This window comes from Melospiza georgiana, chromosome 5, assembly GCF_028018845.1.
Source record: "Melospiza georgiana isolate bMelGeo1 chromosome 5, bMelGeo1.pri, whole genome shotgun sequence".
NCBI classification, from domain to species: Eukaryota; Metazoa; Chordata; class Aves; order Passeriformes; family Passerellidae; genus Melospiza; species Melospiza georgiana.
Genome location: NC_080434.1, coordinates 16,687,721 through 16,828,743, shown reverse-complemented (window position 1 = coordinate 16,828,743; position 141,023 = coordinate 16,687,721). Strand labels below are relative to the sequence as shown.

At 38.8% G+C, this 141,023-nt stretch overlaps 5 protein-coding genes across 8 annotated transcripts; 4 read left to right on the top strand and 1 right to left on the bottom strand.

Annotated features, from left to right (window-relative positions):
• Positions 1-44,920: 44,920 nt before the first annotated feature.
• LOC131083707 (radial spoke head protein 4 homolog A-like) lies at positions 44,921-51,777 on the top strand. The gene is made up of 6 exons (XM_058024601.1): positions 44,921-45,242; positions 45,706-45,940; positions 47,550-48,299; positions 49,508-49,646; positions 50,478-50,595; positions 51,209-51,777. Exons 1-6 carry the CDS (start codon positions 45,010-45,012, stop codon positions 51,426-51,428), a joined length of 1,695 nt encoding a protein of 564 aa, XP_057880584.1. The 5' UTR covers positions 44,921-45,009; the 3' UTR covers positions 51,429-51,777.
• Positions 51,778-52,698: 921 nt separating this feature from the next.
• CENPE (centromere protein E) lies at positions 52,699-92,765 on the top strand. The gene is made up of 45 exons (XM_058024658.1): positions 52,699-52,754; positions 52,909-52,997; positions 53,851-53,940; positions 54,017-54,135; positions 55,889-56,008; positions 56,898-56,979; positions 57,163-57,230; positions 57,312-57,383; positions 58,871-58,922; positions 59,754-59,841; positions 60,035-60,161; positions 60,816-60,935; positions 62,042-62,200; positions 62,549-62,693; positions 63,670-63,764; positions 64,079-64,135; positions 64,216-64,383; positions 66,371-66,445; positions 66,695-66,817; positions 67,172-67,306; positions 67,903-68,080; positions 68,535-68,689; positions 70,105-70,419; positions 71,237-71,548; positions 71,694-71,852; positions 72,347-72,556; positions 73,119-73,403; positions 73,515-73,673; positions 74,443-74,673; positions 75,198-75,359; positions 76,299-76,583; positions 76,695-76,853; positions 79,050-79,280; positions 83,067-83,267; positions 83,346-83,492; positions 84,707-84,919; positions 86,100-86,309; positions 86,838-87,047; positions 88,117-88,338; positions 88,950-89,153; positions 89,743-89,855; positions 90,350-90,447; positions 91,011-91,170; positions 91,596-91,858; positions 92,668-92,765. The coding sequence occupies exons 1-45, from the start codon at positions 52,699-52,701 to the stop codon at positions 92,763-92,765; spliced, it is 7,020 nt and encodes a 2,339-aa protein (XP_057880641.1).
• Positions 92,766-95,420: 2,655 nt separating this feature from the next.
• Positions 95,421-106,639, top strand: BDH2 (3-hydroxybutyrate dehydrogenase 2). Its single transcript, XM_058024309.1, has 10 exons — positions 95,421-95,439; positions 96,798-96,878; positions 98,375-98,453; positions 100,342-100,438; positions 100,934-101,042; positions 102,195-102,255; positions 102,954-103,067; positions 103,592-103,650; positions 104,362-104,454; positions 105,653-106,639. The coding sequence occupies exons 2-10, from the start codon at positions 96,807-96,809 to the stop codon at positions 105,704-105,706; spliced, it is 738 nt and encodes a 245-aa protein (XP_057880292.1). The 5' UTR covers positions 95,421-95,439; positions 96,798-96,806; the 3' UTR covers positions 105,707-106,639.
• A 2,701-nt stretch (positions 106,640-109,340) lies between these two features.
• SLC9B2 (solute carrier family 9 member B2) lies at positions 109,341-136,565 on the top strand. Of its 4 annotated transcripts, XR_009114455.1 has the most exons (14): positions 109,341-109,419; positions 111,985-112,084; positions 113,256-113,439; positions 114,753-114,923; positions 117,587-117,729; positions 119,450-119,577; positions 120,474-120,649; positions 121,176-121,282; positions 122,409-122,558; positions 124,935-125,043; positions 125,220-125,356; positions 126,331-126,988; positions 131,354-131,870; positions 134,701-136,565. XR_009114455.1 is itself a non-coding variant. In XM_058024315.1 (12 exons), the coding sequence occupies exons 2-12, from the start codon at positions 111,995-111,997 to the stop codon at positions 126,568-126,570; spliced, it is 1,635 nt and encodes a 544-aa protein (XP_057880298.1). In that variant the 5' UTR covers positions 109,341-109,419; positions 111,985-111,994; the 3' UTR covers positions 126,571-127,701. The 4 variants fall into 4 exon arrangements, 2 of the variants coding, with proteins under 2 accessions (XP_057880298.1, XP_057880299.1); XR_009114454.1 differs by lacking the exon at positions 134,701-136,565 and having other exon boundaries at positions 131,354-132,698; XM_058024315.1 differs by lacking the exons at positions 131,354-131,870; positions 134,701-136,565 and having other exon boundaries at positions 126,331-127,701.
• On the bottom strand, positions 132,741-140,122 carry CISD2 (CDGSH iron sulfur domain 2). The gene is made up of 3 exons (XM_058024317.1): positions 139,978-140,122; positions 134,118-134,329; positions 132,741-133,100 (listed from the first exon to the last, which is right to left on the bottom strand). The coding sequence occupies exons 1-3, from the start codon at positions 140,078-140,080 to the stop codon at positions 133,011-133,013; spliced, it is 405 nt and encodes a 134-aa protein (XP_057880300.1). The 5' UTR covers positions 140,081-140,122; the 3' UTR covers positions 132,741-133,010.
• Between the last annotated feature and the right edge of the window lie 901 nt (positions 140,123-141,023).

The following is a 141,023-nucleotide window of genomic DNA, read 5'->3' as shown; positions in this document are numbered from 1 at the left end:
CAATGGCATCCACTCTGAACCTTGTGACTCTATGGGAAGGTCTTCCTTCCCTTTGCACCCTAATCACTTGCATCCCTGGTCTCCATGCAAATCATTCTAGTGATTTTAAGCCAATATGCCTTTGTATACTTCATTTACGTAGTAAATAATAGAGTGAACATTGCCATTGAACTTGGCTGCACTTTCATGAATTTATATTAAAACTTACTTTTCTCAATACCTGTGACAGTGATTCTTCAAGCTACCTAAACCACTCAATTGTGACAAATTGGCATAGTCAGCAGAATACTAATTCAGGATTTGCAACAGTCTTCCACATAAAAGCACGATCTTGAGAGGAAAAATGAACTCCAAGCAAGCTCAGCGTACTTGGACAGTATGCTTTCAGCAGATTGCAGCCTGAATCTCTTTGGCAGGAATCCCTTGACAGCCTTCCTTCTAGGTCACTTACAGCACATTGTCAAGGTTGGGAGGCACGGGCAGACCTGCACAGAGTGAGCTATTTGCAGCATGTTTACATCTGGTAACTAAAGGTGTCACTGAGGAAGGTCTCTGATCAATACCAACATGTATTTTCAAAAATAACATACAGAAGGAACTGAAGAAAAAAAGGAAAACAAAACAGGTTTTAGAAGTTGGTGCTTTATCTAAATAAAACCATTCAGGTATTCTGGAAGTGGCTGTTCCTCCTTTAATACTGGGGAATTTCTTTTCACACCAGTGAAGAATAACCTATTTCACTGATATAAATTTCAAAACCTTTCAGGCTGTGCCCACCAGGATACAGGATTCAGAGGAACTCTTGTTCCTTTTGCATTTATTTCAAGGCTTTTGAAATGCCTATTCCAAGTGGAAATTTACTGCTGAACTTCTTCCTCTAATTCAAGATGAGTTTAAATTTAGTGTCCTAAATACCATGGGCTGTTTGTTAAAGAATACCTCCAAAGATTGCTGCAAAAGTTGCAGGAGATACTACTAAGGGCATACCACTCTTTACAGATATCTTGTGAATTCCCTGTATTAAATAATGCATTCAGCTCAGTTTGTGTCTTCCTGTTCATGAGCAGATTCAAGAGGTTCTACATTCATAAATCAAAATGATCTGTTGAGACCAGTCAAAGATAATTCTTTATCAGTCCATGAGCAGTTGCTGTGGGTATTTAAATACAAATTGTATTTAGATGAGTTCATATATCACATGGATATACTTACTGGCTAATTGAATTGCTTCTCTCCCATCTATAAAACTGAAACATGCATATTGCATTACAACTGGCATCAGATTTCCCAAAGCAAAGGGTTAAGCTTTAAAACACCAAAGCTGTTTGTTATGAGTACTCTGCAACAGCCTCTGGAATCACTATTCCCAAGTTTCAGAAGGAGTTTTTCACTGCAATATTTGTGATGCAAACAGAAAAAAAGGACACCCAGAACACTCACATGAACTGTACTTCCCAAGCACACTTAGTGTGAAAATTCATGTTGCTCAGCTTGCTTGTATTTACACACTTTAATCAGTAGGCACTGACCAACTAAATCCTACAAATGTGACAACACCTGAAATGTTCATCAGCTCTTCTACAACACTGCCCACAAATTCACATGCAAGTGAAGGTAACAGATCAAGCCTGTAGATACTACACACATCAAAACTTCAGGCAAGCTCCTTCTTGAATGCAAGAGAAAACTTCCTGGACAGCATCTCCAGATTTGCAGAGGTTCTGCCAGAGGAGGTCTGACCAAGGACAGGGATATGTTCCAGCATCAAAGGACTTCACAGCAGTCCTTTGAGCAGTCCAGCCAGCAGCTCTTTCCTGTTTGCAGTACTGAAATCTGTATCATCTTGCATGAGAACTGAAAAATTTAAGTCAGTCAGCAACACCTTCAAGATCAAAGGTAGAGCTTTGTCTCCACCTGAAGCTCTACCCAGTAGGACCTTACACTAGGCAAAGTAAGCTTTTATTCATAAGTATGTTCTAATATATTCACATAAGTGTGTTCTTATATATTCATTAGGTTGAGTTTGGAATCTTGAAAACATTTAGACAAATGCATCACCAAGAAGGCATGGGCCAGGTGAGGGAGCCCACCTGGAGCAGTTCTCCTGAGGATTGGCAACTTCAATAAGGCAGACAAGAAGTGCTCATAGAAGCTTCGTTTCTTCACTTCTTGTCCTATGTACGCCCTGCACCACAGAAACCCTCATGGCTACTGAGTCATGCGATTGCTGTCACCTGGCCAGGCTAATGTGGATGGGGTAGTAGCAGGACCACTGCTAACAGAGGATGGAGAAAGCAGCCAAACAGCTTGCCCCTGGTCCCTAAACTCCTTTTCACAGCTTGTTAGACATAGAATCACCCTAAAACTAAGAGGATGTAGATATACTTCAGAGCTAGCAGCAGATAAGCTTAGGTACAAAAAATAGCACAGATATATGAACACAGAGCTCTGTGGGGGCTAAAATTTACCTTGAAATTACCAAACTACCACAGGTAAACTTGCCTATGCTGGCATTTGGCTGGACCATTTCTATTATCCCTAATCATCCATGTCCCACTCATAGTATATGTAGCTACCTCTACATTCCAAAGCAATTATCCTAATGTGTACCACGGTGGAGGGGGAGGGGGAAGGAGGGAAATCAGCCTAACCATCTGCCAAGCTCTCAAAAAATGAAATGGTAGAACTCCTCACACACTCTACACACCTTCCATCTTACTGCCATAACAACACCTTTGGCAGCCTGTCCTTGTTTCAACCCAAGAGAAGCCTGACCCTAAGGCCATGAGGGAGCTGTGGTGTGACCTGACAGATTTCTCAGCATGGCTGGAAGTTCTGAGACAGAGAGCTCCACACCTTATCTCAACATAGACCTAAATACCTGAAAGAGTCATGAGTGATAATCCTAATTGTTTTCTACCAAATCATTCAATTTGCCTTGCTTGCCACAGTGAAATACCAGGGTGGGTGTTTCACAGAAATTCTTGGAACAAATAATGCACACATACACACACAAGCTCCAGGGAAGGAAAACAACCCTGAATGAAATTCACAAGTTTCATCTACAGAAAAGAATTAAGCAAGTCCCCAGTGCATCTTGAATTCTTAGCACGGGTTCTAGGGCCCATTCACAGAGCTCAGACCCATGCAGTAATTTTTAAGTAATATAATAAACATCCAATAATAAACAGGAATTCAGAAATGAGACATGGGGACAACCAAATAGTTAAATGCTAATAATCTTCCACCTTCTTCCACTGGCAGGTGAGTATTTCAACAGAAATCCATGCGGATGTGTCAGAGCGTGATATGATAAAGTGTGCTAGTCATATCATTTTGATATACAGCTTTGAGGGGATCTGGATGACCATTTGCCCAATCAATTTAATATGATAGTCAGACTGCAATGCATGTTTCTGTCCTACTGAAAAATTTTGCCTGAGAACTAATAATGACATAAGGGCTTTAACTCTTTTGAGGCTTCTGAGGAGGTGACAAAGGAACTTGGAGTTCAGGTACCAAAATACTTAAGACCTGTTGCCTTTAGGGTCAAATGAAAACAGAAAAAAAACTCCTCTGACACAGGGCACCATATGTTTCTGGATATACTAAAACAGGTCTCCATGTTTTAATTGAAAAAGCTCTGCTAATATTATTCTGTATTTCAAATCCCTGCACAAGCTCTAAATAATGATGGTCAAACACCAAATTAACTTTGCTTAAGAGGTAGAGTACTTACCAGGGCTGGTAACTCTGCAAGGTCCACAGTTCCTGCCTGAACCTAAGGATAAAGAAAAACGGAACAAAATAAATTGGAATAAGAAGCTATCTTTTGTCTGATAAATGTGAAATTGTAATTTAGAAAAGCGTTCTCTCTGGAGAGATGTTCACTGGTGTTGGGGAACACCAGAGGCAGCAATTCTAACATATAGCTTAGGCCACAGAAGGAGACAGTGCACATGTTCTGCAGAGCACCAAATCATGAGGCAAGGAGCCAGGAACCTCACCTGGAGCTACTTGTGTCTACCTGGCAGGGACAGCATTACTCTAAATGCACTTGTGCCACCAATTCTCAAACCCTTCTCCCAGTTTGTACAATGCCTTTTCTCACTTCTCTTTTTTGGATTTTTTTTTTATGTGATATAGTTTCTCCTCAAACTAAGAAGAAACTTCACCTTCTCTCTCTTCATGGGGCATATTTAATCAGACTGAAGATGAAGGCACAGAATTCTATGCTGGGATTATATGCCAGTCAACCTCGAAAAAAGCAGCATAAATATCCTGAGAGTTAACAACTGAGTATCAGCTGGATGCTTTTAAAAACCCACAACTGTGAACACAGATTAAATTAGCATTTGTAAGTAACTTCTTATCACAAGTTATTGATGCACAGGGTCAGACGACTATGATATCATTATTCAAAATGGATTTTGCTCTCTCCTACCACAGCTTTGCTGAATGCTTCACCAAATCACACTATTGCAGTGTAAGACAGTGATGAAATTAAATCCCTTGAAAATATTTGGAATTTGCCATATTTCTCCAGTAGATTAAATAGTGTCAGATCTGTCAGTTTCATCATCAGCTTCTACCCCTATTTGTAAATTCCACTTCTTTTCTCTTGCTCCTCTAGCAAGACTATTATGACTATTATGTATAGCCTATACTTGTAAGGCAGCCTGGAAATGGTCCCATGGAATTACTGTGACTTCCATTAGTAAGTGTGCTAGAGTTAGGCGACTAAAGCTGAGAAACACTAGTCTCCAGCTCTTCTTCCTCTTTTGTTAGGAGGCTTGTCCCAAATTCTGTAGATGGAAAGGGGATAATTAGGTTTGTTCATAATCCCAAAGATGAGAATTGCAGAAAATGCTTTGGCACTCGAGGAAAAAAACATTACTCTGTTTCAAAGCAGCAAATGTCAGCTCAAAATTATAGTTATGTATTGTTCCCTTAAATAATTAATATAAATGTTTTTGAATAACACTCTTAGAAACAGCTGATAGTTCATTTATTCATTTATTTCAAAGAATTTCAGGGGGAAAAAAAGAGGAAGAGATAATGGGAAAAGAGATAGAAAAGAAGAAGGAAAAAGTAAATTAATCTTGTCTACTCTGAGGGAAAGCAGTCAGTCTCTAAGCTACAGAAATCATTAAATGTATATTTGTAAAGCTCAGCATTTTCCTCAATGAACACACCAGAAAAGCTTTTACTGGAAATGGGAAGGGGGGGGACGGCAAAGGTAATTCCTTTCAACTTGCTTTCCCACAAATGTTAGGAGAGCTTTTTTATTTCCCACCACCAGATAATCTATGGCCTTTTACTATCAAAGCACAAACATGTCTGTACCATTCTAACATGAAAAAACAATAGTTCTGCTGTGTGTGTGTGTATATATATATATATATATATATATATATCAAACTGTGTACATGAGGAAGGCACTGCATAAACATGGCACTGCAAACCGTGACAGGGCATGGATACGTCTCATGATATCAGTACAATCAAATTAATTCTTATTTTATAATCCTAATATATGAGTACTGTACTTACTTCTCTTACATTAGTAATATAATACTAAGTTCTAATATTACATTAGTATTATATTACTAAGTTCTTATGGAGTAAAACCCACTGTGCTGTGTATCTCAGCAGAAAACAAAACCACTGCTTCAATGTGCTTAGAATTAAAATGTAACACAAAGAACATGTAACACAATGACTGGCAGATGAAAAAAAGTTTGCTAATAATAATAGTCAACTTGATTAGGAAGGGCTCTCAAAATGTCTCCTGGTAGTCTCTGTAGAAAAGTACAATGCCTCGCTTCCCTGGCAAGGTTAACATTGAATTCACAAGATGGTCTGAGAGAGAGTATTTGGGACCAAATACAGTCTTCTTTTCAACTGCATGCAACAAAGTTAATTAAATCACACAAGGTTCACTCTGATCTAACTGAGAAAAATTGACTCAGATATTTTCATTATAACATTTCATTTGTATTCATTCAGGTAGAAAGAAAAAAAACAAACCTTTTTTTTTAGCTTTGCACCTAACACATCCATTTAAACAGAAATTGAGAACTTGTGTAAAATTATAGAGCTATAAACGACAAGATTGGTTGAAATCACAGAATAGGCTGAGTTGCAAGAAACCTGCTAGGTTTACCAAAGTCCAGCTCCTCATCCTGCACAGGACAGCCCCAAGAATCACACCAGGTGCCTGACAGCATTATCCAAACACTTCTTGAACTGTGTCAAGCTTGATGATGGAACCACTTCCCTGGGGAGCCCAGTGCCCAACCACTATCTGATGAAAAACCTTTTCCTAATATCTAATAGTCTGCCTTTCTGGGCTGCAAGTTCACACTGCTGGTCCATCCTGTCTCCCACCAGCACCCCCAAGTCCTTTTCAGCAGGGCTGCTCTGAGCTGCTCATCGCCAGGCTGGGCTGGTACCAGGGTTGTACAAACCCAGCTGCAACACCTCACACTTGGTGTTGCTTAATCACATGAGACTCCCAATGACCCACTTCTTAAGCTTGCCCAGGTCCCTCTGGAAGGCATCTCATCCTTCAGGTGCAGCAACAGCACCACTCAGCCTGGTGCCATCTGCAAATTTGCTAAAGCTGCACTCAACCCCTTCATCTATTTCAGTAATGAAGATGTGAAATAACTCTGGCCACAATACAGATCCCTGAAGGACATCGCTTGTCACTGATGTCCATTGGAACTCAGAGCCATTGACTGCTACCCTCTGGATGTGACCATTCTACCACTTTCAGATTCATCTGACAGTCAACTCATAAAATCCACCTCTCCGATTTAGAGAGAAGGATGTTGTGGGGAACCATGTCATGCTTATGAAAGTCTAGATAAATGAAATCTGCAGCCTCTCCTTGTCCACTGACGTAGTCACTCAGTCATAGAGGGCCACTGTGTTCATCGGGCAGGACTCATCCTCATGGAAGCAAAAGGAAAAAAGCACTGATAGTATCCAAACATGAAGGAGACCTTAGGTATTTCCACTAATCTAGTCAAGATATTTAATTTCCTGAATGTAAGATGAAAAGTCTTTCCTGCTGTACAACAGTGGGTATTTGTAAAGAAGTCTTAAAATTATAAGAAATGTAAACATCCAGGGTCTGTTCCCAGAACCTCATGACTTTTGAAAGCTAGGTGCACCATGATGGTGAAATAAAATCCTTACCTGTGCATGGATCACATCCAACAGAGGCAGTAGGTTGTACAGCAGTCTTAGGCTTCTGCTAAAAGAATTTTGTCTTTTTTTCATCCTAAGTCCCTTGAAACTACTAGCTTTTAATGATCTTGTTTACCTTATTGACACAGGGTTTATGATCTGTCTCAAGTGACTTCTCCTCCAAACTACCTAATATTTATCTTTCTTTTCTTAACTAATCCATCATGCATGGAAATCTTGACTGCACAGAAACACAACCATAGTCCTAATCTTCCAAAACCACAAATCCTTCTTCCTAACTGCACAAAAGCAAGAACTTGTAATAGGCAAAATCACTTAAAAAGACAAAATTTTAAAAATTGAATGTATTAAAAAGCAAGACCTGCTTTTCTACGTATTCTAAAAGCTATGAATAGGGGTCATTCTACAATTTGTCTACAATATTCTGCATTATTAAGAAAATACAGAGCTTCTCAAAGTACCTGTGGTACCACACCTGACATGGGAGGGCACTTCAGTGAGTTGAGTGATGTGGACTTGATACAACTGAACAGAATTTCCCACCACTGGATGGAACTTATTAGCTCCTCCTCAACTTAGAAACCAAAGGCTGAAACAAAGCGTCTAAACCACCAAGCAGTTTCTCTTCTGCATTTGAGTCAATTAGTTCAACACCAAGCAAGATCTTTTCATACTACAGAAAAGCATCTTCCCTTGAAGTACTGAGAAATTCTGATTCCTGACAAAATCAAGGGAGATGCTTTCAAAGTAGTTCAGCATCTCGCCAAAGACACACTGCACATACTGAATCTTATAATGCTGTAAGTTGTGACATTATGGAGATGAAAAAGCTCATTTCAGATCAATGTCTTTTTTGCAAATATGAGGCAAATGCACAGAAAACAAGCTTTCCCCTCAATGACACCTAGAGACTCAAAAGTCACAACTTAGTTGCTTTAGCCTCCGTGAAACAGGTTTCAGGTGCATGTGTCAGAAAATGGAATTCAGGGAACTGGTTGTCCCTTATTCTTATCCACACAATTGTTACTCTGCAGAAGAATCTAAACAGAAATGGGCCTGAGTGAGAGGTTTTTATAAATATGTAATAAAGTCTAAGGAATAGCTTGCCTGAATGACTGTCCTAAGTGGAACATCTTGTTCCAGGGGAACAAAAAGACTTCCACAATGAACCTCCACAACATGTGATAAAAGCCCCAACAACACAGTAAGAAGCAAAGCAAAGTGAAACAACTAATTTAATGCTACAAACTGATGTATATATATATATATATATATATATATATATATATATATATATATATATATATATATATATGTGTGTGTGTGTGTGTGTGTGTGTGTGTGTGTGTATTAAATTATGTGGAACATAAGCTTGGTGCAAACCATAGGGAATAAAGGGTGGAGATTGTATTGGGCGTAAATATGATGGAGCTACTTTTCCCCACAGCTGCCCTCACAGTGCTATGATTTGAATTCATGGCTAGGAAGGTGTTGATAACATACTGGTGTGTAAGTACAAATTATGGAAACCACTAAATCACTCAAGACAAGGCAGAAAGTTCTCTAAATACAAACATGAAACTTGTAGGCTGAACAGCGTGATGCACATTCAGTGATTGAAATGGATGAATCACAGGTACAAAGGAAAAAATCTAACAAGTATCACTGAAAATTATTCTTGGGCAGGTATAATGCATACACCCCGTCATTACAAGAACAAGAAGTAGTACAGGAATTACTCACTTCCCTTGTGTACCAAGAGTTATTAGTTGACACCTTATATCTCTGGGACATATTACTTTTTCTAACAAGCATCAGAGAAAGCACATATTCAGACTTGGCTATTCCCTTTCTATGCCTAGTGTTCACCATTGAGGCTGGGGCATCACTTCACAACTAAACAAAAGCCAAAGAAGTTATCATTAGAGAATCTTATGTAGCAGAAAACCTTACAATTGCAATACAACTGAAAGAATGGGAAAAAAACCACAGGGGTCAAATCACAAACCAGCTTAGAAAAGAAGAAAAGGAATCAGACTTAGATTTTGTCCTGTTTTTAAGAGAGCTTCAATTCAACTACTAGCTAAATGGTTGTGGCTGTGTAGGTATTTGGGCACACACCTGGGTTCCCTGAGACAATCATGTAGCTTGATACCTCACTAGAGTATCATTGTCCTTCTTCCCCTTGCAACCAAAATGTTTTCATCTTGGTAAATTTGGGACAGAATTTAAGAAAAAATTCTAAAAGCCAATCCCTTTTCCCTTAGGAACTGGTAAAACTTAATGAACCTTTAATTAAAATGACCCACCTCAGGCATATGCAGAAGTTGCATAGGCTTCCAACCAGAAATTTCAGTAGCACCCATTAAAAGTTTTGATAAAACTTTCATTTTAGCAAGTAAAGTAGTTTCTCATAATATTTGATTAAAGTAGCACAGGGAACATCAGGCCTTGTAGGTCTGCATTACTTTCACAGACATCTGTAAGTTTAAGCATGCAAGATGACTGACCATTTGTTTTTTAAGATTCATATAAAGATTTTATGACCTTCTCCTTGCCTGGATGAATACACAGTCCAGTTTGCAAAAGGAGATTTTTTTTTTTTCCCCCCAAACAGATTGTTAACAACCTATCTACTCTTCCATATGCTTTTCTTACCTATCTATTGGAACAAATGAAGAGTATTTGTCAAATCAATAATTTAAAAATGGCAACTTCTTATACTACTTACATCAGAGGAAAGAAACCATTAACAAGTTCACAAAAATCTGAACACCAGAGTCCTAAACACAGGCAAAATACAAAATTTTGCATTTTTGTTCCCCCTGCATTCACTTTTTTTTTTGCTTAAATTTAAAGTGGATCTTGAGCTAGCAAAAATGAAGATGAATCTTTCTCCACTGACTTTCTGTCAAAGCCACTAACCAACCAAAACATATTTGGAAGTTTAATTTCGTAAAGTTTATTTTGCTATTCCAATTACATCAAGAAGACCTATATGGCATTACCTGAAAAAAAAAAAAAAAAACAAAAAAAAACCAGGGCAGCTGACTAGCATAATTTATATGACATATCCAATAACAATAATGATTCTTTTACAAAACATTTCAAGTACTATCTCTCATGTTTTTGGAATTTTACTGCATTTTTCCCCCATATGTCAGAGATTCTACATCACTGTTCTAAAAGATCAGATTTTCTCTCAGTTTCAACTTCTTGTTGATTCAAACATGCTGTTAGTGGTAAACAAACTGGTAGAATAACGATAAGTTCAAAGTATTGCTGTGATAGTAGGAAAAGGTGTAAGGCTGATGTGAGAGCAAATCTTGGCACCTTTGACTCTGCAAGTAGAGCAGATGCATGTAACAGGACCCAGAATAAATAATAACTGCAGTCACATCAGAGCAGAAATTCTGTAAAATCATAAGTAGGTTGAAGAGGGAGAAAATACCCTGACTTACAAAAAAGCACAAGCTGAGACCTACTGAATGCATGGCATCCAAGATAAGAGAGGCTGTGAAGACACAAAGGAATTTCTACTCAATTCTCAGCTTGAGGAACAATTTCAGCAAACAATTCACCATATTTCTGTGAAAAAGTATTACCCTGGCACCCCAGAGAGTGTGTGGGCATGTGTCTAACCAGGTTTCCACATCTTCACACAGTGGACAGTAATGATTCCTGGTTCCCATTTCCAGATTTGTGACACAGAATATCAGCATACAAGAGTAAAGGTGGTCCAAATGATTAAGACTCAGTGCAACATACCCTAGAAGATATAGATAACATTTTTTTCCAAAGAAACAGAGAAGTTCTCGAATACTGCCACAGGAGTGACTGACAAACTTTTCTATAAAGTAATTTTGCTACCGAATAAAACTACTTGAGAAGAGTTACAAGCAACCTCCACAAAAGTAGCAGCTACAGGACAAGAAATGAAATTGGTAACTCCCAACCAAGAAATACCATGTGTCATTCACACCATATGCTTAGCTTGCACTTAAGCACCCATATTGTCAAAAAACAAAAAAAAAAAAGGAAGTGGGGGGGTTCTGTCTCTAGATATTATTGTTGCTGGCAGGAAGATTTGTGAAGGTATCTTCCAAAACAGCAGTACTAGAGAACTGATTGGAATGGAAAAGAACCAACCAAAAAATAAACCAACCCCCAACCCATAATCAACTGAGCAGGATTTATTCTCCAAAGAGATGACTGAACCACTGCCAAAAGATTAGTTCCATTAATGAGGAGGTGAGGGAACACAGGTAAGAATAAAAGCCATGGAGCAGCAAACACAGGGTTAAGACAGTTCAAAATAGTTCTGTTGTCCAAGGTAAAAATCATAGCTCCCAAGTCACTGTTCCTGTCAAACCGGGATAACCACTGTCTGAATCTTCTCATAGTTACATCCAAAGTCCAATTAAATCCCAAGGATTTTTTCTCCTGGTAAAAAGCACATCTTTCAGACAGGAGAGACAGAACAAGTAATCTTTCATACCTAAATCTGGTGTTTGCCATAGTCATTCAATTGAGTGCACTTTTTTCCCACATAGTTATTAAAAATGTCCCCTCTATATTTTTTTGTATCATCTTTAAACATCATCTTCAGAGGTTACTTTCCTCTTGTTCACTTTGGTAGGCTTTTAACCACTGAAAAAGACGACTATGAAGTAGAAAATACTTCTGGTAAGTCAGTTCACTGTGTGAGTAGTAACCAGAGCTGTGAGTGTTATTCTCAGACTCACTGGCTACATATTTATTCTTCACAACCTGCTTGCTTTTGAAAATCAAAAGCTGGACTATTTTTAAAAACCAATCAGTTGTCTGCTAGAAAACCCTGTTGGTGTGCCAGCCGTATACATAAGCCCATATACATAAAGCCCTGTCTGGTTTGTTCCCAGATCTCTCTATTCAGCACATAGCCTCCCATAGGGCTTATAACCCTCAGGAACATAGTATGAAGAAAAGATACCAGGTTTGGAGCACAGGCAAGACTACAGTGAGATCAAGAACTACCAACCAGGAGCTGGAAGGACAGAAAGGGGTAAAAGAGAAGAGGAAACAGGACTGGAATGGAGATCACTGGCGAATGGCACCATATGAGTGCACAGGTACATCATAAATAACATAGGGAAACTGCAGGAGGAGTTGACCAGCTGGAGTAGTGGAGCACTGCCAGGACATGCAGGGCAGAAGTTCCTTGAGCTCTTGCTCATCAGTGCAAGATGCCATTTGTGTTGCCAAGCACGGAGGCTTTGCAGTGCCTTGAGTCACTGTGCCAATGTGCCTGTGTCACCAGGAGCCACGCATCGAACTCGGGGTTGCTCCCTTTGGGCACTGCAGCTCCTGTCAGCACTGTGCTGATATTGCAGCAGCAGACAGAACATCCCAACATCCCTTCACCACACACACATCCTCACACAACACTTGGCTTCACAAATACCACTCTAGTCTGTAACCTGGTGACACTCCTTTGAAGAAACCTATTTTGATGTGTTTGAACACTGAATTTGGCCTGTACCTTTGTCTCAGGATGCGTTTTTCTCTACAAAATTTCAGCAGCTACTTCACTAGGTCTGGTCCATATCATAGCACAATCTGTCTACACTTTTCTTGTCTGCTTCACAGCTTCACTTCTTAGAGAGCTAATCGAAAGTTGTCTTCCCTCCTACGACCTGACAGAACCATTTACATTGCAGAATTACACATGCTCAAGGAATCAATGCTGGTATATTCCTATTCTGAATTAATACAGACACTTCCAGCAGAGACAGATATTCAGCAATTTGTCTGCAAAAAGATTCTAAGAAAGAAAAACAGTAAAGAAATTACTTTATATGTCTCCTGAATAATGTGCAGGGGAAAAAAAGCTATAAAGCATCTCCATGAAAATAATTTCCATAATTTTAAAGTCACTTTTCAGGAAAAACACTTTTTCATTGACGAAAAGAGTATCAAGTTCTGTCTTGCCCTTGTTCTAGAATTCCCTTGCACCAGAAAATGGAACAAATGCATTACCTTGACAAAAATATATCCAGGATACACCATCTTCCAGCAGTAAAAAGGCAGAATTTAGTTGCAATGTTTTTATAATTTAAATGGTGAAGAAATCGGAACCTCCACTAGGCTGATAAAAGAGATAAAGCTTGAAATATTTAAGTCAACATGAAGTCAAAAACAAAGCCTGCCTTTAGGCTCATCATAGCACAGCACAAGGGCTAAAGGGTTGTCCAAAAATCTCCTTAGACAGAAACTGCACAGACAAAATTATTTTGTGCTTTCACCAGCTGCTACATCAAGTCTTTCAGACAATGGAGCAGAGGAAAATTGCAAAAATGAAAATAGCAGAAACCTCCTCCTCTCAATGGACTACAGAAAAGATCCAAATATGATAAAATTTCACATTGGGTAATTGAATATAGCAAAAATAATGAGCTGAAAATAAAAATGTACCTTATGTGAAGTGCCCCATAGTAGCATACTCCAAAGAATGAGATTAGTTCTTGTCTGCATTCTGCAATATTAAAAAGTCCTCTGCAAGTGATACTCATCAAAATAGATGCCATCTTCAATTAACACAAAGACTCCTCCTTATTATAAAAATATCATTGCTTCACCCTCAGAAATAACAAAGAAGCAGCTCTGTAGACACAGCTGTTTCAGGATTCTGTGAATCCTGGCCACCAAGAAATGTATATATCTAAAGTTTACAAGAGGCTTGGTACAATAACAAACATACTGCAACTTCTTATTTTTACACTGGAGAATAATGCACTATGCTCCAGCAAATTTCCACTTATAACCAAATCATTACAATGAAAATTTTCATCTCACACACTGCAATGGATGTACTTAATCTTAGGGAACTTCTCCAACTTAAATTTTTCTATGATTCTATATAAATTTTTAATGAAAACCTCTTGATAGTTCTATTCCATTGATTCTAAAGAGATGAAAAGGGTTCTATTTTACTATTCCAAACAGAATTATGTAATATAGTCTAAAATCAATAAATGCTTTGAAAGAGATATCATCTCACTCTCTTACCCTGGAAGCCTCTTCTGTGTAGACACAGTTTTATGTTTGCATTAAAGTGGGCAAGGAAAACTTGACTTAAATACACCATTGCTAAAAAAAGAATAAAACTACTCTGTCTCCTGGAATATGAGCACCTTTCCTTCTCAACGGAGTTTTTAAGATTCCCACTAAATTAGCTCAGTTGGTAACTGAGATACTTGAATTAAGATATTACCATTCTGTCTTCTTCCTGATTAATTCTGTTAAGATTTGAATTACTTTGTTTGAACAGCCATAATTTTCTTTTCATACACTGCCTTTGAAAATCATTCAGTACAGTTGCCTATGAACAATTTAAACCTAACCTCCAGTCTATTATTTTAAAGTTTACCATTTTAAAAAATCTTACCTTTAATCTTTATGATTCATTTACTGTCAAGTTGAGTTATATTACTCAAAAATATAATTTCTAGCTTTGATTAATTAGTGTCAAAAGGCTGAATTGGTGCATTTATATTCAAAAGGGTTCAGAAAAAGTTTTCTTATCCAACAACAAGAAACCTGTTGCTACTAAACTCTCCAAAATGTGAGAGAGTTAGCCTGCCTCTTTCTGAAGTTTTTCTCTATTACCACTTTCTTACGTGCTCAATCTTTCTTAGTTCTTACAGATGCAAATAGGACAAAAAGCTGAAAATGAAACGTGAACTCACTACAATTTCTTATGAAGGACTCCTTGCTGATGTTCATAAGTGGCTGCTGGGAAGTTACTGCATTACCAGCGTAGGCTTCAACCAGTACACCATGTTCTATGCTGGTGAAGTAAACCTGAAGACTAAAATTAAAATGGGAGTGGGGATTAGAGCCACACACAAGGGCAAGAAAAATCAAAGAAAGAAGAAAAGGCTTTTTGTATTAATGCCATAGCATATGTCACAGTCGAGATAGCCACAAGACAGAGTACCCTCATACCATTTCAGAAAACTAAAACTCATACAGAGTAACACCAGACCACGGCAGAAGGCTTCAAGTATGACCCCCTCTTGCTCTTCAGCCCAGCCTTTTATACCCTCATGTCCATGCATTGCACCTGTGTGCCCTCTGTTCCCTTTGGTGATGGGTCAGTGCCCCGGGCCCTCCATGGCTCATTGCTGTCAGTGCTGCTCACCTGCTGCTCACAGCTGCAGCCCGTTGGGGATGAGACTCAGCCACTGCCCCACCCCAATTACCACAAACTGTGTGTACCTACATATTAAGCTAGTTATTTATAAATATTGATAATTATTAATATATAGTAATACAATTCTACTCACTGGATCTGAGATGTGAGAAGGCTCTGTATTTATTTTAAAAGTCTATAGGTCACATGCCTTCTGTTTGGATCCACATCCAGGCACCAATTCAAACCTCTATTTATAAAGACATTTTATCTCCCAGACTTTCCTTGTATTTACATTCAGTTACAAGAATCATTTTCACAGATTAAATCCATTGCTATTGCACTGGGAATCAATGCTGCCTGCACTACTAGCAACTCTCCTGTTGCCCAGTTAGGCAGCAACAAGAAATCACAACACAACTCTACTCATAATTACTAAGCTTTAGCAGGGAAAGTTCATAGACAAGGTAAAATCTGGTGATTCTGTGAGTAAAGCTAAGCTGCTGTACTTTCCATCAGTCCAAGATTTGTCCTTACTCAGAGAAAAAGCTAGAAGAACAAACAATAGCTCAGGGTAAAATTTGCAATAAACCAGCAAGTAGTCCTTAAGACACAAAGCTTTATTTTAAACAGGCCTTCAAATTTTAGTACTAATGACCAGACTCTTGGCTTCTAAGGATTTGACTAACAAGGCTGCAAACAATGGAACAATCATCAGCTTTTGTGTTCCAGCACCTGCTCCTTGTAGACCAGGTGACAAGGGGTCTACAATTGCACATCTGTTTTGAACTCAAGAAACGTAGACTGTTCATAGATCTCTCACTTAATGACTTCAACTCGAGCCCCTTTTCATCATAAAGGGTGAAAATAAGAAATGGGATTCCCTTTGGCTTCATCTGGAGTGCTGTAGGCAAACCCTCCTTAGGCATTTTGTAAACCTGCAGTATGACCAGTCCTGTACTGTACTGTCCTGTAAATTAGCAGTAATTAAGCAGTTACACTGATACTAGAGGTTGACATGTCACTGAGGCTGGAACTCAGCACCTGCTATCACTAAGCCATTATTCAATAGTTACAGATTCAGGCAGAGAATATTTCACCAGTGACTCACATCCTGCAGATTTATGCCAAATGACAAGGATCATAGAGTTCTTTAAATAAAGACTACACTCATCACAAAATATCCACTTATTTGCTCTAAGATGTAGAAATTCATTTAGCTATAATAATTTTGTCCTTTTTTCCTCCCCACAGAAAACTTTGCATTCAAACACTCCATCGCATCTTGAATTGGAATGGATAGTTGTTCTTCATGCACAAGAACAGAACTATGGTATTTTAAATGTATGGCTGAGCTGCCACCCCTCTCTCCAGCCTTCCTGACCAGAAAAGCACCTTGATAGACAAGCACAAAACTTTTCCTGAACACAATGTCACTCAAACTACCTAAAAGGAAAACATGTACATATAGAATATCAATAACCACGAGAAGGAAAGGAAATTTAAACTTTCCTGAGACAGCAGAAACAAAACAAAGTTTCTTAAGAATCAGCCCTTATCGCACTCTCCAAACCCAAGCTGAGGGACTTCTAACCCTAATGACCAAAAAAAAAAAAAAAAAAAAAAAAAAAAAAGCACAGTCCCCTTGCTTTCTTCAAAATAGTTCGAGTGCATTCTTTCAAGTTTTCATGCTGGGAGAATGTACAGGATAAAGCTTTTTCTTCAGGAGTAAAGAAGAAATAATGGACAAACATTCAGGAAGAGGACAACAGAGAACCAGCTGGCTATAATCTGTGTCCTTGCACATGATGACATGCTGGTACGTTTAGTTAAGGATTTAGATCAAAGCATTGTAAGGAATTGTAGCATTTATTTCATTTTAATTTTATGTTCTTATAAATCACCTGCCTTTTATAAATGTTCTGCCTCAAATTGTCAGCATTATATTACAGCAATAATAAAGTGATTTATTGCTGACCTGTTATCTTTCTGAAGTTCCAGAAAGTCAAGAAGGGCTGAAAGATGGATTTTATGACATTTATTTCCCTTATGTGAGAACAGATCAGACTTCTCTGATTCATTCTTTTTTCCAGCAAACTAATCATCATCTAACTTACCCATTCATATATCAGTTCATGGCTGTTTCACATTACTACCCACATATAAGGAAAAAGTCTATTAAGAAATAATAAGAAAAATAATTTAAAATGTGTATTGCACAAACCACAAAACTGTTTAGCTGAAGAAAAGTGGAAACCGAGTAAGAACAGAATAAATTAAAGGAAAAAAATGGAATTAATTTATATATGCAAAACCCAGAAAAACAGATTTCAGCTCTAAATCAAAATGACAAATCCGAATTATTTCTAGGTTGATATAAGCTTTAACTACAGAATCTTACATATTTAAATGGCAACTCAATACAATACAACTTCAAACATAGCTTGTTGTTGTTGAGATTGAGCAGTTCATTTTACACAGCACCACAAGGAACACCACACAGCCTGAGTTTACAAGGGTTTTCCCAAGTGAGTAGTGACAATTTGTCAATCTTTCTGATAAGTAACTCTTCATAGGTTACATGTAGTGCATTTGAAAAAAGTTTACATTACGGAAGTTCATATGGATTAAAAATCTAGTTATAGGAGCAACAGGTCTAGACTAAAACAATTTTTTTTTTTCAATTTTCATTCATGTATTCATCTGATAAATTTTCCAAATGCTCATTACTTAGCTCAAAGAAATTCCTCCTTACTCTCATAAACTCTGTTTCACGGCTTCACTTGCGACAACCATTACTTTGCCAGCTTTGCATATAACAGCAAAGTTCCATGATCATATTTTCCAGGATTTTAGTTGCCTTGTTACCCAGATGGACCTTTTCAACAGCAGAATGTTACAGTTTGCCCAAAGTTTTAATTACTCTGGTACTGTTAATTGAATCATTGAATCCCCAGGCATTCTACAAAGCCAGGCTCCATTTTCACCGCCCTACTCTATCAATCCTGTTAATAATCTCTTCTATCTGGATTACTTTTTTCCATTTCGCCATTTCCTCTGTCATCTTACTTTACCCTCACATCACTGTAATTTTTCATCCTATCATCAGTACTGGTAATATCACTGTCATTTATAAACATTACAGGAATAAAAATTACTCCTGACTCCCCCACCGAGACTGCTGCTTATTTTCCATTGTTAATTAGCTTATGATATTAAAAAAAAAAAAAAAAAATCTAATGAGGATGACAGTCATGATTAGGTCTTACCACATAAAGGAGTTGTCTAGAACTTGATCACAACTTAATTTTACACTTTATACCCAATTGAAATGGATAATTAGCTCATCATGCAGGGAAACGGTCAGCAGTGTTCAAGGGAAGTAAACAGCAGGAAAGCAAGCCTCAGCTGTCATCACAAACCATGAAACCTGACGTTATACATTATGCTTTTCACTCTTCTAGCACAGATTCCTTTTGCATACTATTACCCTTTTCCTACATTAATGAATTTCTGCATTAATTGTCAGATAGCAATATCATGCTGTTTGTGTCTTAAAACTAAAGTTCACATAGAGACACACACATCTCAAAGGAATATTAAGTTTGCTGATGACACTAAATTGGGAGGGACTGTTCACTGTCTCCAGGGGGAGAGGCCCTGCAGAGAGACCTTGAAAAATTAGAGATGGACAATCAGCAAGTGTAAGAAGCTTAAAAAGGGCAAATGTTAGATTCTGCACATGGGACAGGGCAACCCTAGTGGTGTGTATAGGCTGAGGAATGAGAGGCTGGGGAGCAGTGCCACAGAAAGGGACCTGGCGGTCCTGGCTGATGGCAAGCTGAACGTGAGTCATTGTGCCCTGCCAGCCAGGAGAGCCAAGCACATCTGGGGGGATCAGGCACAGCACTAACAGTGGGGCAAGAGAGTGGGGGATTGCCTCTCTCTGCTCTGCACTGGAGCAGCCTCACCTTAAGCATTGTGTGCAGTTTTAAGCTCCACAATATAAAAAAAAAAATATATACTAAACTATTAGAGAGCCTACAAGGAAGGGCCACAAAGAGGGTGAAGGGTCTGGAGGGGAAAAGCCATATGAGGAGCAGCTGAGGTCACTTGGCTTGTTCAGCCTGGAGGAGACTGAGGGGAAACAGAGTGGCAGACACTGATCTCTTCAGTCTTGTGACCAGTGACAGGACCTGAGGGAACAGCCTGAAGCTGCATCCAGGGAGTTTTAGATCACATATCAGGAAAAGGTCCTTCGCCCAGAGAGTGGTTGGGCACTGGAAGAGGCTCCCCAGGGAAGCAGGCACAGCACAGCCTGTCCAAGTTCAAGATGCATTTGGACAACGTTCTTAAGCACATGATGTGACTTTTGAGCCAAGGGTTGGACTCAATGATCCTCATGGTCCCTTCCAACACTGCATATTCTATGCCTCTCTGGTGAATTGAACTGGAGTCATTGTCCACTTTCTTTTCCAAAGCAATGTTCACGCTAATTCTATATGCAAAACTATGCTTTGACTTTTCTGTAAAAAAAAAAAAACAAACTATTGAGGAGAATAGCCTCTCCAGTAAGTAATATGCAATTAGCCCAAACACAGCCAATGTCTCTGCTAAAAGGTTGTAATAATCTAAGTCAGATATTGCTTCATTGCATTTCATTAGAACATTGCATTTCATTAAACATTACTTCCACTGCAGTATTTACTTATCTCATTGTATAGAAATAAACATCGGCCAAGCTGCTAGAACATATCATTGACAGAATGATTGCTTCAATCATTAGTTTAGTTCACAGACCCCATAGCTTCAGGCTAGAAGTTCCTTCTCGTTACACCTCTGCGCTCATAACAATTCAGAAAACATTTATCCCTACACTTCCACAGAAAATATTAGTTCTCACTACTTGAACAAAATTTGTAGCAAGTAAGTTTATTACCATAGATTCAGACAGGAATTAGAAAATTATCTTGCAACATTTACCACAAAATAATATTCTGCAATGCAGAAGAGAAGTGCTCTTTGCCTTTAGTTACTAGTCCATGGGGTTAAGTTGCTACCTGCTTTTTCTACTGACCTGTCCACACAGCATAATCTACAGACAGAAAAGAAAATATTCCTCTTCCCTCAAAGTCACACAAAGCAACTGTCAGCATTCAGCTACACAGTTAGTGTGCAGCAGCAGCCAACCAGGCTTCAGAAGCTTTTCTGGTAACCATTTGGACAGTCTTTGAGGTACTGTGATGGACTTGTTGGCAATCCAGAAATTGATGCATTTGTGCTCTTTACATACAGCTTTACATGTATTGACATCAACTACCCATTCCAGGAAATGCAGGCTAAGACCACTGCAATGAATCTATCATCTGTCAGGTATTTTTTCACTCTGCCAAGCAACTGACAACACTTCATATAAATCCATGTTTATTGAATAACGTGCACTGGCCACTAAAGAAAAACCTGAACTGCAATTTAAATTTTCCTATACTTTGGAGTTGGACTCTTGACTGCTCATCTTTAGCTGCTGCTTCATATCATGGTTGGTTTTCAACACTTTTTCACCTAGTATTTTGTGAGGAGCAGAGGGAGTTGGCAACACTAAGTGCTGAAGAAGCAGCAAGCCTAAGGCCAGGCCCTGTGGTTTGTCTGTAGGATGATATGAAAGATCTTCAGCAACAGGATTTGAAAAGTTACCGTCAGCCTACCGCACAAAGGCAGAGATGGACAGGGCTTCCTGCCAAGAAATAGGGCTTGTGGAAAATAATCTATTCTTTTATCTTGCCAACAAATAATCAGAGATTAAAGCGAAGTGGCAAAAAAAGGATTAATTTTTTTTTTGCTTACCTAATCTCCTTCAGTCTACTCACCAGCTTCTGTATATTCCTTACGAAGAACTTTGATCTACTCCAGGTTAAAAGAGACTAAAGGCATATGAAGTGAATACAAATCAGATAATTTCATTCAGAGCTAACCAAAGGAAGAGACAAAAAGCCCTAAAAGTTCTGACCATTACAAAAAAACAGCTTCAGTTTTCAATGATTTAGTGGATTTGATATCAAGGCAGACTGTGATGGACCCAGAAGCTAATGGGACTTTGAGAAAGAAAGTCCCATTGTCTAGGGGGGGAAAGTCCCAACAAGTCCAAGTTTTAAACTTTTTATGAATTTTTTGCCTTTGAACGAGTAATTTCAGATTTTACTCAGGATTCACTGCAATATTTAAAAGCAAGAATTCAAACAGAAACTTAAAATGCTTTAGAGAACTAAAGAAGGCTGAGACTTCCAGCCAGTGTCCAAAATGACAGGGTTCTACCTGCTACCTGTGAACAGAGGAGGACTGAATTTGTCTACTGTGTAATTCAAATTTCAACTTAAGTTTTTTCTAGTACCACATGGCTTGGTGCAATCTGTTTAGAGTATTGTTACTCTTACCTTTTGGTTAGGTATGAGAAATTAATGGCTGAGAAGTAAAAGACTCTGAATCTTATTCCATGTTCCCCAACTGTACTAAGACCCTCATCCATAATTATTATATGGATGGTAATATATATGTCTATATCCCTGTATATTTGTATACAAGAATTTATTTCTTAAGGCAACAAAGTAATAATTTCAGGGAAGAAGAGAAGTGACAGGTGCTACATACAAAATCATGAAGTTTTCCCTTCAAAGATCTAAAATTCTACGCTCATATATATGCAATTTGGGAAATGACAGCATTCAACAGAACACATCAATTTAGGCAATGACCTCTTAAAATAATGTTACAGATGTAAGATTGCTGCAGCTATTTGGAAGAATAGCCCTCCGAACACCAAAGTATGCCTTTAGGACTTAGGAGATCTTGTTATAAATCCCTCTTTAGTCAGAGGCTCTCTGTAAACAGATTCACAAAATTATTTAGTAAATCCAAATCAATGGAATAAAGACATTTAAAAGCATCTCAGCTTCAGTGCCTCATTTTTTCAGTGTTCTGTCATCTAAACATTCTCCCATTTCATCAGTGCTGGGAGGGAATAAACATATCCGAGAGTGAAAAGTGTTCATATCCTTGTGGACACATTATTTTTATGTATAATAATAGGAAGAGGCATTACATGTAATTTGGAATCTTACACATTTCCCAATGCAGAGGAAATAGCAATTAGAGCCTTACTGTGAAATGCTGTAAACAGACAAATCACAATATGGTTCTCTATTAAAGAATTCCCAGTGCCAGATGATGCTCCTGCCATTATTTATGCACAGCCATAACTCTAAGAACATAAGTAGTCCACTGACTGATTTATGACTACAACAAGTGTTTCCACAATCAAACCCAAACTATTTGATGACAGGCAACAAGTGGATTATCACCAAGACGGGGAAAAATAATTTCTGAATAACTTCTGAGCTGAAGCACCTTAAAACATTTAATTTTGATTAAAACATTTTCATTTTGATTTCCCAAGAGACTACAGAGATAGGCACCCAGGTTTTGATTTAACAGGATTCTACTAACTAGCAGTCTCCCGAATGCAAACATGGAATTCTCTAGCATAGAAGCTAATTATCCAAAATACTGCTAATTGTGACTTTTATGCTATGCTAGTCAAAACGAGTTCTAATTAATTCGTATTGCCCTGGAACTTGTCTGCACAGAAGCAATGAAGGAAGGAAGATGCCATATAGCACCAATGAGCATGAAAGGAGAATTACAGCACCCCCAGCTCTTCATCCACAGACAAGCTCTGCTCCTCAGGACAATGCCGCATGGGGACTCGTCCTCTGACACTTGGTTGACACCAATAACACCTTTATCCTCCATAACTGATCTTCAGATGTCAAAGCCAAACAAATCTCATGAGGAAAGAGGCTAGGAGTTCTGTTAATAAGACTCTTTACTGCTCTATTTATACTCATGAAGAATGATGCAATCCCTAATTTTCACACCAAGCTTTTTCAGTAAGATCATTGAAAAACTAACATACATTCACATCACATAAACTACGGTCAGTCAATTTTCTTTAGTTCAATAACTTTTAAATGCACAGATGTTTTACTACTTGTCACAGGGAGCTGTAGTAGTGTATTGGTTCTGTAATGCTTCAGATACAACTCAAGAAATTTTGTAACACACAGTTATTAAATAGCATCCATGTACAGATGCTTCAGGTTAGTTTATGTCATCAGGAACAAGGTTTTGAATTCAAGCCAATTCAACTGGTCTTCCCACAGCTTTTCATCACCATCCCATACGCTTCACTTTCTCCACCTTTTCAAAATGTAGCTCACATAAAGCTATAACTCAGCCTATCACATTCAGGCATTTCATTGCTTTCCTTCCTGTCTTTCAAGTCAGGATTTTATCCTAAATAATTCAAAATACATAATCTTCTTTTTTTATTGTTTCCAGTGAACACAACAGATGACAGGTCTCTAAAACTAAGACCTCTAGACGTCCATCTCCAAGTGTGATACTTTTAAAAAACAAGCTCACTCAACTCCTGATGCAAGATGGAACCAGTTTGTATACGACTACCCATTGAAAATTTTTTCATTTATATTTTTCATACTGTTGCTGCTTTTCATGTAGACCATTAGTCTGTTGTTTTTCTAGTATTTATTTCTCAAATTACTTCTTTTCAATTAAAAAAAGTTACTGAAATATAAGGAACCAGGGATGAAGAACCATCATACATCTCAATATAGTACTTCAAGGGTGCATTTTTGTAGAAAACAAGAGAACAATTACAAGTAAATAGCTTACTTCAGAGCTGTTAAGTGCCTTGACAACACAAACACACCAGGCCTTCCTTTTCCTATGTTCTCCCTCTCGCTGTTTGGCAATTTTACTTTACAGACAGCTACAGAACCACATCAGTGTGCAGTGTGCTCACTGCAGTGGCTGCACAGGTCAGCAAGAGAGGACCCCAAATGTGACTTCAGGACTCTCAGATGATTCAGGACAAACCTCCCTGGAGTTCATTCTCGTGGCTTCTGGTGCACCATGAGCTACATCTCAGTGAATCCAGTCTCTGCTTCGGGACACCAATTAAGCACAATTCTGTACTTACCAAACCTTGCTGGGACTGCTGTTTGTTCTGTTACCCACCTCAAATGCAGGGCTGAGATCTTGGAGTGGCTGTGGCTAAGAGCCCCCCAGATTCCTTAGCAGCATGCTTAAATCAATCAAAACACCGCCACACGCAGAGCACAGAATTTTAGGGCACTCAGCAGAGGGAGTATACTTAGGAATTGGGCTCTACATCTCTGAAAGAAATTTAAAGTGTGGAAAACTCTGCAGCTGACTTAGGATCTGTTGACAAAAGACTAGAAAGTCTTGGAGAGACCATTCTCTTTTCAACCTCAAGATTTTTGTGCATTTAAGTGGCAACTTAAATGTTAAGTCTTAATATGTTAAAATAATTACACACAAAAGTATCAAATATATATTATCTTGATAAGACAGCAAGTTTACCACATGAAAAATATTCACTGTAATTTTCCCAAAGAACATTCTTGAAAACATTATAAATTAAATATGTTTACAGCTGAAAAGTGTCAGAAAGCAAAAGAGAGCAGAAAGGTTATAAAAGACTAGCAAAATTAAGTCCTACCAAGTACAGCCAGTGGAATCTCATTATTTCACAATTTTTACCAGATTTTTGAGCTTTCTAGTGGGGAAACAGAAACCACTATCAGATCTGGACATTTCAGAGAGCTCCTTCTTTAGTCCAGAACTGATTTCTACTATTTGTAATTATTCCATCCAAAGATCTCAGTAACATTTTCTGGAAATAGTGAGTTCTCAATATGCCTCTTCCTCTCCCAGGCAAGCAGAAAACCATGAGCTTCAGTAATCAGTTACATGTTATGACTTTGTTGCATTTAAAATTAATTCCTTGCAACCAACCCTAATAAATCTTACCTTCCAGTAAGATCAAACCATGGTCAGCTCCAATTTCTGTCTGTTATCCAACCTCCCCTGGTATGAACATCCAGAAACACTTAAAATTCCACCCTAGCTCACTAACCAAGTGAGGAATACAAGGCCACAAAAACTGTAACTGAAAAGTAATTCAGTACTAACATTGACAAATAATCACAAAGACCAACACAAAACTTCCACCTTCTTTTATCCATGGACAAATACAAATAAACACACCAAATATACACTCTTTTAGCTGCCTGCTGGCACACCACAGTCAATAATATACCACAATGCACAACATTCAACACATACTCTGGAGCAACCAATGGCAAACTCCATCCAAGTATTTGGCATAATCTAACTGCTGTTGATTAAGCTGAACTAAGACTTAAAAATGTGCAAGAAAAGCCTGTTTGTTTTTAAACACTTCATTTTCTTTGCATATTTATTAAAGTCAAGATGTGTTAGGTAGTCATTCAAACATAGAAATGAAATATGCAAGAAAACCTGAGCAGCAGAGTAGGTGCACTCTGCTTTGACATGCCCGTCTTAGGAGGCATCTTTCTGAGGAATACAGGTTGCTTTAATTTAGTTCAAAACTTGATAAATCTGGTAAATAGGTGATGCAATTCCCATTTCTTACACAAAGTAAAACTACATTGAAAAAATCAGAGGTCAAATTTATGCATTAGCTTTATGTTTATGCTTCAAAGCATAATACAACCTGAAGCTGACAGTGCTTATCTGACATACTTTTAACATGTCCAGGGGAGCAGAGAAAAATACATTATTATACTGATTTATCAAAATATTTTAAATACCTGCCCACTCTAAATAACTTAACTTCATGTGGCATTTTAGCTGCTGGAAAACAGTGTTCTGCTCTCCTCTCCCTCCATACTGCAAGGGACTTCACAAAGACAACATGAAGGAAAAGACTACTAACTTTCCATGAGTCTGGATCAAATCTCACTAAACTTTCACAGTCTTTTGCTACAAACTCCACAGCAATATCTTTAGAAAGCCAAGAAACAGCAATAAAACCATTTTCCCAAGTCACTGATAGTCAAACGCAACAGCACTGGAGAAACAAAGAAAACAGTAAATCGGACTCCATGGCTGAGAAGAAACACCTGAGTTTAACGCCACTTTAGCACAACTACTGATATCTCTTATTCTTTCCTTTCAGCAGCCTGCAGCAGTTTGTAGAATCAGAACCTGAGCCAAGGATAATGACAAAATGCTGGTGCACCAATCACATTTTGGCAGAAGGTCTTCACACCTTTTCTTATCAACTTAGCCCAGATTCTTGGCACCCTTTCTCACAGGCTCTTTTATATTACATTTCTCAGCTTGTCCACTACTATTAAAAAGAATCATCACAGCTGCAAGCTCCAGCTGAAGGTCTCATTGAGATCTATTTGCTTTACACCACCACTAGACATGAATTCATTAATAGCAGGGATGAGAAAGCAACTTGATCGCCAGTACTAACTGTATCTTGCAACACTTCCACATTCCAAGGCAAGATGACACCACTAATATGACTTAAGTGACTCCACACTTTTACTTTGTGTGGAGTCTAAAAGCACCCAGCTACGAGAAAGCAGCAAAGCAACACTTTTTTTCTGATCTACATGTATAGAGAAGAAATTACTAATAAATTTAAAAGGCTGTCATCTACAGACAAAAAAAGGAAAAAAAAACACCACCAAAACTGCTGTATCTGTATATGTTCTTTTGAAAAAAATGCATCTCTAATTTTGAATATTTGATCAAATATCCCACCAGCTTTACACAAGATTTGGCAATTACAGAGCCTGAAAGCTGCAGCAGATAAAAAAATATCAGCATTATTTTGTATTTTACACCTCTTCTGAGAAAACTCAGTTTGTATCTTCCTTGTCTGAAAACTACCAAAACCAATGAAGTCTCTTCAGGAGACTCTTCCTGGGAATCAAAACATTCTTTCTCAGAGTAGTAGAGTACTTTGGTGGCGGGGCAGGGAAGAAACTGGATGATCGGTGTGTTATTTTAAAGTTTTTTATTCCTACCTAAGATCTAGTCAAAACTAGGTTCCAATTTTCTAGCAATTAGGACATTTAGGATATGTTTTCTTCCCCTTTCCTCCTCCCCAAGACACTATGTGGCTAGTTTTCTTCAAGCTTCCAAGTCCTCAGTTGAGTGGCCATGCTATGCCAAGTAAACTGCACATAATCATTTTATGCAACTCAAAAGCAGTGAGGTGATCCATCCTCCCTATTCTGCAGGAAAAAATGAAATACAACGTGTAGTGTGTAGTGGTTAACAAGTAAAATTTCCCTACAGCATTTCTATCTCAACACAAGAAACAACAATAGAAGATTGGCCATGGCTCCTGGTAACATAGGAAACATGTTATGAGATAGGCTTTATTTGGATAGGTAGACTAGCAACCAAGTACTGATTTCATTTTTACCTCATCTGTCCTTTTGAAGAATAAGCACTTTCAGCAAAAAGACTGGTTTATTTCCAAAAGGGAAAGAAGGAGTAAAAGCTACACAAACAACATGAGGCAGTCACTGGACAATGACCTTATTGGATCTAGTATTCTTTACGACCACACTAGAGAAATACGCAAAACCTATAGTCATGGTGCCACAATACCTGTTCATTGCAGCACACTGCTTCAGTGGAATTATTTCCATGCTTCAATTTGAGTGAGGGGATGCCTGACTGATCTATCCCAAGCTGACATTCTACTCTGTCTGTGCTCTCTGGACAGTTCTGCTCACATTGAGCCAATTGTGCTATGTGTAGCTGTGTGGGTGCAGCTTCCAACCACAGCCTGGGTACCCCTGAATGAGGGTTGTTAGCTCAGTCTCTGAGCCACTACCATGGAAGGATATTGTTTTGGACAGCTTGAAGGGCACGTGGGGTGAGACTATCTCCAGGCAAATAACACCATGGACAGAGTATTATGTTAGATTAAGACCACAGATCTGGCAGATCTAAACTCTAGTTTTCATACATCTTGCCCCACAGGCAAAACTGCACATACATCTAGAGTTTACAGATGTAAAGCCTTCCTTAACAATCTTGGAAAACTACCTGTCAGTCCTAGGACAAAACTCATGATGGCCTTAACTTTCTTGCTGGAAATACTAATCAATCCTATGGCTATAACTTACATATTTTTAAATTGCTATCTATCAGTTACTGCTCAGTGCTGCTCTGTGCTATCAGAATTGCAGCCCTACCCTATGAAGAAGTTTGTCGGAACCCAGGAAATTCCTCTGGCTGCCCTGGAGGACTCAGATCCCTGCCCAGGGGGCTCAGAGATCTTGGCACAGAGCCCAAGACCCCTGTGCCTTTGATTTAGCCCTTGGAAAAAACAATTACCAACCTTATATGAAGAATTACAAACCACGAAATTTTAAGTAGAATGATAGTGAACTTATCACAGGTGAAAAATAGATTTTTTGGGGGTTTTAGAATGGGGGTTCAGGGGAGGTGGCAAGATGGAGCAATCTGGGTGTGTGCAGCCTCTCTCCTTCTTCTTGGCCTCCATCTTCTGCAGTGATGTTGGCACTTACAGATTGGTTTAGAGTAGAAGCTCACTGTCTAACATAGGTGATGGGTATTGGAAAGCAATTGTAAACATTATACACGTAGTTTTTAGTATAAAGACATAACACCACCCTGGGGGCAGGCAGAGCACCTTAGGCTGGCTTGCTGAGCTGACCTCAGCTGGACAGGAGAAAATATTTTATAGATAAGGAACAATAAACAACCTTGAGACTGAGAACTGAAGAGCTCTGACTCCTTCTTTGAGCACCTGGGCTGGGAAAAGAGACTTTTGAACTTTTCTCAGGGTCACTCTGACCAGCAAGAGGCCCCGAGAGAGATATACAACCACAATGTATCTCAAATTCAAGGAGAGCAGACAGATAAGCTTATGAGTCCCTGTTTGATTAAACAATCACCATGATCCACACACCACTAAAAAACTGCTAATTTTGTTTAGGGAAAGTTTGAACTTGGAAGGATCTATTACATCAATTTCTCTAAATTAAGGTGACAACATAATGCACACCAGCAAAAACTTTGGCATTGGAAACAAAAAAACCAAGAGGTTTAATTCAGCAAAAGTTTTTAAATCATACAACAATCAATCAAGATAATTAAGGACCTAAAAGACTGCATGAGTGAAGCTCAGGAAAATTTAAGAATTGTTTTCTTTCAGCTGGTATTCTAAGAAATTCAGTGTGTTCGTAAAGAAAGTCAGGATCCATACTGTTACCCAAAAAAAAAAAAAGCTTGGAACTAGAGTGTGCACAGAAAACTTAAGCTATAGGTGTAAAAAAACAAAAAAAACACAGCAGTCACCTGATGCTGCTAGTACCATTTCTCTGTGTGACGATCAGATCAATGTCCCACACATGCAGAGAAGTGAGCAAGGCAGTTCAAAATTTTTGTACAAAGCCCAGGCAGTAATTTTTCCTGCCACTGAAGTCCTCCATGAAGTCTCACAGGGAAAAGTATGAAAGGAAAAAGAAGACACATTAAATAGAATTTTTTTAATTATAGGGAGAGAGTGCTTTCTTCTATATTGATCTTCTGTCAGTGTTCTTTTATTCTACACCAATTTAAATGCAGAATCAGTTCTTAGCCCTGCCAGAGCTGACTATAAGGGAGACACATTAAATTCACTGCTGAGATTCATAGGCACAGATGGGACCTGACATTTTAAAAGCAAAACAGAAGCTTAGTGTGTTCAAGTGCAAAGGCTCCAGGACAAGCTTAGACTTCAGCTTACACCCCAAACATCCATGAAAGATACAGCAAAAGCCTCCTCTCCTCCCCAGCTGAATTGGGGCTCTAAATTATGCTGGGAGACTATAACCAACACAGCTAAGAACAGAAAATAATCACATCATTCAAACTCAAACCAACTGAAAACGTTAGAAGGCAGATATTCTCTAACCAGAGGACAGCTGTGGACCGAAGAAAGGAAGACCAGGAAAGAATGAATTCTCAAATGAATTCTCACATCATAATGGTACAAATAAATAACATCTGGCCACCCAGATCTGATTTTTGTGGAAGAAAAATGTTTTCCTCCCAAATACTTTCCCCAAAAAGAATACTGTTCATCTCTCTTTTAATGCTTCTTTTATTTCTGTGACAGCATTCGATATTTGTACAGACAAATCAAGGATCCTCAATATTGGATTAAGGGATTACGTGCAGCAGGTTTTGCAACCATTTTCATTCTCACTCCTATCATACCAGAATTTGCCAAGCTGATGTGGGCTGGAGGCAAGTTCAATTTCCATCTCTGCTTAGGGGAATGATTAAATTTAGCTGATGCTGAGAAAAGGAAATTCAGCGTGATGAACATAGCAGGACTTGACTTGCAAGCCTGTGAGACAGGATTAGTACCACAAGCAAAGCAGAGCTACTAAAACACCAGCAGAAAATACGGGGACTTACACTTTAAAACGGCAGGGCAAAGTAGGAAGGAAACAGAAATTTAATCTTAAAAAAAAAAAAAATCAAACCTCAAACACTATCAGCCCAGGATTTAGGCACATTAAACTCAAATCTGTATTTCAATACCAAAGAGCATTCCAGTAAAATTTTAGTTTCATGAGAATCCCCTTTAATTTTGAGACAGTTTGGAATACAATGTGAGCTTTGCATTGTGTGGCTAATATGCATCTTTCAACAGAACTGAAATGGAAACCTAAGTGGGTTCCACTAGTGTTTGGAGCTAATTCAAATTTTACAGGATTTATTTATTCCTGGCAATAAGACATTAAATAGTTGCCTCTGTTAGGAAGAACTATTCAAACATTTGCTTGTAGCAAACTGGAATAACCTTTCCTATAAACTGAAATTTTCCCACCAACTGAAATAGCAGGCATCTCTTCCCTCAGAGAGATGAATGAACACTTCAAAATTAACCCTGGCACAAAAAAAAAATTCTACTCATACAGCCAACTGTACACCTTATTTTGGAGTTATATATTAGTCCAATTCCTTTATTTGTAACTTAGATTCAACTGAGAGCACCACCTTGTTGAGACTGACAAAAAAAATTTACTGACCCAGCACAACTATAGTCAAAAATTTTCACGGCTTTTACTATTTAGAGCATGGTGTCATTTTAACATGATGTTATCCATCTTGTCAGAATGAAGGATTAGAATGTATTTTCCAAGACTGAATCAAACATATGGAAAGAAGGGATTTTCTTGTTTTAAACCCTGCTTTTCCTCAAGAAGGAAAGCACAAAGGTATTTTGGGATTCTCTTAGCTTTTTTTCTTTTTTTATGAAAACAAGTAGATCTTCTGGAGCTGAAGCCTGTTAACTTGGGTAAAAGCTAAGGAATAAAACAGGTCCAAAATTAATTAATTCAATTTTCACTAACTGTTGATTTTGAATCAGTTCAAAACTTTTCAGTTTTGCATTAGGAAAAAGACATAAGTAGGTCAGCTTAATTAAAATATAGTTATATATTATATAATATTTTTTATATTATTATAACAACTATGTCAGATACCAGCGCATTAATATCAACAAAATAACCCTGTTCATCACAAACTGCACAGAACCATTTCTACTTAAAAGCAGCTCAATAAATTACCATCCACAATATGTGTGTGGATTTGTGTGTGCTTTAGAGAAGGATCATATCCACAACTAATTTACTAGTTTACTGGTTTAATAATTTTAACAGTAAAACTGTATTACTGCATGGCCCACCTGCCCTAAGCAGAGTTACATTTTTTCTTTTCATTTATTCATTTTAGCAAATTCACTTGGTATGGGAAAAAAACAATTAGCAGAGAAAAATGTTCCATTCAGCTGCACCTTCCAGATGATTAATGTTAATATCAGCACATTGATACTATCTGCTCTTCACTTAAGACTCAAGAATTAGACTTGAAGATGCTCAAAACATTGACCATTGATCAACCATAAATTAATTCTTGCTACCGTTTTGAGAATCTTGCGCTCAAGAGTAAAGCTACTTCACCTGAAACTACCAGACAAGTAACAGAAATTATACATATCAAATATAAAATAGCTTCTACAACAGGAGCTGAGTATATTACAGCATAATTACACAATCTCAACACAAGAAAATGCCCCATGCTAACACAGGTGCCAGTTGGCCCAGCACCTGTTGTAAAAATGAATTCCTACCTTCTACAGGCAAGATGTGGGCTGGTGTTCCCACCTGCATGCACATTACCACCAAAGAATAAAGCAAATACGCCTGTAATCACAAGACAAAACTGCTTAATGACAAAAGGATAAGAGCTCCTTGATTTTGCATGCAGAGCCATTGCAGAAATAATGTTTGTTCTTGCAGCTCCCCAAAAGCTACCGAGTTTTTCTAACTGCCCTCTATATGAAGTTCAGAAGTACATCTCTAAAGAAATGTCTCGAATTTCTGCAATTCATCTTGTTGGAAAAAAATAAAATATTTCAATAATGAATTCTTTAGTCACAAACAGCACCATCAGTCAGATCTTTCGCTCTTTATTTCATCTCACCAGTGTCTCATCAGACAGCATCTAGATTATATGCCATAAATATATAAATCTCAAGTAACATAAGGAAATCTCCTTTCACTTTTCCCAGGAGGTTGAGTGAACTGTCCACTGGTGAGGTTTTTACAGCATAAACATTTGTGACATCAAACCAGACAGTGAGCAAACGCTGCCCTGGTGTGAGATATTTACAAAAAGGTGAAGGACAGACAACATTTATTTAGTTTCAGATTTGCTTTCAAGTTCCAAAACTCATTCAGTCACAGCAGAATCAGCCCACACTTTTAAATCTAGAACTAGAGCTAAACCTCTACAAGGCTTTACTCTCTTTGGGGATTCAAATCTCCCATACAAATAGGCATACACTTTGCTAGCCCAGCTACTCCTTCACATTAAGAAAATGTGCAGTGTCCAATCTTAGAGAAACCCAAAATAGTGATTACAATGAAGTCAGGGAGGGAACTGTAAGGGCAAACATTCTAATTGGCTAAAAATCTAGACTAAATAAAAACTAAAATAAAGGCTGACATAAAATCCATAACAAGTAAACATTTTCACACATAACTGTTCCCTGTTATATTTACTCCTGTGTATGTTAAATGAAGATTGAATACTTCCAAGCAGCTGATTTCTGGGGTTTGAGTTTTGGGAATTAAATAATTTATTTACTATTCATTTGTTAAAACATTTTCCACTCTTTCCCTAAAGGTATTAGCAAAACAATCTTTCAAGATTTTCCTTTCAAAGACCCTTCTTCATAGATGAGATGTAAAAGCTCCATTAGGACAAGCATTTGATGCACAGAAACTAATGAGCTATTATTTAACTTCATCCTAAGTGTCAGAAGCCTAAAGAAAAAAGGCTTAATTAAGATGATGTGTGCCCCAAGTCTTCTCCCAGGAAACAGGTGAATCACAGCAGATTCCCTTCACTGCGAGATACATGCACAGAATTATCTGAACACATCTGTCATCAATATATGAATGGCATGACACCTCCTGCTGTTAATTCAGACTGATTACTTGTTAAACACATTTAATTGAGGCAGAAGGGAGCTTAACTGATGTTCACATAAATATATTTAAAATAATGGAGCAGCATTTAAAGAGAGATTGAAGGACTGTTTGAACATCAGATCTTACACATGTTCAGATGCAACACATGAAATAACCACAACCAGGAAATAACCAAATAACCAGGAAACTAATGTTTCCTTTTTCTCTTTTACTGTTGTGTACCTACTGATTTAACAGATCAGTAGGTACACAACAGTAAAAGAGAAAAATGTTTGAATAATATAAACTAGACATGGTAGACCCTTTATTGTTTCTGACAAGAAATAAATTATATTTCTTCATCAAGCAATGACTGCTTCTAAACCCTAGTACTTCACTCTACAGGCTGTTTACAGAAACAGATGCATTACTAGACAAAACTTATGCTCCTGAAAATACATTACACCTAACTAGAGAAATGTTTTCCAAAACTTTTGTGTCCTGTGTTCATTGCCCTTCCATTCAATCTCAGAACCAGAAGGGATCTAGCCAGCTGAAACTGAAAGACTGCAAACACTGAGTGAGAGTGAAACCAGGTCTTTTTCAATTTTTGTAAACTCACCACGATTTTGCCTTGATCCGTCTGGGAAACCTACCAGAAAAGTCTCAGCTTCCTCTCTTTCTACATAAACTTTTGTTTATGTAGAAAGCTCTGATTCAGGAAATCCATTTTAGGAACACAGCTATTGTCACTGCAACCCCAACCTCTTTCACCAATGTCCCCTCTACAAGTAAAATAACCATTGCCTTTATCTGCTGACTTTTAGGCATAGTGTTTCAATGTCTTCTGGAATATTATTAGTCAAATCTGTTTGCCTTTCCTGAGACTTAATCAACTTGTTGATTAGTAAAAACATCCATTGCTTTTGCCACTTTAATCTTATCTGCTCATCTCGAAACACTCTTGATCCTTCATTTCAGAATCAAAATACGTCAAGAAAGTTGGAAGGGAAAAAGATAGCAAAACAGTATTGAGAATACCACAGACATCACAAGAGAGATTTTCATCTACCAAAGGGAGACGAAGTTTTACAGATTGCAATAGAGCAGTTCAGATTCAAACCTGTTGAAAATAGCCGTCTAAGTACAGCTGTATCCATTCAGAAATTATTACATGTCGAAAGCGAAGGGAGACGACCCATCCTCTGATCAGCATCGAACTCCCATTTATTGATCCACCAAGCACATTTTATAACAGTGTTAATTAAGTTCATACATATTGCAAAACCCGAGCTCACCATAGGTTACAGATTAAACATTAACCCCTCCTTTTGTTTTCAATACCTGTGGTTTGTTATTGAAACCAAGATTTATTTTCTCACCCTGTTATGAAAGTTCTCGAGGCCTCCATGTTTGTCAACTTTTGCTTTCCCAAAACTTATCCAAGGACAAGATGTTTACTTGTTATTAAAAAACAACCTGAGAACTTCTGCTGTTCACATAAACATGCCTGAGAACTTTTGTTGTTTACAGAAACAGGCTGTGAGAATTTGCTCCTCACAGCTGCCTTTTACTTTTCCATCAGCTGTATATGATTATGGTATGTCTGAACAAAACTCTATAAGCCATTTCTGAGCAAAATTCTCCAACAATTACAGCTATTTCTCTTCCTCTCGCTATCTTTGTCCAAAATATAATGTATAAATTAATTTCAGTTACAAATGGGACTTATTAAATACAGTATCTTCAAATAGTGACACATTTTGTGGGTTTTTTGCTAAGAAGTGCTCTTCTCTTTTCCCCATAATTCAGGCAGTAACCTCAGTACAATTAAAATAGAATGAAAATAGGCAAGCTTTCTGAATGATTTTTCTGTTAACACTGGACCAAAAATTTCAAATCAGGGCAAAAGGTAACTTGTGACCTTACTGCAGGAAGAGATGAGATAGGACAAACTCCGTAACAGAGTAACCCAGTTCCCCCTAGCAGGAAATTAATTATTAAACCTTCCATTCTCTCCCCACAGACCCTGGGTGAATAGAGCTCACAGACCCTGAGTTATGAGCTCTCAGACTCACTCGAGGGCAAGTTCCACAGTCAGGAAGAGGAGATGGAAGAGAAGATAGTTGTTGGTAAATGAATTTATAGCACATGCTTAGAGGAAATGAACAGCCTATCAGCTGCAGATGGAAGATACACCTGGGGCAAGAGAGGCAGCTTTCAAGAAATGCCTAGGGCCACAGTTGAAAAGGGGAGCAGGTAAGGCTTGGTAAAGAAATACAACTTCTGTTAAAAATCCAGAATATCAGAAGCTACACTGTTTCCCAAAAATTAGATACATGGCAATTTTGCCATTACTGCGTCTTGATTCTTATTGTATTTGATTTCTGTGTTTCTCACAACACAGTCAGAAACCTGTAAAAATGTTAGGATTGAGAGATGTAAAATTCAAAGTACTAACACTTGTACTTAGAAGCCTTTCCCCCCCCCATTTTTGTTGTACTTCAGTATTAAGCAAATGAAGAGAAAGGCAACATGAACTATACAATTTAATACCAGACCTGAATTTTTTTTCAGCACAACATTGAAATAATCCCATTTTATTACTAATAATAATCCAGTTTGCTTAGTTATCAATGGTTAACTTTCGGATCACAAAATTATTTAACACACAGAGTGAAAGGCTGATTAAGAATAAATGGCAAGAGTTGCTCAATAATCATACAGATCAATATAAAATCTATACCTCATTCAAATAAATTTCAAACCCTGGATTACATATTAAAAGAAGCTTTGAGTCTCTAAGATCTCAGGCTGAAGAAATATCTTTTTAAAACAGGTCAAGCATTCACAAACCTGGTAATGAAACCACCTGGACACTATTGTCACCCCCACAGAAAGAAGAATACTTATACAATGTGTCTTCAAGTGCTGGATAAGCTAATTCAGTGTCATATGGTGCACAATTAAAACTGTTAACTCAGAATTCCACAGCCATTATATTCTTTTGAATACAAATAACAAAGTGTCTAAAGCTATTCACAAAGGTTTTGATGCTTGTCTCAAAGCAGCAGGTAAAACAGCACCTCACAATACTCAGTAGTAATTTTTTAATAATTATCTCAACCCAAAGCACCAATTACCATGAGCTGTCAACAAGAATGGAAAAGCAAGGTAGCAGGCATGTTGAGACTGCTGCAAGTTTTCCTGTTATGATTTATTTTCATCTGTAACTACACCACATTGTAAGTAAGAGGCATGGCTTTCTTTTTTTAAACTCAAAGCATCATTCTTATTGCTTCACACTTATTTATGTCTGTACAAAAAAGCTAGGTTTTTTTTTTTTTTTAATGCATGAGCTTAGTATGTCCTTCTGTGAAATACCATAAATGAAAAAAACATAATGCAGATTCCTTTCAGACAAGATTTTTGAGCCATAACTGTCTCTCTGAGATAACTAAGGAACTATATACAAGGCAGTTTGGCTTTCTGAATGAAATCGTGGTCACTTCAGGAAGCAAACCACTGCTGGACTCACAGACAGTGCTTGGACCTAAATTCCTTATTATTTTATTGCCTGGACTTTTTGCTCCCCATGTTTTCTCCTTACAGTTATGACTGTATCCTGGAAAACCACTGTTGGCTGTCAAGTATAAGCATTCATTGTTTTCATCTTGTCACTGGTGGTACTGGAATCTCCTAAGAAATCACTCCTACCTGTAGTCCAAGGTCATGGTTTCACTTCAAAGATGAAAAGAACAACTTGGAATATTAAGTTAGGAAAAGGTTAGCAGAATTTTGGAGTGTACCCAAGTCCTCCCCAACAGATCCAGTTCCCTTATTTAGATGAGAGGAATATGGTTTGAGTCTTAGCCTGAAGGGAGCTGAATTCAGGTCCCCCCCTAGTGAGCTCTACCCAGGCAAACATAACAAACATAAGGGGTTTGTGCCCCAGCACCTGTTCCTCAGAAAACAAGCCCTACTCATTTCTTTGGACAATAAAGGAAAAGGCAGAAAGTTGTCTTCTCCTTCAGCAGAAGATCAATAAATCTGGAGTCTGAAACAGATAATCGTGACCCCTTTCTGTTATAGGAAAAGTGACTAAAGCCTGAAGAGATGCATAATTTATAGCATACGATGACAATTTCCCAATCATTCACTTAAGCAATCCTTGCTCAATGCATGGATTGTAATGTCTTTTTAAATTCCAAACGTTCTACCCCACGCATGCTAACTCCAAGGATCAAAGAGTTCTCACTCTCACTCCAGACAGCTGTAAGTGAAACGTCACAGTCCCAAAGTGTTACATACTTAAGCGCGCATTTTCCGATGCTCTTACATTTTGTTACCTGGAAACAATGTTTTTTCATATTTTGACAAAGGAATGCAAAAAAAAAAAAAGTTATGGTTTAATATGAATGCTTTGAACACTTATTAACACTGGCAGCTAAAGAAGCTGTTTGCATCAACAAAGCAGAGATGGAAACAAGTTTCAAATGCACGTGAGCAACATACTGTTTAGAATGGCTCTATAAATATTTTTCAAGAAAAACAGACTAACAGAATCTGCAGTACTATCTAAATTCACACTGTATTTTCTATGGAAAATGTATTTATATGTAAAACAGGATGGAAAGACAAGACATTGCAAAGTTGTTAATATAAAGTAAGGAGAAACATCTCTGAGACACTTCATATGTACTCCTGTTTACTTCCCCTAAATATAGTACTTCGAAGGCTGATGCAAATTTTTGCTTTGTTTATCTTGTGCTTTTCATAGAGGAGAAAAAGGACATAGTGACTAAACAACTAACTGAAAATAAAAGCCGTATCCAACATAACAAAAAGGAAAACAAAGAAGAAAACAAAAGCAGTTTTCAAGTGAGCATGTTTGTTACTAGGAGAAGATTGTTTACAGGAAGTTCTACAAGTCTGGAAAAAAGAAAATGGGACAAAATTGTCTGCAACAATGGATACTGATCACAGACATCAAATTTACAAAGAAAGACTATTTGAATTTGTAGAAATTATTTCCAGATAAAATTACTGATCTAATGGCATTTCATGAAAGCTCAAGGACAAAGATGGATTTCTCTTTAGTGGAAACCAAAGTCAACTTTATAGGCTTACTTCCCCATTACGCTTTGAGTATTATTTCCAATTAAGAATGCAATTGCATTATTAACTCAGTGAATACAATTTAAGCACACTATTTTGACTATAGTGCTATCCTCAAACACGCCCATTATTATACATCACACAGTCAAAACACTGTAATATAGGATAACTTGATTGGGTGTTTGTTGAAAAGCAACATGGCCTGAAAAGTTGAATGGTTTTAAAGCCATATTCAGTAGCATGAATTTCATGACAGGACTGCAATATGAAAATGGATTTTTGAGTAGAATGTCATATTCATGGAGTCTAACATGGCAAGCTCCTCCTGTTAAGAATTAAGCTGAACTTACACGTGACGAATGCTATTGAAATACTTAAACCTCTTCTATATATCCCTAACTTCCACAAAACCCTGTAGCCATTTATTTCCAGTTTCCAATGGAAACAATTCCATCTACACTTCTGAAAGATTCTCGTTTTAGAATATTTACTTTATAATTATTTGATAAATAGCAAAGAATATGCTTCTCTCCTCCTCCTAACAATCTGAAAGGGGAAGGTTACAGGACTGGTTCTCTATTTCCCTATGATTTAGATAGTTTTGGTAAAATATTGCTGAATCATTATACCCTGTTCTACACCACTGCTGCAGACTAGAGGGCTTACCATAGTAGTGGGGGAAATGAAAGAATCCATTCTCTCTACAATGAAAGTGCTGTGACATACAACTAGGGAAAACCAAAATAAGGAATTAAGTTTTTAATCATCTTGAAGTACTTGCACTTGCTCAGCTTCATGTAAGAATAAAACCTTTATACATAAACATTGTAAATTGAACACAGTATCTAATAAATATAAAATACAACTCTCAGAAATACAGCAGAAGTTCCAGAGCTGCAAAGCAAAAAGTGAACCTTCCTTCCAGTAATGACAATTAATTGACTCTTCACTGAAACAAAATTGCCAAGAATTTCCACAATTAACAAAACCTCCCCTTCCCTCTCCCATGCCCCTGTAAAGGAGAAATTCACATGCACAGCAAGGAGAAAACAAGCCTGGTAAGGTTACACAAGCCTGCAAGCAGAGGAGGTTATTTGAAGTTAATTCCACCACATTACTGCTGCAGCAAAGATCCTAAACTCCCATAGTCCGGTTTTGCACTGTTGCAACACAATGATCTTTAGGATCCATACTGCTCTGAGGAACCAACTGGGTGTCCTCAACATGAACCACAGGTTCAGTTGAGGTGAACAGTCCTGCAACACACAATTATGCATAGTCAGAACTTTCTGAAGGAAAATCCCATCCTACCAAGACTTTCAGAATTCCCTGCACACCAGTTGACAAAAACATGTAGCAGAAGCTGAGCTGGCCCTATGCGGATCCAAAACAGGCCCATTTGAACCCTATATCACGTCTGCAACATACCAGCAAGAATAACTCTGCCTTTCTTCCCACCCCAGAAAGTGTCACACAACTCCAAAATCTGCAGTTGTGATCTAAGAGACTTGTAGGAAACAGACAGCTCTGAGCACCAGCACAAAGCACCTCGGCTGGAAGTGGTTAAACTCAGCATTTACTTAAAAGTTTGATGCACAACTGCCATACCCTCTTTGCCAAAAAATTCAGCTTTCTCCTCCTAAGTATCAAAACCCACCATGCTCTGATAGTACCAGCAGGTAAGAAATGATACATCAATGAAAATAATTATAAATTAGACACACAGCATTCCATGAGACACTAATCATGCTGTCCCATGCAATTTTTAGCCAGTTATACAGTGACCAAAGCCAGAGAAATGCCATTATCTTCAGCAATAGAAATCACATACCCAAAGGCCTGACATGCCAGAGTCTAAAAATACTATCAGCATCAATTTCCTGCACTTCTCCTAAAAGAATCCACACCATGTTGCTGTAATAACATAGTTTGAACAAAAGCTTACCTTACAACAAAGCTTTAGAACTCAGATTACCAGGTGACTAAAAAAAGTTTTTCCCCTCGAAACTTCCCTGGTCCATGCCAATGCTGCTGCCACTGCACCACCACCTGTAACTTGTAGTGATTTTTTGAACTCGGGGAATGTAAAATACAGAATTCACACATCAGGATGCAAAGTCACACTCCACATTAACCACAGGAACTCTCCATCCTAAGTCAGAATTAAACCCAGTTTGTCTCCCAGCATATATCCTCACCTATGTTGAAACATGAAAATGAAATAACAAAGGACCTAATCTCACTTTCACAGATGTCAACAGCAAAGCTTCTGCTGACTTCAATAAGAGCAAAAGCCAGCACTAGATCTCCAAAAATCATTATTATTTCCTTCAGAGCACCAAATGCATTTCCTATCAGTCCTGTGCCAGAAGGATGATGGTCTCTCAGCTTTCCAATAATATTGAAAAGCTCTCATATAGAAATGCATCTCAGACTGCCAGTGCTAATCTAATGTCTATGACCACCTGAGGAATACAGTTTGACTTCAGCACACAGCCCAAAGAAAATGACAGAATCAATCTCCCTATGAGAGAAGAAAGATGTATGCCTGCAGTAATGACTCTGTGAAAACTTTGGAACCAACAGAAAAAAGTTTGCCATATTTTAAGGAGAACTTGTATGAATATCTTTTCCTCTCTGCACCATAAACGTTTAAGATTTGGGGACTAATATTTACTTTTACAGATACAAGAACTTCCTTAGATATTTAGCAGGAAATTGCTATCAGAAGTGACATACAAAGAAGAACTTTGACTCGATGGAAAACTATGAAAAAGTGAGTAAAAGGAAGTTATGTAGTTAATAGACTTTTAACAAGAATAAACAAAGGTAGCAAGACAAGATCTGTACTTTTCAAGTACCTTTCCTCTTGAAGTCATTTGGAAGCAGTCAGAAAAAGCATATTAATTTCCCTAAACACAGTGAAAAGGAAAAGCTGAAGACAATCTTCAGACCCTCAGGAACTGGAGTCTTGACCACAGCATGCAGTTTGAAACCTATGCCATGGGAAAGCCAACAAGACCCTACTCATTATGCCATCCTTTTAAAAGAGCTGCCAGCCCACCTGCAACTACTTGATGGAACAAGCTCAGAGCAGAAAGCAACAGCAGCTGCTTCCTATTACATAGGCTGGAATTGAGTTAAATTTGCCTTGCCAGCTACACAGAGAAACCAGCTTCACCTCATTACTTACAGGTGCTACTTAGTGGTCTGGAGATGAAGGCATTCTTCTAAGAACACATTCAAAGACCTGAATCTGGGCTTTTCAATTCAATACTTGTTTGCAAAGAAATCAATAGAGCAGAGAAGGACTATCAGCTGATAGTCCTTCTTCACTATGCCTGTTATTCCCTTCCCAGTGCAAAATTCACAAATTAACCTGTATGGAAATGTGACAGCTGTCCAGTTCTATGTGCAACTTTTTTTGGACCTCCATTTCAAAGCCAGTAACAGGTAGGAGTTCAGTTTAGGAAAAAAAAAAAAAAGCCTACTGAAAAGCAGAATTGATTCCACTGGACAAGAAACAATGGCTACCTGGCCACAGCAGAGACAATCCAAACCTCCTTTGGAAAGGGAAAGCGTTACTACTTCAGTTACTGTTCTGCTAATTAACCCATGCTACTGACAATGATCAGAGTATGATTATGCTGCAGTACTGCACATATCCATTTCCTACTTTTGTCAAAAGACCATCATAGCACCTTGGTGAAACGTCCTTCTGCACTGATGAGTTACCTATCCTGGTCCCTTGCACATTTCACATGTATCCTAACTTAAACAACTGCAATATAGGTGGCCCCAGTTTTCTTTCTTTGCTGAATAAAATTGAAAAGACAAAGCACTTGCCTTTTCTTGAGCAGCTACTTCACTCAGCACACAAGCAGAAAGCTAACTTAGTTCATATGGTTTTAATAGAATTTAAGTACTAAACAAATTTTCCCTCCAAATATAAGATACGGAACTCAAATAAAAAGGAATCCACAAGTAATTTGCAAGTACTGTATCGCCCTCTGCAGTCAATGGGCAAGTTCTGCAAAAGTGCCTGGGCACATTCCTTGCAAAGATCCATTAAAAAACCTCTACAAGTAGAAACCCAGCAGAACCAAGTTTTTTTACCATGTCTTACCTGTTGGAATCATAGGAACAGTATGCAGAAACTTTTTAGTTCTTGATCCTCGTTAAGGATATGGAAAAGTATGTTCTGCTGCTCCTCCACAATGGGTCAGATTCCTCAATGATACTTCTAGCATTTACTCTCTTGGAATGTAACAGAAGTTTGCCATAGCTATTTCTTTTTTTTTTTTCCTGGTTGCTTCTAATAAATAATATCATAAATAATATTACTTATATACAAAATAAACCATACTTTTTAAAAGTTACATTAACTGATCCATCAATGACAGAGAAGTGTATTTTACAGTTCAGGTATTGCACTACTTTATTTAACACAACTTATAATATCTCACTCAGCTGAGATTTTTACAGCACTGTATTGGTTTCACCTTGGCTGGATGACAGGTGCCCCCCAAAGCTGATTTTCTATCAATCCCTCTTTTGAATTGGAGAAGAAACACAACAGGTCAAGATGAGAGCAGGAAGATCATTCACCTATTACTGTCACTGGCAAAACAGACCTGCCTTGGAGAAACAGACCGAATCCTTTACCAATGAAATCAAAGTAGGACAATGGGAAATAACACCAATTCTTTAAACAGTTTGAATACCGTTGCAAACAAAAGTTAACTCAGATTATGGCTACCTGTTGCCTTAATTCTTCACTTTCTTGACCTGTGACAGGACTGGAAGAAACAGCATGGATCTGAGTCAGGGGAGGTTTAGGTCAGATACTAAGCAAAAAGTTTTCCACCCAGAGGGTGGTTGGACATTGGAACAAGCTCCCTGGGGAAGTGGTAACAGTACTGAATCTGTCTGAGTTCACAAAGCATTTGGACAATGCACTGGGGCACGTGGTGTGCAAGGCCACAGGAGTTGGACTAAGTGATGGGCCACTTCCAACTCAGTAGATTCTGTAATTCTCTTATTAACACTGATTATGCTTTCTATCCAAGCACCTTCATTCCAACTTAACTGCTTGGGGTCTTTTACCCTTGGATCCAGGAATAGAAAATTTTTTCTCTTAAAAGAAAAACGCTTGTACTCTATCACCACTAAAACACACATGAAAGCAATGAAGGCAAATTAACAACCTTTCAAAACAAAATTAAACTTTTGAAGAACCACTCTTTTGCTCTCCGCAGACAGCTGAAAGATTCATACCACAAACGTTCACGGGAAAGTATTGACAGCATTTCATGGTTTCACAGAACAGGACTGGTTTGGGTTGGAAGGGATATTAGCCATCACCTACTTCTCACCTGATGCCATAAGCAGGGGCGCCATTCACTATACCAGGTTTCTCAGAACCCCGTACAGACCAGGTTCAAGCACCTTCCTTTCGCCATCACCCCGTGGGTCCCGGTGAAAGTAGCGAAGAAGGGCTCAAAAGCGCTCTGGCAAGGGGCGCGGCAGCTGGGGCGGGTCACCGGGCTGCCCTCCCTGCCCGCGGCCGCGTTCCCCCGGTGACGCCCCGCCCGCTGCCGTTGCCGCTGAGGCGCCGCGAGGAGTCCCCGGGCCGGGCCGGGCCGCACCCCGGGCCCTCAGCGAGTCCCCGGCCAGGCCGGCCCGCGGGAAGCCGCAGCGAGCCCGCCTGTGCTCCGGACACAGCTCCCACACTGCTCACCCGGCCCAGCGCTGCCCCAGGCTGCCGCCCTCCTGAGCCCCAGACGTGGGAACCGGGACCGGCTCCCTGGGAATAGCGGGAGGTAAGGCGAGGGCTGAGGGGAAGCATCTCTCAGCCGCCCCAGGACCTGCGCAGGAGCGCAGGAGACAAGCACGACAAGCGCGGTGTCGGTCACCGAGCCCCGGTGTGCCCCTCGGCCCCCCAGGGCCAGCAGCGCAAGGCGCTGAGCAGCTGCAGGTGCCAGCGCCAGCCATCAGCCAGAGACGCGCCGGGACGAGGCTCCCAGGGCTCCGGGGGCACGGCACAGCATGGATCCGTCGCCAGAACCAGACCCTTCACACGAACCACATAGTGCCTACCCTGAAGATGCCTATGATGGTGGGCATGGCCCTTACCAGCCACACGAACCGGGTTATGGTCTTGACCAGCCCGGATACAGCCCGTATGAGGATGAGATTCCCGATGCAGAAGCCCGGATGCTGGCGATCAAGAATGCAAAAGCCTATTTACTGAAGACCAGCACAAAATCTGGCCTGAACTTGTAAGTCTGAAAAAGGATCACAATCAAACAGGGTAGGAACTATGAGTGGAGAGAAAGGTAAAAGGACAAAGGAAGGTACATATAGAATGGGATAATGTTATACATGCAATATTTCATCACTAGTGATACTTGCATACGAGTGTCCAACATCTTTCAGAAACAAAATCCCTATTGGAATTTTATAGAGAGTTCAAAAACAAGTTTATAAGATTGAGAATAAGTTTAAATTCAGATTCAGCTCATAGACAGGGGGGTATATACTAGAAATGGAGGATGGGAATGCTCTTAAGTATAATCAGACTACTTTTAACCCTAATTTGCCTCAAGGCTCCATGATCCCCTTTCTTCTGTTCCAGTGATTTCTCCAAAGATCCAGACGATTAGCCTTTACTTTTTTTACTGAAAGTATAACTTTCTAAGACTTTTGCATAGTAAGCCAACAATATTTACATTTATATGACAGATATGATCATTTAGCTACTATACTGACCAAGATCCTGGATGAACAGCCCGCAAATACAGTAGACATAATTGAGACTATCAGCCAGGATGTGAAGTGGGCACAGTTTCGGAAAAAAATGGACACTCTTCGAGACGAACATCTGATCCCTCCAACATTTGAAGCTGCAGAAAAGTGTAAAGCTTTGTTCATCAAGGAAGCTGCAGAAGAAGAACATGAAGAACTAGATGAAGAAATGGTGAGTTATTATCAGAGTGAAACAGGTACCAAATATACCAGGGAAGGGGTGGGCAGATGCTGTGAAGGGGAAGGAGAAAGGAAGTTGTGCTCTTCGGCAGTGCTGCCTCTCCTGACCGTACAGATAATTGCAGTCACAGAACCATGTAACATCTTCTCGGCTGAGCTCGTCCCATGTCTAGTTCTGAAAAAAAACCCATCTGCTTACTTAGTTGAGATTTTTTCCTGATGTAAATCTAATATCCTGAGCTGTTATAATCAGGGATGTTCTAGAGGTGATAAACAGAAAGTAAGGTTTGTGACATCTCCCATATGCCAGTTCAGTACGGAATATTGCATCCAAGTTAATTTCTTTTTATAAAAGGAAGGTTTCTTTACCTAAAGTGACCATAATTCTTGATATATTCTTTAACGTACATTCTTCTTGGAGATATATTCTTATTGACATATTCTTTGACAATATTGTGCACTGCTGCTGCTGTAAAATAGCAGAATGCAGAATGTTGTGATTCTTCCAGCTCCTGGTGCAGTTCCAGCCTGTCCTTCTCCAACTAAAACAAAATAGGGTTTTCATGGACAACTAATACAATTGAAAAGCCACTTCTTAAAACAGGAGTTTTGATTATTCAGCTGCTTATATGCAGAAGCATTTGTACCCAAGGAAAAATGAGAAATCTTATAATGAGAAATAAAAGACTATATTTAAGAATTATAATAGCCAAGGGAAATCATTCAACAAGATATTGATTTTCATATGAAGTTAACCAGTATATATTCAAATGAATCACCATTGCAGAGTATAAATACCAGCCACACAAGAGATAGTCCTTCATCTTTTCCATAGCTTGGTATGTATCTTACATTAACAGTATAAGATGCTGAAAATGGGAAAAAAGGTAGGGTATTTCAGAAAAGAATTCTGATTTTTTCATAATCCTATCAATCTTGCTTTTTTATAAGAAACCTGTCAGATCCAGAGAAATTCCACATGAAACTAGTACTAATTCTTCAAAATTCCCTACCCTGTCATGTCCAACTTCTAATAACTCTGTCTGTGTTCTATGATCACCTGCGCCCATAAAATGAGAGATGGGTGGTACAGCAACTGGAAATACTTAATTATTGGCCTAGTTCTGCTTCCACTGAAGCCAGATAGAGTCTTACAACAGACTTTAATAACAGAGGGAGCAATAGTTTAAAAACTGCAGGGAGCTGCAGTATGCCAAGCAACATTCACCCCAGAGAAATGTTGTTGCTCTGGTGCCTAAATATATAAAATCTATATTATCTACAACACAAGGCAACACAGTGTCACCGTTTGCAGGCATCAAAGGCCTCTTAGCTGACATGCCCTAGCACTGAATCCCTTGTAAATCTTGTGTAAGAATGCTGACTTTCCTTATTTTGCAGTAATTAGGAGTTTAAATTTTGAAATCCTGCGTTCTAAGAGCTGCTGTTCATCTTCTCATCTTTACCACTAAAAGACTTTTAATTTTTCTAAATGATAGTAAAAAAAGTAGTGAATGAATGTCTGCAAAGCACTTTGACATGATGAGTGGCACTACAGGAAAGTGAAGTATAATTATCTAACTCTGAATCTTCTTTCCTAGGGAGAGCCTGCTCTACCAAATGTCATGGAAACAGCCTTTTATTTTGAACAGGCTGGAATTGGCCTGAGCAAAGATGAATGCTATTACATATTCCTTGCCTTTAAAAACCTAATTAGTGTTCAGCCAATCCAGACCTGTCGCTTCTGGGGCAAAATTTTGGGCCTGGAAATGAACTATATTATAGCTGAAGTACAGTTACGGGAAGGGGAAGAGGAGGAGGAGGAAAGAGAAGAGGAAGAAGAGGAAACTGTTGCAGAAGAAGAGAAAGAGATGGGTGAGGGTGAGGAAGAAATGGAACAGAAGGAAAAAGAACCTGAACCACCAAAGTCCACCTATAAACCCCCACCTGAGATCCCAAAAGAAGCAAATGGGACTGGGACGAATAAATATGTCTATTTTGTCTGTAATGAGCCAGGCAAACCCTGGGTGAAGTTGCCTCCAGTGACACCAGCCCAGATTGTCTGTGCCAGGCAAATCAAGAAGTTCTTCACTGGTCGCTTGGATGCTCCTATTGTGAGCTTCCCTCCTTTTCCTGGAAACGAGGCCAATTACCTGCGCGCACAGATAGCGCGAATCTCAGCGGGAACCCACGTCTCTCCCACGGGGTTTTACCAGTTTCCAGAGGACGAAGAAGAAGAAGAAGGAGGAGATACATATGAAGAAAACCCTGAGTTTGAGCCTCCTCCTGTGGCTGAAATGGTGGAGTCCCTGGCCATGTGGGCACACCATGTCAAGGGCATTCTGAAGCAGGTGTGTCCAGCATAGCTCACGTGGGCCTTGGATGCTGCTCACACTGCAGTGCTTGTGGGGTAACACAGTGTGAGTGGCACTCCTCACCTGCAAATGCAAACTATTCACCAGAAATGGTGTTGGATTGAAAGATTTTTACATAGAAAATTCATTTTTTATCATATATAATACCAAAATATCTTACACATAAAACATGTACTTTTATATGTTATATAACATATAACACACATTTATATAAAACATATATACATGTTATATAATACATAAATATCTTGCATGTATTTACATATACCATCTATTTTTATGTATGTATATATATATTTAGGAACCCTCTAGATTTAGTACTTTTTCCAGTGATGCATGCTTGAGATTGAAACCTGTCTTCAAATAACAGTATGGAGCTAGGTCCTGATAGATAACAATAATTTCTTGCAATCTTCTGTATTAGGTGTTCTGCTCTGAGATCCTTATTTGATTAAAATGTTTAAAATTCGCTTTTGTTGGGTAGGATGCTAAAACCCAGATAGCTTGTGGTTGTATGCTAAATGAAATTTTCATGGTGTTTTCCTCTGGTTAATTTTTTGTTTTATACTTTCTGCTGTGAAACATTTGAATGAAAAAAACTTTAAAGCGTGTTCTATCAGACTAGTGCTAGAAAGAGGTATTACTAATTTGGTTTTTATTGCTGGATGATTTGATGGCCAGTCTACCAATTCAAGAATGCTAGTGTAAAATAACAGCAAATTATAGGAAATAAGATTTAAACTTACTACCAGCAAAACAGTAGTTGTAAAAAATAAAATTAGTATGCAGTAGAATCTTAAGAACATTTTGTTACATTCCTCTGACTGGCAGCCAAATAACAAGGCATATTTTAAAAAGAAGGAATAAGTCCATAGTTTGCAGTAACTAGTAATCTAGCAAGGATATAAACCAAACTGGCCAGGAACTGAAGAATACAAAATGGCAAAAAGCTGATGACAGCACTATAAGGTTATTCTCAAACAGTAAGCAGGAATGAATGAGGGGAACATTCTGCCAAGAGGATACAATATTTTGTTAACAATATTCCAGTTAAGGAATATATATTTTTCTTCTCCCTATCCCTTAACTGTGTGTGAGTCTGAGTCAATTGTTTTAACTAGTTTTAACTTGCATTCTTTCAATGATTGTTACATGTATTTATTTCTTTTCCACATCAATTATAGGGTCGCTGTGTTTGGATTAATCCTGCTCAAAAATCAGAGGAAGATGAAGAAGAAGGCGAAGAGGAGGAAGAGGAGGAGGAAGAAGAGCGCCAGGAAGAAACAGGACAACCCCTTCTTACTCTGATCTCTGAAGATGAAGGTATTCTTCATGGAATATGAAGTTTATGATAGAGAGTCACTAGGAATGTTGTCATTTAGCAGTAAATATTTGAAGTTTAACACTGACACTTCTTGGAGCAATATACTTTGCCTCTCTAGGGTAAACACGTTCTTTCACAAATCAATCAAAAGCAGGACGATTAACAGTATTGACATTAAAGCTGAAATAATCAGGTTTAGTAGGCAACCATCTTGTTGAGATTAAAAGGAAAAAATAATTTAGACTTGTCATGTTATTGCAAGTTCAAAACAGCTTACTACATGAAATACACGCAGCTATTTTTATCTCATCTTTTTAGGAAAAAAGAAAAATGTATGTTTATTTGTAAGTAAATGGAATAATTAATATGTACACACATACACTGATATATATTACTTTTATAAGAATTTAGATCTTTTAACATATCCCTGCAGCAAATCACAGGAATAAGGGAGCCTCAATATTAGATTACATCAATATTTTATTATTTTTCTACTCTCCATTCTTTAATCAAGGGGAAATATAGCTATACAATTTATCTGCTAGTGATAGAAAGTCCTTGACAAAAGACCCAGGGGTGAGTGCTACTGAATTTTTTCTGTACTGGGAGGGGTCTATCAGCATTCCTGTGCAACCTACCCACTCATGCAAACCACCTGTTGGAAAATAGTGCCTACACTTAGTGTTTCTGACTTCTGGCTCTTTCTGTCGTGCAACTTAACATAAACCTTGCTTGAATTCTGTGCAAGTCTTGTAGCTCAGGCTTAAGTATTTTGTAGAGGCTCGTCAAGTTCATTTATTCATAGACAGTATGTGTTTGGCTGTCTCCAGGCATGAAAAACATCCCTGCTTGGACAGCTCAGGCTTCTACAAACCTGATCCCAGAATATTCAATTGCAATCCTGCAATCTAACCGATGGCCTGGAGCTTATGCCTTTGCATCTGGCAGGTGAGAGTCCACCTGACATGGTTACAACGCTGACTGTATGTGCTACACACAGGTGCCTCTCTAATGCAGGCAGAGTTACTTTATTATTAATTCATTAACTGAGTTCCAGCTATTCCAGAGACTGATGGAAAAGGCCACTTAAATATGCACAGCAACAGTAAATAGGTATTTAAGACTGAAAATAATTAATTATTTGAAAGGCTGGCATAAAGTTAACAGATGTAAATGCTGAATTAGTATTTGAGCACAGTCCTTGATTTAAACATATACTCTTGTGTTTGTGGGACTTTTTACAAAACCAGCTGCATTCTGTGGTTCTAATGTTTGTTTGCTTGCACTACACGTGGTTATTTACCTCCATGTAGATTTCCACGACATAGTCATTCCACTACACAGTACTGCAGTGCAGTGCAGTGACACTTCATCATTTTAAACAGAAGATGTATTAATAACCATTAGGGCAGTTAAAAAGAGATGCTGTGCTTAACATTCTTCTGCTGTAGGATATCTGCACCACAGTGACTCCTTGCACAGCAGAGTAAGGATGCCTGGTGGTCTCTCTGCTAATATTTTGCCAGGGGTGAACATGTGATCTGTCACTTCTCTTTCTCAGGAAATTTGAGAACATCTACTTCGGCTGGGGTCACAAATACAATCCAGAAAGCCACACTCCTGCGCTGCCCCCACCAGCAGAAGCAGAATTTCCCAGTGAGCCAGGAATCACTGAGACAGCAGACCCCACTGTGGAAGAGGAGCTGGCTTTCAAGGCTGCGCAGGAAGAAGCCTTAGCCGAAGCTGAGGAAGAGGAAGAAGAGGAAGGGGAAGATGATTAAATATGGAAGAAAACAGATTGTTTTAAAAGTTTGAACATAAAAAGAGTTTTCATAACGTAGTCATTTTTTTGCTGACCTCAAAAGAAATTATTTTTGAGTGTGCCTTCTTTTTTGATTTCTGTAGGCTTTTCTTTGCAGCTATATTCCTCTCCTTCCCCACCCCTAAACCTGTCCACACTGGGATGAAAGCTTTTTCTGTTTGTTTGACTAAGCAAACATAGTCTGCTTCCTAAAATGATGCTGTTTTGAACAAAGAACTACCACCCACAAGATGTTCACACTGTTTTTCTAGCCCTCACTTCAATACGTATATGCATTTTACCTTAATAAACCTTTATTTAAAATCCCATGACAATGTCGCTCTTATGTGTAAAACCGTACTATTCAGAGTCAGTGGGGCACTGGGGTCTGAGTGCACGGCAGTGATACCACTCATCACTGACTTTGGGGGCTGCACCTCCAATCCTGGGCTCAGTTCTCGGCCCCTCGCTGCAAGAGACATGGGGATGCTCGATCGCATCCAGAGAAGGGCAGTGGAGCCGGGGAAGGGTCTGGAGCACGAGTCCCGTGAGGAGCGCTTAGGGAGCTGCGGGTGTTTAGCCTGGAGGAGAGGAGGCTCGGGGGAGACCTCATCCCTGTATACAAGTGCCTGACGGCAGGGTGTAGCCGGGTGGGGGTTGGCCTCTTCCCCTCAGTCACAAGCGACAAGAGGAAGCAGCCTCAGGTTACACCAGAGGAGGTTCACACGGTAGATTAGGAAAAAATCCTTAATGGAAAGGACTCCCAGCCTTGGGACGACTGCCCAGGGAGACGGCGCAGTCACCGAGCCGGGGGCTGTTTAAAAGGCCGGCAGCTCCGGCTGTGAGGACAGCGTTCGGTCCCCCGGCCGCTGCCATCCGGCAGACGGGGTGGGGGGGAAGGTGTCTCAGGAGAGCTCGGGGGCTGCTCACCCGTCTGCTCCTGGCCGCGCATCCCTAGGCCGGCCTCCCGCACCTCCCCGCCAGCTCGTGCGAGTGGTGCGCTCCACGCACGGCGTGCGTCCCTCGCGGCCAATAGGGAGCGGCTGCAGGCGCAGTTCAAACTTCGGCGGCGGTTGGTGCGGGCGCTCCCGGCTCCGTCCCTTGTCCCGGCCCCGCTGCTCCCGTCCCGGCTCCGTCCCTTGTCCTGGCCCCGCTGCTCCTGTCCCGGCTCCGTCCCTTGTCCCGGCCCCGCTGCTCCCGTCCCGGCTCCGTCCCTTGTCCTGGTCCCGCTGCTCCTGTCCCGGGCGAGCATGGCGGACGAGGGCGCCGTCACGGTGTGCGTGCGAGTGCGGCCGCTCATCTCCAGGTGAGCCGACAAGGGAGGCTCTCTCCGCAGCCTTGGGTGCCGCCGTCCCCCATAGCTGGATAGGGAGGCGGCCGGAGGGGTTCGCGGTAAGGGGCCCGCGTTTTGGGGGCAGAGTCCTCGCCCAATAAAGGTAACACAATGTTTCTTCTTTTAGAGAAAATGCCTCAGATAAAGTGTCCCTGCACTGGAGAAGTGAGAATAATACTGTTTCCGACGTGAGTGGTACCAAAACATTTAGTTACGGTAAGAATGTGAAAGCAGTTGCTTTACGAAGATGTTTACGCGGAACTTTGCTACTGTTCTCTTGAACGTGTCGACTGTGGTGAATGCCCTGAGCTTCTTGAAATGCCCCCTAACCTTCCCAGCTTCGTAATGCCCAAGGAGGGTCATTGGGGCACACAGGATTTCTGGTGCAGGTAGCACTGGGATGTGCTTTTGACGTCAGCTTCCTGATGGACCTTACTTTCTCTGTTCTGGTTCATGCCATATTGGCTTTGGAACACATCTTATTGATCTGGAATCCAATGACAAGTGGACTAAACAAGGGCTAGTCCAGAGCATTTAGGGGGAAGGGTATGGGAGAACACAGTCCCAAAAGTGACTAGGGTGAATGTGGGATCCTCATAACTAGCTGGCTCCCTTTGAGTCTTTTCCTACTGATCAACTCTACTTGTTAATATGAACGTAGCCACTACAAATATTTTTCCCAAAATACAGATTCAGTAAAAGCATGCCCGAGGCTAGGAGTTTAACATTTAACCTGTCTTGTCAGGCTTACCATCCTTGTAGATAAATTAGCCAAAACCTTTTAGGATTAAATAGGATGACTGTTTAACTGTGTTCTTCATTCTTAGAGTTTTTTTTACTTGTCAATTATCTGTGCATTGTGTCTTTTTTTATTTTGTGTTTAATATTTATTTTAAAACTAAATTTTAAAAGCTTGCATTAGTGCTACTACAATGATACTGATATTGGAGCTAACCTGCAGATGATTATGCAAATGTACTGGATTTGAAGTCAGCAATACTGAATGACAGCTTGTTTTGACTTGCAATAGCGTGGATTCGCATCCTTTTTTTTTTGTTTTTGTTTTAAGATCGTGTCTTTCACTCAAGTGACAACACTCAGCAGTTGTATGATGGTGTAGCTGTTCCAATTATACAGTCAGCTGTGCGAGGCTATAATGGTAAGTTTTAAAACTGTTTAAAAAACTTTTGGAATGTATTTCAGAGATACTTAGTAAAACTTAACTATCTTTCTAGGCACAATTTTTGCTTATGGACAGACTGCTTCAGGGAAGACTTACACAATGATGGGGAATGAAGATTCTGTGGGCATTATCCCTAAGGCAATTCAACATGTGTTCAAAATTATTTGTGAGGTGAGCAATTCTATTAAATTGAAGTGACTGAAAGGGCTAGTAATACTTGTGATGGTTACATAAAAATTAATTTTAGTATCAAGAGGCTTATGAAGGAACTTAACTTATATTGGACTAAATGTTGCAGTTACTTTGCCAGCCCGGCAAAGACAAGCCAGGCTCATCTTTTGTTTTCAAACAAAAAGCTAATGGGGACTCTATTAGTTAAGATCAAATCAGAACAAAACTGAGGAGGGTTCTGAGACATGAAGAGTCAAAAAATTAACTTTGAGTAGAACCTTAACCTTCCAAATATGTTAAACTGATTACAAATACAAATATGGACTTGTCAGGACCCAAGACATCCCTCTGGCTGTCCTGAGCAGCCAAGGTCCCTGCCAGGAGTCTCAGAGACCCTGGCACAGAGCCCAAAATGCCTGTGGTTTTGATTATGACCCGTGGAGCAAATTACCAACCTTACATGAAGACCAGCAAGCCACAACAGTTTAGGTAGAATAACAGTGAAGTTATCAAGTTATCACAGGTGGAAAAGTAGAATTTAGGGGTTTTGGGTATGGGGGTTCAGAAGGTAAGATGGAGGGAAATGGGTGTGTCCAGCCTTTCTCCTTCTTGGCCTCCATCTTCTGCTGTGATGTTGGCACTTACAGATTGGTTTAGAGTAGAAGCTCACTGTCTAACATAGGTGATGGGTATTGGAAAGCAATTGTAAACATTATACACATAGTTTTTAGTATAAAGACATAACACCGCCCTGGGGGCAGGCAGAGTGCCTTAGGCTGGCTTGCTGAGCTGACCTCAGCTGGACAGGAGAAAATATTTATATGTAAGATAAAATAAACAACCTTGAGACCAAGAAATGAAGAGCCCTGACTCCTTCAAGCACCGGGCTGGGAAAAGAGACTTTGAACTTCTCTCAGGGTCACTCTGACACGCCAATGATCCCGACAGGGACTCACTTATTAATGTGGTAGATAAGATAATGTGAAGCTTTGTGGTTATTCTGCTATTTTAAAAGTCTGAAAAACTAACAATTAAAGACTTTTTTTTTTTTTTTTTTAGTGGGAAGACTATGACACTATATTTACTTATTTCAGGCTTACAAAAGAATTGCTAATTGCTCAATATTAATAAAAGTAAGGAGAAAGTGTACATTAAAACAGTGATTTCTAAAACATGATTTGCAGAGTGCTTGCTTCTGCCTAGAGGGTTTCAGGTAGTTGTTACCAGTGAAGTGAAATGGTCACTGCTCCTTTAAGGAGGTGCAGAGTATCCTTAGAGGGTTTATAGAAGTAACTAAAGGCAAGAAGATCTTTCTGGAGTCCATTGTGCAGCCTTTCCTCATTCCAACATTCTCTACCAAGGAGACAGGGGAAGAAGCAGCAGCAGCAAAGTAAATCCAAGCAAGCAAAGAGAGAAGACAAGGTTTACAGAGAGGAAAGAGCCTAAGGAGGAGGAAATTGGTTATGGAAATAGCATTTAAGTAGGAGAACTATTGTCATGCTTGTCTTGGGCAGTTATCTTAATTTAATAACCTTAGAAGTGGTATACCATTAATGCAGCTGGAAAGAGGTGAGATAGAAAAAAATTATTCTGTCTTGTTTTATGCTAATGTATAGCAAGGATGAAGGGAAAGAAATCTCTGAAACAATATCCAAACTTTTATCTCAAATTTAAGAATATTTGTATTAAAAGATGTCCATCAGTTAGTCTGTTAATTTGTTTGATTTTTTTTCCCTCTCCCTTTCAACATTAGATTCCAGACAGAGAATTCCTGCTAAGGGTTTCATACATGGAAATCTACAATGAAACAATTACTGATTTGCTTTGCGATACTAGGAAAAAGAAGCCCCTGGGAATTCGTGAGGATGTTAATGTAAGTGGATGTTATGTGTAAGTACTGGATCTGCTTGGAGTAAAAGAAGTTTGGAAAAAAAGCCTTCAGAAGCACCCAGTGGAAAACTTTTCTAGGACAAACTGTGTAATTGTATCTTCAGCATTAGCGGAAGAACATTTGATGTAGCAGAATAACAACAGTGACTTTGGGTTTGCTATTGCTAATTCATCTTTGTAAATCTTTATAAAAGTAGACTTAAACCTCAAGGTTTCCAGGATGATATATTTTATTTAACTTTGACAGTAAAACATCAAGAATTGTTTAGTTAAGCTCTATGTGTTTCAAGTTTCTGACAGATATACAGAGTTACTTTAATATCATCTTTGTATCATCTAGCAAGTGGTATACTGCTGTGATCATAGAATAACCATGTGACTAGAACTATTCAGTAAGATGATCACTATAGAAAAAGAAATCTGTATTAATGCCATCTTCAGTTTCTTTATAATGTAAGGTTTTGTAGGAAATAAAAATTGTTGGTTTGGGTTTTGGGGCATTTTTTCCTTTGGCTCCCTTAAATGGTCATGGTTTTGGAACATAGGAAGAAGGGAAATTTATCAGTTGTATAATACGTTCTTATAAGAATTACTGAGAAATATACTTCTAAATTCCCTCAGAAAATGACAAGGATATTTCACACAGCCCTTCTGTTTTTAGGAAACTTTCTAAATCTATTGTTTGATTCTCTAGACACCAATTGCCTTTGACAATTTCGGTCAAAGTCTAAACTTTACCCATCCCTTGTGTTTAGAGAAAAAAGACATTCAGCTGTTGAATGAATACCATAATAATTGCTGGTAATGTTTACTTTATGTATTGAAGTGTGTTTTGGAGTTCAGTAAAATTTATTAATGTGCTTATTCTGTAGAGGAATACATATGTAGAAGATCTGATTGAAGAAGTGGTGGTTGCCCCAGAACAAGTTATGGAATGGATCAGAAAAGGAGAAAGTAAGTATTTAGACAATGTCAGCTGATAGCATTAAAAAGTTTTGGCTAATCAGGTATACTTAGAACCATGGGATATCCCTTTGGCTTTATATTCATAAACCAAAATTTTTCAGAGAGTTTTAAAATTGTGCTTTTTGTCTACCAGATTATAAGCAGAAGTATTCTAATGTTGCTTTTTGGCAGGAAATCGCCATTATGGAGAAACAAAAATGAATGAACACAGCAGCCGTTCTCACACTATCTTCAGAATGGTAAAAACTGCTTCACTACTGGGAGTGGTTTTATTGTTTTCAAAGTAACAAAAACTTCATTGCACTTCATTGTATTTCTAGATCATTGAAAGCAGAGAACGAAGTGACCCTGCAAATGCAAACTGTGATGGAGCAGTCATGGTTTCCCACTTGGTAAATGTCTATTTAATACCTTCTTGGAGTACAGGTTAACAAGAGAATTTGTTGTTACTGCATGTTTGAGAGACTAATGGTACTTCATAATGTCTTACAAGAGCTCTTTGTTGTTAACTCTGACAGATGTTTCTTAAGTACAGAGGGAGACTCCTGTGGCATTATCTAGAGCAGATGTTCCCACCAGAGGGAGTTCTACATGAGAATTACTCATGCTGGGTTGGGTAGTTTATGTGTTATGACCTTCTTGGAGCATAAGGGACTATGTCAGAATGCTCTTGCATTTTGTTAAATAAATCTTCCCTACAATTGTTTCTGACCACTGACAAGTCCAGTGAAATAACCTGTAAAATAGGCAACCTTAAGACTTCCCTTATCCTCAAATTTAGTTTCTTGTTAAAAGAACATATGGCCTACATCTGCAACGGCCAAAAGATTCATTTTTTTCAGCAGTAACCCCTCTTAGCATCTCTTTGGTATATGAAATACCACAAACTGGGGGGAGTACCACTGGACATATCTAGAGTAATGTTAAGCCTTTTCTACAACCTTTTCTTGATTCTTATAAAATTATCTGAAACAACAGGAATGGAACCAATATGAAACTATTTGAGCCTGCTAAAATCTGATGAGCACTCGTACTCAGAATTGGAAATAGCATTAAGTTAATCACATGCATTGTGGAGAGAGCTTTCTGTTCTGGCTTCATGTGAAAAAGATCTGGGCTCTGAGTGTAAACACTGCTCGTGCAGTATCTCAACAAACTAATACCTACTTTTTGTGCTTACCATAACTTAGGGTATCTACTCTTCCTGCTCTGCCCTTCTGCCCCATCTCAGTTCCAACTGACTTTACAGTAACCATGAGTAACAGGGGTGATGGGAGAGGGATTTTGGCCCTCTTGGTCTGCTGCTGCTTAGTGGAGTTAGTACAGGATTTTACTCCTCTGAAGCAAAAATTAAAGTGAGGGCTAATTGCTCATTATGGAGTGCCATAATGTTCTAGTTGGTTTTTAACCAGGTTTGGAGTGAGGCTTTTCCTCTGGTAGTTCATTTATTTTCCTTATCTCCACAATGATAGGCAAGGAGAGACACACAGCCAGCTCAGGACAGGACACTAGATCATCTCACCTAGGCTCTTTCCCATGAAAGATTCCTACAGCTGGATTAGTAGTTAACACTTCTGTATTGAGAAACTGTTTCTCTTTTTGCGACCAAGGGTAGAGGTTGTTTGTTGCACTGCGAGTTTGAAGCACTATTTGGGGTGGAATAATAGAATTCATACAAACTTACTCCACACCCTTATGTACCTTTGAAAGTATTGGTTTTGTGTAGTAGCTATGCATTAATTCCAGTAATGACAGACACTTTACTTTTTTTTTGAAGGTTAACTTTAGTTTATGAAATTCTTAGCAGAGATTTAGAATTATGAGGACTTAAAATGAATTGCCTCAGAACTAACCAGTGAAATATTTGATGCATTTGCAGAACTTGGTAGATCTGGCAGGCAGTGAAAGAGCTAGTCAAACAGGATCTGAAGGTGAGTATTAAATGAGGCTCCACTGACAACAGTCTGTTAATTAACCCCTATGAGAAACTATGATAGGAAATTATTTGATCCATGTGCTATTATGTTATTTACAGTTTATAAATAAGACCTTTTCCCCTTGCTAGGACAGGATCTACTCAGGAAAATACTGTAAATGCTGTAAAGTGCAAACAGTTAAATAGTAATATGCCTTTTGTAGAATTGCAGGCCCAGCATCAGTCCTGCACTGAGCTAATACAATGGGGATGACTCAGTGAAGATGCACCTGTAATAACAAAATCACAATAAGCTTTTTAGGGACCTGTGTGTCAAGGTGAAGAGGGAATAGATGGCTCACTCTTTAGTTCAGAGGAAGCTCACCTATGAACAGTGACAGCATGAAGCTGCACAAAAGTGCCTTCATCAGAAAAAAGTGATCTGAGAGGGACACAGGTAGTAGTCTCTCTTACAGAGTGACTAACCTAAAACTCGTATCTAAGTCAGGTATGTTGTATGTGTAAATGTGGGCATTTGCAAAATTTAAACAGGAAGCTTAAAAATTGTAGTTCTTTTGGCCTCAGATGCTTACTAGGTAAAAGTTCCAAATGTTTATTTTTGGTTACTGTTTTATTTCAAAATTTGGCTATCGTATTTATTTTGGCTATCATAAAGGATTGGGTACTGCCTGCTACTGGGTCAATAGTGCATTGTGGCACTTAAGGTTTAACTCCTGGACAACCAATCCCTCTGAGCATAACATAGCACAAAAGCTTGACAGGTTGCAAATGTATCTTAGTATTGTTATAAATTTAAAATAGTCCTAATAAAATGTGTGGTACCTAGGTGTTCGACTGAAGGAAGGCTGCAATATAAATCGGAGCCTGTTCATTCTGGGTCAAGTTATCAAAAAACTTTGTGATGACCCCTCTGGGTAAGCAACTGTTTGTACACCTATTATAAGATAAGGTGCTGCTAAACTAAGCACCTTAAACTAAATTAAAATCCTTTCTTTATAACCTTATGTAGATAACTGTTTCACATAACCTATTACCTCTAGAAAATGTATTTATCACGCTTATGCAGAAATCTGACTTTTTTTTTTGTTGTTGCCTCTTTTGTATTAGCTTCATAAATTACAGAGACAGCAAGCTGACTCGAATTCTGCAGAACTCCCTTGGAGGAAATGCTAAAACAGTTATTATTTGTACAATTACTCCTGTTTCTTTTGATGAGACACTCAGCACTCTTCAGGTAAAGCTTCTCACCTCTTCTCCAGCACTAGTAATTGTAGACAGATTTAAGGAGTGGAAATGTAATCTTCTGGATCTTTAATGACTTGGTTCTTCTGAAGGGCTTCTGTAAACTCAGAATTTGAAATACTTTTTTGTATACAGCATCTTTTCCCAATCATCTTGTGCTAGGTTGTCTACCTAGAGCTTTTTGGAAGTTGGAACTTCCAAAACTCAAAGCTCCTTCTCTCACTTTGCAGGCAGGAGATAACTACTTCTATCTCATTTGCCTTTTCCAAACCTAGTTAGAGAAGTCTTTGCTAGCACAAGATGTTAGGCACTACAGGAATTGAACTGTTTATTAACAGTATACATTCTGTAGGTAAGATTGACCCCCTTTTTGATGATCTTTTCAGCTTTTTATTAAATAAAATAACTTGGGATACTCTTACTTGTTATGCCTCACGTTTTAGATATTAATATCAAGAAGGGAAAACCGAACCTGTTCAAAGCTTAGAAGACATTAAAAATAAGCTAATTCAAATATTTGTGTCCTATTATATGTTGCTCTTTATCTAATAAACTCTCCCTTTAATTCTGTTGGGAAATATGGGACAAAATAAGTCTTTTAGATATTTGTTCTTCAACTATTATCCATGAAAGACTGTTCTTCCAGTTTGCCAATACAGCCAAAGGAATGAAGAATACACCAAAAGTCAATGAAGTTCTTGATGATGATGCCCTCCTGAAAAGATACCGCAAAGAAATTCTGGACTTGAAAAAGCAGCTGGAGGAAGTATGTAATAAACTTAAATAAATCAATCCTTAGTACTGATAGCTATTTAGAGACTAGCTGTTTTAAACCAAAACCAGTTAAATTTGGAGGAGTAGGTGAACTCTTTGAAGTGGTATTTGCTATTTTTATTGAGAGAATAAAAATTGAATAGGTGATGAATAGTCTAGAAGAACTAATGATAGTCAACATCTGTGTGCAGGCTAAGGCTGATTGAGATCAACTGACAGAATTGTTAACTGGTTACACCTAATTAGTTGGTTTACATAATTAAGAAATAGAAATTTGTGATGCGTTATAGCACACTTTAACTGATCAAAAGAAATAACAAATCATATAATTAATGATCAAAACAAATCATATAACTAATTAATCTAAGAAGTGATTGAATGTCTAAGATCCCAACTTCATATAATTTCCTTCCTTACTGATGTCTAACTTCAGTTTGAGTTGCAGAAAGTTGCAACTGCATGAATATCACTGGCAAAATTTAGGTCATGTATAGGTGGAAGTTGCATTTAGAAAATGAACAATAGTAACTTCTCACCAAACTATGTAGTCTTTGATGTTTTTCCTTCTCTAAAAATCTATGGAGCTGCAAAAGAATCTTGCAAGTCTTGTTAGACCACAGATAGTAAAACAAAGCACAGGAAAACAGTGCTGACTGTACTGTTCTAGTGCATTAAATCAAAGAATCCATGTTTTTTGTTGCAAACTATAAATATCATTAGAAAAAAATTTTAGAACAATTATTTCTTATTTTTAATGATAATGAATTTGCAGCATGAACTTGGGAGTATGTTTTGTATCTTCTGTGATAGCAGGTAGTAGTTATATTTGGGAGAATGCTCTTTTTATACCTAGAAAAATCTGAGGCTGTGTTGTTTCTGGGAGTTTTGACCACTTTAAATACTCAGTCTACAGTCAAAATGTAAACTTAAACTACAGACTAAACTGTCATTTTCATTCTAAAGGATTAAAGACTTCTCTTCCAGACTTAAAGGAGTATATGTGTGTAGTTGTTTTTAAGTATCAGGAATTGTGTATCTTCTGTAGGAGTGATTTCTCCTCTTAAGATGTCAGTGTAATTACTATTCTCTTTTTGGAAGGTATCTTCAAAAACTCAGATTCATGCAATGGAAAAGGACCAACTGGCCCAGCTGTTGGAAGAAAAAAATTCTCTTCAAAAAGTACAGGAGGACAGAATACGAAACTTAACTGAGATGCTGGTGACTTCTGCTTCCTTTGCCTCAAAAGAGAAAGTTAAAGTAAGCACCTGTTCAGATCTTAACCTGATAACTCTAAAATACTTTGCAAAAAGTGACATTACATACATAGGTTTATACTGACGATGAAGAGTAAGTGTATGATGGGTAATTTTCACTCTTTTTTCATATTTTTAAAGGGCTAATTTTTAAATTCTGTCAATTCAGTGTTGCCTTGTGGTGAATAGACTGCAGGGACTTTTTTGCTTTCCAACTAATTTTGAGGAAATGGCAAAATGCTGTCTAGTTAACTGGTGATACAGGTACTGATACAGAGCTAGCCTGAGGCAACATTTACTCTCTGCCTAGTGGTTTGGTTTTATCCTTTTTTCTGTAAATATTTTTTTAAAGGCCAAGAGAAGAAGAAGAGTTACTTGGGCTCCTGGTAAAATAAACCAGGCAAACGTGAGCTTTTTTGAAGACTTTGCAAATGCAATGCCAACTGAAAAAAAGAAAATGAAGTTGTCTCTGCCGGCAGTACCAGATGTGGAGGATTGTAAGTAACTACATGGTCTTTGAGATCCTATCCAACCCAGACCATTTTATTTCATTTTCTGTAGAATTCCCAATAAATAACTTTGCAAGCACTGCATTGCATTCCCCCAAGGGAACAAGTTGATCCTTTGATAGCACAAATTAAAAAACAAAATAACCAGACTCCAAGGGTTGATGTACACTTTTCAATGAAAAGTGCTTCTGCTACCCCAACTTCACTTGATATTGAGCTTTTAATTCTTTAAACCTAAGGGGAGAGCTGTGAGATAAATGGCAGGGTCTATGAACACTTGCCATGCAGCCTTCCCACACCCCCTAGTATTTTGGGAAAGTGTTCTTTAACAGACTATCCATTTCAACCCATGTTCTTTTCCCAAAAATGGAGAGGTGTGTGTAAAATCCCCCAATCCTAAACAAGAATAGGAAGTCATTACTCAAAAGTCAGGTTGAGACAGAAATTCAAGGATTCATAAGGAGTGAACTGAAAATTGGAAAAGAAATTTTCTAAGAAGATTGAACTGAAGACAAGAGGACAATTTAGCAGTATTGTTGCTGAATTACATCTTACATCCTTATTACCTCTCCTGTCAAACATGTATTTGCTTGTAAGTGGATTGGTCTGGGGTTTTTTTTTCTGTATGAGGGTGGGGTGCTTTTTTTCCTTATATCTTGCAGGGTATTGTTGAGTGGCTCTTTCCTTGACACTCAATCTTCTCCTAGTCTGTACTTAAGCATATATTCTGGGTTTGATTTAGACTTCGTGATGAGATGGTCAACATAAGTGTAGGGATTGGACTTCAGTGGTGTTCCCTTTCAAAACAGAAAATCATGAGAGTCAGAAGTCTTATCTTACTCAGTGTGCTGTGGTTTTGCCATTGAATGATTGTTTCCAATGTGGTAAAATTATTTTAGGAGAAAATTTTTGATGCTTAGTTTAAAATCTACTGGTACTTTTGTTAATACATCTTTCTTTTCAGCTACCTTAGAGAATTCTGGGTATGACAGCCATAGCCTGATGGTTCCTGATCAAATTTCAGAAGAAGATTGGATTGCTGGTCCTAACGTGAATTGGGTAACATCATAATCTGTTTTGACTTTTTGATACTTGACATATGCCTAACATGCTTCTCAGTAGTATCAGCCTTACTCTTCTGTAGAACAGCAGTGTTCTGTGTCTGCAGAATTATTGAAACTGGCTAGAAAGTCTCTTGGAATCTCTGTGAAGCTGTGGGATGGTTCTGTGCTTCTGTGGGTTTGTGGCAAATGATCCAGTCAACGTTGGTCTTTAAACAGAATTAGCTATGTGCAAAGACAAGCAACAAGGAATATAATAGTCCACTTGCTTGATCTTGGTGATCTGATAACTGAGGGTGTTTCTTTTTCTAGACCCAGAAAGACTTTGAAGAATCTGTGCAACTCTGTGAAGCATTAGCACTAGAAAAGGTAGGTCTGTTCTGAATTTTCTAGAAATAAGGCTGGTATTGCAGCAACAGCTTCTAAAGTTTCTTGTGCCACTTCTTCAGGATATTGCTGTAAACGAGGTCAACGTCCTGCAAGCTAACTTTGATAATCTAGTGCTGGAAAATGAGCAGTTGAAGTCAGAAATAAATGAACTGAAAGAGAGACTGAAGGAAAAAGCAGAAATAGATGAATTTGAAGCACTGGAAAAGCAAACACAAAAAGATCATGAGGTAAGATGCATTGAAATAGAGACAGATGAATCCTCTATGCCCAAATGCTATCTGGAGTTTATTCAATGTACATAGCCTTGCATGCTGATTCACAAACAGATGGTGTTATAAGCTACATTCAGCAACAGAATGAATGAATGAACCCAGGATTTAAACTGGATTTACTTAGAGTGTAGAATTCAGACAAATTTTTGGAGAGTTACATACTGAAGCCCAGTTAAACATGTATTTATGTGTATTTGTATATGTTATTTTTATAAATCTGTGATCTGAATTTCACTCTAAACTTCTGTGTGGCAGTTATTTTGCTGCTTAAATACATTTTAGAACTGTTTTGAAGTTCAGGTAGGGTTGCTGAACCGTATTTCCTGTATTTCTTGTGTGAAACATCTTGTCTTAAATTCCAAGATAGTTCATTTTGGTAATCCATGAACTACATGAGCATTAACTTTGAACATATTATTTAGCTTAGTTGTGAAATTATTTTAAAACAATAGTAAGAATAGCAATAGTAAAAGCAAACATTGTATTTTGTGCCAGGAAGTCACAAAAAATGTGATGTTATCTACTGGATAACTTAGAATATAAGAAATGCTGACTTTCAGTTCTCTTCACTCTTTGTGTGGTTACTAGAGATGTTCCTTGTTTATCCAAATGTTTATGCTCTGATACTATAGCCTAAGATACTTATTACTTGTATTAGCTTCTACCTGCTTAAAGGCTGGACTGTGAAATAAGTTATGGCAAAAAGAACCCCAGACAAAACCAGTAACTTGAGGTCTTGAGACATGGATGTATTGTTCCATTTCTTTCCTGATACCTTTCTGGACATTACTTGTGCACATTAGTCTGTGTAATATCTTCTGATCATGACACTAATGCTGAAGTTTGTTACATCCTTTTGCATTTTTATTTCAAGCCACAATTTTAAAATGTCACTGCTTATTTGCATTGTGTTCCCTACAGTGATTTACAGATCTTAAAGAAATTGGCTCTATAAAATATTACCATTTAACTTGTATTTAAGATTCTATTTAGAAGACCCTTTGTATGTGCTATCTTCCTTAGCTAATGTTTAACAAATCCTAAGTTAGTTTTCCCTGCAAAGTTTTTGGGTATCTAATAGACACTGAAAACCAAAGTTTTTGGGTGTCTAAAGTAGCTTCCATTGCAAGAACTGCTTTTTAAATTATTTGTTTGCAGATATCTGATGACAGTCCATAAAATGTAAACATTTATTGATACCCATGTAGTAGATTACTTGTAGCAATACTGATAGGTCACATACATTACCAAATACATTAGATTAAATATATCAGTTTATACCGGTAAACAACATAGGAATGCTCACAGGAGGGTGCTTGTTTTAAAGCTTTTCACTAATATTAAATTTGCAGATTGAATTTTCTTACCTTTGCTTGTGACTATACATAAGTACTTGTAGATGAGTACTTATTGTAAAACTTTCCTAACAAAGACCAATAGAAAGAAGTGGAAAAAGCTTCTAAATGAACTTCTACTTGTGGCTTCTTTCAGAGAATGCCACTGAATGTGTTCATGGCTTGTTTAAGTTCTATTTTGGCATCTTCTCACTCCTGTCAGTGAATAGATTAAATCATAAATATCTGCACTGTGTCATAAAAAGCTGCTTAACATGACTGGAATTTGAAGTGTTGCGTCTGTACAATTTCTACATTAATTGCTTTGATCACATTGCTCTTGCTTGTCAAACTATTGCAGATTAAATTGTACTTGAATCCTTTCTAATTACTGGGGAGCTAAAACACAGAGCTTTGCATCTCACATATCCACTTGGAAAGAATATGCAGCGTCTTGCTTTGTAGATGTTTAAGTAGATGTGTGAGTATACACTAATAAAAAAGAAAACACAAGATAGACTGGCTTGTTTTCATGGTGTTGGCAGCTAAAGCTACTGGTGTGGGTGCTTTTAACATCCTCTGCAATTTTGCTTTAATTTGCTCCACAGATTCAACTAATGCATGAAATTACCAACTTAAAGAATCTAATTTCAAATGCTGAAGTGTACAATGAGGAACTTGAGGTGAGCCTCTCCATGAATTTACAGATAGTAAGACTTGTGTGAAATGTGCTTGGTTTGTTTAGCTTGAAATACCATATCTGCTGAGGCCAAGCTAGACATCATTGTGCTTGGGTTAATCTTACCAGCTATGAGGGGGATATGACTAAGAACCATGAATGCTTTCTGTGTAGGTTTTGATAAATTCGGATCTGAAAATCCAAACTGAGCACTCCAGTCGTCTTTCCTCCTTTCTTCCCCTCCAACTTTTAGGCAGAAATAAATTCCAAACTGGAACAGCTGAAGGAGAAAGAGAACAAAATAAAAATATTACAGAATCGTGTGGAAGAACTACAAAAAGCAGAAGTGGAAAAAACGGAGACATCTTTTGCACTGGTAAACTTGATTTTTCTACTGGGTTGAGAGACTATTTTGTTCTTCTGAGTTGGATTAAATTTAGGTATAGCCTTGGTATGATGAACATCTGCTTCACTACAGGTCTTGGGAAATTTTGTTTTACAAAGTTTAAAATGTAATTACTACATATCATACAGCAGTAGTCTGGAGGAGTCAAGCTATGAGAAATGCTGCTGTTTATCCTGTCTCTCAAACAACCTGCTACTCTTCCTCTTAAAGTAAACTTACTGAGTTTTCTAAGCCTGCACTTACATCTTAACCACATTAAAATGAGCACATTAAATTTATTATGGCTCTATTGTGTTTTGCTTCTTTGAGTGTTGTCTTTTTCAGGGAGATTGTGATAAACTAACTGAAAAAATTCAGCAGCTGAATAAATCCCTCTTAGACAGTGAAACTGTAGCCTTGGATGCCAAAAAAGAATCTGCTTTTCTCAGAAGTGAAAATTTGGAGTTGAAGGAGAAGATGGCAAGTACATTTTGAACTGCATTTATAACTGCACCAAATGCTGTTACGGGCCTGTATGCTTCCAGGCTTGTGAAGGAGGCCATCAGTGTGGTGGAACACTCATCATTAGCTTTCTCCAAATACTCTAAGTAATACTTTTATTATGCAATTTGTGCAAAATGGGTCTTCAGGAAAGAGATAAAAAGAAAGTAAAGGCTTTTTCCATAGGAGTGGGTGGTTAGTTTTAAGTTTACCAGGAGGGAGAGAGATCAAAGAAGCAGTCTTTAGTGCATTATTAGGACATAAGACTTCAGACCTAATTTTACCAGAGGACAAAGGAGAATAAGAGATGTGGACTCAGAAGTGGGATGGAGCTTACTTTGAGCTTTCCAACAGTAAAGACAAAATAGTAGCAGCAGTTGTGGCCCTGAACTCGAAGGCATGTTTTCTTAGAGGACTCTGACAGGAATGCAATTAAGTTGTGCCTTAGTCTGCCATATTTATCAAGGTCAAAGCTGGTCAGAGTGACAACAGAAAATGTACCAAATGCATTATTTAAATGTCAAGTACATAGACTTTTACTATGTGTGACTTATATGTTGTATTTTTTCCTGAAGAATGAACTCTTAAATGACCATAACCAAATGCAAAAGGATGTCCAGTTATATCAAAGCCAAATAGAAGCGGGAAAAGCCAGTTACCGAAAAATGCAAGCTGACTTGCAGAGAGAGCTGCAATTTTTATTTCAAGAAAACACAAGACTAACTTCACTGATGGAGGGTAAAGTTCCAAAAGGTACTGGTCCAAGTGGTGCCTTTTCCCTGCTCCCTCTCTCCTCCCCTTGCCCTGTAATGGTGGGAGGATAGGCAAGGCTTTGGCTCTTGTCTTCTCCAATATATGGAGACTCTGGTTAGTATAAAGCAACCAAAGTATCTGGTATTGCTGGCATGGAGGAACTACTTGAGCACTTCCTTGAACATTCTGGAAAATTGCAGCTTGCAAAATATTTTGCACTGTCAAGTTAATGAAGATTGTTAGAGAGAATCTAAGATTAACTGGATATCAACCTAAGAAGTGCTGACTGCTTTTCTGACCAGGAGCTTTGTCTTATAATTGTTGGCAACAGTAAAATGTTCTTCTTTGGAATTAAAACAATATAACATCCAGAATGAAATATAAACATTCTGCTTAAATTAAAATATGCTCTTTTCTCTTGCACTTGCTTATTAGTTTAAACTGCATTTTCTAGATTTGTTTTCTCGTGTGGAGCTGGAAAAAAAGGCAGCTGACTTAAAAGGAGAACTAGAAAATGCTTTGAAAGAGAATGCACTTCTACAGAAACAAGTAAATGAGCTATCAGAATTTCAATCGCTACCAAATACAGTTGAGACACAAAAGAAAGAGGTAAAACCAAATCTAACTTTTTTTCTTGGTTTTGTATTGTTCTTCACTGGTAATGTACTAATGGAGGCCTATTGGATATGACGCTTTAAAGCCAAAAGTTGTCATGAGTGAATCTGAGATTTTACAGTTAAGTTTGTTAAATTGTTGCTTCTCAGTTATTTAATATTTGTTCTGAGTAATAAGTTTGTTTAGTTTAATATGTTTAGTCACTGACTACTATAATTATGCATTATTTTCTAGTCCAGCCTTGCAGGTCTATTTGCTGTGGTCACCACTGACAACTGAATGTAGAAATATAATGGTGTTTGATCCTGGGCACTATTTTAGGACTGATTTTTTTTTTTTTTGTGTGTGTAACTGGACAAAGAGAAAATGTCAAGATCTCATAGCAGAAATTCTGCTTGAGAAGTTAGAGATGTACCTTGCAAATTCTGGAAAACTTGTTAGGAAACTTTTTTTATTTCCTAGCAGGTAAGGGATTACTAGACTAAGTATGCTGCAAAGGTTTTAAAGGGTTGGTGTGCAAACACTTTCTAGCTTTCTTTGGTTTAAGAACCACTTGCACAGTGAAAATTATTCAGGGCAAGTAATCTACAAACTTATTAATGCTTTGTCTACTTCCACTAATCAACAAAATGTAATTAAATGTTATCAACTTTCTCTATATTGATGCCTTAAGGTTTTAGCATTTCTATTGTTCAGATTCTGTACTGCATTAGTGTATGACTCTGAACTCTATATGAAACACTAGTCAGCTGTCTTCACATTTTGGTCAGACTGAACAGTCCTTCTGGGCTTGGGAACCAAGGTCAAACCACTTACCTCAGGCCCTGGAAAATATAAACAAAAGTCAATCAGGGAGGGGAGGCAAAAGCAAACCAGGGGAATGTGTCTTTTACCTGAAGCTATAGTTGGACAATTAACTTCTGATATGCAAACAGACCAAACTTCTGTCTGAGAAATCTTGTGACTGTTGTTCATCTTGGGTGTAGCCTCTGCCAGGCTTTTGCACTGCCCAAGGTGAATCCTTCAAAGCCCTTTAATAAATACCTACTTTATTCTCTAACTCTGTCTTGCCTCTGTTCTAAGTAGCCAGTCCAAGGCATCAGTATCGAGAAAGTATTGATAAATGTAAAAATTCAGTTTAGGAGTCCAGTCTTAGCTCAAACATAGGAAATAGGAAGTATGGAAGAACATCTAAAGAGTTAGAAGAGAGATTTCAGGACTTAGGAATCCTTCTCTTTTAAAGATTCTTTGCTAGACAGTTCCTCCCAACAGAGCAAAACCCAATGCATTGTGTATGTTTGCCTGCACTTTATTTCCTACATCTTCATATGTACCTGGTTTTTATTATTTAGTTCTGACAAATACTGATTTAGAAACCGCTATATATTAATATTGTTTTCTGTTGGCAGATTGTTGAAAGATGTGAGGAGTTACGCTTATTAAAATTGGAAAATGAAAAGCTGCTTTCTGAAGTAGCTGATAATGAAATGAGACTTAAACATATGTCTGAAGAAATTGAAAAATCAAAAGACAATCTCACAGATGTACAATTGAAATATACAAAGTGTGATGAGGAATATGTAGCACTTAAACAGCTCCATGAAGAAATAGAACAAAAATACATTGCTGCATCAGAAACTAATGAACAAATGAAGCTCCAAATAGAATGCCTATCTAAAGAAGCACAAGAGTCTAAAACAATTTTGGATGAAGTGAAATTAGAGGTCAGTGTCAGCTTGCTCCTTTTTACATAGGAGACTTGAGGAATTAATTTATAGTGCTAAAAAAAGCTGTATAAAACGTTTTTGGAGAAATACTCTGAAAGGTATAAATTACATAATCACTGGCTTCCTCTGGCATGAGTGGGTGCTACTTACTCTGTGCCAAGACTATTGAAGGCTTAGTCAGCTCAATGGACTCTTTTTGTAGGAAAAGAAATGTAGTTGCTCTAGATTCTTCCGTAATTGACCTTTTAATGCTTCTTTTTCCATTCTTAAGTAATACTTTTATTATGTAAGTTTTTTTCTATCAGTGCTGCTCTCACCTACTCTATATAAAGGCATAGAAACAAAGTTTCCTCTTTGGGAACTGGAGACCTTTTAGAACATGAGTTCTTTCAAACCAGAGGGAATAGCAACAGAAATTGACCATTTGGCCAGAATGGAAAAAATATAAAAAAAAATTTTAAGACAGGGAAGTGAAGCATACATATTTTTGACAAAGCTTTGGGCACTGCTCTGGCTGTCATATTCCAACTATGGCTTTGATAATTCCTAAGCTATGCTACAGTTTGATGTGTATGTTTTAGTAAGACTTTTGCTACTAAGAAGCCATCATAGGAAAGTTCCATAAACAAACGCTTATTAATAGTGGGCAAGAGTGTAAGTAGTGACTTACAGAGAAATCATGACCTTGCTAGCTAGCATCTTTCTTCCTTTCTAAGCTCATAAAAGTTCATTATATGTACTGTGAGAACATGTACATATAATGGAGTTCTGCATTATAATGCAAGTGTCTGTCCTTTTCCTTTGCACACTAAAGCTCTCTAGCAAAATGAAAGAACTGGAAGAGAAAGAAGCAGAGCAAAAACAACTTCTTGAGCTAAGAGAAAATCTTGTTCGGACTCAGCAGAAGTTAAAAGAACTAGAGCAATTAAAAGAGAAGGAAAGGATTAGTGAAGTGAGACTGGAGGCCAAAGACTTGGAGATCCAGGCAGTCTTGCAGCAGCTTACAGAATGTCAGGAAGAAATAAAAACTCTAACCCAGGAAAGAGATGACCTGAAGAAAAAAGAGGAGTTTCTCCAAGCTGAAACAGAGCAACTCAGAGAGGACATAAAGGACACTGTTTCAATGGTAGGAGAAGGACTTTTAAATTATACTAATATTTAGGAGAATATAGGAGTGGGAGTTTCTGTGGTTGTTTTTAATCAAGGAATGCTTACTAATACTATAAAATACATGTATTTTCTTTGTGGATTTTCTCTCTTGTATTCTAAAGAACATCTTGGCACATGAAGATTTGAGAAATACACAGAATTCTCTGAAGGAATCCCAAAAATCTGTCAAGAAGTTGGAACAAACTGTTTCTGAAAAAGAATCTCAGATTCTGAGTGTGGAAGAGGCACTAGGGAAAACCATTAAAGAACTCCAAATACAGGTAAAACTTTATGCAATAATTAAAACAAGGCCAGTTAATCTGCTTCTAGTCTCTTCTGCATCTCTCTTTCTTAAAAACTTTCTGGGCTCTTAATAGCGAGTGTGCAGGAAAAGAGTACTGCCTAATCCAAGTCTTGACCAGCTACTGCTGTTTCTGTAGAGCTTCAAGGGGTAATGTACAGTCAGATTAACTGTTGCTTAACTTGTGTGCCCCATGGTTGTGGATTTGAGTGGTGGCATTGGATAGGAAATGGAAAAGGAGATGAGGGTTACTTAAGTGTAGAAATGAGGCTGATTTATATTTAAAATAGAAATTTCATTATTTATAACAGTCCCAATGAGAACTGTAAGACATGATTGTCAATGGCAACTCAGATCCCAATATAACACAGAAGCCTGTTATAAATACTGTAGGAGAGTGAATGAAACAAAACTTTGGCATTTAATTTTATATTGAATTCATGAAAATGCTGTCTTTGCATTTTTTTTAAATAGATCTCAGAAATGACAGAAGAAATGAAAATCATCACATCAGAGAGAGATCAGCTTGCTGAGGAAAAATCAGAAAGTAATACCTGTAGAGAAAGTGATCAGCTTCAGGTGCAAAAGGAACAAATCATTTTCCTTACACAAGAGAACCGTTCATTGCAGGACAAGCTGGACAGTTTACTTTTGAAAACAGAGGAGTGTGGGGAAGGAACTTGGGTAATTATGCTAAAGCTGTAATGGGAAGCTTGCTTATTTAAACTTTTGCTTGAGTGAAAAAATTGCAAAACACACTGCAGAAAAGGGTCGAGGTACTTTACTGTACCTCATTAAACTCCAAGTTTATTATGGTTTACTTGAGATATAGGCCACCCATATTGTTTACATAAATAAATGTGTATATATACATATATATGGACATCCAGTAGGAGAAGAAATAGAACATTAACTTGATACAGGATAGTAATGATAGTAATGATAGTAATGATATGTACTGTTCTGCAAAGGAATGATCTATAATTGAGTAGATGAAGCTAAAAACTCATCTGAAAAGGGTGGATTAGCTGTTCTAAAGCAAAGGTAGAACTTTTTTACTGACACTGAAAGGGACATTGCACAGATGACTTCTAATTGTAATCGGATCTGCTGATTACACTTTTCTGTGTGTGCTTTTATAGCAGTGCCTCTGTCTGTTGTACATAATGAACCTGTCAAAGGTGTCAGATACATTTTTCCTAAAAGTACTTCCTGCACGTGTTTACTTGAATCTCTTACAAAATAGATACCACAGACTCAAGGACAATCTATGGAGCAAGAGTTATTGCTTCTGAGAGAAGAGCTGAGCCAGGCACAACAGAAATTGCATGAAATGGAGGAAGCAAAGGCCAGTGAATATCAAGGAGAACCTGAAAAAATGGAGAGAACAGATGTTATTCCAAAACCACATGACTCCCAGGAAGTCAGCATCCAGACTGAAAGAGATGATGATGAATTTAAAATGCAACTGGAAAATCTCCAGAATGAGAGAGACCAGCTAAGAGAAATGCTACAGGAGACAATTAGCAAGGTAATAAAAGTAGCTCTCTCCCCATAGGAGAACAGCTCTAGTGGATTTCTTCAATTTTTGGAAGGGTGGTTCAGGTGTCAATGTGTTAATGTACTTTTATTGTGTCCAAAGAACTCAGAGATACAGGAGGAGTTGAGATGTACTCGTGAATGTCTTGGACAGCAGCAGGAGAAGATTGTGGAGCTGAAAGGAAGTATTTCAGAGAAAGAAAACCAGCTCTCAAAGGTGCAAGGGGCATTGAAGGAGAAAACTGATGAGCTGCAGCAGAAGGTCAGAAGCAGTTTTGTCAAGAAAATTACAAGTTCTGCAGGGTTTGGTGGTCCATGTCTACTGCACGCTTCAGTTTCTAGAGCTCCAGTAGATGTACTACAGAATCCCTTTATTTATAACTAAAGATGTCTTGGTGCTAAAAGAATGAATATTATTTAGTATCAAAAATGCGCTTTAAACTCTCTCTCTTCTCAATCTTACATTTTATACATTCCAGTAATGTCCTTTAGCTGTGTGATTCTGAAGATCCTTGAGCAACTTTAGGAGAGCTTAGGTCATGTTTTAATTTATTACTCTATTATCAATTGGTTCTCTGCTTTTTGTTTTCATGTCTAAAGCCAGTGTGGATTGTAGGCTTCATTTTTAACTCTCAGTAATGTCTCCTGTCTACTATGGATAGAGCAACCAAGGCATTTTTATGGATTTACAATGTCTTGCATGTTTTCCCACATTTTACTTCTGCCTTCCACTGAGACAGAAGCACTGACATTTGACTGGCTTTTAAGAAATATTTTGGCTTACTACAGCAGGAAACCACTGGGGGTATTATTTTCCTTAAAACAATCCATTTACAACAACCCATATGTACAGACACTGCTTCTGGATCATGATCCAGTGACACTTTTTAATCTAAACTTCATTGCTGGGACAAGAAATCTTAGGAGCATATAATGTTAATGGTTGTATTTTCTCCAAAGCATCAGGTTATTTTTGCCCATGCAGGAGGTGATTACAAATACCAATCCTGCTTTGGATTTGTTCTTTGCAGCTCACTGAAGTCACTGAAAACCTGACTCGTGTCTCAGCTGAGTATGGCGACCTCCTGGCAGAAAAGCAGCAAACTGAAAGGGCAATGAGTGAGCAGCTTGAGAGAATCACTTCACTTAACAAGGAGAAGGATGAGCTTCAGCACATGGTAGAGACTTGTAAGGAAAGGGAAGAACACTTGTTACAGGTTCAGAGGCAGTCAGAGACTTTGAAGGACAGCCTGACAAACAAGGTGAGGAGTTTTGGTGTTTGGTCACTACTTTGTATTCTGATGTTTTCTCAATGGTGTGCCAAACTCTTTTTCCACATAAATCCTATTTAATTTTTATTTCTCAGAGGATCATTTTTGTGCTGGCAAGCGAACATGAACTTGGGTGAATGGTTTTGTCTAAGTTTGATTTCTTCTGATATTTAGCAATAACATACTCCACTTGTCTCAGGCTTGTAACCCATTGGATTGGTCCTTCTTTGGAATAAATGTGAATTTGCCTGAGTGCCTATTCAATACACTAATCAGTAATTGATCCCGTATTCCACCTTTTTGAAAGGCAATGTGTAGACAGCATGAACCTAACAATTTTGAATCCTTAGTGCTTTGCATGCTCTTTGAATAACAGGTTTGGTTTGGAACATGTTCTACTTTGGTTGTACTGGTTTAATGTTATGAACACCGCCAGAGAGTGAATGAAACAAACTTTGGCATTTAATTTTATATTCAATTAATGAAAATGCTGTCTTTGCATATTTTTTTAATAGATCTCAGAAATGACAGAAGAAATGAAAATAATCACATCAGAGAGAGATCAGCTTCAGGTGCAAAAGGAACAAATCATTTTCCTTACACAAGAGAACCGTTCATTGCAGGAGAAGCTGGACAGTTTACTTTGGAAAACAGAAGAGTTTGGGGAAGGAACTTGGGTAATTATGCTAAAGCTGTAATGGAAAGCTTGCTTATTTAAACTTTTGCTTCAGTGAAATAATTTGCAAAAGCTGCAGACCATTAAAGAGCAAATTTATTGTTTACTTGAGGTATAACTACCAATATATTTATGAATGTACGTCTGGTACCAGAATGTGACAAATGTTTTTCTGTTAGTAAAATATTGGCTTGACTTAGGATGGAGATGTTCTGCATTGATCTGCTCATGGATGTAGTTCTTATAATCAAGTAAGGTGCAGTTAAAAGTTGCTCATCTGTAGAGTAATTCTGCTTTTTTAAAGCATAACTAGAATTGACTTTGTCCTTTTTCAATAGAGGGGACATAGCAACCAACACTTTCTCTAACTGCATGTGCTGATTGTACCTTTGTGTGTGGGGGAGTGTGTCTGTGTGTGTGTGTATATATATATATATATATATATATGTATACAAACACAGGCACATGTATATATAATGTAAACTTCAAAAGAAAAGTATTGTATGTGCATTTATTTTAACATTGAAGAGGCCTTGGACAAATTTCAAGTAAATAATTTTCTGGGCCTACCTAGCATTTTATACTTTTGAGACTACAAATAGAGATAAGGTCTCTAGTTTTAAGATGGGAGAGGTTTGTTGCTGGGCTTTTTTGTTGCTGATATTCCCTCTATGCTTTAAGTATGATAGTGAAATACTACTTCTGATAAATTCTTTTAGAAGCGTTTGCTTCAAGTTTTATTTTCACATGTCTCTTATTTTACTAAAGAAACTTAAATTTAACATGTACTTTGGTCAAATTTTAATACTCTAAAAGAAGTACAAATCTGTCTAAAGCAGTGTTGCTGTCTGTTGTACATAATGAACCTGTCAAAGGTGTCAGATACGTTTTTCCTAAAAGTACTTCCTGCACGTGTTTACTTGAATCTCTTACAAAATAGATACCACAGACTCAAGGACAATCTATGGAGCAAGAGTTATTGCTTCTGAGAGAAGAGCTGAGCCAGGCACAACAGAAATTGCATGAAATGGAGGAAGCAAAGGCCAGTGAATATCAAGGAGAACCTGAAAAAATGGAGAGAACAGATGTTATTCCAAAACCACATGACTCCCAGGAAGTCAGCATCCAGACTGAAAGAGATGATGATGAATTTAAAATGCAACTGGAAAATCTCCAGAATGAGAGAGACCAGCTAAGAGAAATGCTACAGGAGACAATTAGCAAGGTAATAAAAGTAGCTCTCTCCCCATAGGAGAACAGCTCTAGTGGATTTCTTCAATTTTTGGAAGGGTGGTTCAGGTGTCAATGTGTTAATGTACTTTTATTGTGTCCAAAGAACTCAGAGATACAGGAGGAGTTGAGATGTACTCGTGAATGTCTTGCACAGCAGCAGGAGAAGATTGTGGAGCTGAAAGGAAGTATTTCAGAGAAAGAAAACCAGCTCTCAAAGGTGCAAGGGGCATTGAAGGAGAAAACTGATGAGCTGCAGCAGAAGGTCAGAAGCAGTTTTGTCAAGAAAATTACAAGTTCTGCAGGGTTTGGTGGTCCATGTCTACTGCACGCTTCAGTTTCTAGAGCTCCAGTAGATGTACTACAGAATCCCTTTATTTATAACTAAAGATGTCTTGGTGCTAAAAGAATGAATATTATTTAGTATCAAAAATGCACTTTAAACTCTCTCTCTTCTCCGTCTTACATTTTATACATTCCAATAATGTCATTTAGCTATGTGATTCTGAAGATCCTTGAGCAACTTTAGGAGAGCGGAGCACATTCTGTAATTTATTACTCTATTATCAATTGGTTCTCTGCTTTTTGTTTTCATGTCTAAAGCCAGTGTGGATTGTAGGCTTCATTTTTAACTCTCAGTAATGTCTCCTGTCTACTATGGATAGAGCAACCAAGGCATTTTTATGGATTTACAATGTCTTGCATGTTTTCCCACATTTTACTTCTACCTTCCACTGAGACAGAAGCACTGACATTTGACTGGCTTTTAAGAAAAATTTTGGCTTACTACAGCAGGAAACCACTGGGGGTATTATTTTCCTTAAAACAATCCATTTACAACAACCCATATGTACAGACACTGCTTCTGGATGATGATCCAGCGACACTCTTCAATCTAAACTTCATTGCTGGGACAAGAAATCCTCGGAACATATTATGTTACTGGTTGTATTTTCTCCAAAGCATCCAAAGCATATTTTTGCCCATGCAAGAGGTGATTACAAATACCCATCCTGCTTTGGATTTGTTCTTTGCAGCTCACTGAAGTCACTGAAAACCTGACTCGTGTCTCAGCTGAGTATGGCGACCTCCTGGCAGAAAAGCAGCAAACTGAAAGGGCAATGAGTGAGCAGCTTGAGAGAATCACTTCACTTAACAAGGAGAAGGATGAGCTTCAGCACATGGTAGAGACTTGTAAGGAAAGGGAAGAACACTTGTTACAGGTTCAGAGGCAGTCAGAGAATTTGAATGACAACCTGACAAACAAGGTGAGGAGTTTTGGTGTTTAGTCACTACTTTGTATTCTGATGTTTTCTCGATGGTGTGCCAAACTCTTTCTCCACGTAAATCCTATTTAATTTTTATTTCTCAGAGGATCATTTTTGTGCTGACAAGCAAACATGAACTTGGGTGAAGGGTTTTGTCTAAATTTGTTTACTGATATTTACCAATAACATCCTTATCTTGTCTCAGATTTGTAAGCTTGATTGGATTGGTTCTTCTTTGCACTGTATGTGAATTTACCTGAGTGCATATTTAATAGAGTAATCTTTAATTGCAGATAGATTCCGAACTTTTTGAAAGGCACTGTGTAGACAGCATGAACTTAAATGGGTTTTGAATCTTTGGTGCATTGCACCCTCTCAAAGGTGCAAGGGGCATTGAAGGAGAAAACTGATGAGCTGCAGCAGAAGGTCAGAAGCAGTTTTGTCAAGAAAATTACAAGTTCTGCAGGGTTTGGTGGTCCATGTCTACTGCACGCTTCAGTTTCTAGAGCTCCAGTAGATGCACTAAAGAATCCCTTTATTTATAACTAAAGATGTCTTGGTGCTAAATGAATGAATATTATTTAGTATCAAAAATGCACTTTAAACTCTCTCTCTCCTCAGTCTTACGTTTTATACATTCCACTAATGTTATTTAGCTATGTGATTCTGAAGATCCTTGAGCAACTTTAGGAGAGCTGAGCACATCTGTAATTTATTACTCTATTGTCAATTTCTTCTCTGCTTTTTGTTTTAATGTCTGAAGCCAGTGTGGGTTGTAGGCTTCATTTTAATATATAGGAATGTCTCCTGTCTACTCTGGATAGGGCAACCAAGGCATTTTTATGGATTTACAATGTCGTGCATGTTTTCCCACATTTAACTTCTGCTTTCCACTGAGACAGAAGCACTGACATTTGACTGGCTTTTAAGAGAAATTTTGGCTTACTACAGCAGGAAACCACTGGGGGTATTATTTTCCCTAAAACAATCCATTTACAACAACCCATATGTACAGACACTGCTTCTGGATGATGATTCAACGACACTCTTCAATCTAAACTTCATTGCTGGGACAAGAAATCTTAGGAGCATATAATGTTAATGGTTGTATTTTCTCCAAAGCATCAAGTTATTTTTGCCCATGCAGGAGGTGATTACAAATACCAATCCTGCTTTGGATTTGTTCTTTGCAGCTCACTGAAGTCACTGAAAACCTGACTCGTGTCTCAGCTGAGTATGGCGACCTCCTGGCAGAAAAGCAGCAAACTGAAAGGGCAATGAGTGAGCAGCTTGAGAGAATCACTTCACTTAACAAGGAGAAGGATGAGCTTCAGCACATGGTAGAGACTTGTAAGGAAAGGGAAGAACACTTGTTACAGGTTCAGAGGCAGTCAGAGACTTTGAAGGACAGCCTGACAAACAAGGTGAGGAGTTTTGGTGTTTAGTCACTACTTTGTATTCTGATGTTTTCTCGATGGTGTGCCAAACTCTTGCTTCACCTAAATCCTATTTAATTTTTATTTCTCAGAGGATCATTTTTGTGCTGACAAGCAAACATGAACTTGGGTGAAGGGTTTTGTCTAAATTTGTTTACTGATATTTAGCAATAACATCCTTATCTTGTCTCAGATTTGTACGCTTGATTGGATTGGTTCTTCTTTGCAATGAATGTGAATTTACCTGAGTGCATATTTAATGCATTAATCTTTAATTCCAGATAGATTCCCAGCTTTTTGAAAGGAACTGTGTAGACAGCATGAACTTAAATGGGTTTTGAATCTTTGGTGCATTGCACCCTCTCAAAGGTGCAAGGGGCATTGAAGGAGAAAACTGATGAGCTGCAGCAGAAGGTCAGAAGCAGTTTTTTCAAAAAAATTACAAGTTCTGCTGAATTCGGTGGTCCATGTCTACTGCACACTTCAGTTTCTAGGGCTCCAGTAGATGCACTAAAGAATCCCGTTATTTATAACTAAAGTTGCCTTGATGCTAAATGAATGAATAGTTTTTGGAATTAACAATGCACTTTAACCTTTCTCTTTTTTCTCAGTGTTAATTTTTATACATTCCAATCATGTCATTTAACTATCTCATTCTGAAGATCTTTGAGCAACTTTGGGAGTGCTTAGGTCATGTTTTAATTTATTACTCTATTATCAATTGGTTCTCTGCTTCTTGTTTTCATGTCCAAAGCCAGTGTGGATTTTGGGTTTTATTTTAGCGTATTGTGATGTCTCCTATGCATACAGCAATGGAGACATTTTTATGGATTTACAATGTCTTGCATGTTTTCCCACACTTTACTTTTGCCTTCCACTGAGACAGAAGCACTGACATTTGATTGGCTTTTAAGCAAAAGTGGAGTGGGTTTTTTTGTTTTTTTGGCTTACTACAGCAGGAAACCACTGGGGGTATTATTTTCCCTAAAACAATCCATTTACAACAGCCCATATGTACAGACACTGCTTCTGGATGATGATCCAGCGACACTCTTCAATCTAAACTTCATTGCTGGGACAAGAAATCCTCGGAGCATATAATGTTACTGGTTGTATTTTCTCCAAAGCATCCAAAGCATATTTTTGCCCATGCAAGAGGTGATTACAAATACCAATCCTGCTTTGGATTTGTTCTTTGCAGCTCACTGAAGTCACTGAAAACCTGACTCGTGTCTCAGCTGAGTATGGCGACCTCCTGGCAGAAAAGCAGCAAACTGAAAGGGCAATGAGTGAGCAGCTTGAGAGAATCACTTCACTTAACAAGGAGAAGGATGAGCTTCAGCACATGGTAGAGACTTGTAAGGAAAGGGAAGAACACTTGTTACAGGTTCAGAGGCAGTCAGAGACTTTGATGGACAACATGACAAACAAGGTGAGGAGTTTTGGTGTTTGGTCACTACTTTGTATTCTGATGTTTTCTCGATGGTGTGCCAAACTCTTTCTTCACCTAAATCCTATTTAATTTTTATTTCTCAGAGGATCATTTTTGTGCTGACAAGCAAACATGAACTTGGGTGAAGGGTTTTGTCTAAATTTGTTTACTGATATTTAGCAATAACATCCTTATCTTGTCTCAGATTTGTAAGCTTGATTGGATTGGTTCTTCTTTGCAATGAATGTGAATTTACCTGCGTGCATATTTAATACAGTAATCTTTAATTGCAGATAGATTCCGAACTTTTTGAAAGGCACTGTGTAGACAGCATGAACTTAAATGGGTTTTGAATCTTTGGTGCATTGCACCCTCTCAAAGGTGCAAGGGGCATTGAAGGAGAAAACTGATGAGCTGCAGCAGAAGGTCAGAAGCAGTTTTGTCAAGAAAATTACAAGTTCTGCAGGGTTTGGTGGTCCATGTCTACTGCACGCTTCAGTTTCTAGAGCTCCAATAGATGTACTACAGAATCCCTTTATTTATAACTAAAGATGTCTTGGTGCTAAATGAATGAATATTATTTAGTATCAAAAATGCACTTTAAACTCTCTCTCTTTTTTCTCTGTCTTACATTTTATACATTCCAATAATGTCATTTAGCTATCTGATTCTGAAGATCCTTGAGCAACTTTAGGAGAGCTGAGCACATTCTGTGATTTATTACTCTATTGTCAATTTCTTCTCTGCTTTTTGTTTTAATGTCTGAAGCCAGTGTGGATTGTAGGCTTAATTTTAATATATAGGAATGTCTCCTGTCTACTATGGATAGAGCAACCAAGGCATTTTTATGGATTTACAATGTCTTGCATGTTTTCCCACATTTTACTTCTGCCTTCCACTGAGACAGAAGCACTGACATTTGACTGGCTTTTAAGCAAAAGTGGAGTGGGTTTTTTGTTTTTTTTTTTTTGGCTTACTATATCTGGAAACCACTGGGGGTATTATTTTCCCTAAAACAATCCATTTACAACAACCCATATGTACAGACGCTGTTTCTGGATGATGATCCAACGACACTCTTCAATCTAAACTTCATTGCTGGGACAAGAAATCTTAGGAACATATTATGTTACTGGTTGTATTTTCTCCAAAGCATCCGGTTATTTTTGCCCATGCAAGAGGTGATTACAAATACCAATCCTGCTTTGGATTTGTTCTTTGCAGCTCACTGAAGTCACTGAAAACCTGACTCGTGTTTCAGCTGAGTATGGCGACCTCCTGGCAGAAAAGCAGCAAACTGAAAGGGCAATGAGTGAGCAGCTTGAGAGAATCACTTCACTTAACAAGGAGAAGGATGAGCTTCAGCACATGGTAGAGACTTGTAAGGAAAGGGAAGAACACTTGTTACAGGTTCAGAGGCAGTCAGAGACTTTGAAGGACAGCCTGACAAACAAGGTGAGGAGTTTTGGTGTTTAGTCACTTCTTTGTATTCTGATATTTTATTGCTCATATGCTAAATGTTTGCACAAACTCTTTTATTTTTATTCTCACCCTATCAGCTTTATGGTTGGTAAACATACATGAACCATGGGCAATGGATTTTGTCTACATTTCTTTATTGATTTTTAGGAATAACTTTGTCTACTGATCTCAGCCTTGTAACCAGTTTGATTGGTCCAGTTTTACAATGAACGTGAATTTATCATATGTGTGCATTTTTAATATAATTATCAGAAATTGAACATGTCTTCCACCCTTTTAAAAGGCCCTCTGTATACATTCTGGACTTAACTGGGTTTTGAATAGTTGGTGCTTTGCACACTTTCTGAATGCCTGACAATGTTTGAAAATCTTGGACCTAATTCTGGTCTACTCATGCTTTTCATATTGTTTCCTTTGCAGCTTTTCACCTGTCAAATTTTTCCTTTGTAGATGAAAGAGTGTAATTGAGGATTGCTTCAGTTTAGCAAATATTACTCTCCAGTTGAGGAAATGTAAAGATATTGTCCATCTTTTGTGCTCATCTTCTATTTATTTTAATTTTCTTATGATATAGACATAGGTTGATTCCCTTTTCCTTTGATTCCACGTGTTTACAGAAAACCAAAGTCGACTGATATAAACTTTTTGGGTGTCATACTGTTCCTCTTCCTTGTAATTTTTTTTCTATGTGATTAGGACACCAGAATTATTTTTGAACTTTTTTTTCCGCTAGTGTGATTTTTAGTGTTTAAGATTTGTGATTTTTGTATTTGACACAACTGATTTTACTACTTCATAGGGTGTGTAAAGACCACAACCACCAACTTGTGATTTGTGTTTTTCTCCACTGTTCATTGTAGATTCAACAGTTAACTGAGACATTAAATAGTGTCTCATGTGAGAAGGACCACTTATTAGCTGAAAGAACTAATCTCTCTTTACAACTTAAAGAACAAATCTCATCAGTTAGTCAAGAAAAAGATGAGCTACAAAAACTTCTTCAGGACGTCAGGTCTGAGCGGGACCAGCTCAAGACAGAATTGCAAAGAAATTCTGAGATGGTGGGTGTTGCAATTTGCATACCTGAGTTATTCATAACTTCTCATCTCAACTGGTACTTAAATATATTTTTATTTTAGTATGTTGAAACAAAGGCAAAACTGGAAGATGCTTTAGAACAAATGAAGCAGAGAAACCTGAACAATATGTCCATTCAGGTAAACCCAGTGGATATTGCAGAGCAGGTGGCCAATGACAGCTTGACAGACAAAACATTGAAAATTAAGGTAACCTTATTTTTCTGTTTGTTTTAAGGATGCACATAGAAACTTAATGACACTTGTCATGGAGCATAAGCCTTTTGTGCATTATGTATAAAGTGGTTTGAATGTCTTGCTAAGGTGCTGCCTACCATGGGATCATTTGATTTGCTGTTGTTGTTCAGTGGTTGCACATCAACTTAATGCTCACAGAATATCTCACTTGCTTTCATTTACTGTCCAGCCACCCCAATGAAAATAACTTGTCATACAGGCTCATAGAATCATTTAGGTTGGAATCTATAATCTCTTAGATTATAGATTCCAGCCCTTAAACCAGCACTGCCATGATCACTGCTAAACCGTGTCCCTGAGTGCCAGGTGTACAAATGTTTGAAGTAGCTTCAGGGATGGTGATTCCACCACTTCCCTGGGCAGCCTGTTCCAGAGGTTGGCAGCCTTTTCAATTCAGAAATTTTTCCTAATAACCAGTCTAAACCTCCCTTAGTGCAACTTATCACATATTACTGGAGACAAGAGGCTGACCCCCAAAGAGGGCTATGCCCTCCTTGCAGGCAGTTGTAGAATGATAAGGTCTTCCTGCAGTCTCCTTTTCTCCAGGCTGAAACACCCCCAACTCCCTCACCCACTCCACAAGACTTGTGCTCCAGACCCTTCCCCAGCTCCATTGCCCTTCTCTGGACACTCCCCAGCACCACCATGTTCTTTTTGTAGTGAGGGGCCCAGAGCTGAACACAGGATTTGAGGTGTGGCCTTGCTAGTGCTGATCCCTTTTGTAGTCCTGCTGGCCACACTATTCCTGACACAAGCCAGGATGCCCTTGGCCTTCTGGGCTACTGGGGAACACCCTGGCTCATGTTCTGCCAGCTATTGACCAGCACTCCCAGCTCCTTTCCTGCTGGGAAGCTTTCCAGACACTATTCCCCCAGCCTGTAGCACTGCATGGGGTGTGTTGTGATCTGGCAGTTCAGCTGTTGAACCTCAAACAGAAGTACTTTGCCTGGGTAATTATCTGGGGTTGTGCCTGGATTGGTGTTTTTGTCATATCCTCATGGCAAGTCAAAACTGAAGTCTTAATCATAATAACTTTTCCTGTTGTAAAACCAGTACATACTGTAGGGGTTAGTCCTGGAGTCAGGTAATTTATTTTATGTTTCTGTTTATAGCTAATCACACTTTTCCTCATTGTGAACAAATTAATCTGTTTCTCTTGCATTTAGGAGCTTCTTGAGAAATTCCCAAGTATGGGGAAGAGATATGAATGTCTCTCTACAGTGTCTCTTAAGCTGAAGAGTGAACTGAACAGTCAGAAAGCACTGCTAGCTGTGATACTGCCTCAGCTTCCACTGGAACAGAGTAAACAAGTCAAAATGCTTCAAACTAAAAATGAGGATATTAACACTCGTCTCCAGAAATTATTGACCAAATTGAAGGTACCAACTTATAATGCTGAATATGTGGATGCTTCATCTTGTTTGGATTTGGGTTTGGGGTTTTTTAAAATAAACTCTCAATGGTAACAGCTAGGATTTTATATACTCTAGCTTTGGGTTTTGAGAATCCATACATTGGAGAAAATAAGCTGAAGAGTAATTGCTTTACAATCTTAGAAAATGTAAATCAAACTTAGTTCTTAACTGTAGTTGCTGCTTTGCACAGAATTATTTCATTAATATTATTCCATTTTAATTGGAAAATGGAGTTTCCTTTCTGTACTAGAGTACAGAAAAATCAAATAAATCAAATAATAGATGACTATTTCTCTGTGGGGGGAAAGAGACATGCAAGATGGCTTGGAGATGCATCCTTACTCTGCAAAACTGCCCAGGTAGTTTGATTTTACAGCCTTCTCCCGTTTGGAATCAGTTTCTCCATTAGGCTAAAATTATTAGCAAAAAGGTTAAGGGTAATTGGGGAAGAATTCCTGTTAATGTATGCAGAGGTACAGTGAATGACAGTTTTTTCTGTTTCTTTTATTTACCATGAAATACTAAGGGCTGGGGGGTTTTTTGGTTAGAGCATGGAAACATGCAGAGGCCTAGAGAGAGGGGCTGAGGTTCTTGAGAGTCAGTGATGTCTACAAATAACCATTAACTTGGAAGCTGAACTAATATTCCAAAGGGTCTCATTTTATAACTTAACACAGACACTGTAGGTTTAATTTTTTCCATAGTTGGCTTTTAACTTTCATGGTTAAAGATGTTTAAAATTCAACTAGTGAGCTCTGCTAGAATAAAGTTTTAAATCAGCACAATGATATTATTCTTATAGATCATCTGCACCTTTCACAACTCCAAGAGAAAATAAATATAACAAAGAACACTTCGTTTTTCAAAGTTTAGATTTGTGTAAGACTGTCTTGGCCTTTTAGACTTCTTGGCTTTTTTGCAGTCTACAGCAAATAGTGTACTGGACAACTGCTCTCAGCTAAAAGGCTTACATGCCATTACTATAATGCACATGTGAACCTGATTTTCTTAGTCATGTTAGTTATCTTGGACATTTAGAGGCTCAGAGAGTAAGTAGATTGAATTATAAAATACTGTATTTTAGCTGGATGCAGGGTACCATTTTAAAACAGGCTCACTGATAGATTCTGTGCTTCTGCAACAGCTTCTCTTCAGCTCTGTTTGCACAAAGAGAAGAGAATATCACACTACTGTTCACAAGTATGAAATGGAATTGCTGGAGGAGAAGAGAAAACAAGATCACCTACAGGCCCAGATTCAGTGTCTCAGGAACATTAATTTGAAGCAGAATGAAGTATCATCTCAAGAGTTAAACAGCTGTGAAGGACTGCAGAGTTTCTACTTGGATGCAGAGGTAATATTTGGGGAAAAAAATAGACAATAAAAACTCATTCCAAGGCATGGGGTCATGTGGTGGTGGGAATCTAATGGCATTGGCTTTATCTGTTAAAACTTCTTTTAAGGGAGGGGTGAAAAAATAGAGATATTGTTTATGCTGCTAGTTCTATAATAAGAAGGTTTTGCTTCATAAAGTAGCTGAAAAAAAATTATTAGGTTAGAAAATAGTTGTGACTGTTATTTACTACATTGCCCTCTATATTACATACTATTCAATACCAAGATAACTTGTTCTAAAACAATGGAATAAACTTTTGCTAATAAGCACTTCCCCCCCCCCCCCTTTCCACCTGTCCCAGGAACATGGATTGTCTTCTTGCTTTCCCAATAGGGTGTAATTTTAAGTCTAGCAAAACTCCTTTTAAATGATAATTAGATGCTAAAATAGACTCCCTGCTATACTGATAAGTGAGAGGACAGAAGGTATATTTAGACATGTGCTAATCAAACCAGTACTTAAAATTTAATTCCCTTTTTTTTTAAGAGCATTCTCAAAGATGTATCAGAAATGGAAAATGAACTTCTCTGCATAGAAGCAGAGTTAGACCAGGAAGCAAGTGCTAGAAAAGAAACAATACAGTTCTGGGAAGTTTGTTCAGAAACTCACTGGGATACAGAGGAATTGAAAGAAGAACTAAAGAAAGATAATGAAAGACTCCTGCAAATCTTTAAATTCTGGACTCCTAAAGTGAAGGTAAAATTAAATGTTACAGAATCAGAGAACGATTTTGTGTAAGCACTGCAAATGCCTATGGTTGAAAACAAAACACAAAAAAGGCTCTTAAATCATCATTCATTTATTATCAGCATTTACTCATACTTGAACTGCAAAATGTAGGAATATTTAAAAGACTTTCAAAAGTTTTTTTAACTTGAAAAGTTGCTTTCTAAAAGACTTTCTAGTTAATAAATGGGAATAGGGTTGTTTATTTGGGGTTTTATTACTCTGAATTCTGAAAAATGTTGCTTTTCTTGCCAAACTTTATCAAAACTACTATAGCCATTTTTGACTCAGTCAAATTTATATTTGCACTTCTTTCTTTCTCATGCTTACCACTTGCCTCTTTTGGAAATCTGGAGAGCATTTTTCAGGATTTAGTGCACTATGAACAGGATTTCACAAGATTTCATCTTTCTGATTAAATCTTAAGTTTAGCCTATTTTTATAAGTTTCTTCTGTAGAGTCAACAGTCTGTCTTGACACTTTTAGGATTTTGCAGTGTTGGCAAGGTTTTCACAAGAATTCCCTACCCTAATATTATGTAGATCAAAGCTTTTAACAAACAAAAATCTAGTAAACATTGTCATTTTCTGAGAATTGTGAAGTTTTTATTTATCTGACATGTTAAACATGTGGGTTTCTAGAATAGTCCAATGTGCAGGTTTCATTCCCTTTAGTCAGTGAATACATTCTAGTAAGAAAAATCTGTGAATAATTAGGTTTTCTCTGGCTGACTTTCAAGAAGTCTTCCCATTATAGTTCATTTTGTTTCTTTAATATTAGAGTTTGAGTTAATGCAGAAATACTTGTAAACCTGCAATACACTATCATCGTGTCTTGTGCCCCTTTCTGCCTCCTGTTCTTTTGTAAATTAAACTGTTCTTTGAGTGATAATGATACTATTTCTGACAGCAAGCATTGTCAAATGGGGCACTGAAACAAGAATGTGATAATAATGCAGGCTAAGGTACTTCCTGTTTCTTCACTTGCCATATTTCTAGCAGATTAAAAAAATATTCTGTGTAATGCTTCTGATTTTCAGATACTCCTTGAACTTTCTTCAGAACTGGATGCCAGAACTGCTGATTATAGTAAAAATGCTGATGTTGAATTAAAACAAAGAAAAGAGAAAAATGAAGAGTTGCTTCAGGATCTAAACACTCTAAAAGAAAAACTGGCCCCTGGTGGCTCTGCCAGTCTGGCATTAGAAGAAGAAAATTATAGGCTTCATAATAAATTAAAGGCTGCAGAACAAGATAAAAAGGTACCAGTACTTGCTTCTGAGGAAAGCTTCTTTAATGCTTGCTTTCTAAGGGAGAGTACTCCAAACTGAAAATAAGGATTGATGGCAACTGTAAATCTATGCCACCACAATACAAATAGAGTACACTTCATTTCAGTAGCTCTTTTATTTCCAAAGTGCAATTTTGAGCTCTTGCCTGTAACATGATTATTTTAATGGCCTGATTTCTGTACACAAATAGATGTTGAGTTTAGAAATTGATATGAAAGCTTTTATTTGCTTTGGAAGTATTGACTTTATTGGGTGATACTCTTGATGCTTCCTGTAAGTATATGGTATTCACTATACATGAAGCTGGAGAAGAATTCTCTATTTAATCACAAGAATTGATAATTCATTTTTTATGCCACAGTTACCCTTCTCCAAAACACTTTTTCTTTTCTTAGACTTGAGTGTTCTAGACTATTAAAAGGTGACATAAAACAGTGACTTGGACATGAAGAGTTGCTATAGAGCCTGTAGTGTTGGGATTTTTTTTGTGTGGTTCGGGTTTTTGCTAGTTTTTGCTAAGAATATGACCATGTGCTGTTACTGTTACTGCTCATAACTGACTGATTGATGTATCTCAATAGGCTATGGAAGTAAAAATTCAGAAGTTAGAAAATGTAATAAATGAAGTGGGAGAAAGTATCAAAGAGAGAGATGACAGGATAAGCAAGTTACAAGCACAGATGAGAATAAGAACAGAGACAAGTGAGCTCACCCAACTGCAAGCCAAACTGAATGAGATGGATAATTGCCTCAGGACTGCCTTAAGAGAGAAACAGAGTCTTCAGGTATGAGCAAAATACTTCACTCTTCTCTTTCTCCTCTGATTAAAGACACAAAGCAGGCTTGACAACAGTTGTAGGTGAAACATAGCTCTCCATATCTCCAGTCAATGTATTTATTCTGTATGGCATTCCTAGAGTAAATTCCACTTGCTTGTTTAGCAGCCAGTTTCACATTCTACCAGTGCAACCATCAGTGGCAACATTTAGAATCCATATTACAATTCTATAAACTAAACGTGTCACTTGTATGTGATGCATTTCTGAAGCACTTGAAACATCTTAAAACTTTTAAACTGAAACATGATCTATTTACTCAACATTTGCATGCTAATTTAGAATTCACAGATTTATATCTGCACAGAAGTCAGCAAAACTTCCTAAAATATAGTAGCATGTAATACACCAGTGTAGGATACCAACTGCTACTATAGTGCTAGTTGGTAATGTGAGCCACCTTAGTGGAAAATAACTTCCTGTTCCTGGTCTTGTCCTGCAAAATCTAGCAGATCTATAGTAAAGATACAAGGCAAGCATCCCTTAATTTCATTGCTAAGTAAAACGCCCTTATTTGTACTAAATATTTTATTTTCAGGCAAAATTAGATGAAGGTGCTGAGCTGTACAAAGAAGAAATTGACCATCTCAAAACACAATTGGTAAAATGTGATCTGGAAAGAATGAAACAATCCAACTCCTTTGAAAGGAAGTAAGTTCAAATTTTATCTTACAATTCTCAACTACTTCATTCTTAGCTTCTACTTTGCTCTTTTCCTACATAATAAGTAGTTAGCATTCAGCTTGAGGTGTTGTAAGTTTTTATAGTGGTTAGAGAAAGTAAAATCTCTACACACCTTGGGTTGCTTACAAAACTTCTTCCCTATACACCCACCAAAATTTCTCAATCAACTGTGTTCAGCCATATATGAAATAACTGTTCTCACAAAAGAAGGCAAGGGGAAAGCAATAACTGAAAGCACTCTCTACTTGATTAGAGAGAAGGATACACCAAAAATAATTAGTCCAGCTTTTGGGTGCACTTTATCCAAAATCTAACTGACAACCAGGTTTATGTAGTTTTTCTTGTAAAACATGGCTGTGTCTTGTGTTTGATAGTTCATTGGAATTCAGCTGAAATTGTAATAATTATTAAACTGAGGTTTTTTGTGTTTTTTTTCCCCTCTCCCTTTCTGCTTCATATAGACTTGCTAATTATGAAGCCCTTGCAGAACACCAAGAACAGCAGTTATCAAAGCTAAAAGAAGAACTGAGGAGAGCATACCAAGAGCAAGATGTTACTGGTAAAGTCAAGATAAATAGAAGGGACTCTTTCATGTTAAACTCTGAGTTTTGAGACTAAATCTTTGAAGATGAGATTGAGATGCAGGCCTTGTACTCAAAGGGTATGAGGAGAACTGGGTGCATTGGAAGATGAGATGGAAAGTAGATTCCATCAGCTGCATATGAACTGCATTACAATCACAGCAGTTCTTGTGTTTTTCTCCAGCCACGTTTGCTCTTGTGCAGGGATAAGCTGCAGTGGTGGTAGCTCATGTTGCCACTTTCTCCTTGACATATGAATACATAGTTCTAATCAAAGCTATGACATACCTGGAACAATAACTAGTTTACCTCTAAATGGCCCAGTGAAGAATCTGTCATGTTTCTTATTATCTCCCTGGCAGTGTGAATACTGGGAGGTGTATTTTTTTGTAGAAAAAAGAGTAACTGTTGGAATGGCACTTGTAACCCCGTGAAATTTGACATATAAGACCACAAAAAGGAATAGGCTAAAAAATGTATTGGTTTGATTTTAAGCACTCTCCAAATTATGCACACACATTTGTATAAATCTATTTTCTAGTGCTGAAAGAAGCAGATCCTCAGCAACCCCAAAAACCCCTTACTTGTGGTGGTGGCAGTGGTATTGTGCAGAGCACACAAATACTTGTTCTAAAATCTGAACAAGCCAAGCTACAGAAAGAGAACTTGCAGCTGAAGAAACAAAATGACCTTCTATTGAGGTAAGCAGACAGCTGACTAGCAGCATGTCAAATCATTTATGTACATTTATGTATTTATGTACATCATTAGTGTATGTTTCTGGGAGACCTATAGAAATGAGTAACCATTGATTTTAGATTTCACATCATGAACTTTTATTTAAAGCTAGTGTTTTATGGCTTATAAAGCCATAGAGGCCTTTTGAACTTTAAATTGCTTACTTTCTTAAGAATCTTTTAAATTATGGAAGCTACACTTGAATTGTACATTGGAAGGAATTTCAGTTTAAAAAAATCCTCTGAAATCAAGATACACAACTATTATACTGCCATGTCTGTCACACATCATCTGAAAATACAGGAACTCTCTGTTCTTCAGGAATTTTTTCTTAAAGAAATTGCTTTAAACTTTTCTTAATTGAATGCTGGGGTTCTTTTCTTTGCAGTGATGAACTTCAACTGAAAGAAGAACTCAGGAAATGGAAAGAAAGAGCACTAAAATTGAGAGAACAATCCTTAAGAGAAACTACTCAAAAGACAATACCAAAGTCTCCTAAGAAGGCAGTGTCATACTTCTTTAAAGAGCAAACACCTTCACCCTGTAAGGAAACTGTTTCTCAGGAAACAGTGACTCAGGACCTACCAAAACCTCTAAATCCGACTCGTCCAACAAATTTCTTTGATAATTCCAACTTGGGTGTGCTAACAGGTACGTAACACAGTGGTAGTGTCCTATAAGATTTGAAGATGCAAAATGTAAGGGATGGCCTGGGATCTGAAACTTGCATGGTAGCAGTGTTCCTGAATGGTTTGTCATATGACTGTTGAAAAGCAGACCATCTGAGCTGTGAAACTTCTGTATGCTCTACAGAATCAAAATACCAAAATGAATCCTTCGCCTGCTGAAGAATATACAAATCTTTTTTTCCTTTTCTACAGTGGAAGTGTTGATGAGTGACTTTTAGAAGTGAATCAGCAAAATATTGTTATTAGATAACTGGTGCTCTAAAATGTTTTGCTTTTTTAACTTTGCTTAAGCACAGATTTCTGGTAAAAGTATATAAAGTTAACTGGTTAGCTTTTTTCTGAAGTTTTTCAAGATGGTAGACTTTAGCCTTTGATGTTGCTTTTGCTACTCTGCCTGGTCCCAGCTGCAATAATAGCTGTTTTGATGAGAACTTCTGTTCCTCAGCATCACTTCAGATTTCTTGTATCTGGCCTGATGACTTTTAGTGACCTTCTGCCCTCATGCTTCTCACAGCTTTCAGAGGGCCCCAGCAGACATGTTGAAGAGTAGCCAGGTTTTGAGGTATTAGTAGCAGGCTTCCATAAAGAACATGACTCATTATTTGGTTTTGTGATGGCCACTTGGTAACAGCACAGCTTTCCTCACAACACAAAGCTCCCCAGAGGGAAGCTTTCATAGCTGACAGACAAAACACTAATCAAGATTAAATCACTGTACTCCTGCTGCTTGTCTAACTAAGAAAGGCTTTAATGTTCTTGTCTTCTGTACAGATACACGACCTGAGGGCAGAGAGTCCACACAAGAACATCTTAGGCACTTCTTTGGGGCTCCAGACAGAGATAAAGCCCCTGACTGCAAAACCCAGTAAAGATGCTCTGTTGTAAGCTGCCCTTACAGTGCCTACAGCCAGGATCTGCATATACAAAAGAAAATTGCTTCAGGTTAAAAACCATCAGCTGCTTCCATCTTTGCTGTCTTGGAGTTTCTACTTCTCACAGCTGGGAAAGCTGGAATATGAGGACAAAGATGGAAAACCAGATGTTGCCCCACAACCCGCCAAGCTGCTGATGTTCTACTTTGGTGTTTTGGTGTGGATTTTTTTCATAGGAAAGGGAAGCTAATGTATCGGAAGAAAAAAGGGAAAAGGAATGGATCACAAACTAATCTACTGTGAAACTTCTCAGTCTCAAAGTTTTCATTCTGTCATTCCTAAAACAGCCCTTTTCTGAGATGTTGATATTTCTGTCTTCAGAGTGCTGTTGACTTGGCAAGAAATCTTCTTTTTGTTTCTTAGCATGTGGTTTTTATACCATATATTCTTTGGGCCAACAAAAACTGCATTTTCACCACAATCTTGACTTCTTAGGTCCCTGCAACCGAAGTTACTGATCTTGTGTTTGTAGAGCACACAATCAAGGGTTCCTCTTAAACTCCTTAAAAGTTTCTGCAGCTCAGCCAATTATGGTACAGTGAGTAACTTTGAATTTTGCATCATTTTTCAATATACCTGTCTGAAGTTGTCTAATTGCACTTTTTTAAAGTAGGAAGCAATTGGACTTCACACTTTTCTGCTTCTCTAGTGAAGGGAAAACAAACCAGATCATTGGGGCAAGATGGGCTCTTGTTAACCTACTTATCTGTATTGTGAGACCTACATTTTGTATGTTTTATACAAGAAATTTTGACTTGACAATAAAGTTTGTGTTAAATATGTAAAAATGGTTTTGCTGTTCACTTGTGCTATGATCCAGGGATGCTGACTGCAACACTGTGTCTAAATGTTACCAAATTAGTCTTTTATACTGATTTCATCACTTCCATTATTATTATTCTTCTTGTCTCCATCCTCTATAACCTTCTGCAGTAATTACTTGTGCAGAAATTTACTATTGTCAAAGTTTTATTTAATTCTTTGGGTCTATGAGAAAATGGTTGAAGTCTAAAATATAGATCCTCCTCTCTTTCCTGCCCTCCATTACCAACTAAATAGGAATTGGCCGCTCAGAACCTGTGATCAACTCCATTAAGGATAAAATCATTACCATGAGATGAGAAAGTCATACCCTAAGGAAGATACCTGCATCAAAAGCATCATCCTTATTTTATAGGAACAAATCTCTGTGATGCTAGGTCCTGTTAGGATCACCCAAACTGACAAGCAGATGGCTCCACTGACATGTTCCTGAGCATTCAGCAGTTACTGGAACTGGAGGAGGCACACAAGGATTATGTACCTGATGGAGGTACTTCTTTGGTAAAGAATCAACCTTCTATTTACTTTGAATGGCTGGAAACTGCCAACTACTTTTCCTGTAGGCTGCAAGGATTTATCTCAATCTCTAGTCTGGAATGTGTTTTGGAAAGCTTTTAAAGGCATGATGATATACAGGTTCCAAATACCATTACAGAGTCTTATTTCTGATCACAGCCACAGGAATTTATTGTCTGACAGGGATAAGGATAAATGCAAAGTGCTGGTAGGTCTGTGGTGGTTTCTTTTTTGAGGTTGGTTGTAAGTTTTCTGGGTTTGTTTTGGGTTGGGTTTTTTTTGGTTTGGTTTGGTTTGTTACTTTTTCCTACTATGATGAACGAGATTTCCTTTGGCCACCAGCATTTTGTTGTTCTAATAAATTAATTAGACTGATATTTTTTCTTCCAGAATTGGGAAAGAAGGTGTATATATATATCTACCTCTTCTATATACAATTTCCATTGGTTTTTTTGTTAATTATTACTTGCTTGAAACAACTAGGTTTGGTGATTTTTCTGGTGATTGAACTAAAAAAAGCAGAAACTTATTGCAACAGGTGGCAAAAGCTTAGAGGCATAACTGCTTTTAGCAAATTGAGTCATTACAGGTTTTGTTTACTGGGGAGCTGATTTAGAAAGCTTTAAAAAGAAAGAAAACCTTAGCAGAAACACAGGATAAACTGAACTTTTGTGTATGTGTGTCCCATTTTATCCACAGAAGTGGCTTTTCTGAGAACTAACTGATGTTTAGGCAGGACACCAAATTCCTTAATAATACTATCAGATAGCTTTAAGTCTGGTGTGAGCTTATAGCTAAATTAGTTTGTTCTAGAATTTTTCAGTCTAATGACATTCATTCTGCTTTAATATATGCTAGTTAAACCACTAGAAACAAAAGATAAGTTGGCAAATCTCCAGTTTAACAACAATAAAAAATAGTCACCTAAGTTTTGTCCTGGTTTGGAATTTGATAATCTACATTGCAGAAAGACATTGCTTGGAAAAACAGGTTTGTGGCCTTTTGGTGGGAATCCTACTGATCTCTTGAATTCCCGTTGTAAGAGTCAGCTAATGCTAGTGATACTTTTGTGTCCTTTCGTGTGCAGGAGAAAAATCACACTTTTTTAAAATCCTCAGTTTCACTAGATGGCAGCATCTCAGTATTTCAACAGGAAATTACGTTCGTCCAGGTTGGACTACAAATCCCAACAAGCACAGGGAAAAAAAAATAATATAGAACTTCCTTTGGTACAAGGGTCGGTGAATATAGCAAAGCTGTTCTAGATCTCTTGGTGAGTAACTGTATTAATATTTATTTGTAAAGGCTTCATAGAATCAGTATGGCAAATGTTCATAAAACATGACTATTAGATTGAAAAATGTATTTATAATGCATTTTGCTTCCCACGTGTTAAGGCATTTTGGGGAAGTACTTGAACTGGTCCAGGTGGCTTTTGGAAAGAAAAAAAATTCTTCCATTATGTTGCTTCAGAAGTCTCATTTGTTGAATGTGTAACCTTCAGGAAACAGTTTTGGTGCAACTTTTGTTAGGAAAAACATCTAATAATACAGAATTTCTAATCAAAATAAAAGAATAATTTGTTCAAAAAGTAGGATTTGACTCAGTAATGTGAGTCACAGCATGGATTTGAACATCTCTAGAGGACAGCACTGGCTGCTAACATAGGGAAGATTATGGTACCTTTATTTTAATTTCCCAGTGAAGTACTTTATGTGTTGGATTTGTGTGTATATTTAAGGACTTTGTTCTTATGACACCTTTCTACACCCATATCTACATAGGCGAAGTTGCTTGGAGGAGTATGAGAATGCAGCAGTTTAGCTTATGGGGAACCCAATTAACAAACTCCAGATATTTCACTGTGACTAGAACACAGGGACCTCACTTTTTAGGAAGTTCTGTGAGATTTGGTATTTGTTTTCACTTGTTTGCCTGCATTTTTCTATGCTGTGTTTCGTTAAACCTAACACAGCACTTTAACAAGGCTGTATTTTGCCTTTTGGCTGCTCCACCTAGGCTAAGGTAGCAGATCCTAGAGGTTCCCTACTGCCCCAGGCACACTCAGTGTTCCCTGAGAACAGGGAACAAGAGGCAAGACTGGGGGCTTCATTCCCCCACACTTTCCTGCTTCACTGGGACTGGGAGCCTGCTGTGCTGGAGGATTCCTAAGACAACGGAGGGCAGATACCAAGGCCAGGGCATTGTGTGGGATGTATTGCAGTCTAGGACATGGAAAAGTTTGTAGAGAAACAGAAGACAGGCCTGCTTTCTGAGAATACCACAGATAGTGGAAACACTAGATTATCAATTATTGTACTGCCTTTTTTTTTTTTTTTTTTTGCCTGTTTAAGAAAAAATAAAATCAAATTTCTGTTATAATGAAGCTTAACTTCTGAGCTCAAATGCCTTTTGACTTCTTGAGACCCTTTACGTACTACTAAAAAAAAGAAAAAGATGGGGCAGCCCTGCCTCTCAGAACTCTGGAAAACTGAGGGCCACAGGACAATTGTGATGGCAGAAGTACACCCTGGATCGTGTCTAGTTTTGGGAATGTGTTTGCATCTGATTCCGGGGGGGGGGGGGGGTGGTGTTGCCTTGTTTGCTAAATTTCTGTTCATTCCCGTGCAGGTCAGCGCCATGGGGCGGCTGGATGGGAAGATCATCCTGTTGTCTGCAGCAGCACAGGGCATTGGCCGAGCAGCTGCTATTGTAAGTTGGAAAATGTTTGTTCTGCTGGGCCTGTGCAAGGTCTCTCGTTCTAGCTTGTCCAGTGACACCTGCACCAAACCAGTTCTTGAATTAATAAACCACAGATGATGCTAGAAGCACACAGTGAAAAAATCAGGGAATAATGTAGCCACTATGCTGTATCATGCAGGCTTTTTGCTGTTTCAATTTATGAAAATCTTCAACTCTGAGTGGAGATGTTAGACAAGGATAAGAACCAGATTTGAGGACAGCTGCATCTGCTTTTTTAACAATATATGGTTGGTACTGCCTGTACCTTTTATTCAACATCTCTGTTGCTTTGTTCTGGAAGAAAATAGAGATGATAGAGGGAATATTTCCTGGTCTAAGGCTGGATACTGTGAGGATCCCTTACAGTAAAGCCAAGGTATTTTACCTATATTCATGACTGACAAAACCAAGTTCACATGATACTAGCACATTGTTCACAATGAGCAACTGTAAGGAACCCTTTATGAATTTTGTTTGATTACTGTTAAACAGCATTTAAGGTATGTATTAACTTTCCAGTTAGCTTATAACTCCTTTTGACCAGTTCTTCTCCTGCTACTTCCCTATTCCATGGCAAATAAAAAACCCAGTAGAATTATCTTGTTATCTCTCTAATGTAATTAACAGCTCAGGAGAAGCTCCTGTAGCATATTTGCTAGACTGGTTAGTTTCTCATTAGTGTGGCTGAGAACACAGAAGACTGCTGATCTTGGCTCTTACATGAATCACTCAGTCCAAGGAGCAGGTAATCCTCCTGACGGCTTCACTTTGTAAATACCCAACCAACCATGGAAAGCTGGTATGGTTAATGTCACTATCCTCTTAAGCTGCACTTGGGACACCTATTTGGAAGATAAGGGGCTACAGTCCAAGATGTCAGAATACTTTTGACAGAATTTACTTCCTTAGCTGTTGATTTATCAGTAATCACAATAAAAAGAGGCTTTTGAGGAGTTTGTCAAGAATGAAGCAGTGTCTCTGGTTAAATATCAAAAGTCATGCTGCTTTTAATATTGTTCTATTCCAATTACTTGGATACAAAGGATTTATTTCTAAAATCCTGGTTTATGACTTCTGCCTTTACCTGTCAAATTTTGTAATATTTTAATCTAACAATGGATTTAAATTAGATTTAAATCTAACAATACGGACAGTTCTAGCCCCATTGCTTACTACTGCAGCTAATAAGGGCAATAATAATTTCCATTATCTTAGTCTGGTTACTGTTCTTATACTTTATTTATAGATTCCTTCCTTTAGGGAAAACACCTTAAATCTGTCTTGTCACACAAAGTTAAATAGTTGTCTGCAACTCCCTGATATGCCCAGAACGAAAACTTAGAGATCAGCTACCTTCAGCTTGGCTTGGCTCCTATTTCAAGCCAAAAAGCACCTGAAAAGAAAACAAATTTTATTTCTGGCATGACCTGGAATATCTAAATATAAACTGTTTCTGTGTTCTCCAGGCTTTTGCTAAAGAAGGAGCCAAAGTCATTGCTACAGACATCAATGAGTCTAAACTGCAAGAACTGGGGAAATATCCAGGTAAATGGCCCTACATCAGGCATTAGTTCAGCTCTTACAAGTTTTGTGTAGGCTGTCTGAGATACATTTTGAGGATAGGAAAGCTTGAAAAAGACAGGAAAAAAGAAAACCAGACTAGTTCTTCTGATGTTTGCATTGCTTTATGCTGTGGTATAAAAGAACAGAGATTTGCCATGTAAAATATGGCAACGTCAGCATATCAGAGTATTATTCCAGACATGTGGAATAACTGATTTTCTTGTGTCACAGAAGAAGTTGATGTTTGCTGGAACAGCACCCATTTCAGTTACCTTTTGCCTTCACTAGGCTAATTATCAAGTGCATCACTCTGGAAGGCATGGGATGTTTTTTTCTCTGATCAAGAGAACATCCCACTATACAAAAAGGTAAACCTAGTGTCTTGCATTTCTATGGTCCATACTTGGCTTGTCCTTTTAATGCATTCTGTATTGTCCTATAGAATCCATATGTCTTTAGAAATGTAATTCTAGCAACACTAGATATGCCTATTCTGTGGTATAAATGTTCAGGCCTGAAGGTTGTTTTGTACTGCCAACACAGGAACATGCTTCAAGGAGCAGGTTTTGCACAGGCATGTTTCTAATCACAAGTGGGATAGTAGGTTAAAAAGTATTTTTTCAGTATTGAAATAAAAATAAGACTTGGTGTAGTTCACAGCTGACAATGCTTCTAACTTGATTTGAGAGAAGAAAGTGGATTTAAAGAATTCCTACTAAAGGCTGACAGTAAAATACACAAAACCACAGCTGGCACAACTTTTAGCATGACTATCAGGCTCTGCCAAATGGAGCTCACAAAAAGAAATCCCTTTGTAATTGTTTGGGAACTTGAGGGCTTTTCGGGTTCCTTCTGAGGGTATTTGGAAAAATGTTACATTTTTTTCCTCTGATAGTATGCTCACAAGGAAAGAAATAATTTTCCATATACTCAGAGCCATTTCCATCCTTTAGACATAAGATTATCAGTCTATAATTCATCAAGACTTGGCACTTTGAGGTCTTTGAATTTTATCCAGGAGAGGTAATTCCAATGTGATGTTAATCACCAGCCTGTAGTCTGATCGAATGCACAAATCTCTTCAAAAGTGTCTCTACATTTAACTAAGGCACAGAAAGCCTTTTCATGGAAACCAAAGCTTGGTGCTTTGGTTTCAAAAAAACCCAGGGTTTTATCCATTTCAAATCAAATTCTCCTTTGGCAATACTCAGATGCTTTACAGAGAGCTTTACAGTGTTTCATGGAATCATCTGTTGGGTTAGACTTTGGGACGCCGTGTAGTTCCATCTAGTGCTCAAAGTGGCACTGGTTGGAGCAGGTTGCTCAGGGCTATGTTTCATTAAGTTCTGAACATCTCTAAGGATGGAATTTCATCTGCAGGACCCTGTTCCAGAGTGACTGCCCTCATAATTTTAATTGTCTATGCAAAATAATTTTGCTTTATTAATTAAATTATATAAAGCTCATTCATAGTATCATCAACTACACATGAGGATGTGGCATGTAATGAGACTGTAAGACACATGTAACTAGTTCCAGGTGTTATTCTATGATAATGAGTGTGAAAGTTTATTATGATTATATGAGTTCTCTAATTCTTCTGTGAGACTACAGTGCAATTCAAACTTCTTTGGAATGTTTTTATAGTAAATTAAGCTAGCTCATCTGCTTGTCATGCTGCATAACAATTAAAACAGTTGATCATTTTCATTCTCTCCTGAAATTTGAAATAGCATCATATGCTGTCCCAGATTAACCACTGCACAAACTTGATCATTGAGTGAATTAAATTTCAAGTGCTATCCTTAGCACATCAGAAAAACACTCAGCTCAATGAAATACATTGAAGCAAATGCTGTGTTTTTTCTAGGCATTCAGATACGGGTTCTGGATGTCACCAAAAAGGAGCAGATAGAAAATCTGGCCAAGGAGATTGAAAAGATTGATGTCCTCTGTAACATTGCAGGGTAACCAGAATCTCTTTGCTACTACTTTTTCTAGTTTTCCCTGTCCTCCAGAACTACTTTCTATTACTTCAATGCGTTTTATTTGTTATGTTTTAATGGATTTTATATTCTTAATAGAAACCTCCACGTGTTTCCATCAAAACTGGACTTTTTTTGCACAGCCACATAACCTAGGCCAAGATAGAACAGCTCTGGAACTTGTGTTTTCCTCACTCTGTGGGTACCCTGTACCAATGGCTTTGGCCCTTCCAGCACAACAGTGAACAAAGCCTTTTTTTTTTTTTTTTTGGTTCTTCTGTTGCCAATCATTTTGTTGCACATATTGAGTCTGCTTTGTGTCCTTGATATTTACCAGAAGAAATACACTGCTGCTTGCATTCTTGAAAGGAGCTCTCTTTAAAGCTTGGAAAAGTTAATTGCTACAAAACAGCAGTGGAAAAAGAGTCACAGAAATGTAAGCCACAGACAGTAATCCACTTCATGCACTCATTCTAGGTTTGTTCATCATGGAACCATTCTGGAGTGTGAGGAGCAAGACTGGGACTTCACAATGAACCTCAATGTTCGCAGCATGTACCTGATGATCAAGACATTCCTCCCCAAGGCAAGGCTTGGCTGCCCATGACTTTCAGTCTCTGCTGCATTGTTTAAAGTGTGACAGATCAGAGTTGCTGCCACTGTGGCAGTGTACAAAATACAAGCGTGCCACTTTGGATGGGGGGCCCTTAGAGTATAGTAATCCTACTATTAAACATTCTCTTCATTGCATATTTCAAGTAGACAATTTATCTAAAGGATATGGTAGAGAGGATTTATCTGGGGAGCTGGCATATGTAAACTAGCTAAAATACTTCAGACTTTATGCAGAGCAGTGATGGAGTCTCTGCAATACAGTGCTAACGTATTCTACTACAGCACACAGCTGCACAATACCACTGCTACAAAGTATAAATAAATCATCTATTTTAACATGAATTTTGTACAGCTCTGAAGACTATCTTGTGAAAAAATTCAGGGATGCTGATTAGAGAACAACAGCTCAGTGAATGTAGCAGCTCCAAGACGCTTCTTGGTTTTTCCATAATCACTAGGTTTGGGTCTAAAAAACATTGTGGACTGAATAAGGTGTTTGCATTCCCGTAAATGCCAAGGCCAGATTTGAAAGCTGTGACTATGACTGGATGACAACTATTATTTTCAGTATTCTTCCAGGTTTTTTTGCTTGGTTGGTTTGGTTTTTAGTTTGTTTGGGGGTGGTTTTTTTCTTAGCTGAACTTAATTTTCAAAGTTTGGGGATTTTTAAGAACGTCAGGCATATCAGATTTTAGGATGCCTTAAAAGGTCGTAACTTGAAGAAAATTGCAATTCATAGATGCTAGAGTGTTGTGCTTTAGTCTTCTCCAAAACAAGAAGAGTTTGAGTGGGATCAGTGAGTTGCTTCATTGGTAGATGGTAAGGGCAGATGTCTGTGTGGTGTAACTTACTGTTGCGACAGGGGGCAATGACTGAGAGGTGGCAACCTAGGAAAAAATCCTTTCCTGGCATAGTGTTCAATCCTGACATGGCTCAGGGGAACTGAGGGAGAATTTCAGACTCTGCTTTACTGCTTCAGTCAATGGCACCTACCCATGCCAACTGAGCTTTATTGCCCTGTGTATCAAGTAGGGCTGTTCTGTGTGTTGCTGTGGGCTGTTTTGCTGAACCTGTAGATGACAAAACAGTTTGCATTTGAGTGACATAAGTACTCTCTTTGCAGATGCTTAAACAGAAATCTGGAAATATTATAAATATGTCTTCTGTGGCATCCAGCATCAAAGGTCAGTAGCTTGCTAGAGTTCCTTATATAAATCCTTATATAAATATGTAAATTTATATAGAATTCCTTGTATAAATAAAGGTGATGTATATACAATATAAATATTGTGCCACCTTGAACTTAGAGGACATTCTAAATTCAAAGCTACTTCTAATCCTGTGGAGGGATCAGTTAGGGACAAAAAGGGAACACATTAACTCAAACGTAAGTGCAAGGAGACAGATAGAAAATTGTAGACACTCCAAGATCCTTACCTCTGAGCTTTTTTAATGTTTTGTAGCATTCTTTTTACCAGTATGTATTAACTAAGAAGGTATTACTTCCAGTGATATCTTGGTACATATGTTCTTCAGAGATATAATAAAGAAATGACAATTACGTAAGTGCTGTAACTATGCTTTCAAAGAAGCCTGATCATGACTAACAGATGGATTTCTACTGTTCCCAAATCTTTGCTGCTTGTTACATTTTCTAGACAATTCCCCAGGCTTGCACTATTGAAAGATTGTGTGCTTTCCTCTGGTGTATACCTGAGTAGAACCTGGCAGTTGGCATTCCAACTAGCCTGCCCTTATGGAGCGGCTACAGCTGCTACAGGAAATGCTGGAGTCCAGAAGCAGGTGTATATTGAACAATCTTGGCTCTTTTTTTCCTTTATAACTCTGTTTCTGTGCTGCCTTGACATGGACCTTGTGTTAGGAGTTGTGAACAGGTGTGCCTACAGTACCTCAAAGGCAGCAGTTATTGGGCTGACAAAGGCTGTGGCTGCTGATTTCATTGAGCAAGGCATCAGATGCAACTGTGTGTGTCCTGGTAAGTGCTCTTACATTATCCTGTGATCTAGAAGCAGATGCTAGAAGGCCAGATTGAGTCTGGCTTTTTTTAACAAAGAATAGACTTGGAAGTGTTAACTGAAGTTACCAGCAGTCTACAAGAACAGGGCAGGCTTGAAAGGCTTAATATAGAAAAGTTGTTGTTCTGTGGTTAAACTGGACGTTTAGTCTGATTAACCTACTAGCTGCACTTTACACATACATTACACAGTAATTGAATGGTTCTTTTCAAAGATGCAGTCTCAGAAGTTAGAAGCAGACAAGAGCTACCTAACAGTCTGACCATTGTTTAACCATACAAAAAATATTGAAACTAATTCTCAAAACTCTTGCCTTCTATAGAAATTTAAAACTCTGTGCTCTGTTGGTGGCTTTGTAGTCTTTCTCCTGAATTATACTGCAAAGTTAAACATAGGTGTTAAGACATACAAATAGAACAAATAAACTTTTGTTGTGATTGCTGATGCAGTTGATTTTTAACACTGAATTTAAAATTTTGCTTAGGAACTGTTGACACACCATCTTTACAGGAAAGAATCCAAGCCCGGCCTAACCCAGAACAGGTGAGAAAGCAATTTATTAGCTTGGTCACATGTATATATATTTAACTCTCTTTTAAAAACAAATATATAGTTGTACTTCTGCCCATATTCAAGAATGTCCTCAATTTCAGAGTATTGTGGATAACTTAACATTGCTGTCTTCTTTGAAAGTGTGGTCAGCTTGAACTCAAGACAGAAGCTTTACAGCCAGACCAGAACTGAAGCCTCAGAAGGACAATATTGGTTAGTGAATGCACAGGGGCTCTCATCCAGGGAAGCAACTTCAAGTGTTGGTTACAGTATCCAGTGCAAAAGCAGAGGAAATTTTCTATTGTGGCATGTGTCAGCCACAAGGAAGTGCAAAAACAGCACAGACAGAGCATTCTGGCCTATGCATTTCCACATTATTTGGGATATTTAACCATCATTATTAGATAATGCTAAGTTCTCATCTGAAGGACATGGGAATATCTACCACCAAAGGAAGAAGGATTTTATGTTGGCTTTATTCTAGAATCAGAGATTTAGCTGCTTTCTAAAAGTCTCCTTATGTTTTTCAATCTGAAATTCATATCCCTGTTGATTTTATGTTTTTCCAGCTTTAATTCCCTACGTAATGCCCTAAAGGAAGTTATGACTAGAAGCCTGTTTCCAATACTGCTTTGTAGATGTCAGTAGGTAAAAATAATTGGGTTTTTATTTTTGATATCCCAAATGCTCTTGCATATCCAGGCACTGAAGGACTTTCTGGCCAGACAGAAGACTGGCAGGATGGCTACTGCGGAAGAAGTGGCCCATCTCTGTGTGTACCTGGCCTCTGATGAAGTAAGTATAGCCAATGAAATGTCCTGTCACAGAATCCTGTACTACTTTGTTATTCCCAGTAAAGAGGGTATTTGTTTCAGGACAATTTCCATTCTCTTTGAGCTGGATTATAACAAAAATTAAAACCAAACTATGTTCTTTTACTGAGTTCATCCTGCCATACAAAAAGTGTTCTGAATGTTGACAGTGATTGCAAGGCATTATGTATTTGGTGCCATAGCACGGTGGTTGCATGTCACCTGAGCAAACTGACTGACCCCAGGTCATCCTGAATGGTGAACAAAATGTGCTTGTCAGCTTTACCAAGCTTGTGCCATGGCTAGATCATGTTTTAAGGAGGTAGCATTAGTAGAGCTGCTGGAGATTTTAGCTAATGCTCAGGGTGAATCTGCCATCCCAGCATAAGGAAAACAACAGACCCACTGTGGATGTTACACACCAGACTCCAGATGACCACTGCAAACAGCACCAACACTAATGAGCACACACCAATGTTATTTCAACTGCTGTGATTTTACTGAGACTAGAAACTGGACTGGATTTGTCTGGACATGTCCAGCAGTCCTAATGTCCATGTCAAAATACTTCAGTGGATTTAGTTCAGTATTAATGTTGCTATTTGTCAGTAGTCTGTTTCTCAATTTCATCTTGGGTTTAGTATTTCCATAATGCTAATAATTTTTCCAGTCTGCTCACAGGGTTTTCAATGGTGTGTAAACAGAATTCCATTTTTTCAATATATTCAGAATGTTTCAGCAGTGACATAAGGAAGAATGTCAACAGTTCAGTTGCTTACCCCACTATCCATATAATTTAATTTTTTAGTTAGGTCCCATTATAATTATTGGCTGACCTGATCAGATTCTGCTCAGCTGAACAGACCTAATAACATCACAGTGTGAGGTATTTACTCCTGCAGGTAAGATATCTAAAGTCTAGCTTTTTTAAATTTGTGCTCCCAGGATGCATTCTCATCTAAATGCCTCTAGTAATACTTTTGCCACACTTCCTTGAATTAAGTAAAAGGCCTCAATTTCTGTTTCTTTCTATTTAGATATTATATTACTTAGGTATTTTTGTAAAACAGAAAAAAGTGTATAAAAAGAAAGCATATTTTTTAATTTAAAGAAAGTGTTTCCCTGTAATTAATAGCTGTGAAAAATTACTTCAAATCATTGTTTATTTTATGTAATTTCAGTCTGCCTATGTGACTGGTAATGAGCTAATCATCGATGGAGGATGGAGCTTGTGATTGACTCTACCTGCAAATGGAAATTCATGCTATGATGGGCAAAAAATGAGATGGTGTTTCTTGCAAAGATTGAGATCATGCATGTGATGTCTTTCCAAACAAATTTGCTATTTCTAGATTGATCTTACTGATTAACTTTTCCTTAAATAGAGAAATAGTGGAGTAAAACATACTTCATGTGGCTTCAATTTATGGCAGCTCCAAAAACATGAAAGAACAGCAGTTTAATGTTTAAGATTTCAGGAGGCCAAAAATACTATTCAAGTTACAAAATCTGAGTTGTGTTTTAAGTAAAATCTGAGTTAAAGGAATTAACTATTATATTTAGTCTCATCTTACTAGGTATTTGGAAATTAAATACACGTATTTGGAAATTAAATAATCACAATTAAATACCCACAAGAACAACTATGCAAGGGCAATACTCTAGCAGGTATGGATGGGGGTATATGTGAGAGGAGTATTCTTAAATATATGGGTGGATTTTCATGAATATGCTTGACTTGAAGCACAAAAGCAAAAGGAGTGGATTTTACCACTCTAGATAGAGCCAATTGTCCTGGGGTGACGTTATGATGCTTGTATCCCCACTCATCTGTTCTGTGCCTTTAAGACTGGCTCTGAAGAGTGGAAGTTTTGTTTGGGTTTCCCTCATCAGGGACACAGAGACGAGCCAATACATAGGGCTGTTTTTTTCACTTCTTGCTTCAGCTAGCTGCTTTGCTTGCTCCCTTTTCTGCTCTTGCTTCTGCTCTGCTTTGGCCTCTGCTTATTAGCTAGTTCTAGGTAAACAGTCCACATCCCTTCCTGGACTGTTTCTCTGCTCCTGTTTCTGTGACCATCTCGAACCTGCTCCGGACTGGGGCCTGGGAAGCACCGAGGGTTTGCACCGTTCGGCTGCAGCAGCTGCCCCAGTGCCGGAGGGACTGAGAACAGAGCAACCACCCCTGAAAGAGACTTTCTGATTTTGTCATCTTTCTCGGTGTCATCGGGTATTGTTCATTTTGTGTGCTGGGGTTGCTGTGCCAGTCAAATAAACAGGTTCTTTCCACCTCTCTCCAAGGAATTTTTTCCCGAACCGGTTGGGGGGAGGGGCCGTGTGGGTTTTGCTTTCTGGAGGGGCCCTCCTTTGCAGATTCTTTAACAAATTTGCCTTAAACCAGTACACCAATATATTTGTCTCCAAAATGTACTAAAGTACTAATGTACTAATATTGGACAAATTCTGTAAAATCTGTTGCTAGGTGCTATACTTTGGTGCTCTATGCCTTATTCTCAACTACCAATACAGCTCACACTAAAGCACAACGCAAAATTTCTCTGAAAAGGACTGTTTCTACAAGAGTATGTGCTGATGTTTTTATTGTGGTAGCACATGGTAGCTTTGATTCATGAAACAGAAACTTATTATTGTGAAGTTTCATACTCTGGGAAAAAACATAGGTCCTGTCCCAGAGATCTAAGGCAATGAATAACCTGAATTCACAAAGCATTTATTTTGCTAACATACTGCTTAAAACTAACATGAATTATATGGTCTGACTGTCAGGTTACCTTTAACATTTATCTAGTTCATAAATGCAACTCTATGTAATTTAATACATATCTTCATATATATTATATACATATATATGTGAGGGAGCAATTAAGGACTAAATGCTACTTAATATGATTCATCAATAATCAAAGCACAGGAAAAATGTACAGTGTTGTTTGTGTGTTTCTGTAATAACAACTGCAATGTTTATAAAATCATTGCTTAAGCTTTTCAATATCAGCTGAAACATTAATATAAATTACTTGATTTCAAAGATAATGAAACACATCTAGTTAAAATCTTGCCTCTTATTTTAAAATTATTGTATGTAAATCTAGATTTTACTAATGAGAAAAACATTGTGAATATTGGCTTCATTGGGCTCATTATGGGCTTAACGTTTACCTTTAATCATGGTTGGAGCATTCTGACCTTCCGTAGTTTGTTTATGGGGTTTTAGAGAATCTAATATTTCAATCAAGTGACCCTGGCAGCCAAGCAGGATCAAGTTGGGGCACAAATCCAAAATGGCTCCAAAAATGTTCACTGACATAAACGCAAAATATTAAAAATTAAAGCTGGCAGGACACAATTTCAATGGTTTCAGAGTTTAATATGAAGGCCTAAGTCCTTTTGTAGTAGGTGCATAAGGCTTACCTTGAAAAGAGAGTTTCCCCTTTGCAGTAACACAGGGAACATGTACTGTGTATTCTGAAAATATAATTAAGAAAAGGAGAGAAAATTCATTATACTTATTGCACATTGACCATCCTTACTTGATGTTTCTAAACTCACTTAAAATTGTAGCTCAAAAATGGCTGCTGCTGTTGTTGTCAAAGTACTTTGCAAGAAAATAAGTACCACTTGCCTTTAAATTGCACTAAAAGGCACAAAAGAGGTTTTTTCGTGGTAGGCCAAAAATCTGGTGGACCAGAAAAGTATAAATCAGCAGAGCTTGCTGCCTCTTGCCTTATTAGCAGTGCTTTTCATGGAGGTGTTAACAGTTGCAACTCTGAAATGTGTTCCAATGTCATGAGGTTTTTCAGCAGACTTGCAGGAATTATTAAAGGAAAATGCTTCTTAATGCTCTCATGACCTAATTCCCTGGTCTGTTTTTAATGGGACGGTAATTCTCTTTGTTTTCTTTCCACCCTAGTGATAATATAAAGAGGCTTTTTGACTTTTCAGATTCTAGATCAAACTTTTCTCTTGTGAGGGTGGGAGAAACAGACTTCCCCAATTCTGAGTCCTTCTGGAAAATTTAATCTGATCAAAAAATGCTTTCATTTTCTCTTGGATTTGTAGTCAGCTTAGTTCTGTGTAATGATACCAGGAGCAAACTAGCAACATGTGGCATTTGACTCTGCTTTCACATGGACTGAGTGCAGCTTGCAAATTTAGGGTTGAGAAAAAGAGAAGGTCTGAGAGAACATCTCATTACCTCATGTGCACTTACAAATGGCGTGAATGAACTTAAAGCTTAAGCTTCTTAAAGAAGTCAAAATGCTGGGATTGGAACAACATAAATATGCAAGTTGTGTTTGTTTGGGGTGGTTTTGGGGATTGGTTGGTTGGGTGGGTTTTTTCTTTTAAATCTCCTCCCTGCCCCAGTGCATTTTGTCTGTGTGCACCCAGAGCACAATCAGCAGCAGCTCCTTACCCTTTCCTTGCACCTCATCTCCAACCTCTCCAGTGCTGAAGTCTGGGTTAAAGGACAGTGTGTAGCTTCCCTATGCATCTTCCCACAGCCATGGGAAAGGCAGCACAGAAAGCCTTTTTCGTGTGTAGCAGATGCAGTGAATTTCATGGGGGACTGGCTACAAAAGAGACAAAAATCTTCCTCCTGGGGGCCCTGACGGCTACCAGAGCCTTGGATGGGCTCAGGACCGGTCCCATCGCTCTCGCCAACCTGACAGCTCGCACCATGGCCCGTCTGCTGCCGCCTTTCCCGCGGTGACCATTCAGCAAGGCCTGCGGGCAGCCCTTGGGGGCATCCCCAGCTGCAGCCGCTGGCCTGGCGGAGCTGTGGCGGTGGAGGAGGGCCTGTTGCGCCAGCAGCAGCATTAGCAGCGGGGGAGGAGGAGCCGGAGCCGAGCAGCGGGGCTGTCCCGGCTGGGGCCGCGCCGGCAGAGGCTGAGGGGAGCGGGTCCCTGGCTGGGGCCCCGCCGTGCCGCGGGTGAGTGCTGTGCCCCCGGTCTCGCTGCAGCCCATCCCTGCAGCAGGACGGGTGAGCGGGGGTGCGAGCGGAGAGCGGGCTTGGCCGGCAGGACGCTGCTCCCGCGTCTACTTGGCGCCTTTTTGGAGATAATGATGGTTTGGGTGTTTTAATCGTTGTTTATTCTGAGGGCCGGTTGCTGCGGTGGGCTTTGCGGGATTTCGTGTGCATGGCTTTCTGTACCTGCTGTGTGCAAAGCAGAGCGCTGACAGTCACCGAGAGCTCATGCTGTAGGCGTGCATGTGCTGTCCCTGTCAATCAGCTCTCCCTCACTACCCATTCCAAAACAACTGGAACGAGCGGATCTAGTGCAAACCTTTCTGCTTTCCATACGAGAAAAGTGTATTTTACAGGGAGGTACTAAAATAGGTCTACTGCTGGCTGGTTTCCATGGGATAGGCCTTAACCCTGAGATATAAATTCCTCTCAATGATTTCTCAATCACTGATTTTTGTTGGCATAGAAGGTGGAATTGAAAAACCAAAGAAAAACCCCACCCCACAAAACACCCAAAATCTGTGAGCTTCCCAAAGACCCATGCTGGCATAAGTACAGTAACTACTCACTTTGGTCCTGTTGATCCAAAGGACAGTTCTTGGAGGTAGGTTCTTGATTCTGCCAACAGGGTGAAGACCTGCCATAAACCATATAAAGACAGCACTCTCAGATTCATCATTCACTCCCTGAAACCATTCCTGTTAAACAGAACATTCAATATCCCTGCTTAGTCTATCTTGTCTGTCCCACACGCTGCTGAGAACGGCACTTTCTGGAGCTGAAGCTGTGGTGGATTTGCCCTTCTCAGAAATTATAATTAATCAATTAACTCTTAGAAGTATTAATTATTTTTGTGTCAACAGCTATGTGACTGATCTGAGATGTTGCCTGTGCAGAGGTGGATGGAGAATGATATCCTTCTGTTCTTTGCTTGCACACAAACCAAGTGCAAAATTAAGTACAGAAAACCACCCTGGGAAAGTGGTTGGTGAAGGGAAGGAGGGAGGCACTGGTAGGTTGCTGGTATTTTCTGTTCCAGTCAGGAGGATTGGCATTTGTGGATTCCCAGTCTCAATGAAAGGATAAAAAAAAAACCAAATCAAAAGTATCACCAATGTGATTAAAAAGCCTAAAATCCTAAAGCCACAAGTATTTGGTTCTGCAAGTATTAATTAAAAATACAGAAAAGTACTGAAAATTGAGTAAATAAGGACTTTAAATAGGAAAGAGGGAAAAAGCAAAACTATTAACTTATAACACACTGAAAGTGCTTGGCTATAGCTCTGTATTGTGCTGTGATTTGGTCATGCCTCAGGCCAGTTTCATATGAGAACAGCTCAAACAAAACCTCATAGGTGTTAGAATGGCCCTTTTCTTTATGGTATCCGCCCTTCCCAAATATCAAATATTTCCTTTTAATCTTGAGGCTTGATAATTGTCATAATCAGCTCTGACTTACTTCCAACTCTCTAGCAAGGAAGGCATTTTTTGGCTCAGAAGTTCTGGCTTAACTTCACTGATGTTTTATATGGCCAGAGCAGTGTAAAAGACTTGAAAGAGATTTAGCTGATGGAGAATATGTGCCAACCTTTGATGTAAGAGAGAACACTATCAAGTCTTGCCTCCAGATATACGCCTGCCCCCCTTGATAACTCACACTTGTGAAACTACAGTAAATACATGCACCAAAAAATATCTGACATGCAAAACAGTGCACTGCCATATTTCTTGTTAGAATCTATGGGACAAGTAGTGGACCAGTTAGAGTTGAGCAAATACAATGGTAACTATCCACAAATGACTTAGATCTTACTTCTCACTCTGAGAACTACCTCCATGGGCTATAATCAGTAAAAAAAGAGCCATGTTTAATCAGGCTGCAAGCTGTGAAAAGTCCTGATCTTTATTCAAACAGGCATCTTCACTTTCTTAGATACTCAGTCAATGTGTTTGTAACTAGTAGCTTCTAGAGAAAACACGTTGTTAAAATTGGTCTGAAAATCAACCTGGATCAGTCAAGCTTAAGTTAGGGGGGAAGTGTCCCCTCCTGAAGCCTTAGAAACCTCTTAGAGTTTTAGAAACTATAGTTGTTCTAACTTCATTAAATGGTCACTTGCACTGACATATGCACAGGACCCGTGACGCTTTCAGGACTAATGGTCCTGCTAAGTGGTACTGGCAGCAAATAACATTTAATATGTGCTGAAAGGAGGCACAGATGGAGAAAGATTACAGCTGATATTTTAAGAAAAAATTAAGAGGTTAGCACAGATAATTGAGATTCTAAAACTCAGATTTTTTTTTTTTTTTGTGCTTGAATTTCTAAGCTTAATACAGTTATTCAGTTAGTTCCTGTCCTTTGTTCTTAGGTACAGCATACAGAGGGACACAAAAATCATTAAACTTGAAATCTTATGGGCTGAGAGGATTTTTCTACATGGTCTGTGGGAAAAGACATCACTGAGAAGTCATCCATTTGGAAAACTATTTGCTTCTCTGTAACTTTTCCCCCCTTATTTCTTTCTCTAGGTTTGCAACAATGGTAAGGGAAGATGTACATGACAGTGAAGATTCTGAACTATCAGTATGTGAGAGAAATGGCATGATTCCCATGCATGAGCAAAGTGAGGTAATTAACTAAGATCCCAAAATATTATTCTAGTCAGAGAGAACTCTCATTTTTTCCCCTTTTTAAGAATAAAATTCTTAATCTAAAAGGCACTTAAAAGTAAGCATATAGTATTGAGTGTATCTCATATAGATGTCTGTATGGCACATCTTTATGCACATGGTGATCACAGAATCATGGGGTAAACAAGTCACTCCATTCTGAATGCTCATGAGATCTGTGTTCCAGTCATGACACTGAGTAAGGAAAAAAAAATATATATATACACAGAGAGAGAGAGAGAGAGGGAAGAAACAGAAAAATAATCAGAAATGTGGAACTACTACTGGAGAAGGGCCAAAACCACATTATAAGCAGAATTCCATGTCTACAGTATGACAATATGCTGACATGAATAATCATACAGGAAGGCAGATGATTAACTTGTCAAAAATAATGTTAAAATTAAGTGAGACATATCCAAAAATGGTCAAAAAGTGCTTTGGTTATGAATATGGATAAGTAGATGTACCAGTATAAGAGAACAGGTTCAAGGGAATGACTCGCAGTTATAGTATTTGTCCATCTTTACTTTGACTTACCAGCCTGAGACTTCCAGCAATGGATCATGTGAGTAAAGCTTGTGCTGGCCAGCTGTGCTGTTTCTTTCGTCTTTGTTTTGTTATTTTGGTTCAAGACTTTGCAACAGTAATTATTAAGGAGTTATAGTAAAAGTACCATCTCACTGGAATGATGCTAATCACTAATTCTATTGTGAAATCCAGTCTGGAAGCAGAACATTAACAAATTGTAGAAAATATTAATAAATGTTTAGTGTGTACACAAGACAAGCTGACCCTGGCTTGCTATTATTGCTTCTTCATCAAATATGCAAATATTGTTACTGCACAGGTGCCATATCTGTTGGGACAGGAGCCCTGTCAGGTGCAGATAAAAAGGCAAATTTCCTGCAATTTCTCACATACAGTTCTTGGTGCAATGCAGAAAAACAAACACAGGGCCAAAATGCCAGAATTACATCAAAGCTGGGCATTCCTGTAGTGGTTGTTCAGTTAATGTGATTGCCTGTAGCCAGTGTGGATCCAGTGCATCTCAGCAGACTTCAGGTGGTGCACACTACTTCAAATAAACACAGTGCCACTTCTGAGGGAGTCTCCTTGTTTGCCTTCAGCAGGAACCAACAGCAGGTGCCAAAGGTACTGATGGGAATGCACAAACAGAAGAAACTGCACTCTTAGACCCCTGCACTCAGCAACCTCCAGAGCCAACAGCAGAGTCTTCAATACCTGCAAGAACATGGAGGCAAATATTTGTTTGTCCTCCTCAGGGTTTACTGGCCCAAACAGTGACAAATGGTAGGTAAGAGACACAGTGTTTAATTGAAACGAGAAGTGGTGAAAGAAGTACTTGTTTCTCTGAATGGAATGATATCTGTCCACTGTCCTTGAAAATAATGAATGGAAATAGCTCTGTTTTACTTATCACACCATTGTTTGAATGTTTGAGCCAGAGGGGAAAAAAAAGATGAAACAAATGTTTGAATGTACAGTTTTTGTTTCTCCACTCTCATATGTTTACTATGGTAGGTATATTTTGCACTGCAAACTATTTTTATCAAAAGAAAGACCTCCTAATTTTTGTCTTGATAGTTTGTCCTTAGTACTACAGGCTTGCAAAGGCAAACTGATCTTTTATTTAAAATTTGTACTAAACTGAAAACTCCCAAAAGAGATGCCTGGCTAGCTAATTATTTGAGATTTTTCCTAACAAAAGACATTTCATGTGTCCTTGATTGCTTCCACAGCCACTTGGAATTCTTAAGCTTTTATGTTTGGAAATCTACTGGTCTTACTTTGCCCCCTGTCACTCTCAAGTAAGATTAAGAAAACTCCAATTTGAAAATGCAGGACATTTATTCAACACATTTTTTTCTTCTCCTTCAGTCTCCTGTTTTATATGTCTGCATGCCTGTTCTCGTTGGGCAACTGTTGGAACAGATTTGTGAACCTTGAAAGAGCATAATGTTTTCACATATCTTATAATATTTTCACACACTGTTCTCATAATATTTTTCAGGATTTTTCCCCCTCTGTATTATTCTGGTTTGATTGCTGTATCAAGGAAAGTATTTTACTCCAGAGGTCCAGAGACATGACCCTCTTCACAATTTTTTTCCCAGGGATAACAATGTATTGCACAAACACATTGAGCCAAAAAATTATTCTTCAATTATTTTAAAAATTAGACTGGAGCTGCATTCATCAGCTTGAAGATACAGCCAGGCTGTTCAACAGTAGATTTTACTGTGGTTCTGAAGTAGCTGAAGGAAGATAAGCAAATGCAAGATAAGTTAGTGAAAGTCTTTGCTTCAAGTTTGGAACCTGTGAAGTGCTTTTCACAGCAGACAAAGGCTCACTAAATTTATTTATTGATGTTCATGTTACCAATTTTAAAATATTTTAGCATCTATAAAATCAGAACATCAGTTAGTTTGGGGACCATCAAAGATTACCTGCATTGTTATGATTAAATTAATTTTTAAGGTAAATAATTTCATTTCTAAAAGTCATGGCTAACGTTTTTCTTTAATAGCAAAACAAATGTGACCTAACAGCAAATTTGTTGCTAAGAGATTATTAACTGTTAATTATTTTTTGTTTTGTTCCAGTTGCATTTGTGGTTCTGGTTTGGGCTGTGGTTTGGTCCATTACTGGGGCTGAGTGTCTCCCAGGTGGAAATCTCTTCGGAATTCTGTTTCTTTACTTCTTTGCTGTCATCGGAGGTAAAACTTTTGGATTCATTAAGATAGGAACACTACCCCCTCTCCCTGCTCTTCTGGGTAAGAGATCCTTCCTTCTTCCTGCATATTTTGTGTTGTCAGGTAGTATCTGTATGGGTAGATGTGTTTGGATTGGGAACAAATAAACTGTGTCCCATTGAAAATCTGTAGCTTTTCCAAATTACTTTTTCTGGTCCTCTCTGAAAAGGTGCAAAATTCCCCAGACTGGAATTGAAATTAGTCAAGGCTCTCTTCTTAATTCTTTGTGGGTCAGAGAACTGTTTGCCTACAGACTCAGTTTATCGTCCTTCAGACCATTCTGTCACAGTTACTTAAAATTTGGGATTAATAATACCAAACAAGAATCTTCATCCAGACATCATTTTACAGTAATCTCTTTGCAAAATTATTGCTGAGCTATTTCTTTAGTATCTCACACAATGAAAATGTTTTCCAAAGAAAACATTACAGCAATTCCCTGCTACTGGTGGTACAAAGGATTTCTTTCTTCTCCTTCCTTTATCTCAAGATAATTGAAACCTAAGAAAATAAATTCACAACAAGGAATAATTCTTCTGCAGAGAGTTATACTGATTCAATCATAAGGTTTTTTCCACATCCTATTTTATCTTACATAGAACTGCAAAATAGAAGTGGGAGATTAAAATAATGTTAATGCTGACATCTTTAGAATCTTTTCTGGTTTCTTTCCTAGAGGAGATTTTATCCTCTTAGATGAGTACAATATTTTGAAGTGCTATGATGTCAGTGGAGCTGGAAATGAAGCTCTAGGTTCTTCTCCCCAGCTGTATGCTGTCCCCTTGCTGCATTTAGTGCATAAATGAGTAAAGCTGCTGACAGACAGTAAAACTGCTTGGCAGGGTGGGCCAGGTGTGGCTCTGTAGCCTGCAGGGCCGGTGCTGTGCCTCCCACAGGAGCTCCTCACACAGCTCTGTCCAGGCAGCTGTGCACTCTTGTGCTGTTTAGTTTCACCAGAGGAAAGAAATTCAAATGAGAGGGAGGGAGGTTTTGCATATGGCATGCATGCCTGCAGTATGAACATGGAATGTCACATGCAGGGAGTCTGCCCATTCTAAGTAAGCACACCTCTTAAACAAATAAAAGTATTTCTGACCATTTGGGTTCTGCTTGCTTGACAGTTTTTTAATTACATCTCTATCTGAAAGTTATGAGTTGAGCATGAAACTGCTTGTCAGACAGGTAATACTGTGCAGCAGAAACTTCAGCATGACAGCACATGTCTCTTGGGTTGTTTAGGACAGAGTTCATTGTTCACATCCCTGGTCTTTGAGGAAAACTGGAAATATGTATGGCTCAGAAGACAAGACAGACAATGTCTGTGAATATTCTGTTTTTACATTAAGAATTCAAACCATGTGCTCTTACCTGCCTATAACCCACTTTTGCTAGGTCCAGTAGAGTGTAAGGTGGCTGGCTGAGCACTTAAGCACCTTATTGTGAGTGTCTCTCAGGAAAAAAGGAATTAAATTGGTACTGAAACAACCACATAATAAATTTTAGGTGCATGTTGCAGAGAGGTTTCTGCAACAGGAACCATGAAGCAAATCAATTAAGATCTCCTTTGGGGTGGAGATTTTTGCTTTGTTAAGTAGATTCCCAGATCAGGGTAGCTGCAGTGACTTGGACCTCGTGCAGATGTTGCAAACAGCATGTGATCACAGTGCCAGCCTCATATAATTGTCATGGGGTACCACAGATTAATTATGACACTGTTCTTTTTCCGAGATGTGGTGGAAAGAACAATGTCTGAAAGTTTACTGTCCCAGGACAAATCAAGTTTACAATCAAGGCTCACACTGAGCTGGGACCAACCTGAGCACAGTGATTTGTTTACTTTCTGGGGTTTTTTAGTTTCCTGTTTCTAAACATGACTAATATAAAATTATGCTACAAAAATGTATCTTTGAGTCATCAGGACTCACAATGAATCCTCTGTAGATCCGTATTTGAGGTCAACTTGTCCAGTACTTTTCCATATGCTTCCAGAGCTGTGGCTTCAATAGCTTTGCAGGAAGTCTCTGCTTTGACAGTTTTACTAATATTTGTAAAATGTTGTGTCTTGCAAGTAGCTCAAATAGAGGATAAAACAAAGTTTATGATTTCCTTTCCCTTTTTTGTCCCCTCTTTGTGTAAGAGTTTCATTGCCAGAGCCCTTGAAAATGTTTAAATTAGTCCATGATGAGCTGGTTTACATTATATTTCCTAGTGAATGCAGCATAATGGTTCCTGTGTTACCTGCATTTCTTACACGTAAGAGGATTTTTAACAATTCCCAGCTTCTGAGATAAATACACAATATTAAATGATCTTCCTATTTTTGTATTAAAATAAGCTAACAAGAAAAAAATCTCTAAGAATGCAGAGGTGTCTTTGCTTATGCTAAGTATGACCTGTACCTTGTAAACAAAGCTGAGTCCTTTTGACTCAGACTAAAGCTGTGTATCAGCTGATTTATTAATTGATAACCTACTGGGTTCTGAGGCCACTTTCACTGCTTTAAATGTGTTTATCTCTTCTCATGCCTCAGGTCTGATTGTTAAAACATGGCTAATAATTTGGAATATAAATTTTTTTTCTCATATAATAACATGATATGGTTATCTGTTTTTAAGAGTGCTATACAGGCTTTTCTTGTGCAATAAAAAAATTGTTTGACAGGAGCTTATTTGTTTTGACTTAAGGCATGCTACTTGCTGGTTTCCTAATCCGAAATACCCCGTTCATCAGTGACTTTGTCCAGATAAACCTACGCTGGTCTGCAGCACTGAGAAACATCGCTCTTTCCATTATCTTGACCCGAGCAGGACTCGGCCTGGATCCAAAGGTATGGCACCAGCCATTTGTGTGTGGCAGACTATACAACAGCAATCAAATAAACCTAAATAATTGATTCCATTAAAAATATTGAACTGCTCGGTCTTGGAGCATCTGCAAATTAGATCATTACAGAAAGCATAATTTCTGTTGTATAATTATATGGTAATATTGGCAGTTGAATTTGTCCATTAGGCGAGCAATAAAAAAAAACTGAGGAAAAAAAATTATTATTATTTTTATTTCCTGAATTTTGTGAGTGGAACCTATGGAAGATGTGTGCACTGTCATGGTCTGTCAGGAAGAGTTTATACATTCCCTGACCAACTCCCTCTTAGTTTATACTGAAAATTTGAAGCAATGCAAGGGATCCCCAGTCCTTGAAAGAGAATGTTTTTGAAATCCCAGCCAACCAAAAAAGTGTAAACCCTGTGCAACTTTTTAAACTTTTTTTTTTTTAATCATGGCCATTTTAATGCAAATATGTTAATTGCAAAGATGAATCCACCTGCACTACTGAAACAATGATTCTCATCACAATGAAGCCCGTAGCAGTCCTGTGAACAAAAAACAGTCTCTGCACCCTGAGAAACATGATACTTCATAAATTGATGAAGGCAGGGTTTTGCTTATTCAGAATGGGCTGGCTGAAATAAAGCTGTACCCTACTGGCCCCTCCCTGTTGAAGGAACCACTCAGAGTTTATATAAACTTAGATAAAGTATGGGTAGTTTAGAACATCTAAATTCATTTCTCTTAACCAAGAAAACCTACAGAGTTGCCAATGCTACAGTTATTTAGGAAAATAAGGTTTTGTCAATATTGAAAAATACCTGTTTTCCTTTATTATCATCATCCTCTTTTCCAAAACATTGAGGCTTGTAGGAGCATGAACTGTGTGGTGTTAGACACAGCTTGGATGTCCAATTCTGTGAGACTGCATTTTTTTCTATTCATAACAACTTTTTTTGCTGAGGGAACTTCATTTTTGACTCCTTTTTCTTCCATGTGGTAAGAAAACCTTTGCTTGGACTCTGTGTGTGGCAATGCTTTGATGCAGTTACAATTGTTTCTTGTGTAATTGAAACTCTGAAGACATAGAAGTCAGTTTCTCTTAGTCCTGATTATGCTGGGATAAACTGGTCTGGTAAAAAGTGGAACTCACTGATTATACTTTCTTTTTTTTTTTTTAATTTCATGTCAAAATTAGGGACCTACTGTTTGTGACTATTAAAGACAGCTCTTTATTAGAAGCAAATATGCCAGTTTAGAAAAATTTTTTAAAAGTTGCTGAGCCAAAAGAAGCCTAATCTCTGAATATCAAGTGAGAGACAGCTGAAAGATGCTTGGCTTCTTGTGCAAAGTTGATGTAGGTCTATAACTTTTCATGATTTGTTCATAGATTTTGGGGCAATTTTGGGGGCTGCTCATGCAACTTCTGGGATTATAGTAAAATATTTTGTGGATGGAGCAAATGAAAAGAAGCCAAACAGAATTTTCTGTTACTCCTTCCTGTGACATTCAGGCACCTTATCAAACCTAGATTCACTGCCACACTTGTAATTTTATATCCAAATCCGGCTGGGCTTGGGCTTATCTCTCGTTTAGGCCATGTCATGTCCTATAGTGCAGCTCAGACATGATTCTTTAACAAGCCATATCAGATTGTAAGTGTTTTTCCTCTCTGTAAAGCCAAGGCTTCTGACACTGTTGTGCCTGTATGATTGCAGGCTCTTAAGAAGCTCAAAGCTGTCTGTTTACGGCTTGCTTTCGGACCGTGCCTCTCAGAAACAGGCACAGCTGCTGTCCTTGCCTACTTGTTCCTGCATTTGCCATGGCAATGGGGATTTATATTAGGGTAATGTACTGCCTTTTCTCCTCTATGACAAAAGTGCTGGTTTCCAGGCTGCAGCTCAGTGATCTAACTGTGGTTAGTTCTCTGTGACAAGCAGAGACCTCAGTTCAGTGCCATTTGGGAAGCTGTACTCAGCCCCTCTGGTTTTACCCTTTGTATCTGGCTCTGTGGCTTATTTAAAGGTCATATTTTCAGGCTGCAGAGGAGTACTTGCATCTTTACTTTCCTGTGTTTGTGACCTGAGCACTTGAAGAAAGAAGGATGGTGCAATCCCTGAGTCTTGAACCACAACAAAGGGGGCTTTTAGGGACAGCAAATTATACCACAGTTTGGACAATCTTCATACTGGAATTCAGAACTTCCATACAGAGAGATACACATAGGACAGCCTTCCTGTCACAAATCAAGGACAAGGATGTGGCATAGTACATTCTAGAGTAACATCCTTGAAGAGAAGACCTTTTCCATCTAGTCCTATCTAAATTGGTGGACTTGGGCCAGACCCATACACTAGAACAAGATGGGTGAACTCCTCCTCTGACACGTGCTGAATTTTATGAGAAGGAACTGGGCTGCTGAGTCATAAGTACGTCTAGACCAGGTTTCCAAATGGGACAATCCAGGTGTCTGTCAGGGAGCATAACTGGCCTGCAGTGGAAACTCCAGTTTTAGCCTGTGGAGCCTTTTACTTCTAATGTTACTGAGTTGGGCAGAAAGTAAGAGCTGATTGGAGATCTGCACAGAAATATCCCTGCGTGTAATTAGAGGGGAAAGGTTAGGAAAATGCTTTAGAAAAAGGTCTACTTATTTATACTTCAAAAGAATTAAGGTCAGAACATTTTGAAGTTTTTTTTAGTTCAGTGCTTTCTTTTTGAGATACTGAACATGTGTATTTTCAGTTTTGTTCTAGGTGCAGTCTCCCCTGCTGTGGTGGTTCCCTCCATGCTGATTTTACAAGCTGGGGGATATGGGGTGGAGAAAGGTGTCCCAACTTTGCTAATGGCAGCTGGCAGCATCGATGACATTCTGGCTATCACAGGCTTCAACACTTGCCTTGGCATGGCTTTCTCTTCTGGTATGCTGGTTAATCTGTACATAATGAAATGCAGAACAGTGATGTTTTGGAGAATGTGTGCTCTGTTATGACTGACTGGTTTAATGGCATCTTATTAGAAAAGTCATGTATAGCCTTAAATACTGAGATGGAAATTACCCATGTTCAAAAGTTGGTGTAGCATGGTCAGCTCTGAGTTCTGGGTCACAACAACTTTTAGAGAACATTTTTCCTGGAGTGCTCCCTTACCTGCCAAGTCTGGGCTCTGCATGCCCAACACAATGCTTTGAAATTTCACTGGGTTTGGCAGTGTTCTTACAATGCCTCTTTCTCTGACTTCTCTTGCACACTTTCTTGGCATGAGCTTTCAGAGAAAGAAAGTTGCACCATCCAGTTCTTTCAGGCCCATAGGTTCCCTCCTGAACTACTTTGCCCCAAGTAATTTAAAGCAGACACTGTCCTGGAATCACCTCATAGGTCTGGAGAGCATGGCTTGAGTGAAGCTCTGTGGATGGCTTACTGAATGTGTTTTCCTTTTGCAAAATAGGTTCTACTCTGTACAATGTGCTCCGTGGAGTGCTGGAGGTCACTGTTGGAATAGCAGCTGGGGGAATTCTGGGAATGTTTATTCGATATTTCCCAAGCCATGATCAGGTAAAAACCTAGTTTAAAAAAGATTACAATCAAGTGATTCTTTGCTAAGGGATTATTTTCTTTAGTTATTAATTTCCAACTTCCTGTGAAGCTGGTTTTGGGGAAAGCTTTTTACAGTGCTAGCAGCTTCCAGATTGCAAACCTATCAAGTGAGGATGTGTTTTAAAGGTGACTATTTATTTACTGCATCAATTATAATGTATGATCTCATAGTCCCCCCAGCTCACCATCCTGCTCTCATTGGAGGTAGTGGAAATGGAGGAAGGGTCTGATACCCATTTCAGACAGTAAAATGATAATTTATTAGATTGATGCAAGACACATGTACTTCTTTAAGATGTATCCAGTAGGCCTAAGATTTAAAATTAACAAAGCAGATGTATTAGAGGTTTTAAGTGATGGAACACATCGTAAGTATTAATTACAATGTGTTACTTTCCATTAAAATTACATCTATAGAAAGTGTTAGATGAATTTTCTGTTGAGGGGTAATTAAATGAACAGAAAATTGTGGAAGAATGTAGATACACTCTGGACTACCAAAGTCGATATTCAGAGCATCTGTTGCCCTCAGTGGCATCAAATTTGTTATTAAATAATGTAAGAAGTGTGATACAAGAGCTAAAGAGTTAGATAGAAATGAGGAACAATGGCAGATAACTGTCTGCTGTGAGACTGAATGAAATAAAACTAGATTATTCCTGGCAAATATTTGACTTGTCCTTAAAAACGTCTGGTGGCAAAGATTTCACCTTTCCTTGGATAAACTGTTGTAATACTTGACCACACAGGTAGAAAATCCTGCTATCACAGAGCTGAGGCAGAGCTGCTGGAACAGAACATCATGTTCCTTGTGATAAAAATAGCCTATTGGCAATAAAAATTTGGGTTGGCAGAGGGAAAAAAAATTATGTTTTCAAAATTTGTATTCTTAGGAATTAATGTCTGAAAAAAGTCCTCAATGAACTGAGCAGTTCAATTCTCACTTGGAAGCTTTGATTCCTTCAGAATTATTAATTTTTGATTTTCTTTTCAAGTTCTTACTTTCAAAATTAAGAGGAGTAACTTTTTTCCCCCGTTTCTGAAAGAAATTCACTTTTTTGTTTGTCTCTTTCCTTGGCTGCAGGCATCTTTGGCATGGAAGAGATCGTATTTTATACTTGGATTGTCCATGTTTGCTGTTTTTGGCAGCATCTACTTCGGCTTCCCTGGATCAGGAGGGCTTTGCACATTAGTCTTAGCTTTTGTTGCAGGTGTGGGATGGTCTGATGAAAAGGTGAATGTTTACCTAAGAAGCATATCATATCCAAAGTCTGATGAATGTACAGCCTGACAGGAGCTTGAATTTCTGTCTGGAGTGTTAATGGTATATTTCTGAAGCGTTAGAGGGTGTACAGATTTAAAAACCAAACAAACAAGCAAAAAAACCCCAAAACCCCACCAAACCAAGCAGCACATTGTACATTTTTTTGGAAGTGTTTAGCATTTCCTGTGACAGAAAGTGACCATGTGTGTCAGTAGAGCAATGTGTATGCCAACACAGAGCCTGGTGTACTGATTGAGAAATGCTCAGCTTTTCTTAGACATCTTAAGCCATATGAAGGAGACTTAGCCACTTGACAGTAGCAGTCCAGAGCTTCAATTCCCAGCTCTGGGAGTGTCTGTACACAGTCAGTTTATGGTTAAGTTTACAAATAAGTGTCCAAGATGCAGTTGTGTACATGGCCTGAATACCCTGAGGGTTTGGTCCCTGTGATTTGGAGGAGGTGGAATGAAAAGCAGTGATTAACTATCCTCTCTCATCTTTCCCAAATATCAGCCAGTGTAATTTGGATAAGTTAGAGAGCAGGGTGCACACAATAAATGATGATGTAAGGCCATACAAAAACCATACAAAAGACTGCTTTTTAGTCACTTTCTCTTAGGCCTAGCCTACTTCTTGTTACTGCTGCTGCCCCACTGCCTTTCTGTACCCTGCTATGTCTGACTGCCTCTTTTGCTTGGTCCCATCTACTTTGTTTTGAGGGCATCTTTCTCTCCACAGCTATAGCTGTGTGACATTCAGTAGAAGGAGAGGAAGAAAAAGGAAAGGGGGTTAGATATAGTAGAGTCCATGTTATTATCCCCATCTTGACCCTGACTTTACAAAGATACCAAGGTTTGTTATAACAATGAAAAGGAACTAAGATTGTCCAATTTTAAAGGATGAAAAGCTCTTCTTGGGACTTAACTAGTTAAGGACATTACAACTGATATAGCTCTCTACTGAAAAGCTTTTAAACCATTATAGGAGGAAGAACCTTAAAAGAGTATATGCAGTCTGTAAAGGCTTAGTTCTTTTAATCTGTGAATGAAGCTTCATGGCCTTAAGTATATTGATGTCAAATGCCTTAGCTCTTTTTTTCTCCAATAGAGATAGAGGTTTGTGTACTCAATATATTACTGAGGTTTTCCTGCTGAACTTCTCAAAGGCCACTGCCTCCCACTGTCCATGGTGGAAGACACTTGACAAACACTGTCTACAGAGAACAGTGAACATTGGACCTATTCCTGGGACAGTCAAATGGGCAGTAAATAGGCTGAAATCCCTAAAGAGGGGATTTCTGGGGGCTCTTTTTTATTTTTTAAATTTAATTTTATTTTGCCAGAACTGAAAAGGGGAAAATAACAAGGGGAAATTAGGCCAAAAATGTTTATATATATATATATATATATATATATACACACACACACACACACACACACATATATATATTTCCATCTCATTTTCTTTATGGTTACAGTTTTTGTGTTACTGTAACCTACCATTCCTTGATGTTGCAGGATCAGTCCCAAAGAGAATACCAAGGATGGGACATGTCTAGGCCCTAGACTGATAATTAAGTGACAGAGCACTGCACTTACATTTTCCACACACTCCTGCCTGAAGGTTCATTTGCTATTGTAGAACCCACTTAATGAAAAGACAAGTGCTATTTGATATACTATGTGTACCTTGTCATGTAAGTGGAAGATTCCTGTTTACCCTGGCAGCAGTTGTTTTAGGAAAATTGTGTAAAGTTCAAACGTGAGGAGAAAAGATGGTTTTGCCTTTATACACTATATTGCAGTGGAAAGTTCAGCACTCGTTCCTGCTATGTGATTTCAGACTTGCTCAGGCTGACTTTGCTCCTGCTGACATGGAGAGAGGCCTCTGACTGAGTGTAGCATGAACAGAGGTCGTGACTGAAACTTGGGACAGTCAGACTCTGCTCAGCTACAAATGGAAGAACATGTTTAGGCATGCAGTTCCCAAAGGCTCAGAAACTTCATGGCAAAGCTGTTGAAATGACATCTTTCTAAATACTGAAAATCAACAATGCTCTATTTTCTTCCTCTTGTCTGCAAACTGCTCTGTTACTGTTCAAACACCAGTGCTTTTTATTTCTCCTCTCAAGACATCAAACATTTATTTACTAGGACAGCCAGACTCAGTCTGACCTTCAAAAGGTGTGCAACTGATTTTGAATGTTTTAGTATTAGTTCAAAGAAAGAGGAGCAATTCTGGACAATCTTTATGAAACATTTTCACTTTGTCCTATGATTACTTAACTGTTGTGTCTGCTTGGCAATCTTTTTGTGAATTTACAGATTTGTTTTGTTTTTATTGCAGAGAGAAATAGAAAAAATTGTGGCAGTTGCATGGAATATCTTTCAGCCTTTTCTTTTTGGTTTAATTGGAGCAGAAGTATCCATTACATCTCTTAGGCCTGAAACTGTTGGTAAGATCATTCACAAATTATTATCATTCATTCATTTTCCAGCTTTCATTACTGGCTTTGAAAGAATCTCTGTAAAGAAATCTAAAACAAAGAAGATTATGGCTGACCCCCCAAAAAAATCAAAAAGCCAGAAGCACCTATGCACAAAAGCACTGAGAAGTGTTTGTCTGTTGCAGGGCTCTGTGTTGCTATATTAGGCATCGCCCTAGTTGTGCGAATCATAGCAACGTTCCTGATGGTGTCCTTTGCTGGGTTTAATTTCAAGGAGAAGGTATTTGTCTCACTGGCATGGATTCCCAAAGCCACTGTCCAGGTAAACAATCCAACATCACTTTCATTCCAGGCTAAATCTATTTTCTTTAGCAAAGCTCCCTAACTAGTGCAGCAGTAAGCGGGGAAAGGTTTCAGGCTCAATGACAACTGAATGTAGAATATTGACTGTTCATACTCTAAAACACTCTAACTGCTTGAAAAGTGTGTGGAGAACCTTCTATGTGCAAGTGTTTTGCTTGCATCCTGGGCTTACTCTTTAGAATGACAGTGAATTGTATATATACCACAGGAAATGTAACCACTTTTCAGCCACTGCTGATTATTGTGCCTTCACATACAGATTGTGAGAACTCTCAAAGGTAAAAGCATTTCCCTCTTACACATGAAGTATCTGCAAGGACAGTCACATCCAAACTCAGGATGGGTTTCAGTTTGTGATTATTTTGGTAAGGAGTAGTCTGAGAGCCATATTAACAGAGATGCCTCTGGCTGGCTACATTCCTGCTCCTTTATTTCAGTGATTGTCATGTCATTTGGACTTTGCCTCAATAGCATGATTACTTGCAAACAAAAGTTAATAACCAAAACAGGCAAGGCTTATTACATGATCAGTGATATAAATTTTCAGAAGCTTTCACTCGTTGACTATTGTCAGGATACATTCTCCAAGTGAGGCATTTTCACAACTGCAATACACAGTATACTGGCCTATTTCATTAATCACACATTCCCCAGAAATGTGGATAAAATGGCAGCTAAGCAATGTTCTTCACAGGAGGAAGCCACACAGATAAACTCATTAGCTTAGGAAATTCCAAGCATAGTCAAGTGAAAATTGTCCTCATAGGTGTAATACAATGCTTGCTTCACTATGTACAGCCTAAAAACAGGTTGAATGTATTAAAAATGTCAAATTTCTGTGGAATGTTGACTAATGATTGATAGGTTTGCTTTTTTCCTTGTTCAGTGCTAAAGATTACTTTCTCCATCTCAGCAATGTTTTCTTCCCTGCAGGCTGCAATAGGTTCTCTTGCCCTGGATACAGCAAGACAACATCAAGATGAGCAAAAGGAAAAGTATGGAATGGATGTGCTGACAGTAGCTTTCTTGGCTATCTTGATCACTGCTCCAATTGGAGCCCTGGTTATCGGCTTGGCAGGGCCCAGACTTCTGCAGAAGGCTCAGACAAAGAGCAAGGAGGATGAGGAAGGTGCAGAGGTTGGAGAAGAGGCAGAGGCCTGTGAACCTTCGTAAGACAGACAACTGCAGCAGTCTGGTCCTTCAACCCTGACACTTCTGCTGTGTAAAGGTGGCATGTCTGATCTTGCTGGAGGAACCTAAAACTATCAGTCACCCCTGCTATTTTTAAAGCAGCCCTGGTGGAGTTCTATGAAATATTTTTATGTGAAGATGGTGCCTTGAGATGAAATAGCTGAACATACAGTGAATAAGATGACCTGGCAGTGAGTCACTGAGAAGTCAGCAGTCAAGACTTACTTGAAATGTGTGGGTGGTGAGGCCAAGGAGAGGGTCAGAATTGTTGAGGTGTGGAGTGGAGTCATGAGGTAGAATATAAGCCAAAAAAAATGGAGACTAATGTGAATAACTTCTTGATGGTTGAAACTGGGCTGTGAGATGACAAGTTATACAACTCAAAGAAAGCAACTTCAAAGTAAGTGGTTGTTGATACATAGTGAACAAGTCCTCCATCAGTTAGTTAGTGATTGGTGATTGATCAGGTTGTGATTCCCTCTCCTTCCTCAGTTGTGTTCCAAAACTTGCCTTTCCCTATTGCTGTTCTTCCTCACAGCTGATGCACTCTTTTGTGCCTTCAAGGACTGTCAGCTCTGATCATACAGCAACTGGTACTTACATGCTCAAAGAGACAGTTGGGGCCGCCATAGACTGGTAATAAAGATGTTGGTGCCAGCAGAAAAAAGGACAGAGCCTGAAAATGAGATGAGGGTTGTGGGATGGCTTAAGGACTGGGGGAGGGTTGTACGGGATTGGGATGGTTGCTTCTTCACCTGTGTGCCTCAGCCTTCACACAACATGATGTCAAGAGAGACATGCTGTTCTACAGCCAGGAGTAACCTCTGTTGATCAAAATCCTACTCTTGCCTTTCAGGTTTGGTATCACTTGACAGATACCAGCAAATCTGTCTGACTCCAAGGAAGTTGTTGGTAACTCCATTCTGAGGCACAGGGTCAGTACAGCATCCCTCAAAAACTGGAAGTTACTGTGTTATTTTTTGGAAAGGCTATTAGATTGTGCCTGTAACTGAGGTGGGCAATACTGTCCTGCAGATTGCTACACTACAGTTCACTGAACTCATTTTACTGCATCCTGTGTAGAATGCATTTGATGGTGTCCAGGTTTGGCATTAGTAAGAACAAATAATTTCTATTTTAGCTTTTAAATATGCAAAACAAAAAAAAAAAAGTCAAAAATACTTTTAACTACTTAAATACTTCTAATGTTGACACCATACTATTTGCGGATAAGCTCTATATGTAGCCATACAGATGAGCTGTGTATGTAGTTGTACATGCATGCCTCTGTATAAGCCTTACTCTCTAACCAAAAAGAAAGCTTCCTGAGAAATACTTCCGTTTCATAGCCTGCAGTTCCAGCACAATGATAAAAATGTCAGGAAATTTAGCTGTTAAGTTTTCCCCTAACGGTTATCAAGTACATTATATTTCTCTTAACTGTGCACACTGCTGTTCTCTCTGCTTCCTTGGGAATATACCATCCTCACTTCAGTTCAAGTTTGTCTCCTGACCTGAAAGGAAGATGCTTTCAAACTGCACCTGATGGGTTTGAACTGGAGCAATGGTTAAGGGTGCTGTACTTGGTCTTTATTGTGACATACCTGGCCTTCTGTGCCTGTTCTGACTACTTCACGTGCACTCCTGGTCCTGGCCCAGTCCTGTTCAATATCTTTACTGATGATCTGGATAAGGGGATTGAGTGCACTCCCAGCAAATTCGTGGACAACACAAAGTTGGGTGGCATTGCTGATCTGCTGGAGGGCAGGAAGTCTCTGCAGGGGATCTGGACTGGCTGGATCAATGAGCTGAGACCAGCAGAATGAGGTTCAACAAGGCCAAGTGCTGAGTCCTGCCCTTGGGTCACAGCAGCCCCAGGCAGTGCCACAGGCAGGGACAGAGTGCCTGGGGAGCTGCCCAGTGGGAAAGGACCCGGGGGTGCTGGTGACAGCAGCTGAACATGGGCCAGGGTGTGCCCAGGGGGCCAAGAGGGCCAAGGGCATCGTGGCCTGTGTCAGCAGTGGTGTGGCCAGCAGGAGCAGCGACTGTCCCCCTGTACTGGGCACTGGTGAGGCCACAGCCCAAGAGCTGTGTCCAGTTCTGGGCCCCTCACTGCAAGAAGGACATTGAGGTGCTGGAGCGTGTCCAGAGAAGGGCAATGGAGCTGGGGAAGGGTCTGGAGCACAGGTCCTGTGAGGAGTGGCTGAGGGAGCTGGGGGTGTTTAGCCTGGAGAAGAGGCAGCTCAGGGGGCACCTGACTGCTCTGCAGCGCCCTGACAGGAGGGGGCAGCCGGGGGGGGGCCGGACTCTTCTGGCATGCTGCCAGTGACAGGATGAGATGAAGAGTCTAAGCTTTACTAGGGAAGTTTTAAGTTGGACATTAGGAATTTCTTCACAGAAGAGGTTGTTAAACAGTGGAATGGTCTGCCCAGAAAGGTGGAATCATCTTCCCTGAAGTGTTTAAGCAAAGACTGCACATGGCACTGAGAGTCATGGTCTGGTTGACATGGTGGTCATAAGTTGGATTCAGTGATCTCAGAGGTCTTTTCCACCCTCATTGATTCTATTTTGTGACATGCATGTAGTTTTAATAGGAGGTTTTAAGTAATTGGAAATTGTAATGTTCGTAAAGTTAACTGACAAGGTGAGGAAATACAGTGTGCATCAGTAGCTGTCTATAAAACAGTTCTACTTCAGTAAAACTTAAAGGAGTTCACTTTTTTGTAAAGCTTTATAAAAAGTAGAATCCTCACAGAGGGATCACTATGCCAAATTTGCAATGTGTTCAATAACAGAAGTGTGATGTTGGAAGGATTACAGCCCTTTAAATTTGGACACAACCGTAAGTACAAAAGCAAACCTCTGATGAAGAGCTCTTGTTTGTGATAGCCTCTAATACTTCCTTCCCCAGCAAAACAGCATGTCATAAATGGGATTTGCCTGTTCCTGTAACCTCAGTGTGCTCTCAGTTATACATTAGATCACTTCCACAATTCTGAGTGCCTGAATAAGCTATACCAATGAAAACTTCCCATCTTTTTTGTTAATCTAAGTGAGATTGAATAGATTTTTCTTTCCCTGCTATTTTATGTCCATATTTCTCATGAGACCCCTTTCCCCCAGCTTTTATTAAATCTTCAAAAAGTATCAGGTTGGAGCTATTATAGGGACCTGCAGATCTAAAATTAAAAGCTTTAATGCTTTATAATATTCCCTCTCCTTATCTTCCAGAAAGAAAACACTTGCATCTTTTCATTAAATGATATGTCAGGATTAAGAATTTAAGAGACTGGGGTTTTTTAGTAAGTATCACAACAGTTTCAGCTGTTTTTGAATAGCAGCTAACTTTGAGATTAGATTTCAGTTTTTATCAGAGTACTAGTGAAGCCTGACATTAAAGAACACCTCCTTTTTAACAAAAAGCCTTGAAAATCATTACTGAATAAGGCATAAATTCAAGCCAATTAAATAATTATGCCATGGTATTCTCTTATTTGCAGGAAATAAAATAAGAGCACAATGTGCAGTAACTGATAAGCAGAGTCCCGCTGTCATGCAGACATAATCACAGGCATAGTGTGGGGGAAATCTGAGTGTGCTGTTCCAGAAGGTTCACAAGAACCTCTGCAGCAGAAAGGTCTGACAGCAGAAAGTGTTCCCAGCAGCCAGCATCCAGCAGCTACAGCAGGCAGCATATGGGAAAAGACAGAAATTGTCTATCTGCAAGCAGGGAGTCCAACAGGCCAGGGGATGTGATTATAATCACTGCTTACTCTCTCTTTTTCAGCCAAACTGAGCTTTTTATGGAATTTAAACTGAAGTCTAAAATTAACTGTGAAAGAGTCATGGTGTAATACAGCCACAAAATGGATGATAGTTTCTGTATCTTGATTTTTAAATAAAGAGAGCAAGAGACCAAATTTTTGGTCAATTGCACTTCAGTTACATTTGTCTAGTAGTTGCCCCAAGTCAGACACCTTTCTCCAAACCTATTTTACAAGTTTATTTGCATTCTATTATAACCATGTTCAAATTAATTATGAAAAGAAAGGAAAACATTGCTGTTCTTGTAAATAGGTGTCACAAAATGCCGATTTCAGTTTCCCCAGATTTTCCATCAACACTGAAGACCTGGTCCTATGACCTGCATTCCAGTCTTTATTGGTATTTAGGGAAAATTTATTCCTGTGTATGGAGCTTCCCAATTAGATTAGAAAAGTCAGGTTATTAGTTCAGCTTCTCACTTGCTGGTGAGACACAGAGCTGTACAGGCACTTCAGCTTTTAGCTATCTATCTCTGACTTCAGATGGAAAAGATTAGTAAATTCTTTGAGATTTTCTATAGGAAGTTCTGTGGACATGAGAGAGTATTACCTTGACAGATTTTGAAATCCAAGGAAATTATGATTTATCTTGCTTGTGATTCTCATTAAATTATCTTGTGGAAATTATAAAATGTGCTTTCTACAGAAGAACTGTGACTTGCTCTTGCAACACTACAAATTTGTTCCATGCCCTTACAAATATAAGCACAAACAAAAAAACTGTCCCTGTTTATCCTATAGCCATGTCTGTAGATTGCTGTTAAACTATCTCATCTAAGAGCAAGTAGGGAGAAAAAAAATAATTCCATCTCTAACACAGCTTGATTAAGTAATGAAGAGGTTAAACCTTACATCGTTCTTCTCTTCAAGGAGTTTTTTGGGAGAAACAAAACCACGTTGCTGTATTACTCACTTTAACCAGGTTTCCCTTAATTTAACAGGTTTGGTGGTGATTTCAGAAGAAACCAATCTGTTTGAATACAGAAGTATCCTGATAAAAGCTGGAAGCACATACAGCCTGTGTCTAATAAGTCTGCTACAGTAGACTGTGGTTTTTAAACCCTGAAAAAATTGTCAGAGACAGGGCTTTACATTTCACAGTAATTTCTTCACCAAACCCAAGAATTGGGGATTGATATTCTATATACATCTATAAGTGAAAACAGTATAAGACACTTACCTTTATATATTTTTCCCTGTTATAAATGTTTATATCCTAATACATTTATGGTTTGCTCATCCATTAAGGCAAGACCACCGTGAAGCATTTAAACAATAAACATTATACCATGTTTCTGTTCCACACTTTATAAAAGCAGGAATTTAACACACAGTCACATCCTGATCTGCCATCTTTTGCTGCAAAGCAAGAGGTTTTGGAACCTAGAACTACAACTGTCACAAGTGGAGGAGGAATGATCTACCTTAACTCTGCCGCTGCTGCAAGAGCCCTTATGGGTGAGAACAGCTTTCTGACTCGCTTTCTGTTTCAGCACTCTGGTGATCAGCTTTGGCAACAGCTCTGGGGCTTCCCACCTAACAAAGGGTCAAATAAAATGCTGTTAAGGAATGGTGAGAATCTGTCATGGTACCATTGTCTGATGGAGCATGGACCAAATTTTTATTTTTAAACTAATGGATACGCTATTCCGTGGGAGAATTAAGCGCTTTAGAATAATTAATTAGAATTCCAGCTGTTAGGTAAGTAGTAATTATCTGCATCTGAATTTAAGCCTCAGCACAGCAACGTTCTGACTTGCCTAAATAATAATTCTGAATGAGTAACAAGCCAAGAGAACAGCTCAGCTCTGCATCCTCACTTCTGTCTCTTAACCCATTCATCCCTTGAAAATTCCCAATGCAAGAAGTAGTGACTGTAATGCAAGGGAACTTGCAGGAGACAAATTTGTGTTTCCTTACCACCAAAACAGGGCCCAAAATACAGGGTTAAAGGTGGTGGGTGACCTGCTCAATAATTTGGTTTATATACGGCCTGGAACTGCCAGCACTCCACCTGGGATGCTGTGTGAAACTTTCCAGCAGTGTGGGGGTTGTCTGAGCTGGGCTGCTTTGTGTAAGACCAACAAAGTGCCCACTTAGACACCATGCAGGCCAGACCTTCAGCTAGCATGACTTAACACTGATCTGCTGCCTGAAAATACATTCACAAAGGACAAAGTTGGTATCTTTTTCTCCCCCACTTAAGTACACTTAAATTTGGTCCTGAAAAGCTGAGTAACACATGATTTCTCAGCAGAACAAATTCAACAAAAATGTGCACTTGAAATAGTGACAGTTTTATAATTGTATGTTCATACAAAAAAAGGCTTAGTTGTAGAAAGTCAATTTATTATTGAAATAAACGACTTATTTACAGAGATAGGTACTTTACAGTTTTACAAAGCAGGCAAAATTCTTCTCAGAATAAGGTACCAAAACAGTGACAAATTCATCACTGTCTAAATGCAATTTATTCCAAAAAGAAATCTACAGCAATCATGAAACTAAATCATACCAGTCACATAACAAAATGCTGTCCCTTGCAACTACAACAGTATAAAAGACTTTTTATCAGTCATGATCTAGATTAAGCATCTGCTATACTTCTTTCTTCTTGAGTATTAGTGGACCTACATTATCTCCTGTTAACTCATTGTGCTTGTTGTGGGAGCCATCACAGACAGGGAACTGAAAAATAAAAACCAAAAACAAGAATTAGCATAATTCTGTACAGCAGTTGCATGGTGATTTCTGTATTTCTTCCTGAGCCCCGAGTGCTCTGATAATATTGCTGTTTCCTCCTGTGATGTCCTGGTTCAACATCAAACTCCCTGTCTCCTATCAGACACAGGATACTAAGGGCAACAAACACAGTTAATGGGTAACTAAGTTTGGGAGATCCTAAAATAGCTGTTCTTAGACACAGAGTCAGGGACAAAGCCTTTTCCATGAAAGAACAGCAAACAAAACAGCCATCACAGCTACAAATGGATTTACTGCACAACTATTAAGAGTGCTCTTAATAGACTTAGTAATTTGCAACTAGAAAGTACTTTTTTAAGAGAAGCTGAAATACTTGGCTGAAGTGATTAGTCCAAAGTGAGAATAGCTGAGTTAAGCTTCTTCAGTTCAGGGCAGACTTTATTGATTTTATTAAAAAAGGAAAGCATTTGGTTCAGGGAAAACAAAACCAGACTGTGGTCAGGACATTCAAAATTGAATCAGGAAATGAAAATTGAGGCAAAATAAAATACCCTCGTTTACATCTAGCTGATTTGAGGGATATGGAATATCCCAACCAGTCATCTCACTGCTCTGGACCAGACAGGAATCACCAACACAGGCCTAGCCTAATTTTCATTCTAATATCAACAACTTTCTAAGCATTGTTCTTTGCAAAATAAGAGTAGTTTTCTCTTAATTAGTTGCAATGTATTTCCAAATGGTAAAACAGGTTTGCTTGGTTTTATTCTTACTCACATGTGGTCACTCTCTAAACATTTTTAGAGAAACCCTACTGTGTTTCTTTCAAGTTTCCACAGTTACTTTCTTCATGTAGTCAGGTTTGTGCCATTCTGCAAAGTTCAGGAGCATGTTCCAATTCCAGACAAAGGCAACAGCTCGACACAGAGCAATCCACCACCAAAGCTCTGCTAAAAATATGCAAGTTTCAATCTCTAACCCTAGAGCAGCACAGTGTCTTACCGTCTTCGAACGCCAACACCTGCAGTAAGCTTTAGTGAGGCACAGATCTTCAATGTTGATCTCATTCACTACTTTGGGATTTTCCTTCTGGATCTTGAGGTTAATCAAGCTATCCTTCTGCTGTTTCTTCTTGGGGAGGAAGGGACGAACAGCCAGGTAGCCAAGCAGGGCCAGCACGCCCAGGAAAGGCAGTAACCGCAGCCATTCTGAAACTAGAGACAAGGTGGGATTTAGGCTGGCTTTTGGCACTGCCCCAGGATGCTGCAGCAGCAGCTGCTTGCACGTGGCTTAGGCTGAGGGTATGAGATGGGCTCAGCAGGGCCCTCAGGGAAAACAAGATTCCATTGGTGAGTCTCAGGGGAAAAAAAAGAAGACATAGATTAAGTCTTAGGATTTACTCCAGCCAAAGTAAAAATCTGACTCCTAGAATTTATTGAATTGAAATTAATTGATGAAATTGAATTTTATCACTCTAGAAGATGATTCAATGGAAGAATATAAAACATATAGAAGATTTATTAAAATGGGCAACACTAAGGTACTGGTAAAAACCTTCACCGATCCCTTTGGTTTTATTTTTCAGACCTCTGCTCAGGGATCTGCAATCAGTTTCTACAACACGGAGAAAGGCAGACACCTAAGACCAGGAGGTGAAGTCACAGAAAATTATTTTTACCAAGATAAGGAACTTCTCTCAAGTACAGTTAAAAAATAAAAGTATCCACTGCAGATCTGGCTGCCCTGCTGCTACATCATTATAAATCTTCTAGGCATACTGGTGAGAGAAGGCTTACTGGACTTTTTAAGAAATGCAGCAATAATTGGCATTTATGTAAATAAGGTGGATCTACTTTTCCAGCAGAACGTGCTGTGAAGAACATGCACCCCAGTGCAATTTAAATACCACGGTGCACTAAAGGTTGAGGGCATTTTTCTAAATTTCTGGAGAATAATTAAGCACTCATACAGAAGGGAGTTTAAAAATATTTTAAAAGAGAAAGAAAAAAGTATAACAAGCTGGACCACAAGCAGTTGCACAAGCACTTTTTAAGACAAGACACTAATTTATTGAAGATTAGAATATAGCAAGATTCTGCTCTAAAAATTGTTTTTTGAAAATAAGAAGTACAAGAAAGAAAACACAACAGAGCAGGCTAAGTCTGCCAGGTGGGTTGTAGCCCTGAAAAAGTACAATATTCTGTATAGCTTGATTTAATTTGTACTAATAAAACACAAGTTTGCTAATACTTCTCCAGTTAGAATCCAATGGATTTTTCTTAAGCATTTGAATTTTCTGGAACCAGACTATGTAATGAAAATAATTTGTGGGATTAATATTTTGTTCTTTGTTGCCTTTGATGTGACAGCCACATTTAGTGCATTTATCTGGCAATGCATCACAGCTGCATAAATGCTGCAGGCACTGCAAGAAGTCTCAGCAGTCATTCCCCAACTGCACCTGCATCAGTCCCTGCAAAGCACAACTCACCACATTCACCAGGACTCACTGCAATGCATTAATCTCTGGTGCTCTTTACTTAGTTCCTCCAGTGAGCTGCAAGCCCTAAATAATAATTAACACTGAGATACTTAAATGTTTTCAGCAGCACAGAATCCTGAGTTCCTGGACAGCAGTGCCTGTTTGCCTTCTCTATCATTACTTTTCCAGAGCACTCCATCAATTCCATCAGGAATCCAAACACACTTTCTTACCTTACCTGAAGGACTGACTTGGAATGTATTTCAAAAGAGAGGTAAAATATTTGGTCACTGAAAAAAATTTCCAAACTTTGTATTTAACCTGACTGTTGACAAAAATGTGGATCTCTACAAAGCTACTCCTCTGAACTCCAAGACAGAACAGTCATTCCAAGAGGCACACCAGGACCAGAGCATCTGTCAAGTGTGTGGTGAATATAACTGGGCTAAGATTGACACACAAGAAGGACAGGTCTCACACTCTGATACAGCATCAAAATGAGAACAGGGATGTCTCTGAATGGCTCACAGCCAGCTGGGCTCATATAAGTGAAAGAGGAACGTGACAGCTGTAACCTCTGAGAAAGGAAATTAGAAATAAATATGAATAGGATGTACAAGGCTGTTGTTTAGGATGGTTATTATTTAATATTTGTACCAAGATAACTGCTGATAAATAGTTTTGTCCTCACTAGCCAGTAAATTCTGTGCTTCCTTCTAATGTGGGAGTCTCTGGAAAGCCCCCAGTTACATTCATGTGTACACTAACCATAAACTGGCTTGTTATTGCCAAAAGACTGCCTGAAGCTCCTGTGTTTAAACTGAAAAATCAATGTGATCGTGTTCTAAGGCATGGATACAAGACACTGTCAGAGATTTTTAGGCTGGGTGAGCAGGGATGGTAAAAACCCTTCATCCACACTAATGCAATGCCCTCCTACAAGTGTAGACTGCTCTGGTTTTGAAGCCATGCATACCTTTCTGAAGCACATGTAGGGCAATTCACAAGACTTTATTTGCACAGCTGACAACTCAGAATTCAGCCATTACACTGATTCTGGAGATTCTTTATCGGTTCTGCTGCATGGGGACAGGCAGATTTTGGAGACAGAAATGAAGAGTAGTGTATGGAACAGGTCAATCTTCAGACTTGTGTTAGATAGAGACTAATCCCAAAGATAAGTCCTGGAAAATATCAGAAACCAGAGAATTCCAAAAAGCTGAGGCAATGGATATTTTCAAGGAGAGGTAGTCTTAATTTTTAGTCCAACAGTAATATGTCCAAAACCAAAAAATCAAGGTACAGACCAGCCACTGAGAGGAAAATCAAAGCAGGCATTCCCTCCTTATCTTCCATCAACTACTCCTTTGGTATCTTTGATTTATGTTTCAGCTACTTTTTGAGGAAATAACCCTATGCAGACCCAAAAGCAGCTTCTTACAGTAACAGCTCAACTACAAATCAAAATTTTAACAAATATTAACTATCAGTCAAAGGGAATATGGGAACTGTGCTTGTATGTCCTCTAAAGTGATGACATTCTTCATGCAAATTCGAAGTACCTACTAATTACATTCTCTTCAGAACTAACAAGCAGATCTATCCTGGTTTTGGTTGTTTGCTATTTTGAGGTGAATCTCTATGCCATTTTAATGACACCTTCCAGGGCAAAAAGCAATGCTGGCATTAGACAACACTGTTCATTTCACTGACCTTGAGAAGACTAACAATCCAATTGCAAGAACCTGGAAGAGGCTTCTGAGCAGCACAGCATGATAATTTAGATATCCACTTTCAAACCCAAGGTCAAACATTCTTTCCTTCCTCCCTCACTGCTTTTACCTTCAGGAGGTAAGCACTGGATGTTAACAGTTTTCTTCTTCAAACAAGCAGTTTTTCATTCTGGTTTTATAAGGTTACACCAGATAACAGATGTCCACATCTTTAACCAGCACCCTATAAAACATCCTATAAAAAAACCAAAATGCTCCATTTACTTTTGTTCTGTTGTTTCTACAACTGATGCACTACAGGAACTGAAATTGCCTACAAGCTAATGAGAGTTTAGAAGCAATAAAAGAGTTAAGACTGCACTGTTGCAAATCTGGATTCTGGCCTGCATTTGCAAACAAGGTCTATGTTGTCCAGCGTTTCATAGTGCTGGTCCCTCACTAAGTTCAATAGATGCCACCAAAGAGCAAATATTAATGCACTTTAAATATTTTTAGACCAATGTTACTTCTCACTTTCCAAAAAGGAGCAAAGTATGCCGTTTGCCAAAGAATATACTTTGTAATTACAGTAGCAAACACGAAAGGTCACATTAATTTTCTTTATTGTCTAACAGTCTTTCCTAATGATAATTCACTGCAAAATAACCCCAGGATTGGGAATCCTCTGCTCTTAGAGGCTTTAGGACAGGACAAAGACCACAACAACACAGAAGAGGCAGCACTTGCTCCAGCAATCATTTTCTCAAATGAAACTTAAGACTGACAGCAGCTCTGCGTGCAAGCAAGCACACAGCTCTTCAGCGAGCAATGACGCTTCAATGACTTTCAATAACCTTTATGCCCTAAGAGATGATAATTTTCTACTGTAGGTGCCCAGGATGCAGTGTCCTACAACATCCTTCTCAAAAGTCTCACTGTGTTGCATTTATCCCATGCCATAACTTGAAGCACCTGTAGAGTTTTGCTTTTTTCCCCCCTTTTCATTCCTATTCACCCTGGCAGGAAGAGGTATAAGCATGGTGGCAGATACTAGTCTAGTTTACTATTGAATAAAAATGTAAAATGTAAAATGTAAAAATGTTCTCTCTGTAGCCATCTATTTTTAAATATACCTTTGTCTCCCGTTTTTAGAGTCCATCCAAAAAAATCACTAAGAACTAGAAGCAGTGGATTTTTCAGGTATGCTCATTAAATCCTGCCAGTTCTCAAAAGCAGTTTCTGACTCAGCTCCTTCTTTTACTTTTGTTTAGTATTTTTGGGACTGACATTTCACATGTTTGGTCTACACTTAAGAAAGCAGTTATTTGCTTCTTGTCCTCTCTCCAAATTTGAGGAAGTACCTTGAAGTCAGTGGGGTAAACAATGTGACAACAAAACAGTTCTCCCATGCTGATCACACTAGGTAAAATCCCCAAAGCCCTGATTCTGGTCTACAGACCAAACCTTCCAGAGGTTTTTCAGAATAAATCATATTACTACTACACATTATGAGTACAGAAGACTGCACAAATAAAATCCTGTTACAAACACACATAGTTAGACGAGTGAAGCAGTAAGATAATAAAATATTACTAAGCTTAACAAATTTTAAGTCAAGTTGTGGTTACAAGGGCAATTGGCTTCATTAATAAACTGATAAATACCAGAAACAGGAGAAGTTGCATTGTTCTGTAGTTTGTTCTATCCTCCCTTAAAACCCAACTCTGCAGCAGCTGAATTTCTCTATTTGGTAAATATAATTAACAGCTTTTTCATATGAGAGTACTTGTGGAAAAAGAACAGTTAATTTAAAAGAGATCTGCTTGTTTCTGAGGAAGATAATGTGACTTGCAGGTCACAAGCAGCATAAACATGCTGGAAAAAAGAAGTGCTCAAAGCTGGCTTTAAATAAACTGTGCCTGTTCTAAATTTAACATTTTTCCAACACTATTACAGTCTGGGTGTTAGTGCTGCAAGATATAAGGTTGATTCTGCACTTTGATAACCTTTTCTACTTCTACTTTCTGTGGAGAGCGTTCCTTCCTTCTTGTCACCGGACTAATGCTGTCCCTTGACCGTGCCCGAGGGCCCGCGTGTGTCACCCGGCCGAGCCTGCCCCCAGAGCCGGTGCGCGGAGCACGGAGCGCCCACAGAAGCCGCCACCGCTCACTCTTCGTTCTTGTTCACTCTGGCACAGAGTTACAATCAATGAACTGCTGCTTCCACTCCCTCACGCAGAAAATACTTACAACAATTACTACACTTAAAAACTATCCTAACTTTATGTATGTGGCAGGTTCCTAGAAAGAGGGGTTTTTGTTGTTTAACTCAGTTCAGATGCTGCCTTTGACCTGTGAGGAAGAGGAAGAGGCCGTGCTTCAGGCCTCCGGCTAAATCCCGATCCATCCCGGCGCACGGCCTCTGGCCCAGCGGCCTTGGTTCCCGGAGGAATTTCAGAGGCGAACGTTTCGCTCTGTCCCTGCACTTCATCCCGACACCTCCTGCCGGGTCATCCTCCTGCTGCAACAGTTCAGGGTTCGGCGTTCCCCGTTCTGTGCCGCGGCCGGCAGACAGCGAGCGATGCCCGGAACGAGGGGGGAGAGCCAGATCCCAGGCAGGACCGACCGCGCCGCCGGGGCGGGAAGGGGGTCCCGCTGCCCCCGCCTACCTGTGAGGCGGATGAAGCCGCCGACGCTCTCGGGCAGCGGCAGGCGCTTGAGGTACGCGGGCAGCTGGACCTTGACGATGCGGGCCAGAGTCTCCAGCACCATCGCCGGCCTCTCCCGCCGCGCCGCCGCGCGCAGACCCGGGGTGCGCCCGCCGCGCACGCGCCGCTGGGCGGGGCCGCGCACGCGCCCGGCCGGCCGGGCCCGTGCCCCCCGCGCGCCGCCCGGGCCGCGCTGTCCGCCGGCACCGCTAGGGGGCGCTGCCACGGGAGCGGGGAGCGGGAGCGCTCCCGCCGCCAGGGGGCGCGCGGGCGGGGAAGGGAAGGGAAGGGAAGGGAAGGGAAGGGAAGGGAAGGGAAGGGAAGGGAAGGGAAGGGAAGGGAAGGGAAGGGAAGGGAAGGGAAGGGAAGGGAAGGGAAGGGAAGGGAAGGGAAGGGAAGGGAAGGGAAGGGAAGGGAAGGGGAAAGGGAAAGGGAAAGGGAAAGGGAAAGGAACATGAGGGACTGTATTCAATAATATGTGGCTTATGCTTACAGGTATTGTGTAATTATCTGTCATCACCCTGCTGCACTCAAGTTATATTCCATCTTGATGGTCTTATAAATATTGAAGTAAAAAGACTGAAGGTTTTTCTTCATGTGAATGAGGTAGGATAATGGGAGTGCTGAGAGGTTCAAATTTACAGGAAGAGGCCTATCCGCCTCATGTTTGGCAATAATTTGCATAAAATAAGACCTATCACATATGTTTGTTTGTTTCTTTTTTTGTTTTCACTTTATTTTATTGCTATGTCTAGGAGACTGGACATTTTTTGGCATAGACAATCCTCCCTGTATAGGCAGATGAAAAAGTGGGAAGCATGTAGCCATTCTGGGTCAGTTTAGACAATCCATCCAGACCTGGAGACTCTAATGTTAATCCCTTGGACATGACAACACCATTTGGTTCAAGGTGCTTTACTACCATAAGTGAATCTATCAAGTGCTAATAGCATATAGCACAAGAGTATGAGCAGGAAAGCTGAAGCAGCACAATCCTACAAGAGCTG

Coding starts and splice junctions, on each gene's coding strand:
- LOC131083707 (XM_058024601.1), top strand. CDS start 45,010: ATGGATCCGTCGCCAGAACCAGACCCTTCACACGAACCACATAGTGCC. Junction 45,243..45,705: donor ACAAAATCTGGCCTGAACTT/GTAAGTCTGAAA, acceptor TTTATATGACAG/ATATGATCATTTAGCTACTA. Junction 49,647..50,477: donor TCTGATCTCTGAAGATGAAG/GTATTCTTCATG, acceptor GGCTGTCTCCAG/GCATGAAAAACATCCCTGCT.
- CISD2 (XM_058024317.1), bottom strand. CDS start 140,080: ATGGTGCTGGAGACTCTGGCCCGCATCGTCAAGGTCCAGCTGCCCGCG. Junction 134,330..139,977: donor CGGCTTCATCCGCCTCACAG/GTAGGCGGGGGC, acceptor CCTTGTCTCTAG/TTTCAGAATGGCTGCGGTTA. Junction 133,101..134,117: donor GGTGTTGGCGTTCGAAGACG/GTAAGACACTGT, acceptor TTTATTTTTCAG/TTCCCTGTCTGTGATGGCTC.
- CENPE (XM_058024658.1), top strand. CDS start 52,699: ATGGCGGACGAGGGCGCCGTCACGGTGTGCGTGCGAGTGCGGCCGCTC. Junction 62,694..63,669: donor AGTACCAGATGTGGAGGATT/GTAAGTAACTAC, acceptor CTTTCTTTTCAG/CTACCTTAGAGAATTCTGGG. Junction 90,448..91,010: donor CCAAGAGCAAGATGTTACTG/GTAAAGTCAAGA, acceptor TCTATTTTCTAG/TGCTGAAAGAAGCAGATCCT.
- SLC9B2 (XM_058024315.1), top strand. CDS start 111,995: ATGGTAAGGGAAGATGTACATGACAGTGAAGATTCTGAACTATCAGTA. Junction 113,440..114,752: donor GGCCCAAACAGTGACAAATG/GTAGGTAAGAGA, acceptor GTTTTGTTCCAG/TTGCATTTGTGGTTCTGGTT. Junction 121,283..122,408: donor ATTTCCCAAGCCATGATCAG/GTAAAAACCTAG, acceptor CCTTGGCTGCAG/GCATCTTTGGCATGGAAGAG.
- BDH2 (XM_058024309.1), top strand. CDS start 96,807: ATGGGGCGGCTGGATGGGAAGATCATCCTGTTGTCTGCAGCAGCACAG. Junction 101,043..102,194: donor TCAAGACATTCCTCCCCAAG/GCAAGGCTTGGC, acceptor CTCTCTTTGCAG/ATGCTTAAACAGAAATCTGG. Junction 103,068..103,591: donor ATGCAACTGTGTGTGTCCTG/GTAAGTGCTCTT, acceptor AATTTTGCTTAG/GAACTGTTGACACACCATCT.